This window comes from Agelaius tricolor, unplaced genomic scaffold (genome assembly GCF_023055355.1).
Source record: "Agelaius tricolor isolate 1412-34295 unplaced genomic scaffold, bAgeTri1.0.p SCAF_17, whole genome shotgun sequence".
Classification (NCBI taxonomy): Eukaryota; Metazoa; Chordata; class Aves; order Passeriformes; family Icteridae; genus Agelaius; species Agelaius tricolor.
Genome location: NW_027269277.1, coordinates 17,083,468 through 17,198,351, shown reverse-complemented (window position 1 = coordinate 17,198,351; position 114,884 = coordinate 17,083,468). Strand labels below are relative to the sequence as shown.

General features: G+C 45.5%; 3 protein-coding genes across 9 annotated transcripts; all 3 read left to right on the top strand.

Annotated features, from left to right (window-relative positions):
* The first annotated feature begins 577 nt into the window (after nucleotides 1–577).
* Nucleotides 578–33,227, top strand: ATP7A (ATPase copper transporting alpha). Of its 6 annotated transcripts, XR_011681594.1 has the most exons (24): nucleotides 601–736; nucleotides 6,757–6,923; nucleotides 9,421–9,910; nucleotides 11,052–11,783; nucleotides 12,489–12,695; nucleotides 13,643–13,806; nucleotides 14,430–14,591; nucleotides 15,238–15,314; nucleotides 15,495–15,720; nucleotides 16,651–16,884; nucleotides 17,584–17,675; nucleotides 18,177–18,304; nucleotides 18,449–18,603; nucleotides 18,905–19,039; nucleotides 21,339–21,533; nucleotides 23,659–23,841; nucleotides 24,765–24,978; nucleotides 25,643–25,789; nucleotides 26,229–26,371; nucleotides 26,677–26,880; nucleotides 27,389–27,506; nucleotides 28,454–28,556; nucleotides 29,900–30,316; nucleotides 30,646–33,227. XR_011681594.1 is itself a non-coding variant. In XM_071442714.1 (23 exons), the coding sequence occupies exons 2-23, from the start codon at nucleotides 6,816–6,818 to the stop codon at nucleotides 30,174–30,176; spliced, it is 4,494 nt and encodes a 1,497-aa protein (XP_071298815.1). In that variant the 5' UTR covers nucleotides 601–736; nucleotides 6,757–6,815; the 3' UTR covers nucleotides 30,177–33,227. The 6 variants fall into 6 exon arrangements, 5 of the variants coding, with proteins under 5 accessions (XP_071298817.1, XP_071298815.1, XP_071298818.1 ...); XM_071442714.1 differs by having other exon boundaries at nucleotides 29,900–33,227; XM_071442715.1 differs by lacking the exon at nucleotides 601–736 and adding an exon at nucleotides 768–1,569 and having other exon boundaries at nucleotides 29,900–33,227.
* A 6,106-nt stretch (nucleotides 33,228–39,333) lies between these two features.
* On the top strand, nucleotides 39,334–51,084 carry PGK1 (phosphoglycerate kinase 1). The gene is made up of 11 exons (XM_071442713.1): nucleotides 39,334–39,497; nucleotides 41,991–42,041; nucleotides 42,896–43,051; nucleotides 43,168–43,312; nucleotides 45,341–45,444; nucleotides 46,147–46,266; nucleotides 46,885–46,999; nucleotides 47,288–47,467; nucleotides 48,008–48,185; nucleotides 48,362–48,460; nucleotides 50,619–51,084. Exons 1-11 carry the CDS (start codon nucleotides 39,433–39,435, stop codon nucleotides 50,657–50,659), a joined length of 1,254 nt encoding a protein of 417 aa, XP_071298814.1. The 5' UTR covers nucleotides 39,334–39,432; the 3' UTR covers nucleotides 50,660–51,084.
* Nucleotides 51,085–54,068: 2,984 nt separating this feature from the next.
* Nucleotides 54,069–114,431, top strand: AMOT (angiomotin). 2 transcript variants are annotated; one of them, XM_071442711.1, is made up of 13 exons: nucleotides 54,069–54,245; nucleotides 78,397–78,562; nucleotides 79,960–80,869; nucleotides 87,647–88,097; nucleotides 89,496–89,640; nucleotides 90,967–91,059; nucleotides 93,592–93,737; nucleotides 103,152–103,301; nucleotides 104,784–104,974; nucleotides 106,893–107,015; nucleotides 107,651–107,883; nucleotides 108,653–108,877; nucleotides 109,853–114,431. In XM_071442711.1, exons 3-13 carry the CDS (start codon nucleotides 80,007–80,009, stop codon nucleotides 109,951–109,953), a joined length of 2,721 nt encoding a protein of 906 aa, XP_071298812.1. In that variant the 5' UTR covers nucleotides 54,069–54,245; nucleotides 78,397–78,562; nucleotides 79,960–80,006; the 3' UTR covers nucleotides 109,954–114,431. The 2 variants fall into 2 exon arrangements, with proteins under 2 accessions (XP_071298812.1, XP_071298811.1); XM_071442710.1 differs by lacking the exon at nucleotides 54,069–54,245 and adding an exon at nucleotides 65,181–66,051.
* The last annotated feature ends 453 nt before the right edge of the window (nucleotides 114,432–114,884 follow it).

The window sequence follows — 114,884 nt, the reverse complement described above, 5'->3', positions numbered from 1 at the left end:
ACTGGTGGATAAAGGACAAGTCCAGAACTTTGAGTTTTCATTTAGCCAGAACCAACCTCACTGCATTCCCACTGCAGAGCACACATCCCTTTACATCTGACTTGCAAAAACAAAGTCGAGATCCCTTTTTGTCCACAAAAGGATTTTAATGGCTTGAATCCCTCTGCCAGTAGGCTGCTCCTCCTGAGACCCCTGAGAGTTGTGAAGAAATTCAAGTCAGTTTTGAGGTTGGAGAGGCTCCACAGGAGCAGGCAGTATCCCAGGATCAATGGGACTTTCCTAATGAATCCTTTGGGAATCCCAGAATGATTTGGGGTGGAAGGGACCCAGATTTGGGGTGTTTCCAGCCCTGTGTCTGCATTTACCTTCTGTTTACAGTAGAAGTAAGCAGAGAAATGAGGTGGGAGAAGAACAGTTACCGGGGCATGCTGGTGTTTGATATCAACGATCGCAGGCTGGTTTGGCTTGGGAGGGACCTGAAGCGCACCCAGTTGCGGTGGCTGCGCGGCGGGCGGGCTCCTGTCGCGATATGGTGACAGCAGTGACAGCGGTCGCGACCGCGGCCCCGCCTTTTCCCGCCAGCGTCACGTGTCCGCCCGCGTCACGTGGCGGTGGGCGGAGTCGAGCGGGCGGTCACGTGGCAGTGGGCGGGCCCGAGCAGGGCGGTCACGTGGCGCGGCGGGGGAAGAGCGCGGCGGTGCCGGGCCGGGAGCGGCGCTTGGAGCCCGCGGTTTCGGTGAGTGCGGGCCCCGCTCGGGGCTCCCCTCCCTCCGGCAGCGCGGACCCGCGCCCGGGACCCCGCCTTGCTTGTTTCCCTCCGTCGGTGCGGACGCAACGTGGGCCCCTCCTTGGTTGTTTCCCTCCGGCAGCGCGGACCCGCCTCGGGGCTGTCCCCGGCAGTGCGGACCTTCGGGGGGTTCCCGCTTCCCTCAGTGGCGCAGACCCGTGCGGACGCGCCTTGAGGGCTCCCGCTTTCCCCCGGCTCCGGGGCTGCCCCCGGGCCGTTGTCACCGTGTCCCCGGCGGGGAGGGGGTGCGGGCGGCTGTGGCGGTGCCGGGCTGCGTGCCCCGGACGGGGCGGTCCGGGCTCGGGCCCCAAAACCCGCCTGGTGTGTGAGGGTGCCCTCAACCCGGGGTGCCCCGGGACTTCACCCCTAGAGCGCCTCGGCGGCATCTCCGTGTCCAGGCAGCCCCGGGGCTGGAACGGCGGCTCCTGCTCAGCCGCTGCCCCGGGGAGCAGCGGGGCCGAGCCCGGCTCCGCTCCCGGGGCTGCAGCGGGACCCGCGGGCTGTGCTCGGCCGGGAGCAGCTACGGTTCGGGCCCTGGTCCGCAAGAGGTTTGCGCTCCCTTGGAAAAGTCCCTCCTGTGCTCCTGTCACTGGCCAGAGAAAGTCTCGGAGCCCATGAGTCACTGAGCTGCTGTTCCAATCCTGAGCTGCTCAGCTTGGCCGTCTGAAACTCCTTACTTAGTGTTTATTCTCATGTCACCTTATGCCACCTTATGATGGCAGCGCTCTGTGCACAAGCACCTTTTCCTAATGAAAAGCATAGTGTGGGTATTCTAGAAAAGGGTAAGTAGTTGTTGATGATGCTTTGGGGTGAAATCTTGAAAAAATGAGCAAGAACAACACAACTGTTGCCTCCTTGTGTTCATGTTCTGCAAATTGTATGTAAGTAGTGTAAAATTAAGATCTTAAGGTCTTTTGTGCAGTCAGCAGAGGTTGAGTTTCTGTACTTAAACACTTTGTTGAATTGTGTGGATGTAAATAGGCAAAGATTTGGTAGTGTGGGATTTGGTGTGTATGAGAATGCCCTGTGTGAGCACAAACACAGTTGGACTAGAATTTAATAATTATAATGTATTTTCTTAGTAGAGAGAATTCCTGAAGCTTTTTTTCCTTGCCAGGTGGCAAAGCAGGGAAGCAAAAGCTAACATTATATGTAGTTTGCTGTCTTACTCTTCTCATTTTTATTATATAATACATTTCATATTGTTCTGCTGAGTACTTTGAGACTAAGCTCAAGGCTGAGGAAGCCCCCATTGACCTTGCTATGCTTACATAACAAGGGGTTGTAAATTATATTCTGCTCATAATATTTCCTACGATTCTTCCAAGGAAACATTCACGTTCTCCAAAAATCCGACTTCAGGAGGTTGTGGAAAGCCAAGAACGAGTTAAAGGATTTGCTAAGAATTTGTCTCAAATACTGTAAAACTCATTAGAAATGAAGCAGAATGTTTGCAATGTGTGCTTTTTTCTTCCCCATGCAGTTGGTATTGAAATGAATTCCCTGAGAGCAATTTCCATGCTCCGCTGACCAAGCAAGGCTTGTTAAAGTCTTGAGCAATGTGAATTACAGCCTATTGCAAGTGTCACGTAGCTGTGCCATTTATTGCAGATGCACAGTTTCTCTCTCAGTGATTAAGCCTCACCTACCCATGGGCCTATCATCCATATCTCCTACCCAGTCACCCTTTCCAGTGGCTCTGTTTGCCCATGAACCCTATAAACCTCCTCCTTCCCTGTTGGACCCATCTCCTGGAGCACTTTTCAAGCCCAAGGGTGAGATGATGCAGTTTTTTCCCTCTCCTGCCCTTTGCTCTTTTCCTTAGGTCTGTGCAGACACTGAGGGACAGGCACCTTTTCTCCATTTCATGTAAAAAGTAATTTACCTCTCTGCTGCCATAAATAGAGAAGCTAAGTAGCACTTGGCCGTTTAGAAATTTAATAAAATCCAAAGGCTGTAATTAAACCTGTGAAATTCTGTTGCTGGCATTTGTGTGGTATTTGCCAAGCTGTGACCTCTTTTGACTCCAGCAGCTGTAAATTCAAGGTGATTATGAAGTGGTGAGAACTGGAGCTGTGCAGGTAACCAGAAGGCTCTGTCTTCCCTGGCTGTACCCCTGCTAATCCCAGAACTGGCACAAAGTGTGTCTGTGGGCCACACAGCTCTGCTGCTCTGTCATGCCTGGCTCTGCTCAGACATTAGAAGCTCCAAAGTGCCTTTTTAGGGTTAAATGGGATTCTTGAGTTTTTACTGGTCTTGTAACTTCCTCTTTGCATTGCTCATTTTCTAAATTTTTTTTTATAGCGTGGGTTTATGAATTACTTAACATTGACCTCATCAAGCCTCATTTCTTCAGATATTTTAGTTACAGTGACTGGTGTTACATCAAAAAACTATTTAGAGAGATGAATGAGTGTCTCAGTCACTTTGTGCTTGATCACTATTGAATTTTCCTTTCCATAGGGAGAAATTTCTGTTGGAAGTAGAAATCACCTCTTTCTGTTGCTTCATTTACTTCATAGAAGCACTAACTGACTTCCTTCAAGAAAATGGAACTAAAACAGAGCTGCTAGCTCATAAAAGGAACTGCCATTTCTTTGTATTGTCAAATCCTGAAATTCTTTACTAATTGAGGGTAAAGGTGTTTTATAGATGGAGCAATTGGTTAAGAATAAAAGCATTATTTTTTTCTCTAAATCCTTTTTAATCCATAACTTAGCATCTCAGGTCTTTTCAGGACCTCAGCTTCAAGTCTTTTCTCTGTAAGAAAATAAGTTATAATTGAAAGGATGTGTCCATGCTAACTTGCACAAGCCATTGATGTGGAATATATGGATTGCTGCAGATATTTTGACTTCTATTTTCTTGGGAAAATGTTAAACCAAATGAGGAGAACTGGGATTAAATTGTGAATATTTGTCTACCTTTTGTATGCATCTAGTCCTAATTCATTGGTGTAACAGGTATTTTCAGTCTGCTTAGTCATGGACTTCAGGAGGAAATATAACAAATATTTCATTCAAGTTTCAGCCAAATTCTTTGAACCTTGAAGCACTTGTAAGGGAGGCAGAGCATCAGAAATGAAATGAATATGACAAGGTAGAATAGAATGCAGCTTGAGATGAAATTTAGATTTAACTGGTTCTCCTGGGAATTTTGCAAGAGGAGGAAAAAAGGATTTGTCTATTTAGAGTCACTGTGTATAACCCTGCATTTCATTCTGAGAACAAGAACTCTTTGAAGCTTCAGGGGCACTGGAAACCCAGACAGTTTGGCTTTTGGAAATTTCAGCAAGGCCGTACAGAAACCAGCAATTGAGAAACAGCTCATTAAAAATTCAGTGTTAATAATAATAATGTGGCTGATTGGAGAGACCATTAGATTTGGACATGTCTCATCTTTTAGAGAACAACCTGGTTTTAAAATTAGTATAAAAACTGTTAGCAACCTGCAACAAAGCAAATAAAAATCCACATTGGTTGTCCTCCCCACCAGCAGGGAGCTCGTGTCAGAGAGATCTGGGTCCTCCTTAATGGAAGATCAGAGAACAAAATGAAGAGTCAGTGTGGTCCAACATAAATTCTAGTGAGGGAAGTTCTGGTTTCAGTCTTAATGCTTCAGTACTTTCTTGAGGGGTAAAAAAAGGAAAAATGAATTTTAGGGTTTTTTTCTTATGCCTTTATGGTTTTTGTTTTAGTTTTGGCTCTTCCAGGAAAGGGTTTTCTTTGCTGTGTTTATGAATAAACACCAGAAGGGCAAGGAAACAGACTGAGAAAATGGAGGAAACGCTTTGTCCATACAAACTGTAATAATAATAGATGTGAAAAGAAGTTTCATGTTATTTTTACATATTTCAACAGTTGGGTTTTGAATGCGTTGGTGGGTGTTTGGTGGCAGTGCTGCTGGTTACTGTAATCAGTGTTTATTCAGTGTACTGTGAGTGTGGCTCTGTTTGTCTGACAGAGAACCTTTAACATTGTATCCTGGGGTTGGAAAAATGGATATTATTGTACTTGCAGCTTGGGTCTCTTAAAGCAAAGCCCAGGAGGGCAGGCAGGAGCTCTGCAGGTTTTCTCTGTCCCAGCTGTACCCAGCTCTCCTCCAAGGCAGCATCTTGCCAGCCTTTGGTTATTTTAGACATCAGCTCCCAGCCAAAGTGTGCCCTTCCTTTATTTTTGTTTTCAAAGTACAGTATCAGGGCAGTTCAAGTTGGTCATGTACCTGAAATGCTTTTAAATTCAATGAAATTTTTAATTTAATCTCCAAACCTTACTGGAGGGCAGATTGGTTCTGTCTGGGCTGTCTGATTTTAGTCCCACGTGCCTGGTTGTGCTCACAAAGTTCCCTGCACGTTCCAAGTGCTTTTTGCAACTTGCTTTGTGCTTCAGGCTGGTGGGAATGTTGGTGTCCCTGCCTGTGGGGTTACAGAGCTGTCCTTGTTTGCTGGGTGTGCCCTGGGCATTCCTTGGGGACAGCTGGGGGGGCACAGAACATCACATTTCCATGGGTGGCAGGACAGCAGCAGTTTCCTTAGGTAAATGAGTGGGTTTTCAGTATTTTGGACCTCTGAGTGTGCAGATCAGCCTGAGAAAGGAGCTGCTGTATGAGATTTGCTTAAAATATACTTTATTAAAAAAATTATCCTGTTGGTTGATAATTCTTGTGACAGTTCTGCATTTCTGTAACGTGTGGCTATTCACACACAAGTGTTGAGTGTTTCCAATAACTCAGCTCTTGTAAGAGCAGGGGCCAAGTGAGATCTGTAATAACTCCTCAGGTAGAGCTGTCTTATTTCTGTTCTTAGCAGGGATGAGATGTATTTAATCTGTTGGAAAAGTCACTATTCCCAGTCTTCTACTTCTCTCAGTGCTTGTTAATTAAGTTCAGCATTTCATTTTGTACATCAGGGAGGTAAACTGGTTTCAATGATGAAACTTCCTTGTATTCTTACATGGTTTGTGGCACGTCTGAAAGTGAAAGCAGAGCCCTCTGGGCCTTTTGTAACAGAGAACAGTCTGAAAATGTCACCATGGAGCAGGAAAAATTTCTTTTACTAAACATCAATGTAATTGAATTTTCCAAGATAAGTCCTCAGGGTAAGAAAACAAGTTAAGCTTGTGCTTCACTTCAGCTCCTCAGTTACTCATCAGATTTTACTGCTGCTTCCATTGCTGCCAAACATTAACTGTGATCATTTCCCTGGTCACTGACCTCTCTGTCAATAAAACCTTGCATTACTTTTTTCAACATATTAACAAAAAATCTGGAGATTTTCTTGTCCCCTCTTTCCCTCTCTGTCACTTAACAGTTTGTGCATTGGGCAGAACAAGTCCTTTCCATTGGCTCTTATTTCTGCACATTTCATTTAGGTTCAGATTTTTTCTTCTGGGCTTGTTTTTATGAGCAAATATAGTAATTAAACTCTTCAGAGGAGTAGAAATGAGACCTTTCTAAATGAGGTGTTGCAAAAAGCTGGATTTGCTGCCTGGGCTAACTTCAGCATCATTTGTTTTTGCAAACAGGGGGCAATATATGAGAGAGAATGTGGAAAAGCAGAGTTACCAGCTGTGTCTGATGTGCCATCCTCTTGTTTCAGCATTCCAAGAGCTGCTGTCCCCCTCACTCTCTGCTTCCCCCTATAATTTAATATCTCACACCAGTGAACCACAGCTTGCTGCATGTAATTAAATGATCTCCTGTGTATCCCAAATTTAATAATAAATGTCTGAACTCTTTCCTGTTTTGAGAATTCGTGGGAATAAATACATGGAGTTTTCCATTCTGTTGATACCTGCTCAGGTTTTGACATCTACCAGAGTCTCATGTGGTGAAGGAGTTCCTCTGTTAACCCCTAGAATCCCAGAATGGTTTGGATTGGAGGGGACCTGGAAACTCCTCTCACTCCAACCCTGCCACGGGGACTCCTTCCAGTCCATCTGTTTTATTTCAATCTCTGTGAAATTCTTTAGGAAGTGATGTCCTGATGGTTTGAGCCACCAGCAATGAGCAGAGCTGAGTAGAATTCACCATGGAGGCCAAGTCTGTGGCCGTCGGCGTGGAGGGGATGACCTGCAGCTCCTGTGCCCAGAGCATTGAGCAGCACCTGGGCAAGATGAATGGCATCCACAGCATTCAAGTGAGTCTAACATTGCTTCTAGCAAGGGTTTGGTTGAGAAACCATGAGAAATTGTGCTCTGAGACAGGGAAATAACGTAAGGAGAGTTTATTCTCTGCATTTCTTGGCAGGTTGGAGGTGTTGGGGTATTTGGATGGTTGGATTTTGTGTGTTTTGATGCTGGAGGTGCATTGGTGTATTTCTGGTAAATAAGAGAAAAACAGGAGCTGGCTTCACTGCAGAGGGAGTTAAGTTATTGTTACTCTTAATTGATTACCTGCTTTACAATTAACTCAGTATTGTGAAGTAATGGGAAAAAAAAGAACAGGGTTTGTCCTAATTCAAGCTTTCTTGCCTGACTTAGTTTTAACTTTTTTCTTAGCTCAGAGGAGATAGACTAACAATGTTGCTTTCTTCTGTCATGGGCTAAATATTGGACTGTAGAATATTCCAGAGTGAGCTGATCATCCTTGCAGAATACATAATTTTACAGTAGTTTTAATAATGGAAGTAATTTAAAAGCTGGCAGACTTCTATGAATTTTGTAAGCCAGCCTGTAGTAGAAAGAACAGTTCTAATCACAGAAAATTGAGAAGTTTATTTATGTAGTGTCTGTGTTCTGAAAGCATCCTCCTACATTCTGTACTTGTTGACTTTACTCCAAAGAAAATAATATTTTCCTGGTTTTATCAACAGTTAACATCTGTTTTATGGGGATACCTTAGGTGAACACTTCCCAGAACTGGGTACAATTTTAATTTGGGGTGTGTGTGATCATTGTCTGGAGCTGGTTTTGCAGGACCTATTGTAATGCACTTCCCCTGCAGAGCAGGTCCTGCACAGCTCAGAGCAGTTCCCTGTGGCCTGAAATAGGTGTTTGTGTACAGAAATTTTGGGGAAAAGCAGCAAAATTTACAAGACAGATCATTTTTCATCTTCCCTCAGCTGTAGAGGAGCTTTGATGTGAGTTTGTGCTGTGACAGCTCTGAACAGCCCCCTGTGCATGGCCAGATAAATCACTGGGTGTCTGCAAGCAGGAGCCCAGGTAAAGGCTAAAAGCAGCCTGTAAAATAATATCCCCAAAAAATCTGATTTCAGAATCTTCTCTTCCTCCTTACTCTGGCAAAAGATGTCATTTTGTCAGCCTTGTGTTTTCTCAGGGAATTTCTGAGAATACACAGGTGGCTTTGGATGGGATGGGGAGATTTATACAAAGTGTATAAAGAGTATATGCAGCCCCAGTGTCTCTTACAAAAGGAAGGGAGTAGGTTTTTAAAAGGACAGTATTAAAGCTTTTGTGTTTAGGTTTTTAGGTAAATACCTTATCCCAAAGCTGAATGCTATTTCAAAAGATACACTGCAAAACCTTAGTCTGAGTAGAGCAGGATTCTTAAGAAACTTTGAGGTCCTATTTAGTAATTATCCTTTTTACAGCATCAGAGCTTCAGTCTAAGCAGATCAGTTGATTCAGAAAATTCTCTGGGAATAATAAAACAAGGATTTGTGTAGTGATTATGAATTAGGTCAGCAAGGGACATGAATGTTAGATGACTAATACAGACAAACAGCTGCTTTTAGGTTATTCTGCAATGAAACCCTTAAATGTCCATGTTGCTAATTCTGCTAAGGCTCATCATTGGGACAGAAACGAGGAAAGGTGGTTCTTAAAATGATTTAACTGATAGAATTTAATCATGGCTGTGGTCTTTAGGTTGTACCTTTGCCCAGAGGAAAGATAGAATTGAATTGGTAATGTGTTGGGCCTCTGGCAGGCATTGCTTTTTCCTTTTGGGAACTGCAGTTATTGTGTTTGATACATCATCTGTTGGGAGCAAATTAAATTGAGGCTGTGTGTACCATCAGATGGGAAAAGTCATTACCAATGATGATATCTCTGGATCACCAAAATGTACAGAGAGAGGAAGAACATCTTTAATGTTTGTCACATATCAGGTGTCTAAAGTGAGTTCTGGGGAAGCCTAATGCAGGTTTTTGGTCACAGCAAGTTACCAGCCTGTGCCTCCATTGCCTGGAAATGCTGGGCTCCTTTCACTGCTGCTTAAAGCTGTGGGTTTTTTCAAAGAGTGTTTTCTGCCATCCTTGTAGCCCGGGGGCAGTTACTCCTAAGTGCATTAGAATTGCTGCTAACTGATTCCAATTTCTTCTGTGGGCTGCTTTGCTCCAGGGGTTCAATTGGGTTAATCATCCTAATTGAAGTGAATTTGGCTCTGGAAGTTTCATTAGGTGGTTGGTGCTGTCTGGGTGTTGCAAGTAGAAGTGGCCAGACAGACTCTGGATGCAGGGGCTGGGAGTGGGGCTGGGATTTTTGCTCTCTCCAGCCCTGTTGGTGCACAGGAGAGCAGGAGTCACTCAGTGTGCCTTTGCTCTCTGAGGTGAGCAGTGAAAGTTGTACTGGAGGAGTGTTGCTAAACCTTGCAAGCCAGAGCAGTTTGCAGAGTGGTGCAGTCTCTCCCAGCTCTGGTGCAGTTTCCTCACTTGCTTTGTTTATCCCCTCCAGGTCTCTCTGGAGGACAAGAACGCTGTCATCATCTACGACTCCAAGCTGCAAACCCCAGTGACTCTGCAGGAAGCCATCTGTGACATGGGGTTTGATGCAACCCTGGCTGATTCAAGCCCACAACCTGTTCTACCTGACACAATTTTCCTCAGCCTGCCTGCCCAGTCAGCCCTAACACCCAGGCAGATCTGTGCCACGCTGCTGAGCCACAAAGGGATCCTGGATGTCAAACTGTCCTCTGATCAAAGAACTGCAGTGGTGACTTTCATCCCTTCCATCACCAATGGCAGGCACATTCCCCAGATGGTCCCAGGAGCAGATTTGAGCATCTCTGTGCCAGAGGTGACACCTGGAACGTGGGAGGATTCCAGCTGGTCCCAGGCCAGCAGCGCCGTGCTGCGCCTCAAGGTCGATGGCATGACCTGTCACTCGTGCACCAGCACCATCGAGGGGAAGCTTGGCAAACTGCAGGGAGTTCAGAGGATCAGAGGTAAAACCTTAGTGTGTTTTTATGGAAATTGAAGCTGGCAAATTGCAAGGAATTCAACAGATTAGAGGTACAACTTTAGTGAGTTTTTATCTAAATTGAGGTTGGCCATGCTGTTTGCCCTCTGATGGCATTGCAGGTTTTAGATGAGATAGCTGAGTGTGACAGTGACTCTTTGTGGGACTGGGGATTTAATTATGTTTTTAATGTGGACTGGAGTGACCATGTTCACAGGGGTCTTAGGATGAGGGAAGAGATGAGAATCTTGACTCCATGTTTCAGAAGGCTTGATTTATTATTTTTTTATATATATTATATTAAAACTATACTAAAAGAATAGAAGAAAGGATTTCATCAGAAGGCTGGCTAAGAACAGAAAAAGAATGATAACAAAAGCTGGTGTCTCTCAGAGAGTCCAAGCCAGCTGACTGTGACTGGCCATTAATTAGAAACAACCACATGAGGCCAATCCCAGATGCACCTGTTGCATTCCACAGCAGCAGATAACCATTGGTTACATTTTGTTCCTGAGGCCTCTCAGCTTCTCAGGAGGAAAAATCCTAAGGAAAGGATTTTTCAGAAAACATGTCTGTGACAGACTAGAAATGAAGAAAGGAGCCCCCATGGTGGGAAGGATCTGCCTGTTACATAGGTGGTGGTGTTCAGTGTTTATTTTGCATTTGGTAGGCAGCCTGAAGTAGTTGTGTTCCATAATTTTATTACCAGTTATAGAAATCTCTAATAACAGATGCCTTTTTAAAATTGTAATTGGTAACAGTTCATATTTTCTGTCCAATTAAAAATCTAAAAGGCAGAAGGCAAGACCAGCTTACTGATATAGTTAGCTTTGGGATAAGTGTATTGCCATAGACCCCAAAACAAGGATAAATTCAGTGAGAAGCAGTGATGCCATTTATGAAAATCCTGGGGAAAGAGGAAAAATTTGAGGAGGAGTTGAAAATTGTTGTAGCACTAGACAAAACCTGGTTAAAGAACTAATTTGTTTGACCAATGAAATCTCCTTTCTGTTGCAGTTACATTTCTGACCATTTAAAGTGTTGCTGGAAAGCTTTGACAAGATCCTGTGATGTGGTTATTATGCTTAGGGCAGTGACACACACTTATTTTATTGATTTATTTCCAGTGTCCCTGGACAATAAGGAAGCTGTTGTTGTCTACCAGCCTCCTCTAATCACAGCAGAAGAAATAAAGCAGCAAATTGAAGCAGCAGGTTTCACAGCAGCCTTCAAAAAGCAGCCTAGACCCCTGAAGCTCAGTGGGATTGACCTGGAGAGGCTGAAGAATGCTCAGCCCAGGAGCTCTGAGGCATCACAGAGAGAAAACTCCAGTGGGACTGGCAGCAAGACAGTTGTGTTCAGAGTGGAGGGGATGCACTGCAATTCCTGTGTCCTCAACATCCAGAGCAGCGTGTCGGCGCTGCCGGCCGTGACGAGCGTCGTGGTTTCTTTAGAGAACCAATCTGCTACTATCAACTACCACCCAAGCTTGATTAGCATTGAGAAGCTGAGGAAAGCTGTGGAGAGTGTGTCTCCAGAGAGGTTCAGAGTCAGCCTTCCTGAGGAGCATGAGAACCTGGCACTTTTCCCCACGCTGGCGTCTCCACTGAAATCTCACCCTGCCTCCAAGGAGCCCAGCCAGCCCCTCACTCAAGTTGTTGTGATCAATATTGAGGGCATGACTTGCAGCTCCTGTGTGCAGTCCATCGAGGGAGTGCTGTCCCAGAAGGCAGGTGTGAAATCTGTTCATGTCTCTCTCCCAAATGGAACTGGAACTATAGAATATGACCCACTGCAAACAAGCCCAGAGGACTTGAGGTCCTCAATAGAGGATATGGGATTTGATGCATCCTTTCCAGGTAATGACATGTGAAACTTTTACATTTACAAGGGTTGTGCAGTTATGTTTAGGATTTGGTACCACCCAAGATGAAATTTAGCAGCTGCCATAACTTTGTGCTTGCTAAGAGAAGCTTTGTATCTTCACTGCAGATGAGATCATTAATGTGCACGTCTTTTAATACATCAGATTGATTCAAATGATTGAGATGTCAGGCAATATAAATATGTCAGATGAATGCTATTTTATGTCAATAGCTGCAGAAGTGGTTGGGTACTCACATTTAATCCTTTTCACCCTGTTCCTGCACAAACAGCATTCCCTGAATTGCTGTAGTTTCAGAGCCCCTAAGTTAAAAACATTGGTTTTGCTTATGAAACATGCACGTGCTTACAAGTTCAGCTTTGTGCTCCAGGTAAAGTCAGTGAAACTAAGGTTGCAGTGCAGAGGTTTTGCTTCCAGCAAAATAGGAGGACAAAGGATGTGCAACAGAACAAAGACAATGAGGAAAGGCAAAGTAAAGCAGTAGCAAACCAGTAAGTTAATCAGTGGCCCACCTTTGTCTTGTTTTCTTTTGCTGACTCTGAACTACAGAGGGGTGGGTGGGTCAGGCTGACAAGGTGTGCACAGCCACAGTTTCCATTTCCAGTCCCAGGGAGCAGCAGTGTGTCACAGCATCATCCCTCCCTGCACTGGCTGCTCACAAACTGTGTCTCCTTTGCAGCAAAGGCAGAGCTCCCTGTGGCCAAAGCTCAGCCCTGCCCTGAAGCACAGCTGGACTCTCACAAGCCTGAGGCACCCTCCAAAGTGCCCCCAGCCCACCCTGGCAGGCAGGAGAGCAAGACCATCTCCAAGTGCTACGTGCAGGTGACAGGAATGACGTGTGCCTCGTGCGTGGCCAACATCGAGAGGAATCTGAGACAGGAGGATGGTGAGATGTCTGTCAGCGTGCTCTGTTACATTTCCAACAACTTGTTTGGAGGGTCCTTCTGGCTTTTGCAGTGTTTTTAAGGGGTGGGTTGTCAGGAGAGGTGTTCCTGCTCACCTCTGGCCCATAGGGTGGGAGCAGGGACGTCCTTGCTGCTTTGTGGATGTGCTGCCCAGACTCTGCTGTTGCAAAAGCAGCAGCTCTGGAGAATATTGGGATCAAATAGGGGATTCTTTTGAAGATAGAACAGCTCTTTCCTGCTGGAGGGAGGTTCCCAGGTGTGCAGCTGAAAGGCAGAGGCAGATGTGAGCTTTAGGGAGCTGTGAGAAGGGACAGTGTGAGTGGATTAAAGGGACACAGGTTAATTTTAGCTCTGCAAGTCAGGGCACTGCTGTCTGTGATTATATTTGCAGGAACAAATGGCTGCATGACTGTGATGTAACAGAGTCATTAATGCAGACTGTGTTTAATTATCATAATGAAGATGGACAGGTTTCAAGGCAGCCTGGATTTTAATTTTTTTCATCCTAGAAAACGGATGGATGGAAATCCTCTCAGTGCCCAGTAGGATTGCACTGTAAGATCTGCCCTTTCTCATGCAGGTTCTCCTTAAAAAAGGCTGCAGGAAATGGTAAATGCAGATCAGAGAATGCAGCACTGTGATTTGATTTAGAATAACTTCTTTTAAGGAAAAATAGATATTTTTTCATACAGCATGGACAGAATGTTTGTAATGGGACTGTTAAAGGCATGCTGCTCATGTGGAGTGATGCTTTATCTGTCACAGCTGCACTGAGGTGCTGATGTAGCTTCCAAACACGAGGATGTTTCTCTTTGTATACAACAAGGACACTTTCCCAATTTCAATAAATTGTGTTGTGCCCTCATGTTATAATAAATGCAGGATGTTTCCTAAGCCTGATCTGCCACTCACACACTTTGTTTCCTAGGAATCCACTCGATCCTTGTTGCCCTGATGGCAGGGAAGGCAGAAGTGAGGTACAACCCTGCTGTCATTCACCCTGCAGCCATTGCAGAGCTCATCCGGGAGCTGGGCTTTGGAGCCACCGTGATGGAAAACTGTGGGGAAGGAGATGGAATTCTGGAGCTTGTTGTAAGCTGATCAGTAAACCCAAACACCTTCAGCTTTTAGTGCTTTTATCTGTTGGATGTGCCTGTGTTAGTGCCCACTGCCTAGAGTTGAATAGTGTAATAGAGGTTAATTTATAAAAAATTAAATACAATGGTACATCAGGTGTGTATCACAGATATTATCTGTCCTGCAAACTGTGCTGGCTTACTACTGCACTGAAAATGCAGAGAAATATTCCTGTATTTTTCTGTTTGCTCTTCCTGTTGCTAGAATTTACTCTTTATTTGTTTTTACTTTTTGAAGCTGAGTGTAGCTCGGTGTCCCCCAGCTCTGAGACTGAACACCCAACAGAGCTTTGGCAGGGCTTAATAACCTTGTCCCTGTGCTGTGCTTCTCTGGAAGGGTTGGAGGGGGCTCTGAGCAACCTGATCCTGTGGGAGGTGTCCCTGCCCATGGCAGGGGTTGGAACTGGATGGTCCTTTAAGGTCCCTACCAGCCCAAACTGCTTTGTGATTCTACAGTGCTCACACCCCAGATCAAAGCAATAAATAATGCAGTATAGTCACAATGACTTTTCCTACTTGCTAAGGTGCATTTGCCAGGTAACCTGTGCTTTGTAACAGGAAGGAACCTTTATTTTCCAGGTGAGAGGGATGACCTGTGCCTCCTGTGTGCACAAGATAGAATCCACCCTCATGAAGACCAATGGTGTCCTGTACTGCTCTGTAGCTCTTGCCACCAACAAAGCCCACATCAAATATGACCCTGAGGCCATTGGTCCTCGAGATGTCATACAAGTGATAAAGGTGAGTTTCATGTAGGCACCAAGTCTCCTGAAATATCCAGTGGGGAGTGACACACCCCAGAAATAGAAGGAAAGGCTGTTGAAGCAAAAAAATAGATCTCTCTCCTTCCATCTTCTTTCTTCTTAGTGTTGTTTTCTGCAGCTAATTTGTGTGTTCTGGCTTAAAAATGCTCTGTTACAACTTTGCCTAATTTTTAAAAATAAATTTTATTTTAAAAATAAATACTGTGCAAGCCAGGTCATGGTAGACTTGGAGATACCAGCTATAGGGTATAAAAATCAAGAACATTTATTTAAAAATAAAGTACTGTTGCAGGTGAGAAGTGAAATAAGTTTCTCAGCCTTCTCCTTCAGTTTCTCAATTTCTGTGCTTTAGGAACAACCATTTTGGAAAGCCAGATTTTAGAATAGTATTTTGTTCCAGAAAGGTTAATTTCTACATCAGATTGCCTTTCTCTTCTTGAAAAGTAACTAAACAATAGTAACAGACAACAGGAACTAAACAATAAAAACACTTTATACCAGAAATGTTAATAAAGTTAATCAAAGGTAAGACTGGCACCATCAGTAATTTGGCAATAACTGAGCACAAAGTGCATTTTAGAACTGACTGTTCTCTTTTTTATTATTGTGCTTTTTTCCCTTAGGATTTAGGTTTTACTACTTCCTTAGTCAAAAAGGATAGATCTGCCAGTCATCTGGATCACAAGCAGGAAATCAGGCAGTAAGTATTCCTGAACACACTAAGATTCCATAAACATCTTTTATTCTTCATTACTCAGCCATCAATTTATGAGTTTTTTTCTGTGACTGTGCAGACTTAGTACTTAAAATATTCTCCAGCACTCCAGCAATACAAGTGGTTTTTTCTTTATTTTTTTCTTTTTGTTTTTTTAAATCTGAGGTGGAAAAGGTCTTTTGTGGTGAGCCTGGTTTTCTGTATCCCTGTGATGGGGCTGATGATTTACATGATGGTGATGGACAGCCAGCTCTCGCATGCTCACGCACACCACAACATGAGCAGTGAGGAGATGGAGGCCCTCCACTCCTCCATGGCCCTGGAGTACCAGCTCCTGCCAGGACTGTCTGTCATGAATTTCCTGTCATTTTTACTCTGTGTCCCTGTACAGGTGAGTGGGGTTATGCCAACTCCTGCTTTGTTGGGCTTAAATGCTCCAATTGGAAGGTGATGAAGAAATTAAGTTTGAAAAGTGGATACAATTGTGCTGATGCAAAATGCTTCTGAGGTTCTTAGGTGCTTCTGCTGTTGCCAAAATAATGGGTGCTGGGGACTCCAGGGGCAGGGCAGGCTGTGGGGAGCTGCTCTGCTGGTTCCTGGCTCCTTTTTCTTCCTCTGTCTAGGTGGGGGTTGAAGGCACTGGAGATGGTATTTTGTGTTCAGACTCAGGTGTTTATTATTTCTTATCTGTGTTACAGTCTCATAGCAGTGAGTCCTGCAGTTCTTCACTAACAAGGCACAAAAATGGCTAACAATCTTTTGTTGCAAGGTCTTTTAAGGCTAAACTATCCAATTAAGAAATGATACCTAAATTATTTTCATTTTTGACTCAATAACTGATCACCTGAAGTCTACAATGTGGACTTTTCTGTCCAATTACAAAATACCACCCAAACCCATGGAGGGGATGGTGAAGGAGACCAACTAGCCACTGCCCTAAAGCCTCCATCTTGCCCCATATGTATTGCTACATTCTAAAACCCTAAACTCCTAAGTTTTCCACCCTGTGATATTACACACTTCTAATCAAACTACACACTCACCATCCCAGTGCTGGCAATCAATTTTGGAAGCCTTCTCCAAGGATTTGTGCCCTTCAGCATAGAAAGTTGAAAATTCTCAGCATGCACAACTCCAGCAGCTGTGCACCTGAGGCAACTCCTGAATCCCACTGGGAGGGCAATGGTAATACCTGAGAGTGCTGTGGGAAGACCACAGCCCTGACTAGAGCTGGGATTATGTTCAGGGAAAGGTGAAAATAGCACAAATAAACTGGAAAAGCTGCTGCTGTGTGCTGGAGATGTGTGAAATGCCATTGCAGGTGTTCGGGGGGTGGCACTTCTACATCCAGGCCTCCCGAGCACTGAGGCACAACACAGCCAACATGGACGTGCTCGTGGTGCTGGCAACATCCATTGCCTTCCTCTACTCCTTCATCATCCTCCTGGTGGCAATGGCTGAGAGGGCCAAAGTGAACCCTGTGACCTTCTTCGACACGCCCCCGATGCTGTTCGTGTTCATCTCGCTGGGCCGCTGGCTGGAGCACGTGGCCAAGGTGAGCAAACAGCAGCAGGGCACTGGGAGCCGCCTCAGAACCCTGGGGAAACTGTGGCCATGATCTTTTCTGAAAAATCCTTTCCTTAGGATTTTTCCTCCTGAGAAGCTGAGAGGCCTCAGGAACAAAATGTGAACAATGATTATCTGCTGCTGTGGAATGCAACAGGTGCAATCCAATCTGGGATTGGTCTCACATGGTTATTTTTAATTAATGGCCAATCACAGTCAGCTGGCTCTGACTCTCTGAGAGTCACAATCTTTTGTTATCATTCCACTTTTTTCCTTGCTAGCCTTCTGATGAAATCCTTTCTTCTATTCTTTTAGTATAGTTTTAATATATCATTTTCTTTTAATATAACATATATCATAAAATAATAAATCAGCCTTCTGCAACATAGAGTCAAGATTTTGGTCTCTTCCCTGGTCCTGGGACCCCTGTGAACACCACCACAGAAAACAGCCCATGCAAAAGCTTTGCTGGGTTCTTTTAACCTTCTGTTAAAAGAAGGTTAAAAGAACCTTCTCTAATAGAATAAAAAAATCATCTCTAATAACTGAACTAATAAATGTTTGAATATCAGACTGTTTGCAGAAAATGTTCTGTTAAAAGGGTAAATTGCAACCTACACAGTTGTCATTTACCCAGCTTTTTTTTTTCAATAGTAGAGTCAGAAAAATATGAAAATTATTATTCTAGGGTAAAACCTCAGAAGCACTGGCAAGACTAATTTCATTACAAGCTACTGAAGCTACTATTGTTACCTTGGGCCCTGATAACGTTCTTTTAAGGTATCTTGCTTTATCATTTGCTTTTTCTGTTGTTCCTTTTTTGTTGTTAATATGCTTAATTCACAGACAAATTTTACTATTCTATAGAACTAAGAAGCAAATAACTTCAGATTATGCTTAATTCACAGAAAAAATTTACTATTCTATAGACCTAAGAAGCAAATAACTTCAGATTTGCTGGCAGATAAAAATATTAAAATGCAGAATTAACACTGCTCTGCTTTGGTTTATTGGTTTATTGCTATGGTTTTTTTTCTGTGATAAGACAGAAAACTAAATAGATAAAGTGGATTTTCTTAAATAGATGAAGTAGATTTTCTTAACTGGAAAGTAAATAAAATTCTGATAAAATAGGCCATTTCAAAGAGCACTATGACTTTCTGGTGCTAATTTTCGTATGCACTAGTGCCAGCCAGTGGGGTTGTGCTCTGTGTGTAGTGCCAGCTCCTTTGCTTGGTCACTGCAGCTGTAGTCCCTTCTGAAACCTTTGCACCCTTGCAGTGAGGAGCAGGTGGATGTGGAGCTGGTTCAGCGAGGGGACATTGTCAAAGTGGTCCCAGGAGGCAAATTCCCAGTGGATGGCCGTGTCATTGAAGGACACTCCATGGTGGATGAGTCTCTCATCACAGGTCAGCATTTGCTTTTTCCAAGGGTAAAACTCTTTTCCTTTAAACAAATCTCCAGAGGGGAGGTTGCAGCTGATGTGTTAGGAGTTGGCACTGTCCCCAAGGTGCCTTTTTCAGCAGTGCTGTGTCTGTTCTGCCCTTGCTCAGGTGAGGCCATGCCTGTGACCAAGAAGCCTGGCAGCACAGTTATTGCAGGCTCCATCAATCAGAACGGGTCCCTGCTCATCTCTGCCACCCACGTGGGAGCTGACACCACCCTGTCCCAGATCGTGAAACTCGTGGAGGAGGCCCAGACCTCTAAGGTAGAGCATCACCCAATTTAACACTTGAGGTTTGCTGTCTCATGCAGGCACCAGCACAGCAAATCACTGCAGGGTGGCTGAGACTGCTTGGATTTGAATTGCAGATGCATAATGAAGTTTCTTGCTGAGTAAGGATGATCTCTGATCCTGTCTACTGAGCCAAGTCTCATCCTCTTATTAAGTAAATCTGTAATTACCAAGTGTGGCAAGCCAAGTGTGCTGCAAGCAGCAGCTGTGATTCTTCTCTTCTGTGCCTTCAGACACAAACATGGTGGTGCTGAGTGATGTTTCTCCTTGCCAGGCTCCCATCCAGCAATTTGCAGACAAACTTAGTGGCTACTTCGTTCCTTTTATTGTGGCTGTCTCTGTGGTTACCCTTTTTGCCTGGATTATAATTGGGTTTGTGGATTTTGAAATAGTGGAAAAATACTTTCTGGTAAGTAAATTTCTTTAAACACCTTCTGAAATATTTAACAAACAGCTTTACAATTCTATTAGACTGCAGTGGTTCCCTCTCTGGATTACCCTTTCAAGCAGTTGATGACTATTACTGCTCTTGTTATTACATTTTTTACATTATGTATTTTTTTATATTGTATCATTCCTCCAGTTATACTTGAAGAGAATCCACAGTAATTAATCATATCTTGTAGGTTAGGATTTAAAAAAAAGTTAATTAAAAGAAATATTAAACATCAAATTTCCCACCATCCATCCCTCCTCTGTGGGAAAAGGAAGTCCCTCCTGTCACAAGCTCCAATTATATATGTAGCTCTGTGCAAATTCATCTTGGCAGTCAGTGGACTTCATCTGGGTTACAAATTCCAGAGGAGGGTCAGGATCCCAGCTTGGACTTAAGCATTGCTTAGGTCCCAGGGTTTCTTGTTTCAAAACTATCTCTGATTAGAATTTCTCCATTTCCAGGAAAGCCATCTTCATATCTGCTTTCTTTGCACCTTAGTGTGTGTATATATATATATCTTTGATACAGTATCTTTTATTACAGTGCATCATTAAAGAGTTGTAGCATGTGGTGTCTTGTTTAAGGAAATGTCCTAAAAATAAAACAGTTGAGGAGAATTCACAGAATCTTGGGGTTGGAAGAGACTTTAAAGATCATTGAGTCCAACCCAGCCCCAGTCCCTCAACGAAACCCTGGCACCCAGTGCCACATCCAGGCTTTGTTAAACACACCCAGGCATGGGGACTCCACCACCTCCCTGGGCAGCCATTCCAGAACTTTATCCCCTTTCTGTAAAAGCCTTTTCCCTGCTATCCAACCTGTATTTCTCTTGGTGCAGCTCGAGGCTGTGTGCTCTGGGTGTGTCAGTGCTGCTGGAGAAAGAGCCCAGCCCCAGCTGAGCACAGGCACCTTTCAGGAGCTGTGCAGAGTGATGGGGGCAGCCCTGAGTCTCCTTTTCTCCAGGCTGAGCACCCCCAGCTCCAGTGGGTAGATACAGCTATCAGTGGGTAGGTGCAGTTTGTTGCAGTGTTGTGAGGGTCTCCAGGATGAGGTGAGAGATGAGAGTTTGACTCCCAAGTTTTTAGAAGGCAGATTTATTATTTTTTGATATTATATTATATTAAAAGAAAATAATATATTAAAACTATACTAAAGAAAGAGAAAGGAGACATCAGAAGGCTAGAAAGGAATTAATAATAAAAACCTGTGACTGACCAGAGAGTCCAACACAGCTGGACTGGGATTGGTCATTAAGTAAAAACAATTCACATGGAACCAATCAAAGATGCACCTGTTGGTCAGCAACCTCCAGACCACATTCCAAGCAATCAGAAAATTATTGTTTACATTTCTTTTCTGAGGCTTCTCAGGAGAAAAATCCTAAGGCAAAGGGATTTTTCATAAAATATCATGGTGACATAGTACAGAACACACACGTTGGTTAATTAATCATTAATTTAATCATTCACCTTAGGTTTTGCATACTTTGAGTATTAATACTCAGCGGATACATTAGCAGATGTTTCCAGCCTCCAAGACACTGCATAGCCAAATGTGTTCTTGTTTGATTTCCCCTTGACCCACTCCCCTCCCAAGACACTGCATAGCCAAATGTGTTGTTCCAGTTGTTTGATTTCCCCCTGACCATCTCCCTTCCAAGACACTGCATAGCCAAATGTGTTCTTGTTTGATTTCTCCCTGACCATCTCCCCTCCCAAGACACTGCATAGCCAAATGTGTTGTTCTTGTTTGATTTCCCCTTGACCCACTCTCCTCCTAAGACACTGCCTAGCCAAATGTGCTGTTCTTGTTTGATTTCCCCTTGACCCACTGCCCTCCCAAGACACTGCATAGCCAAATGTTTGATTTCTCCCTGACCATCTCCCCTCCCAATACACTGCATAGCCAAATGTGTAGTTCTTGTTTGATTTCCCCTTGACCATCTCCCCTCCCAAGACACTGCATAGCCAAATGTGCTGTTCTTGTTTGATTTCTCCCTGACCATCTCCCCTCCCAAGACACTGCATAGCCAAATGTGTAGTTCCAGTTGTTTGATTTCCCCTTGACCATCTCCCCTCCCAAGACACTGCATAGCCAAATGTGCTGTTCTTGTTTGATTTCTCCCTGACCATCTCCCCTCCCAAGACACTGCCTAGCCAAATGTGTTGTTCTTGTTTAATTTCCCCTTGACCCACTCCCCTCCCAAGACACTGCCTAGCCAAATGTGCTGTTCCAGTTTGATTTCTCCCTGACCATCTCCCCCCGTGCCCAGGGCTACACCAAGAGCATTTCAGCAGCAGAGGTGATCATCCGCTTCGCCTTCCAGGCCTCCATCACGGTGCTGTGCATCGCCTGTCCCTGCTCGCTGGGCCTGGCCACCCCCACTGCTGTCATGGTGGGCACGGGGGTGGGTGCCCAGAACGGCATCCTCATCAAGGGAGGGGAGCCCCTGGAGATGGCACACAAGGTGAGGGCCCCAAGGCTGTCCTGCCTGGGGGTTTTGCCAGCTCTTTGGAGGTGGTGATGGAATGTGCAGTGTTGTATTGCAATAAATTGTGGTGGTGTTCACTGGGGTCCCAGGATGAGAGGAGTTAAGAGGATGCTTAGGGTTAGGGATAAGGCCAGTATGAATAGGACTATGTTGATTACTTGTTGGGGAAGATGAAACAGGAAAGCCTTATAAATATGATTGTCTGGCAAAAGATTTTGAGAATATGGAAACTATAAGTGAGATTGAAATGAAAGCAAGGTTTGAGATACCTCAGTTACTGAACAACTGGAAAACAATGGCATGGCCAGCTGAAGGTGATCCCCTTTTGATGGAACAACACCCTCTGCTTGCAGACAGGCCCAAGGGTCAGAGCAGACCCTGCCAGCTTGGCAGAAGGGGCCCAAAGAGGAGTTTGTAGGGTTTAAAATGTAGCACAGTATGGTGATGTAATGATTCTTATAGGCTGTATGGAAATGCTATAGGATTGTATCTTGTACTAGATTGGTTAGTGAGAATTAGAATGTTCAACACAGAAGAAGATTTATTGTATTGTAATGGGAACCTCGCTCTCTTGCCCTCTCATCCTCTCTCCCCCTCTCTCCCCCCAGTCCTGCTCTGAGCTGTGCCTGGCAGCTCCCAGCAGGGCCCTGCACCCAGGCCCTTTGCAATAAACCCTAAATTCCAGCCCTGGCTCCAGAGATCTCTTGTCTCCATCTGTCCTGACCATTCTACCCTCTAATGCTCCTACAATTACTCTTCTCTGGGTTTAATCCAGAGTCTAAGGATTGGAAGTCAATTGTAATTAGTACACTAGAAGAGTAAGATCCTCATCAGTAGATGGAAATACAGAGGAATAATCATACGACGTCTACGAAGTGTCAGTATCAGGCAGCTGCTTCAAACCTGAAGTGGTGATTTGATGTGAAGTGGTGTTTAATTGGGTGTAAGAGGCACACTAGCAGGAATGTAGAGCTGATAATTAATGTACAGGCTGTGGAATCCAGTAGCAACCAAGAAAGTTGAGCTGTAGATTCCATTGGTAATGGAGTAGGGTGCTCCATAGTATTCATGGCTTGTAGGGAGGTGATGGAGGATCTGACTGCATGTTTCAGAAGGCTTGATTTATTATTTTATGATATATATATTATATTAAAACTATACTAAAAGAATAGAAGAAAAGGATTTCATCAGAAGGCTTGCAAGGAAGGAATGGAATGATAACAAAATCCTGTGTTTGACCAGAGAGTCCAATACAGCTGGACTATGATTGGCCATTAATTAGAAACAACCCCATGAGACCAATCCCAGATGCACCTGTTGCATTCCACAGCAGCAGATAACCATTGGTTCCATTTTGTTCCTGTGAAGGTGAAGGTGGTTGTGTTTGACAAAACAGAAAGGAAAAATCCTTTCCTTAGGATTTTTTCTCCTGAGAAGCTGAGAGGCCTCAGGAACAAAATGGAACCAATGGTTATCTGCTGCTGTGGGATGCAACAGGTGCATCTGGGATTGGTCTCATGGGGTTGTTTCTAATTAATGACCAATCACAGTTCAGCTGTAGTGGACTCTCTGGTCAAACACAGGATTTTGTTATCATTCCATTCCTTCCTTGCAAGCCTTCTGATGAAATCCTTTTCTTCTATTCTTTTAGTACAGTTTTAACATCATTATATATATCATAAAATAATAAATCAAGCCTTCTGAAACATGGAGTCAGATCCTCGTCTCTTCCCTCATCCTGGGACCCCTGTGAACACGGTCACACCCCTGGGTATAAAAGTCTCCTGCCCTGGCTCCACGGCCTCTTTCCCACCTTGGAAATAAATGTACCACGGAGGTTCCCATGTAGGGAAGAGCACTTCCAGTCCTTTGCTTTGGTCTGTGTAGGATCTTGTGGACTGGGTGCACAGCTAGCCAGAGTTAGACCCCAACAGCCCATCCCAGACACAGTCCTACAGTGCTGGTGGGTCCTGTCCAGCTCGGGGTGTTCCCTGTCAGGTCGTGGCTCTGTGTTCAGGATTTGGTTCAAGTGGGTGCTTTTCCAAGGAATGTGCACCTCCATGCTCGGTTCATTGAGTGAAATCTTCCTGCTTCCCTGCAGGTGAAGGTGGTTGTGTTTGACAAAACAGGGACCATCACCCACGGCACTCCAGAGGTGATGCAGGTGAAGTTCCTGGTGGAGGGGACCCTCCTCCCTCGTCACAAAATGCTGGCAATCGTGGGGACAGCGGAGAGCAGCAGCGAGCACCCCCTGGGAGCTGCCATCACCAAGTACTGCAAGAAGGTACTGGAGGGGCTCCCACACACAGCCTGCTCTCCCTGGGCAAGGGCCTCTCTGGCAGGGTTTCCTCAAAGCCACAAGGCTTTCATGCAGCTTAAGTAGTTGCTGTGTCTCAATCTCTGCTGCTCACAGTGACCCCAAGGTGGGTTAGAAAGTCTCTTTTCCCAGCCTGGCAGTCAAAGATGGAATCAGGATTCTTCTGTTCTCATTCTCAAGGTTGTTTATTGTTTCTTATCTCTAAAATTCTTTCTCTGGCCTGCTGAGGTCTGTCCAGCAGGTCAGACAGACGCACACTGGCTGCCCTGGGGCAGTGTTACCTTTTTATACTAAAAACTCCGTGTACATTATTTACCATAACTTCCCAATACCCATCACCTATGTCAGACACTGAGCTTCTACCTTAAACCAATCCAAAAGTGCCAGCATCACCCAGAAGATGGAGGCCAAGAAGTAGAAAGAAGGACAGGGTACACCCAAATTCCTCCATCTTGGGATCCTGAGCTCCCATTCTAAAAACCCCAAAAATCTATTTTTCACTCCATGACAAACTAACTATTATTCTACTTAAACTCCCTTGACTTGTAATTCTTCATATAAAGGTGGTAATTTGCTCCATGGGTGAAAATCAAAGTCCCAGGTGTGTCTTGGGCTCTGTGCCAAGGTCTCTGAGCCCCCTGGCAGGGGCTTGAGCCATCCAGGACAGCCAGAGGGATGTCCTGGTTCTGACAGCTGTGTTTAATTGGGAAAGCTGAAAATTGTCAAGCCACATAAATCACACCATATTAGAGGCACCATTCAGACCTATGTTTTGATGATTATTTCACACCTCCTCTTTGTTCAACTGCACTTTAATTTTGTGGGCTTTATAATTGCATTGTGCTTTTATGTATTTAAAAACTTCAGCAGTTTCCATCCTCTTTTTCTAGGAGCTGAACTCAGAAACCCTTGGGACATGTACAGATTTTCAGGTAGTTCCTGGCTGTGGCATTAGTTGCAAAGTCACCAATATTGAAGCATTGCTCTACAGGAAAAACAGGATGGTTGAAGAAAAAAATGTTAAAAATGTGACACTTGTGAAAATTGAGGAGAATGCAGACGAATCTGTGCAGTCTCCTTTGATCATTGATGCTGAACTGCCAAGTAAGTTAATTCTGGATTTGAGAATAAAATGGGCAATTTTTGTTTCTGTGTCTTTAGGATCCTTAGGAATGAGGTCATTATTTCCACCTTGCAGAACTGGGCTGACACCAAGGCACACATTAAATTGTTGCTCATTAGTTGATTTCGTGCTCACACATCATTCAGAACATTTAAGTTAAATACAGTTTCGAGTTCCATGTTGAATATGGAACTGGAAAATCAGATAGGAGTTGTCTGTCAGCTCTCTCTGGCTTTACTTTGCTGCATCCCAAGTTACCATTTGCTAGCCAAAACTATGTGTATTTGCATAACTGGTCAGTTTTCACTCAAGAACAGCTCACTGTTAGGTCTTTCAACTCCATTGGGCTCTTCATAGAAATCAGAAGCACTGAGAAGGTGTCTTGGTTCTTTACTGTCCTTTGACCTGTGGTTTTTGCCCTCTGACATGGGCTGACTCCCCAGGACTGAAGAAATGTTGGTGTCTCCTGTGAAGGTCACATGAAGAGATGGCAGGGCAGAAAGTACTGAGGAATTCTGTGTTTCTGTTTGGCTTCCCTGCAGTGCTGTTCCAGTGCACGCTGGGAGAGCCTGGCTGGGGTCAGCTGCAGAGAAGCTCCCTGGTTTTCCACATGATGGTTATCCACACTGTGTTTTCTTCCTTCAGCTACTGTGACCTCTCAGAAATACTCAGTTCTCATTGGGAACAGGGAATGGATGACCAGGAATGGCCTCGTGGTGAGAAGTGAGGTGGACAAGGCCATGATGGAGCACGAGCGGAGAGGCCGCACGGCTGTCCTGGCAGCTGTGGATGGTGAGCTCAGGGCTGCTGCTGTGTTCACTTTGATGCCACTAAAACCACATGAAACATCACATAAATAGAGATTAATAAGTAGTGATGTCATAGCAGCTACAGCTGAAGCAGAGTAATGGGGTGAAAAGAGATAATTAATCAGTTTTACAGCACTTTCTTGTGGGAAAGGCTCTTCCTGCACTTCTTAGCTGACAGGAGAGTTGGGCATAAAAATACAATGCAGAGACTTCAAAGAAAGCAAAAGGGGAAGAAGGAGAGAAAAAAGGAATTTTTATTTTATTGTGGTTGGACAGTCCATGTTCTATCTTGCTGCCTTAATACCTCTTATCATCCCACTTTTCACTGTCAGTATGAACTGGTTCTGGAACTGGACTTACTGGGGGAAGTTAGTTTTTCTCAATTGATAAAGGTCTTCATTACAAACACTTTCTGTTTTCAGGAGTGCTCTGTGGCTTGATAGCTATTGCAGATACTGTGAAGCCAGAGGCTGAGCTAGCAGTGTACACTTTGAAGAGCATGGGATTGGAAGTTGTCCTGATGACCGGTGACAACAGCAAAACAGCCCGGTCCATCGCCTCCCAGGTGGGCTGGTGGCCTGGGGCTGCTTTCAGCAGGAAGGGTGGTGTGGCATCTTCATATTGCTGGTGGCTGCTCTGCTGTGAAAGATGGTAGTTTTAAGAAATCTGGAATCAAGATTGCAAGAAGTTTTTGAATGGTAGTAACATCAACTGTAAAATCAGAGTTGTTCTCATATCATCAGCTGGGTTTGCTCTTTAGTTCATGAGTGATGGAATGGGTTTCACTCTTCCTGGCCACATCATTCCAGGCAGGAGCTTTGAGAGCTGCTGGAAAAGCTGTGTTCTCTCTCTCTCTCTCTCTCTGTTCAGGTTGGCATCACCAAAGTGTTTGCAGAGGTTCTCCCCTCACACAAAGTGGCCAAAGTGAAGCAGCTGCAGGATGAAGGGAAGAGGGTGGCCATGGTTGGAGATGGGATCAATGATTCCCCAGCCCTGGCCATGGCCAGCGTGGGCATTGCCATTGGCACGGGCACCGATGTGGCCATCGAGGCGGCTGATGTGGTTCTCATCAGGGTAAGAAAGCAGAGTTAAAGGTAGGAGGGGTCAGAGGGCCCAGGGTGTGTTGGGTGTGCAGGGGTGCACAGTCTCCATCAGCTGGAGAACTGGAGCAGAGATTGTCTTCACTGTGTTTAGTGCAGTGATTCTCCCCCTTCCACGTTTTCTGGGTACTGCACATTTTGGGGTAATTAAAGTTTGAGAGTGGCAAAGGAAGACAAAGTGACCTGTCCTTTGGCAAACATAGATTGCATTTGGGTAACTCACCCTGGCACCTCCAGGGTTACAGACACCTTCCTACACATCAGCTGCTCCCTGGCAGACTGTGGCCAGTGTTTGGAGCTGTCCTGGGAGGGGCTGTGGACATGACTTGGATTGTGATGGATTGGCCTGAGCAGCCTCCAGAGGGCTCACTGTGCTTAGCCTGCTCCATCCTGTGCTCTGTAGTGAGCTCTAACACAGCTGAAGACACCACCTGTGTGCTCTCTGTCTCTCTGAGTGCTCCAATGAACATTTTCCCTTGCAGGATGACCTGATGGATGTGGTAGCAAGCATAGATTTGTCCAGGAAAACTGTGAAGAGGATCCGGATCAACTTTGTCTTTGCCCTAATTTATAATCTCATTGGAGTTCCTATAGCTGCAGGTGTGTGAGTGCTGCTTGCACTGATGGGATTGGGCTCAGTGAGTGGAAGAGTGCAGTGATTTACTGCTGGGTGGGAGAGTTTGCATTGTCTTTATTTCTGGCTGTCAGTAAGGGCACATTTCTCTGCCTGGGGACGTTGCAGTGGAGTGTCTGTGATGCCTCAGGGTTTAGCTTTTATGTTTTTCAGATTCAGTGCTGTTTTAGTGTGGAGTTCTGAGCTTCACATTAAGTGTTGGTGAGCTCCCTTCACAGAGTAGGGAGACAAAACAATTCTTTTTCTAGCTTGGGACCAAGGACAAATTTGATCCAAATTTCAGGCCCAAAAAGCATTAACAACATTGAATTGAAGAGAGAAAAAGGAGGGACTTTCATTATGAAGGATGGGACTTCATAACCTAAAGCTATAATTGGGCAATTAACTCCAATATGCAAATGGATCAGAACTTATAAAAGTGAGAGACCCTGTGACCAGTCAGGGATTTTTGTGACCATTTTGGTTCATCTTGGGTGTGACCCTGGCTGGGTTCTTGTGTTGCCCAAGGTGGATCCTTGGAGGCCTTTGAATAAATTCCTGCCTTATTCTGTAACTCTGTCTGGCCTCTGTTCCAGCTCAGCCTTCTCAAGGCATCAGTGAGCTGTTCTCCTCCCACACTATGGATGTGCTCAGCACATCAGAATAGCTTCAAGATAAAAGGTTGATTGGAAGAGCCTGATCCTGTGAACAGCAGATTCATTGCAGGGTGGGCAGGACATGCCACCTCTGAGTTCCAGGCTGGGGTTCTAGTTGGGATAAAACACAAATCCATATTGGTCATTTAAACTAAAATCCCATTTACTAACACATTAAAAAACAACTCTAACTGGGCAGTCTGTGTGAAATTGTATCTATTAATATATAAATAATGCAGTGTTCCTGCTCTGAACTTGCTGCTGATGTAATTTTCTAGGTGTCTTCCTGCCCATTGGTTTGGTTCTGCAGCCCTGGATGGGATCTGCAGCCATGGCTGCCTCCTCAGTCTCTGTGGTGCTTTCTTCTTTGCTCTTGAAGATGTGAGTAGGAACAGTCTTGTGGTTTGTAACTTGCATTTGAAGCTCAGGTCTTTCATTTGGAGAGACAGAAAATAAATGTGGGACTGTGAGAGATTTTGAAGGCTTTTGAAGAGCAGTTCACAAGTCTGTGTTAAGCAGACAGCAGTGTTTAGAAATGTAATTTCTAATGGGAAGAGATGTACAAACCAGAAGTGTTCAGAATGGGAAATTCCTTAATTATTGTATTTGTGGGGTGCCCCGTGGCAGGAAGGAATGATGAATCTGACTCCATGTTCTTAGAAGGATAATTTATTATTTTATGATACTATATTATATTAAAGAATACTATACTGTACTAAAGAATACAGAAAGGATACTTAGAGAAGGCTAAAAAAATAATGGAAACTCATGACTCTTTCCAGAGCCCCGACACAGCTGGGCACTGATTGACCAATGAGTCCAAACAATTCACATGAAACCAATGAAACAATCTCCAAACACATTCCACATGTGAGCACAACATAAGAGAAGCAAATGAAATGATAATTTGTTTTCCTTTTTTGCTGAGGCTTCTCAGCTTCCCAGGAGAAAATCGTGGGCAAAGAGATTTTGTCAGAAAATGACTGTGACACTTAATGCCTTTGTGTGTTAGTGAGAAATCATGTTGGTCAAATTCTAAATGCCTCTGACTTGTGCATAATCAGTTCATATTTCAGCTTACTTCAGCTTCAGAGGTATTGATATATTATTGGAGTATTACCAATAGAGCCAGACAGGATGTGCCTGAGCTCGTCTGGCCCTTGCTGCTTGACCAAACAGCAGCACTGTGGTGTTTCACCCCAGAGACACCTTTGGCTGGCTGTGTGCTGCAGCTGGGCACGTGGAGAGAATTCCAGGCATGCAGGGGCTCAGGTTTCCCTCTGCTGGAGAAGCTTTAAGGTGATGGTGAAGGAAAGGAGTCGGTTCTGATGGAGGGTTTGGATCCAGAGCTTTATTCTGGCCCTCAGGCCTCTGAATGCAGCACCAGCTCCAACAGAACTCCCTGAGCCCGTGGCTGCTGCTCCTTTGAACCCCGGGGAGAGGGGCAGGGAAGGGGCAGGGAGGCACCAAGCAGGGACAGGAGGGGAGGGACAAAGGACACCTGGATGGCCCAATGCCCCCCAGGGGTAGAGGGCATCCTTTGGATCTGCCAATGACTCAGTGCCCTTCTGGAATGCCAGGAGTGACAGACAGGCAGGGGGCAAGGGAGGGGAAGGAGAGGTGACTGACACACCTGGGAGGGAATTATCAGGGGAGGGATCAGAGGTTCTGAGGTAAATCCTGAAGTCACAATGCAACACTAGATTTGTTTTTTCCTTGCTCAGGTACCAGAAGCCGAGCTCTGAGAAGCTGGAGCTCCGTGCCCGCGGGCAGCTGAGGCACAGGAGCCCCTCGGAGATCAGCGTGCACGTGGGGCTGGAGGAGAGCGGGGCGGGCTCGCCCAAGCTGAGCCTGATGGATCGAATCATCACCTACAGCAGGGCCTCCATCAACTCCCTGCTCTCCGACAGGCGCTCCGTGAACAGCGTGGTCCTCAGCGAGCCAGACAAGCACTCACTGCTCGTGGGGGACTTGGGGGAAGATGATGACACGGCCTTATAAAGACTCGCTCCTCCCACCCCGCTGAGACAAAGCAAAAATACCCTGAAGCAAAAAACACAACCAAAACAGCTCTCGTGAGGTCTGTGCATGTCCTGATCCTTGTGGAGGTCTTCTGGATGCATTTCTTCTTCAGTGTAGAGGTAGTTTTGGCAGTGACTTTCCAGAGTCTTTTGTGGTTTTTTATCTAGACTTACCAAAAATATCTGGTGCAGGGCTGTTGATGCTCACAAACAGGGCTGTGTTCCCATTCCATGGAGCTTGCAGTATGGCATTTATTTTGGCAAATTGTCAAAATACAATTAAGGAAACGAAGGAAGCAGAAACTGATTTCCCAGCCTTATCCCAGGCTATTTTATGCATAGTGGAGTTCAGTACTGTGTGAAAAAATTGTGAATTTGCATCTGCAAAATCCTGAAGGTTCTGTTTGCAGAGAGATGTGCCTTACTTCAGAACCCTCTCACTCCCACAGCCTACCTTCTGCCAGATTTGGATCCTCTCAAATGCCTCTTCTTGTTGTCAGCATCTGGTTCCAGCTTTTCACACTCCAGGCTTCAAATCATCTCCATGGGATCCAGATTCCTGCGTGGCAGCAAACAGGGAGGGTTGGGGCCATGCCCACACTGAGCTCTGCACGTCCTGCCCTGAGACTGCCTGCCTTCATGAAGGTTTGGGGTTGGGAGGTTTGCTCATTCCCAACCTCTCCTAAGCCAAAAACTCCTGCAACACCTGAATGCAATATCAGTGTGAGCTGGTTTTAGCCAAAGTGTGCAGCTTTAGGAAGGAGCAGTGCTCACCACCAGGATCTACTGGCACTACTCCATGAGCCAGGGGAGTTTGTCACAGACTGCCTTTAAAGTCTACAGTTCAGGCTTTGCTTGTGAAGTGTCTGTATTCTAGAAATGGCCCAGCATCACTGCACTGGTTGATCCAAACCCCCTGTGCCTGTTCTGTGCAGATCCAGGCATCACGATTTCAGACAGTTGTCATTTGTTGCTGAACTGCAGTATCAAAATGCAGCTCTTGATCATGAAATCATTGATATCAGAAATATCCTCAGTGAGAAAGAGATGCTCAGCAGCAGTAGCTGTTACCTGTTTGTTACTCACTGAACCTTGCTGTCCCCATCCCCTGCTGAGGCAGTCGTTGGTGGGAATTGCTGGGTTCAAGAATGGTGAATTTCATTATTAAGTGCAGTCCATGATGTGAATGTGTACCAGTTGTGCTTGTAGAGGAGAAATACTCAGTTTGGAGGAGACAAAGAGATTCTCTTTCATGTTCTGCTTTTGAACTCAAAGCCTGATGTCAGGGCATAGATTGTGTATGTAAAAAGTCCTGAGTAAACAGCTCTTGCATTTTATCTGAGAACCCCCAGAAAAATCCTGGTGTGAGAGCAGAAGGGCTGTGCTGGGGGATGTGTTGTGAGGAAATCAGGGTACCTGGATTGCAGTGAGGGGAGCAGTATCATGTGCTGCTGGTTCAAGAAAAAAATATTTCTGTAGCAGGATTTGGGCTCTTAATATCTCTACCTGAGTACAGATTATTTTTATAAATTGGATTACACTTGTATGGAATATGTGGTGGTGTTACATGCTGAGATCTCTCACTGCACAGCCATTCCATGGGGTTTTGTTCCCAGTTTGCAGCAGCAGAGCTGTTCTTACAAAGCAGATTGTTATCCAAAGCTGTTTGATGTGTGAGGATGGGTTTAGTGCTTCACAATCATGCAAAGATTTCAGTTGTCCTGTTAATCCACCCTCCTCCTCTGTGTTCCTGGCAGGGCTGTGCAGGTGCAAGGGAGGTGTTTCCATATTTCTGTCTGTGCTGTGGGTGGCCTCAGCCACTCCTTCAGATGGGAGTTTCAGTGCTGGCTGGGGAATGGATGGCTGGGAAATGCCACATCCCCTCCCACTGCAGGAAACAGGGAGATAATTCAGGGCTGAATTGCTGGTTAGTAAATAAAGCAGCATTAAAACTTGTTAAACAATTTCCAGATATATTTTTAGAGCACTTTCCTTTCATTGTGTAGGTTGAATGTTTACAGCTTTACCTCCAACCTTTTCCCAACACAGGTGTTTTTTCTAGGCTTTATCATTTTCTGTGCAATTCAGTGTTTGATCTAGGTACAGAAAAATAAGGCTCTTTTTCCAAACCAGGACACTTAAAGAGGTGCAGGATGATATTCAGGGAGTGAGGAACAGCAGCTGCTGGCTGGGAGGGATGTGAGAGCAGCTTGTAGGGACAGCCAGAGGATCTGGCTCTGGGGAGAGGAAATAACTGGGGGCAAGGTGGTTGTGATAAACTCAGATTTTCTGAAAGCAGGTTTTCTGTCCAGCACTCCCCAAGGGTGAGGTAATGACTTCTAGGATGTTTATTTTGTGATTAGAATATTACAAAAGGTGCTTTACGTTGAAGAACCAAAATCCCTTTCTGTTTGAATGTACAGTGCAAGTGGAATCATGTGTGGGAGCTCAGTGTTTTCCCAAATGTAAATGTTTTAATGTGTAAATAGGTTGCTTCTGTTGGAGACAGTTTGGATTCAGAAATTTAAACTATCACTTGGAAACACTCAGTTACAAACAATATTGTATTACTCCTTTGTCTATTTTATTGTTTTCTGTGTCTAGCTATTTATAAACCTGTGCTCTATTTAATAAAAAAGTACATATGCTCCAGGCTTTAAAAGTTACTCTTTGAGTCTTACCAAATTTACTTTTAAAAGAGTTTAAAACACTTGAAATTTTATACAAAAAAAAAAAGAATGTGGAGTTGCCAGAAGACAAATGAAGCAAGAACACACTTTTATTTATTCAAAACTATGCTTATTTTTTTGCTTAGAACTTCCAACAAAATGTTTGAAACTGGAGAACTTTGGTTATTCAGTTTTAGGGCTGAAGAACGGAGAAGTGAATGCTGGTTGGAATGTTAATGTAGGGCTGTTACAGTTCTTTGCATCTCAGAACATGTTGTCTCATGTTTCCTAGTCTTTTAAGACTGTGCCTCCATCATTCTTATGGCAATTATAAGCTCTGTAATAAAAATGTAGCATCCAAAGGCTGGCTTAAAGCATGTTCTTTCATCCCTTTTAAATATTTGTAGCTGTCTCAGCAAAAGGCCAAGGATTGGGGTTTAGGTGTAGTGCCAGCTCTGCTAAACACAACCTTGAGCAAACACTGAGCTGGGGGCAAGTGGGGCTGGTGCAAGTTGGGAAATTGTGGAATAATCTCCTGTAGGAGCATCCCTGTGTTAGCAGATGGGGAAAGAGCAGAGGCTGCTGCAGCTCACACAGGCAGAGCCCAGGACTGAGGTTTGTAGCATCTCCACCCCTTTGGGCAGGGGTTTCCACTCACCCTTACAGTAAAAATGGGGTTTCTTGTGTTGGGAGGAAATTTCCCCTGGTTTGGTTTGTGCCAATTAACCCTGGTTCTGTCACTGATTTTACTAAGCAAGTCCAGTTCAATTTTGCTTTTCCTTAAGATCCAACCCTGTAATTTCATCCTCTTAGGCTGTCTCAGGCCTAGTATGCCCCATCAGGTATGGAAACCCCCAATTTTAGCACTGGTTTGGAAAATGCAGGTTTGTTGCACAAAAGTAGTAACCAAAATATTTGGAACTATTTAATTTAGGCCTTGAGTTATTTTGAGTTAAGGCAGTGTGTGAACATTCTTGTTTTAAATGGAACTTTTGTTTTAGCCCTGACTGAATTAAAAATAAAGAAAGAAAAACCTCATGAAGTAGCCATGAGGCCCCAAATCCTATGGACTAAGCTGTTGTACTAAAATCTCTGCATTTGTCTGGCCAACACCCTTCATTGTGATTCAAGAAATCTTAATATAGAACTTAATATAGAACCTTAACATAGAACTAAAAATTAAGATTCTCCTGGAATTTAAAATGTCTCTCCTTTCCTGAAACCTGACAAGTCACTGATGTTTCCTAAGTGAAACCATGAGCTGTCCCAGAGTCCATTCTGTTACAAGCTCCTGATTTTGGTTTTTCTTGAGCTCAGTTTGGTAGAGCCTCCCCTCCCTTGGGGGCAGTGAGCACGTGTGAGGGCTGAGCAGAGCTCTCCCATTCCATAGCACTGGTTTGTTCAAAAAGGGGTAAATCATGTCTGAGGTTCACTCTACATTGTAAAAATCAGTGCAACAAATGCCACCTTTAAGGGCTCTGATAGAAAATTATACTGGAGATAATGGTAGCACTCGTGTTAATTTAAAACTGTCTTTGGCACTAGAGAGTCAGAGCAGTGCTGTGCTCCTGCAGCCTGCCACAGGCAGGGTTAACACTGGAGCCTCTGCAGCTGCTGCCTCAAACATCACCTCTGCAGGCTTAGGGAATCCATTTTCCATTTCCCCAGAGTGCAGTTCCTGCATGGATATTTGATGGATATTTGATGCTTTCAGTTCAGGCTGGCTACATCATCTTTCATCATCTTTTAAGATGCTCTTTTTTTTTAATTTTTTTTTTCCCTTCTTCAGTAACATTTTTAGATCACATCTCTGCAGAGCAGTGGGAACAGGGAGACAGCAAAGGAGCACTCAGCCATCCATCCATGAAGAGGGTTTGCTGGAGAGTCTAAATCAGAGGAGGAGGAATGGCTGAGCCCTGGCTGTTATAGGAAGAGAGAAGGAAATAAGCAAGGCAGGGATTCCTTTTGTACCTTGTAAATGCATAAACAAATCAGCAAATCCTTCCTTGCTTCCCCCGACTCCTGACAGCACTGAGAGGGGAATTCCACCTCACCTCAGCCTCTGCTTTATTGGCACTACATCTCCACAAAGTGCTCTAAAACCAGGGTGGCACAGTAACCACAATTAACCGGACCTTCTGCCACTGGATTTCTTTACCCTGATCTAGTAACTAAATTTGCACATGTGTGGGAAGGTTCTGGAAGGTTCCACACAAGTGCAAATCCATGCTGTTATGGACTGTGGCCCTCCCTTCCTAAGGTCAGATCTGATTCCAAATTCAGCATCTGCCTTGATAGCAGAGCTGTGCTATGGGCAATGTGAGGGGTTTTTTCCTCCCAGTTGACTGGACAATTTAAGTAGTAGCTGTGAATTTGTACCATGTCTGCTTGGTCATGAAGGAAAACTGCTGACCAGGTAAGATTGGCTTGTCTCTATCCCATTAAACACATCTCTAAATAATTTTGTTAAGGAGAATTGGAATGCTGTACACACACACAAACTCAGGTGCAGGAAAAAGAGACACACAGGATTCTTCAGCATTTTTTCATTAACCCCTCATTCAATTTCATGCACGGACAGCCTGAAGCCCTTTGTCCCTGCAGGTGTTGGGAATGACATTTGCAGGCATTGGCCAGGTGAGGGAGCAGCCAGGACATGTCTGCCCTTATTCCCTGAGCACTGTGCCTGTTTTTCATCAGCTTTTCCAGACTGGCTGCTCTTTATCTTCCCTACCCAATCCCTGTGCTGGGATATTGACCGTCTCTCCCTGCAAGGAGATCAGAGCTCTCAGACCCTGTGCTGCAGCCTGTTTTTCACAGAGGTTAAACTGCAGTGGGTGGTTCCAAAAGCAGGAAGTTTCTGCAGCCTGGGTCACGGGGCACGGAGGGAGATGCAGATTATTGGTCTCACAAACACACCCCAGGGCACCAGAGCCTTTGGTCTGCCTAAACTTGCCCAGTCCTGTTCCTGTTGGATAAATGAAGCAGGATCATGCAGGAGAGGGATGTGCAGGTCTAAAGTACAGCTTCATATTCCTAGGAATGACTTCCTAGGATGGCCACAGGTCGAACCCCAGCTCCTTGGGTTTGGCATTACCAGCCCTTTGCCCTCCTGGCTTTGCTGCACTGGTTAATTTAAAAGTGCAGGGGTTCAACTGTTTGCATGGGCTTTTTTTTCTTTAAATATTTGCAGTATATTCTAAATATTTCACAACAGGAGGGAAGGACAGAGAGGTGACTCAAGCATGGAAGTGAGCTTTGAATGTGTCTGTATTTCTCTCATGTTCTTTGTAACTCCTTTTATAAGACACAAGTTCTCGTGCCTGGGCCATTTCCCACCTGTAATTGTGTTCTGCCACCTCAAGTTCTCATTCATGTGACATCCTCCCTATTCCTCTATCTCATGTTCTTCACACAAAAAAAAAAAAAAAAGGAGAAAAAGCAAACAAGGATAAAACCAGACAACACAGACTGAGCTGCACTTCTGCCAGATCTTTATAAGTGCACCAAGATTGCTCCAGACTTCTTATCCAATACTCTCCTACCCTATGGGATATAGTGGAATTGGTCCTGTGGAGTAGAGTCCTCTTGGTCATTTTTATTTATGGCTTGCTTGGTCCTTTCTTGCTGAATGTCCTGTCTACCTGGGGATTCAGCAGTGTCCTTCTGTCCCTTGTCCCTCAGCTGTGGGACACAGCTGTCCTAAATCACTGTGGGTGCCCAGGTTACTGTGTTCGTGCCACCACACACTGAGACATTCCTGCTTCACGCTTTTTTACCCCTAGGAGGTGACAGGAGCGCTTTTGAAACGAAAGCCTTGTCCTAGTGAATGAAGCCATTTCCCAGGGGAGGCAGCAGGGCTGTGGGCTGCAGCTGGGAAGAGCTTTCCTTTCTGAGTCACCATTGAGGAATTTAACCTTTGCCTTCGGAGAAAGCAGCGCAGCATGAAGTAGTACAGGAAGAAAGAGAGGGATTCATTTCAGAACAGTTAAATAGTTACAGCTCCTGTGGACCCAGAGAAGCCCTCCCTTATCTCCTCCCTGGAGTGCCTCTAAGGTTTGTTCACCTGCTCTCCCTTGTGCTCCTGGGCAGTTGAAGTGGCTCTGGCCAGCTGTGCTTGGAGCAGGGGATGCCAGCTCCAGAGGGGAGGCTGGGCTCAGGACCCTGTCAGGATTTGACTCTCAGGCCTTGGTGAAGGCTGGGTTCACAGTGACACTTCCAGATGTCCCTGCCCACAGGGAACACTGCGAGCACTGTCCAGGGGCTCTGGGTTACAAGGACCCACCTGGTGGCTGCAAGGTTGGGTCTGATTTGCTACATCACAGGAGGGACCCCTGGGTACCCCCAGATTTACTCTGCAGTCAACATTGAGACCATTACTGGGCCTAATTTAATTTGACCCTCGATTGTAGATTTACAGCAATATGAGATAGATAAACTACAGTGGCACACACTGACAAACTAAAGGGATGCTCCTGGTCTCCTCTGTCCTTATTGGTGACCAGCTCACAGGAGATCTCATGTCACCTCAGTTTGTTCCCACTTGTGTATTTCAGGGTTTATTGCTGTTGGGACCAACACCTTTAACATGTCTGGGAGGCCCATCCAGGCTTTCCTGAGTCTTGCAGCAGGAGACTCCCACCCTTCTGCCTCAGGCTGGGTGTTTTCACCCATGTGAGAGCAGTGCATTAGTCTGGCTCTCTAGGTACCTTGGTGTTTCATTTCTTGTCAGTGCCTGCTCATTTGAATCAGAATCTTTTAGGTTGGAAAAGACCTCTGACACTGCTGGATCTGATCTTTGACCGATCACCACCTTATCAATGAGACCAGAGCACTGAGAGCCACATCCACTCCTTCCTTGAACACCTCCAGGATGGTGACTCTACACCTGCCTGGGCAGCCCATTGCAATGTTTAACAACCTTTTCCATGAGAAATTCTTCCTGATGTGCAGCCTGACCCTCCCCTGGCCCAGCCTGAGGCCGTTCCCTCTCCTCCTGTCCCTGTTCCTGGGAGCAGAGCCTGACCCCCCTGGCTGTCCCCTCCTGCCAGGGAATTGTGCAGAGCCACAAAGTCCCCCCTGATCCCCCTTTTCTCCATGCTGAGCCCCTTTCCCAGCTCCCTCAGCTGCTCCTCATAGGACTGACTCTCCAGACCCTTCCCCAGCTCTGTTGCCCTTCTCTTGACTCCCTCCAGCACCATCCTGTCAGCAGAGAACTGATTTTGTCACCACCACTTTCTCAGCGGTATCTGTACATTTTTGTGAGCATGGCAAAAAAATGGCCCTGTCAGCAACAGAAAGGCCTATCCTATGGGCAAAACACAAAAGAGCATGAGCTCCTTTTTCACCCAGTACAGGGCATTGCCCTGTGCTATTGTCACCCAATGCACAGCCCAGTGCACTGTGTTAAAGGCTGCACGTATGTTGGGGCAGGTGATTTTGGGCTGCACCCAGAACCTGCTATGAAGGCATGGAGTGACAGCACAGGGAATGGCTGTGACCTGGCAGAGGGCAGGGTTAGGATTGCCTCCAGCTCTGGGGTCCCGGCACAGGAAGGACACAGAGGAAGTCCAGAGGAGGCCCCAAGATGATCAGAGGGATGGAATAATACTCCTGTGAGGAAAGGTTGAGAGACCTGGGATTGTTCAGCCTGGAAAAATGAAGGTTTCGTGGCCTTCCAGTACCTGAAGGGAACCTACTAGAAAGAGGGAGAAAGACTATTGACAAGGGCCTGGAGTGACAGGACAAGGGGGAATGGACTCAAACTGAAAGAGAGTAGGTTGAGATTAGGTTTTAGGAAAAAAAAAAAAATCTTCCCTGTGAGGGTGGGCAGGCCCTGGCACATGGTACCCAGAGCAGCCGGGGCTGCCCCTGGATCCCTGGAAGTGTCCAAGGCCAGGCTGGACAGGGCTTGGAGCAGCCTGGGATAGCGGAAGGTGTCCCTGCCCACGGCAGGGCGTGGAATGAAATTATATTTAAGGCCTCTCCCAGCCCAAACCATCCTGTGATTCTACTAAACCATGCTGCTGCAAGGTGTATCCCTTCAAACAGTTGTTTTGTCCCCACTTGTCTTGAGAAGTATTTATGTAGGTCACTTAAAAATATCCCGGGTTTTGTCTCACCCTTTACAGTCGATGCGTGGCCTGCCCCAGGCCTATGGCCCAGCCGTAAAGTGCCTGCCCTTCACCTGAAGGATTCGTACCAGCCGACACACGTTTAGAGACCATTTATGGGTGATTTTGCCTCAGATAAGGTCCGGAACCGTTAATTTGGTGCTCAGGGGCAGAACCCCACACTCTCCCAGTACCCTCAGAGAGCGGCGGCTGCGTGTGGGACGTGACCGGGGCCGGCGCCGCAGCCCCGCCTCCGAGAGGCGGGATGACCACTGATGGACAGGGGGTTTGACCAATAGAAATACAGAGAGGATAGCACGGACCAATCGATGATGGGAGGGGCGGGGCCAGGCGCGCTGGGTGGTGGCGGCGCGGGCGGCGCTGCGGCAGAACGCGGAGGCGGCCAAGCGGAGCGGGCTGAGCGGGAGTGGAGTGATTGCGGTCGGCAGCAAACATGTCTCTCTCCAACAAACTCACCCTCGACAAGGTGGACGTGAAGGGAAAGCGCGTCGTCATGAGGTGAGGCGTTGCGAGGGGAATGTGCGTCCCCTGAGGGCCGCCCTGCTCTGTGCTCCACGCTGGGGCCGAGCCGGTGCCCCCCGGTAGCAGCCCCTTGCCCGAGCCTGGCGCGTGTCGATTTGTGCGGTTTTAATTTCATTCTTTTTCGCTCGCTGGGTGTTGGAGAGGCTCCTGCATCATCGTGGAGCCGGCCCGGCTTCCCTGCGGGTACGTGGCGGCCGGGCAGGGTGTAAATCCCGGCCCGGCTCCGCCGCCCTGGATCACCCCCCACTCTCGCACGTGTGTCGGACACAGGAGGCCGGAGGGCAAATCCAGCCAGCCTGCCGTGCTTTTATTCCAGAGAGCTACCCCAAAACCGCTTATTTCCCAGTTAATTTTTTTTCCTTAATGTAAATTCAAAAAGCATTGCAATAAAAAAGTGAAGATACGGCTCTGCTCAGCTGTCCAAATACCAATAATAATTCATTTCTTAGCAGGAATCGGATCACAGAATGGCTTGGGTTGGGAGGGACCTTAAAGCCCATCTCTTTCCATCCCCATGCCGAGGGCAAGAACACCTTTTGCTTAGGAAGGTTGCTCCAAACCTCTTCTAGCCTGGCCTTGGACACTTCCCTGGCTGGGGCGTCACCGCAGGTTTTCTGCACATCCTGGTCTGAAACCCTAAAATAGGCAGTCATTGCTTATTTATAAAGCATCAGTGCCTGAAAGCGTAATGTTAAAATTGTTGCCAAGTCCTGGGAGATAAGGGCACGAAGGTACATCGTGATATGTCCTGCTCGAAATACTTTAATTATGGGGTAGTTTGTTCAAGGTCACTATAACGTGGTTACCGTGTGCGTGTTATCTGCTCTGTGAGTAGGCAGGGATAGCAAAAATACAGCTCCTCTTATTCGCAGTCTGACAGACAACTTGCTCTTCTTACTCCTTGTCTCTTCAGCCTTGTTTTGAACTAGTTCCCTAATTTTCTTACCAGAAACCAGCCCATGTAGCAAGTACTGAAGAAGCTTGCTCCGGATTTCCGTGCACTTTCTAAGTCTGGTACAACAAAAGATCTCTCTGTAGAAGTCTGTACCTGACTATTTTTTTGGCCATCTGACTGGTTTTTTCCATTTCTGAGTCATGTTACAGAGAGCAGCCGTGCATTGGCAGGCGGTGGGCTGGGTTTGCCCGCTCAAAATCTCTGTTAATTAATGCTAATTAATTAATTTTGCTGTTCCGTGAGGGACTACCCTAACACAGCAGGTGAGCTGCCAGGCTCCGTGTCTCCTAAACGAGTCACCACGTGCTCTCAGTAGTACTAAAATCGATACCTCTTCTTTTTCTCCTCATGTTCATCGTTAATTTTGGCTTACTCACGTCCTGCTTAGCTTCGGGTCCTAGTGCCGAAGCTTCAGGAAAAGTTGAGAATGGGGAGGGGAGAGGGCTCAGGGAGCTCAGATTTCAATGGTCTGCAGGGGGGAAGAAGGCTGAGCTGGACCTTTCTTTTGTAGTTTTGATGGCTCTGTAAAGCAAACTGTCCTTTTATTCTCTCCTTTAGGATAATGGTGCTTTTCTTTGCCCCTTCTAGAACTCGACCACTGTGCCGTGGGGCTGCCAGTTCAATTTCTTTCTGCTCAGCTACTCCTGTTTTGCTGGCAGCTTTTGTCTTTCCTTCCCGTTTGTTTGACGTGCTGAGTGGGCTGCAGGGGATTCATTCCCGCAGCTTTGCTGAACGCGGTGCTTTTCACGTACGGAAGGATGAAGGATGCACGCTCTGCTCTCTGCTCCAGCCATGGCTGTTCCCTCCCGTGGCTCAGTGAGCAATTTCTGCCTCCGCGGTTACGCAACGCGGCTTCCTGCACATGGGCACGAGGGATGCCAGGAGAACGGGCCCTGGAACTCCTCCCTGCCAGGGCTCCAGCTGGCACGGCTCAGGAAGTCACCTCAAGATCCAAGTCAGGTCTTCCAGGGAGAATGTGATAAGCCACAGCAGGGAGATTAGAGCTGCAGAGGACAGAAGTTAAAGCTTCCTTCAACTGCCTGCTGGCCACAGTAGTCCAGCCAAGTATTTCTGAAGCCTCATTTGAGGACACAAGGTCACTGGTCGTTGTTCATTTCCTTTCCTTTGGATGTTCCTCTGTTGGGATCTGAAATCATATTGTTTAAAAATTAAAAGTTGTGTCTGGGTTTATTTCCTGCTCAGCATTACTGCTGCTCTGGTCCTGAGCATTAGGATGTGTTGCTGTCCCAGCTTTCCTGAGTCATTCTAGCAGTGGTTGTTCTCCATTTGTGATGTTATCACAAGCAGAAATGGCTGATAACACATTGATTTCAGAACAGAACTTGTCGACAGGGCCAAGGTGAACATCTAACTCTAATTGTAACACTGTTTTTTTTAGCCAGCACCTTTACTGGCAGGTTTCCTCACTCATTTGTTGAATATTTAAAATTAATTAAATAAGTAATAAAATAAATCTGTTGAATATTAAATTTTGCTTCTGATTTTTTTTTTAGGGTTGACTTCAATGTTCCAATGAAGGATCACAAAATAACCAACAATCAGAGGTGAGCTGTAATTTTCATCTCAAATGGAGGCCCAAAGTCTACTGTGTCTCTGACTTTGCCCCAGTACCTGGAGCATTACCATGTTACTGTTCATACCAGAATATTAAAGGTGTCAGAGAAAGTCCAACAATTTTTTATTAAACCCCCTGCAGTTGCTAGCAAACTACACTTAAATACAAGGCTGATACTCACTGTGGCTGCTGTGGAGAGCATATGGGAAAAAATCTCTTATTTTAGAGATTAACTTAAACTTCTTAAACTGTTGCCATTTCACAGCCACATCCCTTAGGCTGTGTGTGAAAATTGTCTCTCTTACTATCCAGAAGTCTCTGTGCCTCCTGCTTACCCTGGGGCTGTGGTAACTTGGAGTCTTTGTTAGAATAATTGTTGCTGTGCAGCACACAAAACCCTGGAGTTTCCAAACAGTGGTGCCAGCTGTCTTGCCCTGCCTGTGTGCCACTTGCAGGAGGTGCCAGCTTTGCTCACCACAGTGTTCTCACTGCTCATCATTTCTCTACTGGTGCAGGATCCCAGAGTAACCCAGGGAGCCTGGTACTGTTCAGCTGTGTCCTGGCATTTCTTAACTGAGCAATCAGCAGAACTTAGATTACAAAATGCATTTTAATTCCATGTCCTACATTGCTTGGAAGATAACAGTGAAATGTATGCAAACAGGCTGGGAAGGAGAATTTTGTTGATGCTTTTTTAAGGAATTGTTCTGTCCAGCTCTTGTGTTCTGTTTCTTTTGTCATTTTTGAGGAACAGCTCCCAGGGCTCATGTGGAAGTGCTACTAATCTGCTTGCCTGGTAAACTAATGGAGTGCTTATTAATGAGTTGTTGTGTGCTGTTACAGAATCAAGGCAGCTGTTCCTACCATCAAGCACTGCTTGGACCATGGGGCCAAGTCCGTGGTTCTCATGAGCCACCTGGGTCGCCCGGATGGTGTCCCCATGCCTGACAAGTTCTCCCTGGCCCCAGTAGCTGTGGAGCTGAAGGCACTCCTGGGCAGGTAAAGTGGAAAAACAGCCTGGAGTGCACCAGGCCCTCCCTGCCAGGAGACCTGGATGTTTTTCTTTCCACCAGGAAATCACTGGTGGGGTTACAGTGTGTGTCTTGTGTTTGCAGGGAGGTGTTGTTCCTGAAGGACTGTGTTGGTGCTGAGGTGGAGAATGCCTGTGCCAATCCTGCTGCTGGCTCTGTCATCCTGCTGGAGAACCTCAGATTCCACGTTGAAGAGGAAGGCAAAGGCAAGGATGCTTCAGGGAACAAGGTGAAACTTCATGTGTGCCTGCTCTGGTCTTACCTGCTCCTTGCTGCAGATTGACAAGGAGCCAGCAGCCTCTCTAAAGCACTGATTGTGAACCTGCTCTTAACAGGATGTCAGAGATCTTTAGTTCAGTGTGTCCCACTGTTGTGCAGAAGCTTTGAGTGGAGTACAGTGAATTTCCAAGATGAAACAGCTCAAGTGAAAGGCTATAGGTGACTGTCAAAAAAGGAGAAAGAAACAAAATAGAGCTGTGCAAGAAACTGCTGCTTGTTAGGCTTCAGTATTGGGTGTCTAAAATGAAAACCAATTTGGAGACAGTTTGTTGCCACCAGGCCCATAAGAATGATGCTTCCTTTTTGGGTTACATGGCTAATATTTCTGCAGCACAGGGATTATCAAACCCTGCTCTAAGGCTGTCTGCTCTTCAGAGCAGTTCTCTAGAACCAGGCTGCCTTGCACCTCTGACATTTTGTTGAAGGTCAGCAGAGTGCTTGCTCCAGACAGCTGCTTTTCTTAGCGATGGTGACCCTGCTGGCTCACAGAGATCCAGTGCTTGGAGGGAATGCTGACATGGAGTGCTGCCCTTTATGGGCTGACACAGGACTCCTGTAGCTTAGGAACACAGCACAGAGTTGGTGAGCCTGTGCAGATGGTGGGGAAAATTGAGCAAATCTGGAATTATTCACTGATAGAAGTGCAGGTATAGTGGCAGGGAGAAGAGTGGGGCAAGAATTTCATTTTCTCTGGGAGACAATCCCTTGGTTTTGTGTGTTCCTGTAATTCCCAGGTGATTTAGGTGTGTATGTGCATATGGAAGCACACACTGCACTGAGCACATCAGGAGAGGTGTCAGAGCTGCCTCTCCTAACAGAGGTGAGAGTCAGTGCTATGGAAACAGTGATGCAGGACAGGATTGCAGGTTGCTGACTGCTGCTTAAGCTGTGTTTTTCCAAAGTAGGTGCAGTGGTAGTGGTTCCTTCTGTCAGAGTCTCTTGTGTTCTGCTCACAGACGGTGCTGGTTCCAGCTGAGCACTTACTCTCTGTGCAGCCAGGCAGTTTGCTGAGTGAAGGAGCAGTTGGCAGCATTGTTGCAGAATCTTTGTGGTCCCTTGCACTTGTCTCCTGCTCAGGCTCTGCTAAAAAGGCTCCCCAAAGCTGTGCTGAGCCCTGCTGCCATCTCTTGGAGTGCCTTCCAGCCATTGTCCCTGTGGTGTCACACGTGGTGCTGGCAGAGGCCTCCCTGGGGTGCTGAGCTGACGGAGCAGGAGAGCCCTTGGCAGGGCTGGCCTGACTCCAGTCTGGGCTGTTCCCTGCCCCAGGTGGCTGCCAGCTACCCCTGAGCAGTCACCTGCTGCCCCAGTGGGCTCTGCTGTCTCTTCAGGCTGGCAGGGAGAGCTGAACTGCATAAGCCATCCTGTGAGGATTTAGTAGGATGCTTAGAGGAGTCTTTTCACAGAAATACACCTGTTCTTACCCACTACATACTACACTTAGCTGCATTTCCAGCATTGGCTGCTGTCACTGTGGGCTGCTGTAGTGTGCCAGCCTTTTATCAGACTGTTCATTGGTTAATCCTCAATGCAGTTGCTAAATCAGTCCTTCAGGAGCTCAACCTTTTACTTGTGTCTCTTGGGATTATGCTTGCTTTGTTCAATGAGTGAGCAGGAATTTGTGTAGCCTGATCTCAGCACTGCCTTGTCTCTCCACACCCTTCCTGTGCTACCTGTGTTCACCACACAGCACTGGAACTCTGTTGGAGAGGGACTGAATGGTTTGTGGTGCTGCAGTTCAGAAGTGGGAAGAGTCTTCAGCAATAGCAGTCATGGGGAGTTTAAGGTGGAATTTAAACCATTTAAACTTTTTTTGTTGCTTCTTCTGGACTGGGAAAAAGCAAATGAAGATAGTGACCCACTGGATGAACTGATGAGTTCCTCTGGCTGACCTCTGCTTTGGGTTTCAGTCAAATAGCTGACTTTGAGCTCAGAGTCAAAGTCTCAGGGTACAAACTTGTCCTTCTTTCTCTTTTTTTAGATCAAGGCTGAGCCTGCCAAAGTGGATGCTTTCAGAGCCTCTCTCTCCAAACTGGGAGATGTCTATGTCAATGATGCTTTTGGCACTGCACACCGAGCTCACAGGTGGGTCCCCATTTCCCTTCCACAGGCAGAACTGCAGAACAGTATCTGCTGTGGAAACACATCAAATACTGCTCCTGAGGAGTGTTAACTTCCTTTTGGGCTACCCCACTATCATTGTGCTGTGTTTGTTCCTCAGTAGTGGATTTACTGGAGGTAGTTGTTATCAGTGTATGCTCTTTCAGGTTTGTCTCTTGAAACAAGAGCTTTAGACTTGAATTGACTTTTTTAGACTTTGAAGATCTAATGATGACTTGCTTAGGGCTTGTATAAATTGTCCTGCATTCACAGCAGCCCTCTTTTCCAAAAGATTCATCACTCCAAAATTATTATTTCATGGAGTGTGTTTGGATATGTGTACTTGCAGACTGTAGTGATCCTCTTGGAAGAAGAAATCCCTGCTCTTGGCTATTCTGATTTGTCCTCTGGTTTGTTGGATCACTAGTTGAGATGATAAATGTCTTGCAAATCAATATTTCTGTGCAGAACCAATGTCAGAAATGAAGCATGCACAACTCTCTTATCAAACTAGGAAAACAGCCTGTGTGTGTTTTCATGCAGGTGGTAGCTGTTCCCATTGCTGCAGCTGACTCAAGAGTTGGCTTTGTAATGCTGTGAGACATGGGGGTGTTTCTACACCCCCATCTCTCATGAAAAAAGGAAAGGAGATTTTTCCTTTCCTCACTTTTTACTTTAATTCTGCAGCTCCATGGTAGGTGTCAATCTGCCTCAGAAGGCTGCTGGCTTCCTGATGAAGAAAGAACTGGATTATTTTGCCAAGGCCCTGGAGAGTCCAGAGAGACCCTTCTTGGCAATTCTTGGAGGGTAAGGCTCAAGAACACTGTGACTGTATTTCTCTATCTGCCCTAACAAATGACATGTTATTTAGCAAGTGCTTTCCTTTCAAGTGTACCTGCAGTTCAGGTTTGTAGCTGACTCCTGGGATGTGAGATGTGGATTAGAGAGGAGCTGACTGATACCTCTGCTCCTGTGATGATCCAGTCTGGCTGTTTATTGTTGCTCCCCAAATCAAGACAGTCCCCAGCAGTTTTTTGCCCAGATGAGCCAGGAGAGCAGTTAGAGCCATGTGATGGCCAGACATTGTCAGTGACCTTTCCCCCCAGTTCAGGGTACAGGAGTGCTCAGGCTCTGTAAATTGACACGGCCTCTCATTATGCAACTGGGGCTGCAGGGGCTCTGCTGAGCAGTCAGGGGAAATCAGGCTCTAAAGGGCTAATGAGGTTTATATTTAAATAGAAAAGAAGAAATGGAGGGCTGGATAATGCTCTAGTAAGTTGAATTTTAATGCTGGCCTGCTAACTTGGAAAATTCTCTTTTTGCCTATTCCAAACAATTCTTTTCTTGGATCATTCTCTAGAGCAGCTTTGATATACCAAAGACACAATATTCATTATTAATTCTTTTTCCTTTTCTCTCTTACAGAGCCAAAGTTCAGGATAAGATCCAGCTGATCAATAACATGCTGGATAAGGTCAATGAGATGATCATTGGTGGTGGAATGGCATTCACCTTCCTCAAAGTGCTCAACAACATGGAGGTACAAGGAGAACAATTCCATGTCTGCTCCTAGTGGGGAATGTGGTCTGAATGCACCTTACATGTTCTGAATGCACCTTACTGGCTCTCTTGGCTCTCTGCAAGAGTAGGGAGCACTGAGAAATTACTTGAGAATCTCTTTGCAAAACTCAGATTGCTGCCATGTCTCTCCATGTGCTTTAAGAAAACAATCTTTCCAGAATTGCTGTCTGAGCAGTTTGGGTTCAGAGAACCTGATGTTCTCTTCTGTAATGACCAGGACCTAAACAAACACTTCTCTTAAATTTAGATTGGCAACTCTCTGTTTGATGAAGAGGGATCAAAAATTGTCAAGGACCTGATGGCCAAGGCAGAGAAGAATGGTGTGAAGATCACTCTGCCTGTTGACTTCATCACTGCTGACAAATTTGATGAGAATGCACAGACTGGGGAGGCCACAGTGGCTTCAGGCATTCCTGCTGGCTGGATGGTAGGTTTGAATGGGAAAGGGACTGACAGGGGGAGCAGGAAGGAATAGTGTGGGCAGGACACCTCTTAAAGGAGTAGCAAGAGTAATTGTGAGCCTTGGCAAATGTTTCTGAGGGCAGGCAAGCTGTGTAGAGTTTGTTGGTTTAATGAAATTGAAGCCCTGTTGTTTGTTCTGAAGTTTTAAGTCTAAAGTAGCTTCTGTGAGATTTGGATTAAAACAGCAAAATTCCTGCATGCAGATCTGAATGCAGTAAAAATCCCTTTTATTTGACTAGAATTTAAGTAGGGTTGGCAAAGTTTTCTAATTAAGGCTTCAATAATCTGACATTGATTTAAAATTGATTTACTGGAAGATTAAGAAGTGTTAGGAAGATAAAACCCCCCCAGAGTCCACCCTCCTGCAGCAGCTGCTGGCAAATCTGTCTGTGAATAGAGAGAAATCCTTGTTTCTTGTCTGGGGTGAGGAGGAAGCTTCTGGCTGGCCATGGGTGATTTGAGCTGGGGCTCAGCAGTGATGAGTGACTTCTCTCACTTCCCTTAGGGCCTGGACTGTGGCCCTGAGAGTGTGAAGAAGTTTGTTGAAGTTGTGGGAAGGGCCAAGCAAATCGTGTGGAATGGTCCAGTGGGAGTCTTTGAGTGGGACAAGTTTTCCAAAGGAACCAAAGCCCTGATGGACAAAGTGGTAGAAGTTACTGGAAAAGGCTGCATCACCATTATTGGTAAGTAGTTGTGTTCTTCTGTTTCTAAATGCATGGAGGAAGCTCGTGATGGCCAGCATTGTAATAAAAATACTGCTCAAATTGTTTTCCTCAAGTTCTCCTCTGTCCTTCAGCTTCGGCCTTCAGTTGGACAAAATTGAATTTCTTGTGTCTCATGGGTTCTGTCTGTGCTACAGGTGGTGGAGATACAGCTACTTGCTGTGCTAAGTGGAACACTGAGGATAAAGTCAGCCATGTCAGCACAGGAGGTGGAGCCAGCCTGGAGCTGCTAGAGGGTAAATCCTCTTTTATCTTTATTTGTTTGAGTAAATGTGGAGTTCTGGGTGCTTAACCATTATCATTATCAGGAAAGCACAACAACAGTGTCATGGTTTGACAGTAACCTCTTTCACCAACCAAAACCAAAAAAACATTCCCCTAGAAGTTCTCTACTTTTAACCCCCTATATTCTCAAAACCATATCCATGTCCTCAGTAGCCACACCAAATGCCAATATTGAAATCTCAACACTAATTATTTTAACCACAAGCTCCCAAAAAGCTCACTACCTTATCAAACCAGAACACACAGGAATGTCTTTTTTGTGCCACCATGTGGAGTTAGTTACATGTAGCTTTGGAGCTACAAGCTCCTCTTCTCCTGTTCTGTAGCCCTCACAGAGGAAGAGAGGAAGGAAAATGGAATATTCCTGCAGACAGCACAGCATGCTTCTCCCAGAAAGCAAAAATACTGGGACAGAAAAAAGAATGGGCTGGATTTTATCACTGATCCCTCAGGACATGCCAACCAGCCTGTTGAAAATGCCCGGTTTCTGATAGGGGAACCTCATCAGAACAGTCTGGAATTCTTGCCAAGGCTTTTCTTCCTGTTTGGAATTCCCTTAGTTTTGGGGAGCCCTCTAGTGCTCAGCGACAAACCTGCACGAGGGTGCTTGGAATTCAAAATGCTGAGGATTGAAGGGATTCTTGTAACGAGTTCCATTGTTCTCTAAACGACTTCTCATTTCCTCTGGTAATTTGCCGTTTCCCAGTGTGTGTAAATTATCCAATGCTGTCAGCTCCTCTGGAGAGGAGAAACTTCAATAAACTGCCTTGCAGCTGCTGCTTGCAGGAGTAAGATGGGAGACAGAGCTTTTGTTTCTGTTGCCTAGGGAGTGATGGGGAAGGGAAAGAATGCAGATGGCTCGAAGGAAACACTGTGTATTCAAAAGCACAAACTTGTCTAAGTTTTGGCCCAAAATATGGGTTTGTGTGTGTGATCTTTTAAATGTAACGGAAGTCTGGCTAATTAGAAAAGCTTCTGAAGATGAAGAAAGGGGAAAAATCCCTGAAAACTCAGCAAACTAGTGAGTTGTGAACAGTGTTACAATTCAGTCCTGCTGCACAGCTTGAGCATTAGAAGGTTGGTTTTCTGAGGAAAGGCAAAACCAGAGTGGTGTCTGTTCATTATTAAAGTACGACAAAAAGCTAAAAATGCTTTAGAAAACATTGCACTTTATTAATCCAGGCCCCTGTACTCAAAGATGAGAATATTCTTTGAATCCTTCAGTTGGAAAGAGATCTGTTAATGTCTCAACCTGAATGTTTTAGTTATTTAAAGACCTGAGACTCATAGGAGGCTTCTTCTCTTAATTCATTCTTAAAATTTCCACCACACTCCTCAGAATTCTATTTACTTGCCACTAGGGATTTAAGAAAGTATGCAGCAACTCTAAATCCAATCCAAAATCTGTTTGCCATCAAATTTAATGGAAAAGGATGTTGGGTGTTTGGATCTGGCCCCAGCAGAGCCTTGGACAGAAATGTGCCATTACTGTTGATTGAGGGTTGATGGCTGGGCTGTGTTAGGAATCTCTGCTGACATCTGAGTGCAGCTGTGCTCTGGGTGGATTCCCTGTGAGGAGCAGGTCCATGGAACCACCATGGTCAACTGTAGCTATGATATTTTCTGAAAAATCCCTTTGCCAGGATTTTTCTCCTGTGAAGCCTCAGAGGAAAAGAGAAACAATAATTATCTGCTGCTGTGGAGTGCAACAGGTGCATTTGTGATTGGTCCATGTTGGTTGTTTCTAATTAATGGCCAATCACAGTCAGCTGGCTCAGACTCTCTGAGAGTCACGAGCTTTTGTTATCATTCCTTTTCTGTTCTTAGCCAGCCTTCTGATGAAATCCTTTCTTCTATTCTTTTAGTATAGTTTTAATATAATATATATCACAAAATAATAAATCAAGCCTTCTGAAACATGGAGTCAGATTCTGATCTCTTCCCTCTTCCTGAGACCCCTGTGAACACCACCACAGTCAACATGGAGCCAAACTCTTCCATTTTCAAGAGTTTAATTCCTGATTCACTTTTTAACATTCTATCTCTTTGAATGTTGCAGAGTTGTTTGAGAGGTCCTTAACCCTGCTGCTGTGTTCTTTCTGCCCCCAGGTAAGGTTCTCCCTGGTGTGGATGCCTTGAGCAATGTGTAGAGAGCAGAGCCCCAGGCCCAGTCCCGTGCACAGCCCCTGAGATCCAGCACTTCAGCGCTTCCGTGTTCCAGCTCTGCCAGAGGCAGATCCCAGAATGTAAACCAGAACGGGACCTGGGAGCAGGAGGGAGCAGCAGAGAGCAGAGATTTTCCTGACTGCAGTTTACATGATGTGGGTTTGTCCACTGTTACCCCACTTGAATTAACGTAGTTGAAGCTGTTGTTGTGAATTTAGAGTGTATATATTTATATTTTGCCTTTTCAAAGAGATTAATCCCTGTTAGACGTATATCTCAGAAAGGAGTGCACTGTCCAGCTTCCATCCTAAAGGCATTTTCATCACTTGACACGGTTCAGAAACCAGAGGGGACTCCAGTTTTTTGGAGGTTGGTTGTATTAGCTGCTGAATAAACATATTTCAAGTGCTCCCAGTTTGTATGTTGTCCTTATTTCAGATTTTTAGAATGGTCTGCATTAAAATACCTTCTAGCATCTGGAATCTAAGCTATTTTTCCTATTTGCTCTAATTGCAATATTTCTAAATCTCCTTTTGTGTTTGTCCAGTGGTTCTATTAGCACCCAGTCATCATCAAAGTGAACTTGGTAAGTAAATTGCCACAGATGTGCTGTTAAGACTTCAATGCCCCTCATAATAAAGTAAGATGAAATTTTGAATGTGCAAGTCAAGTAAGAAAAATGCAAGTTCAACTGCTTGTCATCTATAGAACTTGCCTCATAGTGGGCAACTAATGTATTCAATGTCAATACAGGGAGAATTTTGAAGACTGAGACAGGTACAAATGAAGTCCCTGGCAAACAGAATTGCAATGTGCCTCTGTTCCAGTTTGTGGTCCTAAAAGCACTGAAAGTAGCATGGTGAAACTGCACAGTTGGACACTGAGGTTTGTGTGTGGCTTCAGCACATGTGGGAGTTGCAGGTACTGTCAGCAGAGGCACAGCAAGGTGCTTCCAGTGCCTGGAGCTGGATTTCCACGTGGGCTGCCCTGTGCTGGCTCCTGTGCTCACTGCAGGGCCCAAATGTGAGCACAAAACCAAACCTGGGACTTGTCCAGGCTCAGCTTTGGGTCATGGCAGCAGTCCCAGCTGTGCTCTGAGGAGAGGCTCTGCTCCAGCTGAACTGCTGCTGGCTTTTCCTGCTGGATCCACGAAGGGTGAGTGGTGTGGGGCAGCCAGGGCCTGGTCTGATTCCCACTGAAGTCCCAGTGCTGCTCCCAGGAGGTTCTGCACAGCACAAAGCATTAAGGATGAACCATGGAGGGAATCCCTGAGGTAAGCAACAGGTCACAGCACAAATTCTGCTTTTTAGTTCATTCCTAATATGAAATACTACCAAAACAAAATGAAAGTATGTGTTAGAACAGAGACACTCTGCCAAATTTTACCTAGTCATGAGGGGCTGTGAATTAAAACCCAATAATGCTGAAGTGTGGTAAAGCTGCTATGAAATGTATAGCTGTTACAGTTTAAAGCTAAGAGTGACTATTGCAAAGAAAGTAGAAATAATGCAAATTACTGCAGCACTGTGGTCTCCTTCTCCTCTTCCTCCCCTCCTTTGTAACTCTCCCAAGCATTGTCTGATGGCACATGAATGATGCACATTTTTGCTGTGCTGTGCTCATGTTTTCCAGGCAGGGGTGCAGACCTCCGACAGCTGCAGGAACGAGGCAAAGAAAGGAGGGGGCTTGTCAGCCACAAAAAGAGCATGGATTTTGGAAATCCAGTACTACAAAAACAAACATTCCACCATGTCTTGTAACAGATCCTCGTTGTCTGGCTCTGGCAAACAAGACCTCGTGACAGCACAGCCCATTTTTGTGTCACTCTTGTGCCCCTGTGCTGCTGGACTCCCATGGAGCAATAACAGCCTTTCCCCCAGCCCTCCTTTCTGGGTGTTTACAGTGGAAGGTTGGTGTGTGGCCACTACCTCTGCTGGCTTTTTCCTCTCTCCATCAAAAGCAACAAAACAAAGCTATCTGTAATTAAATACAGCAAGCAGTAATAATGCTCTGTACACACAGATGTCTCTGCTTAAAACCATTTTTCCACCTGAATTTGGATGCTTCCTACTCACATCTCTAAAATATCCTTTTGTTTCTATATGGCTTGTTTTGTGTACTGTGTTCAACACAGGAAACATGGCACAGCAGGGCCAGAGAGAAACTCAGCTTTAAATAAAAATAAATTGTAGATAAAAATGGACGAAGCATGTAAACATGAGACCATATGAGCTGAACCCTTGATGGCCAGCAGCTGAGTATTTCACTAATACAGTTTCCAGGGTCTTTCTTTAAGTTTTACCTGCTAATACTTCTTTGACAGGTTGGCTTTTTACATTTTTATTGCTTTTGTTGAGAGTTTCTGGGGCAAGGAATGGTCCCTGTCAGAAACATGGTGGAAGAAAGTTTAGAGGCAAAGCTGTTGCAGAAAGCTCATGACATGATGGAGGTAATAGATACAGCAGGTTTAGGGGGCTGACAGTAAGAGCCAGGTGAAATAAAAAGTAAAGAACTTAAATCCTTTGGCCACACCAACCCCATGGAACACTCCAGACTGGTGCAGAGGGGCTGGAATGTGCCTGGTGGGAAAGGCCCTGGGGGTGCTGCTCAACAGCAGCCGAACATGAGCCAGGTGTGCCCAGGTGGGCAAGAGGCCACGGGCACCTGGCCTGTCCCAGCCATGGGGTGGCAGCAGGACCAGGACAGTGCCTGTCCCCGGAGTGGGCAGTGCTGAGGCCACTCCTCCAGTGCTGGGGTCAGTTCTGAGCCCTTCACTTCAGGAACGACATGGAGGGGCTGGAGCGTGTCCAGGGCAGGGAACGGAGCTGGGGAAAGAGCTGGAGCCCCGGGAGGGGCTGAGCGAGCTGGGAAAGGGCTCAGCCTGGAGAAAAGGAGGCTCAGGAGGGACCTTGTGGCTCTGCAAAGCTCCTGACAGGAGGGGACAGCCGAGGGGGTCGGGCTGTGCTCCCAGGAACAGGGACAGGAGCAGAGGGAACGGCCTCCAGTTGTGTCAGGGGAGGCTCAGGCTGGTCATCAGGAAGAATTTCTCATAGAAAAGGTTGTTAAACATTGCAATGGGCTGCTCCCAAGCAACAACTGACAGGACAGGGGAGGTTCAGGTTGGATATTGGGAAGAATTTCGTCACGGAAAAGGTTGTTAAACACTGGAACTGCCCAGGGAGGAGGTGGACTCCCATCCCTGGAGGTGTCCAGGGAAGGACTGGAGGGGGCCCCCAGCGCTCTGGGCTGGCTGACAAGCTGGGGATCGCTCGCAGGCTGGGCTCGCTGCTCTCCGAGAGCTTTTCCAGCCCTGCTGGTGCCGCGATTCCCCTCGGCCGAGGCGCGCTGCCCGCAGGCGCCGGCGGCTCCCCCGCCCGTGCGGAACTACAGCTCCCGGCCGGCACCGCTCGCCGGCCCGCCGGGGGATGCCGGGCGCCGTAGTTGCAGCCGCCTGCTGAAAGTTCCCCACGGCATCGGCGGGGGGCCCTTGCCGGAGCTCCCCGGCGTGGCCCAGCGCCCTGCCGGCCCGGGATGGATGTGCGGGCGGCCGCAGGGCCCGGCGCCCGCGGGGTAAGGGCGCTGCGCGGGTGAGGGCGCGGCCGCGGGGCGAGGCCGGCGGCCGGCGCGGGGAAAGGCCGGCGCTGTCCCCTCGAGCACCGCCCGGGACGGGCCCCCCGAGGCGGGGCAGGGCAGCCGGGTGTTCCCGCTGCCCTCACGGGCATCTCCTCCTCCTTCCCCGAGCGCTGTGGGGCGGTGCCGGGGCTCAGCCCGCGCCGGTGGTGGCTGTGGGGAGGCGGCGGGGCTCGGGGGCTGGGGGAGCCGTCCCTGCTCCTCTGTCCGGCCCCTCCCCGGCTCCGCTGTCAGGCCCAGGTGGGGCCGGGGATGTTTTGTCACCCTCGGGCTCTGCCCCTGCCGCCAGGGATGGTCCCTGCTCTGCCCTTCTCCTCCCGCACCTGCCTCAGCTCTGAATTTAACAGAAATATCTCCAAATCCTCCTGCTTTGATCTCCGGGAGAGCAAATTTGGAGGGTGGTAATCCCGAAAGGGTTAAAAGCTTTGTGTCCGTGCCTTGGTTCGGCCGTCCCCAGTTACGGGCATTGTGGATTTCATTCACAGACTGAGTCGGGCAGGGCCATAAATATTCACCGTGACTTCTGCCACATGGTCTGAGCTGGTCAATCCCCTTCTGCCTCAATTCCCGGATACTTTTTGGGGAAGGTGAGGGCTGGAAAGCCAGATCTTCATAGTGGAAGAGCTGTGGTGGACACAGGAGCTGTGGTGATGTTGAACACCCATTGCTTTTCTGGGTGCTGGCACCAGCCAAGGGCTGGCTGCACCAGGTGGGAGAGCCCAGCACTTCCATATTTCAGACTCCTTGGGGTTGAAATAATTTGAAATAATTTGAAGCTGAAATTTCAGCTTCTCACAACATCCACACCCCAACTCTGGCATCCTCACCTGCACTCTCCCATCATAATATGGATAAAGAAGATCTCCACTCTGTTTTCAGGTTAAAATTTTCAGCATCACACCTCTGATAAATGATTCTTAATTCAGCCCCAATGCAGTAGAAAATAGAAAATTTTCTAATAGAAATAGAAATTTTAGTTCATTTTTAATTTTTATTCCACTTTCTAATGATATTTTTTCATTAAGCATCTAATCACATCCTTGCATTTCTCATCAGTAAGGCTCAAGTTGCTTTACAGAAGAGGGGAAAATATGATTATTCCAATTATCCTTATTAAGGCTTAGGTTTTGGGCAGCTTTTGCAGATAATACAGGCCATAAATAATTAAAAGTACAATCTAATTAGCAGAAATCCCCAGTTGTAAACTGAAGTGCCACACTGAAGAAGGCAGTGTGCTACAAGGCATGGCCTTGTAACCTAATCTCCCTGATCAGAACAGTATCCCATTAATGCACAAATCTCCCCTCTCCTGACCTGTGTGCTCCTGGGACAGGTAATTCCATGTGCAGGATCCAAGGGAGGGAGTCTCAGTGACCAAAAAGCAGCTTGGAGAGTGTTCTATTGAAGTTCCTTGGCATTTGAATCAAGGTCTTGTGTTTACCAAAATATCCAGCCTGAGCAGGGTTGGCATACAACTGATGGAGTATTTTAGCAGAAATAGGGTTCAGAAATAAGAAGCATTGCTCAAACTGGAGTCCAGAAGATACAAAAAAGGCTGTGGCCTGGACCCAGTTCATCCATGTCCTAAACAGAATTCTCACCTGAAACTTGCTCTGAGCTCTTTGTCAAATTTCAAAAGTTGGACATGGGCTTTTCTGCTTGGGAATTTGGTTTGCTTGTGCTGAGCTGGGTCTGTGTATCCCGACACCTGCTGGGGGCTGGCTCCATCAGGATCACTGTTTATCCACATAACTCAGCAGCAGGACTGCGTGGATGAAGTCCTTGTTCTCATTCCAAGTACCTGCTGTCACATCTGAGTTATTCTGTGGGAATGTTTTTGCTCTGATCTGTGCTTACCCAGCTCTCAGCAATGACCTAATTGCAACCTTCTCGTTAGGCAGAGAAATTTCTGAGTTTGGCTTTGCAGTTCACCTTCTCAGCAAGTAAATCTCTGCTCTGTAACACCACCTACCATCACTTGAGCCCAGTGTTCATGAGGGATGGTGAGGCTGATGGGGGCAGTGAGTGTCTCTACAACAGCTTCTCCCACTGTAGCATTGCAGTGTCTAGCTCAGAGCAGGTGTAGACCATGCAGTCAACGAAATTTCCTGAGTCTGGTGATCTCTAGCAGCTTTCTACCACTAAAGGAACTGCACCTGTGTTAGTCTGGTGTTGTGTAATTTCCTTGTAAGTTGGTGATATAAGAGCAGCTACAAATAAAGCTGAAAAAGCCCAGACTGCCTTTCTGCCTAAGCCTGATGTGGCTTAATCTTGGCCAAGTTGGTGTAATTTTCAAATGTAACTCAAAGGGATGCTGATTGCAAGTTACATTGAAATGAGTCCTAAAGTTCCTCAGGGTCCTGGACAGACCTGTACCTTGATATATTTGTGCTGTAATGTCTTCATTTGTGTTGTGTTGTCAGTCTCATTGCTGGAAGCTCTGAGAGTGAGGCATGGCTGGAGCTCCCAGGAATGCTGGTGCTACTGGGATGTGCTGCACCTGCAGAGATGAGGAAACTGGGAATGCAGACATTTTGAACAGCAGAATGAGGGAGGGTTAGGGGGGAAAATAGAAATGTCAGGAATAAAAACAACCACCACCAGGGTTGTGGGTGATGATGGGTTCCCTGAGAACATTCCGTGTGCTGCTGAGGAGAGGGAGAAGAGAAGAGCTTTCCTGGAGAAGTGCATTTCCACACAATGAAGCCTTTGGTTTCTGCCCTTGCACATTTGTAGAGCACTCACATCTTTCTTTCCCTAACCCCAGGAGAAATTCCCATTTTCTTTCATTTTCCAGTGTTTGGAAGGAGATGAGGCACTGTTGGGCTCCTTTATTAACTTCACCTGTGGGAAGCTCCACAGGTGTAAATCCCTGGATTTCCCAGTCCTGACAGCCAGGAGGTGTTTGTGGAGTCGAACACAAGGTGGAGGTTCCTGCACAGGGAGGGTTTGATGCTGTCCCAGTCCTGTGACTCTTAATCCTGCCTTGCTTTGAAGTCTGAAACTCAGGAGTCTGCATTAATGATCAAGGGGCAGAGCTGAACACAGAATTCCTATGGCACAAAGGTAAAGGTGTGGGTAGGAATGTGGGAAGGAAATATTTAAGAGCAGCCTGGCATGTATAGTTAATAATATTAAAAAAGTAATCATGTTAATGTCCTATAGGTGCTCAGGTTCTCAAGGCTTTGAGCATCTTCTCATCCCTTGTAGGTCACTTGTCTCTGGCTGGATCCTGTCATGTGCACAACATTAAATTCCTTGAAGGGCAGAAAACTTCAGCTTTGAAAACTCTTGTCCTTCTCTGCAGTGGGAAACTTGCTCTGCCCCCTTAGGCAGGAATGTCTGTTCCTCATGCAGTGTTTCAGAGCTGTGCTTGGCATTTGGCTGTCACTCTGTCCCACTCTGCCAAGTGTCAGTGATCCCTGAATGCTTTAAAAGTTCCTTGGGACTCTCAGCAAATGTGAAGCTCTTCTAAATTTGAGATCTGTCAGGAGCAGAATGCATTAGAACAATTATTTCTGACTTTGACTTACAACTATGTTAAAACTCACTTATTTTTACCACAGAGTGTGTTCTTTTTAGGGCTGTGAGCTGTTTCTCTAATGCAGGAGCTGTTCTTCCCAGTTTTTACTTCATAAAGGAATATAGTCAAAAGGGCTGTATATCTCTACACATAATATACAGATATATACAGCATTGTGAAGTCTTGTGTATTTTTTTTTTTTTGTTAACAAGGAATTTCTTTATGTATTTAACAACTATAGTGTAAATGAATATTTATGGAGGTGTCTGAGGTTTTTGGGTCAGCTGTGTCAGGTAAAAATTTGATCCAAATCCCAGGAGAAAAACCCCACCTCTGACATTGCATTCCCTTCTTGTCCCCAGGGAATTAAAAAACCAAAATATTTTAAGCCATTGAACGTGCACTGAGCTTTAGTTCATTAGCTAAGAAGGAGCAGGATGTCTTTCCACAGCTACATTCAACAGTGAAGAACAAAAAGCTACCTTGAAAAATGGCCTTTGGGAAGCAGATGGCAGAAGCCAAGAAACTTGAGCCCTTTGCTAATGAATACCCTGTCCTTAACATTGTCTCTTTTGTTTCCCACACTTCCATGAGCTGCACATGGACTCATCTTGCCAATTTTTAACCCTTCTTCCTGGTGCCCGATCCGAGCACAGTTTGGCAGCTGGCGCTGAGGTTTTTGCTGCCTCTTTGTCCCTGTGCAAGCTCTGGCTCAGGTGTGTGAGGCAGCCCAGGAGACATGGCTTGGGTGCATCCTGGGGAGAGGGAATCAAAGCTTTTCCAGCTTCCTGGCAAAGGGTGGAACAGAGGCAGGGCTGGGAGCAGGTTTGCTTTGATGAAGACACAGCAGCATTCCCACTGTGGCTCCCGTTGGGGAAGGTGTTGGAGCTGGGCTAAGACTTTTTTAAGGAGAGCTGTTTTTCTTGGCATAGCCCAAAATTTGATGGAAAGTCAGGGTGGAGCCAAGGGATTTGGCATTATGGGAATTCTCACACCAGCTTGTCTTTGTGTGGCAGCACCAGAGAAGTGCTTTCTGCTGAGAGAAGCATTTCCATCAGATGTTTATTTGAGACAGTGAAATTTATTCCAGTGAGTGATGATTGCCCAGAGTAAATGCAGTTCTTAGTAATGACTGTGTTGTTTCCAAAAGCATAGCTAGCTCCTAGAGTTGCTGTTTGCTAAATTGTTAGGGACCTAATTAATCATCAATTTAAAACAAAAATGGCATTTCATATCCAGAACATAATGCACTTTCATCCCTCATTTTTCTCTTGATAACTGTTGAACAAAGATCACCAGCAGAGAGTGCTGGTGCTCTTCCAGAATGTGGCAGCAGCTTTTGAAAATTATGGTAAAATCTAATCAGACTTTTTTCCATAATTCTATTTTTAGTTTTTCATTTACATGAAAATGAAATGTTAATCAATTACCTGTAACTTGATATCTTGCTCTCTCTAATTATCAGTCTTTTGTAGCTTACTACAGGGAAAAGATTGCTTTTAGGAGCACGTCTATGTATTCATAAAAATTCTAATTGGCTCTTTTTGAAGAAGTTGTTTAAGAGAAATGAATCTATTTTATTTCAATATGTTTTTTGTACCTAACATATTTTTCTCCTTTCATTTCTCATCTTTAATTTCGTGTTCAGAACAAGCTGGTTACAGTACAGCTTCTCTGTAGCAGGGGAAGATGGTTCTGCTCCTGCAATTGTCAGAGCTCTTGCATGCACATGGCACTCAGTGTTTCACTGGGACCATGCCTTTACCCTTCCCAGGCACTGCAAGGTTTCTCCCAGCCAGAGATTGCTGTTGGTTGAGCCTCTTTAATTTCTCACTTTTGAGTCTGCTTCTGACTTCAGCATTAAAAATGAGTTGCAAGAGCTTTAAATCAAAGAGCACCCCCTGTCCCCCGTGCCTGTGGTATTTATCAATACAGCTGCACCATTTTAAGGCCTGGAAGCTTTGAAGAGGTTGGGGTTTTTGGTATCAAATCAGCCATGGTTGTCCCCTCTTAGCTTTATGGTCATTGAAATATCAGGATTAGCAAGTCTGGTTTTTGCTGCAGGATCTGCTGTACATCTTGTTCACTTGTAATTTCACACAATCTTTAGTCCCTGAGAGCACACAAATACTGAGCTGAAGTTCAGTGCCTCCATGCCTTACTCTTACAGTTCACTCTGCTCCAAATCCACTGGAAGTTGCGGGAATCTTTCAATTAATTCCAGCAGATTTTAAAGACACCTCTCTTTTTAAGGAGATTTGAGAGGGGAGAGTGCAGAGAAGCAAGGGAGTGGTCAACTTTCCTACATTAAATTTGTTAACATATAATAGACATCAGCTAAAGGCTTACAGGTCCATCTTTGGGAGAAGAACAGTGTTTTGTAAAGGAATCACTTTGTCCAGACTAACCTTATTTTGCCCAAACTCCATTTAACTGCAGGCACTGAGGTGTGAATGCGTTTAGGGCAAAGCTGCAACATTTGTTTTTCCATAGTTGGCAGTTGTTTACCACTCTCCTGGATACACAGCTCTCTTCTGCAGTTCTGCCCAGAGAGGGGCCAAGGTTCAGCAGTTAGAATAATTCTCCTTACAGGTGGTACCTGATCAATCACCTCACGGGTGACATGTCACTGCTGACCTCTATATTACGTTTCACTGTGGTAAGCTGGTCCTTTTCTCCCCCTTCCTTGCAGGCCTTTTCTTCACCCCAGGAACCACACTGCACTTGAGTTACAATCCATTAGAGGCACCTCTCAGACTGACAGACTTTTAAAACTCTTCACACGCAGCAGCATGAAAAATCTTAGATGAGCTGGGGCTGTGTTACAGTGTAAATCACAGGAGAGACAGGACATGAAGTTGGCTTTGCAGAGGTTTCTGTATCAGTTACTTCCCTCCCAGAAGTTATGTGGCCATCAAAGTTTTATTGTGTAGAATTGGTAAAATAATACACTTGTATAGAAAGACACAGCAGTTACTTAGTGAAGGCCAGAGGAATAAGTAGTGTATAACTGTTCCTGCTTGTGTGTTTTGAGAATAGAACTTTTCTAGCAATTCCACGCATGTCAAGTTTGATGGTAGTAATTTCTGGTGCTCTTGATCTGTGAATAGCTGTTCTTGCCATCTTGGTGAATAATAACTCATGTAGTTCATGCCTCAATCCCTCATCTGTCTGATTCCCTTCCCATTCATAAATCGTACTTGCTCTCCAGCCATACCCAACACAGGACCCAAGGGTGCCTTCCAGGCCTTGGTACAGCTCAGGGCTGCATGTGGCAGCAGCACCAAATCCTCTGCAAATGACTCAAAGGTGGCCATGGCCACCCTGAAGGGGCTGGGTGCTAAAACCAGGTGGTGAAAGAGCAGCAAAAGCTGCAGTACTGCATGTCTGAGCTCACTACATGTGGGCAGCAAGGCAAGGCCTCTGCAAGTGCAGACTGAACTCCCAGCCTGACTTTGGACCAACCACTCAACCTTCTGGTACCTTGGTGCTTTCTCCACACATTTCTTGTGATTTTTACAAGGCTGTGAAATCTTTTAGTCTTGTTTTGATCTGTATTCCCAAACATGTGGTGTTGGTTCGCTTACTTCCTTTTATTCAATGAGTATCTGTCAAACACACCTGGCAGTGTCCAAGGCCAGGTTAGACAGGGCTTGGAGCAACTTGGGGTGGTGGAAGGTGTTCCTGCCCAAGGCAGGGGGTGGAATGAGATGAGCTTTAAGGTCCCTTCCAACTGAAAACATTCTGGGATTCTGTCTTTGTCTTCTATGACAAGAAATACACTCTCCCTTTTCAGAAATTCCTGTTCCTTGCTCCTGCTCACATTCCTGGCAAACATCCTCAGTTCCTCTTCTTAGGTTTTTTTCCTGTTTCTTTGTATTACTGTCTGTTTACTGTAGGGTCATTATTTTGCCCAATAATATATTTTATAGACAAAGAACCCCTCACTTTGGTGGGGACGTCCTGTCTGGCCCCAAGAACTAAATGCCGCTTCTGAGCCCTGCTAACACTTTATTTTTATGTGCAAGAAGAAAAGCTCTGTTAAACTGGCCCGAGATCAGAGCTGCAGGGAAATGAATTCAGGGCCCTGTGCAGTGTGCTGAGTGGATGCTGAGCTGAGCTGTGTCTGTACAGGAGGGATAATATCAGCAGCTTCCTGAGCTCCAGCTGCTGCGGACAAAGGGCGCCTGAGTTACCGCCGTTCCTGGAGCGAGGAACTTTAAGATGGAGGAATTTTAAAGAATGTGAAGGACAACCTCTCAAAAAATTGTAGGTGGAGCAACTCTAGGTTTTCCTAAGCCCGAGATTTATTCTCCTACTTTGAGTTCGTTGCCGTTGTAGTGCTTATCTTTTGTGCTTTTTAGCACAACCACCGTGACCTTTGTGTGATTGCATAAATTGGCCCGAGCACGCTGGAACAGTTATTAGGAACCCCTTTCTTGTGTTGTTTCCTGAATTCCCACATTGTGGCGTGATGTGTGTATGGAAACTGCTCGCTTCCTCCGCTGGCAGCCGTTCAGATGTGTTCTGGAGCTCCTGAGCACCGGCCTGGGCGGGGAGCTGGGTGAAGGGAGGATACAGGGGGAGAGTGCTTGAAGGAAGAGAGTTTGGGTTTGATGCAGCTTTGTTCTTTTGCAGTCCCGATAAGGCTGGTATCTCCACTTGTGTGGGTTGAACACGAGCAGTGCTCCTGGAATAGGCAGCAAAGGAGCTGAGGTTAACACGCCTCGGGCAAGGCTCGCTGCTCCCCAGTGCCTGCATGAAGCAATGCTTGTGCTTTCCTGATGACTCTGCCTCCTCTCTTTACTCCCATATTTTCTTTGAGCATGTGGGAGGGAGACAGGATGTGTGACTGAAGCACAGTTTATAACTCTTTCCCTCGCTCTAGCTGTGCTAATTTCCCTTACAACGCTGCCCCACAGCATCCAGCAAATGTTGCCTTCAGTAGCTGCTTCTCCACTGCCTGTTTTTTTTCCTTTGGCGTTTCAAACTGTAAGGTTATGGGATGTTAATGAGCTGTTTACATGTGTTTCTGCATTTCTTCCATTAAAACATTCCAGTGAATGAATGTTGGTTAAGAGGGGGGAAAAAAATAGATGTTTATAGATGCTGCATTTGGGATTTCTGTAATTTGACTTCCTGAATTTTTGGCCAAGTCTTTCTTTTCAATGTTAACATTTGGGAATGTTGGAAAGGATTTATTTGCTCAGAGTGATTAAGAGGTAAATGCCTGAATCGTGCCATCTCTCCTCACATGAAGGCCAAATTTCACAGTGCAAGGATTTGACGTGTGGCCAGTTTTTGCACTTTCAGGTTTTTTTTTGGAAACTGGTGGCATCTTAGCCTCAAACCTTACCAAATTGGTACTGCTTAGTGGGCTTCATATTTGCATGATCAGGCCTTTATGCATTAAATCAGCTGTGGACACACCGTGACAGCTGCATTCAGTTTTCTGTTTCGCTCTTTTTTTGAATTACGAGGTAATGACCAGGAGCCAAGTGGAAGCTGTCACTGGGAGATTGTCCTCCTCTGGAGTTCAGGACAGGAATGGCCTCACTGGGGGAGGATTCCAGTGCTCCCTATGCAAAAGCTGGAGGAGGAGGTGGATTGTGAGAAAGGCAGAGTAGATTGTTTGTACACAAATAAGTCCCTACTGAAGGACCAGTTTGTTATCTCTGGGCCTTGTTTAGACTGGGGCTTTGCCCTGATTACAGGGATGGGGTGAGGAGAAGTTGGTGTTGCTTAGCCCATTTCAGAACAAGAGCTTTGCCTCTCTCGTGCAAAGACTGGTTCCACTGCAGAGCTGACTGTGTTACTGCCATTACTAATCCTCTGTTGGATCTTCCAAAACAAGACTGCCTTAAGTGTCCTTTTTAGCAGCATTTTGGGATCCTTTTACGGGCTTTTGGATGGGGTCACATGCACAAAGGTGGTGAGTCCATGCTTTGCTGTAAAGGTTGTGGAATGTTTAAAGATAAACTGTTTTAGGAGTTGAAATTCCACACATTGATTCCAGGCACTAAAGCCTTCAGCAAAAGCCACCTCTGAATGTGGCCACCATCTTTTATCATGTGATAAAGTGCTGAAACACAGGAAAATCAGAATTGTATTTGGGGAGAACTGAAATGTCTTCAGTCTCACCTTTTCACACTGACCATTACTTCCAGCTGTGGCAGAGTAGTAGAGGTCTGTGGATATTGCCTATTTGGATAGCCTAAGCTTTGGAAGATCACTTGATATACATTTTGGTTTTAAGTAGAATATTATATTCAGGGATCTCCTTTAATACCCTGCCTATATGCGGTTGGTCATGATCAGTTCTTGCCTCGCTTTCATTTATTTTCAGCATTTGGCCAGCAAAAAGGGGTTGAGTCCTGGGCTGGTGTACGCTGCTATAAACCCATTTCAGTCCAGTGGCTTGGCAGGTTGGTTTGGTGGTGGTTTGGTGGGGCTGACTCCTGTAGGTGCTTCCACAGCTGCCCAGGTGGCTCCTCCTGCAGAGGGACCAGGGCTGTCCTGGGGGGCACCGGGCACAGCATCACCAGCCAGGCCAGGGAGGGGATTGTCCTGCTGTGCTGTGCTGTGCTCTGCACCGTGGTGTTCTCACCTCGGATGTTCTGAGCCGTTTTGGGCACCACAATATAAAAAAGATATGGAGCTTTTAGAAGAGTGTACAAAGGAGGCCACGAGGAGGGGGAAAGGTCTAGATGGAAACTCTTGTGAGGACTGGCCGAGGTCACTTGGTGTGTTCAACCTCGTTGTGTCTTTAACATTCTCCCAGGGGCACTGGAGGGGCAGCTCCGATCTCTCTCTCTGTGAGCATGGACAGGAGCCCAGGGAACGGCTGGGGCTGTGTCAGGGAGCCTTAGGTTGGGAATTCAGGAAAGGTTCTTGCCCCGGTGGGTGCTGGGGCACTGCCCAGGCTCCCCAGAGAACAGGGACAGCCCCAAGAGCTCCAGGAGGGGGTGAGTCCTGGGCTGGTCTACATTGCTATAAACCCATTTCAGTCCAGTGGCTTGGCAGGTTGGTTTGGTGGGGCTGACTCCTGTAGGTGCTTCCAGAGCTGCCCAAGTGGCTCCTCCTGCAGAGGGACCAGGGCTGTCCTGGGGGGCACCGGGCACAGCATCACCAGCCAGGCCGGGGAGGGGATTGTCACAGCCCCAAGAGCTCCAGGAGCGTTTGGACGCCGCTCCGGGCACAGGGTGGGCTTGTTGGGGTGCGTGTGCGGGGCCAGGAGCCGCAGCGCTGCTCCCCGCGGTCGGGCCGCTCCGTGTGTCCGTGTGTCCGCACACAATAGCAGCAGCGGCAGCGGGCGGGCGGGCGGAGCGGAGCGGGGGCGGTGCCGCGGGCGGGGCGGGCCCGGGGGCGGCGGCGCTTCCTGCCCGCCCCGGCCCAGCGCTCCCGCGGGCCGCCCGCGCCCTCAGCAGCGGAAGGAGGCGGAGGAGGGAGCCCAGCAGCCCGTGCCGCCCGTACTGCCCGCTCCGTGCCGCCCGGCCCGGCCCCGCTCCGCCGCCGCGCACAGGTAACCGGAGGAGCAGCGAGCGCAGCCCAGCCCAGCCCGGCCGGGCGCGATGCCGCGGGCCGCCCTTCGCTGCCGGGGCCGCGGGCGCTGCTACTGCCCCGGGCGGCGCTGCCACTGACAGCCCAGCTGCCACCGCCGGACGCGGACTTTCCCCTCTTTGTGTTTATTCTGCCGCTCTGAGGTACCGCTATCCTCCTCCCAGCGACCGCGGGCAGGTCCTGGCTGACTCGGGGATTTTTTAATTTTTTTTTACCCCCCTTCCAGCTCGATTGCCTGTTCTGAAAGTATATTTATTTTTTAATAAAAAGTCGAGCCACAAATCCAGTTCGCATCACATTCCCCGTACTGTGGAGTCCGGGTTATTTCTGCGGTTAAAAAAGTTTACTCCCCCTCCTCCAGTTTTATTGACACTGAGGATGAAGAAGGATTTGCAAATGAAAGCGCCTTGAAATACAGCATCTTTTGGAGAGAGCTCTGCAGTTCTCCAGCCCGTTAAATCTCGAATTCCACCCTTTGCCCCTGCTGAATCCACTGTTCTGCCCTTTACTCTCTGGGGTAAAAAACCAAACAACAACAACAAAAACCCGAGAGGAAAAAGAATACCTTTGGCAGCAGGGAAGCTTTGTGTGACTGACCCAACGAGCTACAAGTGTCCAGTTTCTGAAAAGAAGAAAACCCTTTTGTCTTCAGCAGATCAGTAGGTAAGAGATGTGCTTATACTGCAAGGGACTCTGCATTCTTTCTCCAGCCTTAACCTGGGAGTTAGACTGGCTCTCTTCTCTGTCAGCTTTTGTCCATCACTTCTCTCTCCTGTAAAGTTTGCTTTTCATCTTGCAAAAGAAAAAAAAGAACAAAATACGCTCATCCACCTATTTCACCAGTGGTAGTAAATTGCAAAAACGAATAGTGATGTACTTGTGTGTAATTGGATTGAGTAAAACACTGTGGAAGTCCTGAAGTGGGTTTGTGTCAGGCTGTGTTTGAAAGCAGCCGTTTCTTGTGGTGCTCCTTTCTTTTGAGAAAATAATTGCAGTCATTGTGCTCGTAATCCACGTGTTGAGATTGTCTTTGCTGGTCGTGCTGCACAGAGGAGCATCTCTGTGCATTTCTGTATCACACGTGCAAACAGGGCTGCCACCATCGGCTGATTTCTTGTTTCACGCTGGAATTTGTTTTACATTAAGTGCTTTACTGCTGTGTCACAAGGTGCAAAAGTGTTGCACCCATAATTAGCAGCCTGAACAGATTATTGAACATGGTCAGGAGCACGCTTGGCACTGCGCACAGTGAATATGAGGGGATGTTTTCTTTGTTTTGAGATTTTTTTTTCTTCCCGAAGTAAGACTGAAAACGCAGCAGGGACATGTGCACATAATAACTGGATGGAGGCCCAGTCTCTGTGCAGGGAAACATATTTTGCAGAATACTCCTTTCTGTAGGGGCCAAGTGCTGAGTGTGTCTTGGTTTACAACTGATAATACCACAGTGAACGTCTCATTTTCCTTCTCCCCCAGCTCTGTACCCACATTCCTCCTTCCTTCTTTGCTAGGAGGCATTTCTGCAAGGGGGAAGGACCTGTGGAATTTTGTGTGGCTGCTAGTGGGACTCCTTGTGTCAGGGAAGATTGTATTGTTCCCTGTGGAATCACACAGCATCCCCCAGCAGGAGGAACTGCCTGTTCATGTGGTGAAACCAGCCTTGACATTGAGCTCTTCCCCGCTGCGTGGGTTTTTCCTGTGGATGATACAGGAAATGCTACATATTGGTCTGTCCTGCTCCCTGTTCCTCTTTCTTTTTTTAAGGGATTTTTTTTCCCTTCCTCTTCCCTGGAGGAATTTGTGTGGGAAAAGAAGGTGGAATAGGTGGGGCAGCAAGGCAGGGTGCTGTGAGCTGCTGGAGCCTCAGACCTGGGGTGCCTCAGTCTCTGCTGAGGTGCAGCAGCCAGTGGGGCAAGTGGCTGACCAGGATCCCTCCTGGGGCAGAGGACAGGGGCTTGGTTTTCACTTGGTTTTTCTGCTTGACTGTTTCAGGGCACTGAGCCTTTTCTGCCACATCGGGGTGGGAACACTGGAGCTGTGTTCTGGAGTTTTCCCTACGCCCTCGTGCTGCTCCTGTGTGAGCCATGGGCAGCATCACGTTGGTTTTTCAGGGCTGCTGTGAAAACATGATCCCTACCATCAGGCCCATGACCCTGTTAAATCTCTGGGTCAGACTTTCACCAGGGTTACCTCAGTGACTGCTCCTCGAGGGAGCAGGGTCACAGGCTGACCCTGGAAAAATTTGTGCTGTAGTTGAAATTGCAGGTTCATCTGGGACACCTGGTCTCCCTCTCTTTTACTTCCAGTACACTTATTTGCAACATAACCCCATCCTTCAAAGATTCCTGCGAGCCAGAAAGACAACGTAGAATGGTTTATTTTTCTTGAGGAAAGGGTGGGATTTCCAGATGGAGGGAATGGGGTTCCTGCCTGCTCATCCCACAAGTGCTTTGCCTTTTGGATTCTTTTGGATTTGGTTTTGCAGGCAGTGCTGACTGCCCTGGGGAGGGGGCTGGAGGCAGAAGGGAGCTGGGCAGAGGGGCCATGTGGTGGGATGTGATCTTGGAGTTTGCCATGACACTTGAATTTCAATTGTGCTGGCTGGGTCATGTGCTGATAGCATGGTTCATCATCTTGCTCCTGGTGACACAAACCATCAGATTGTGCCATAAAGGTGGGACAAGCAAAGCATTCCCCTTTCCCAGAGCACACTATGGACTAATGCTTTGTGGCAGAGAGTGCCACAGCTGAGCCACAAGGTTTTCATATGCCTGATACAAATGTATAAAAATTCTCTGTGGCCTCTAATACAGCTCAAAGGGCAGCTGATTTAGACGTGCCTGAGTGTTGAGGTCAGGAGATCACATTCCATAGGTTACTAGATGAAAGTGCTTCAAGAGGGTATAGCATAAATATTTGATTCATGTAGAAGGGATTGGTGCAAATCCCTTTGTTCCTTCCCCAAAGATGTTCTGGAGGAAAAGCACTGTTAGGAGGGGAAAAAAACCCAACAACAGAAAACTTGTAACTTCTTTGTGCTGGAGGAAGTTGGATGGTAACATAGTGTATTATTGCTGAATTCCACTAAAATTCTTCTCGTGGGATGCGCGGTCTTGGAGAACTCTGAAGGGAACTAATGTTTTTAAGTGTAAAATTACTCATAATGCATGGGCTCTTGAGGTTGGGTTTAACATTGTATGCAAACATTGCCAGCTGGTGGGGATCTTTTGGGATAAATAAGAACTGTATTTGCACAAGAAGGCTTGAATGATGCATTTCAGATGCATCCTGATTAGCATAAGCCATTCACTTTGCAAAAGAATAGCCAGAATCCCAGAAGTGGAGATAATTTAATAGTTCTCTTGTTCTCTTTAGTCTGTCTTGCATCAGCAGACTGACCAATCTTTTTGTTTATTTAGAAATAAGGTTGCATTGCTTTGCTGCCACATTTTCCTAACCATGACAGTGAAATGGAGAATTTGCAACCCCCAAGTTCTCAGAGCATAAATGCTTCTCCCACTTCTTGCCCTTCCTTTTGTTTCCAGTGGAGTGTAATGTGATTTATAATTTTTTTGGTGGTTATTTTGATAGAACAACTTGCACCATTTAATTCTCCCTAGGGCTCAGCACAATGATGCCTTGCTCCATGGCTGGGGCTCACTGTCACTGCAATGAGCAAACAGCTCAAGGAACATTTGAGCTCATTAAAGCTTAATTTTCTTAATGTGGAGTAAAATATGAACTTGGTTTAGATTGTTGTATTAATGTATACACAGGAATAGGTCTTCAGTTTTAGAATTATCAACAGTCCCAGAGTGTGTTAATGTATAAATACTTCTGGCAGTGAAAGAATTTGTCTGTTTATACCCCCCTTGTGGGGCAGAGCTCCTTGTGCACTTTTTGTTTCATTCTTACTAGTGGCTTTTAAAGAGCTGCAGACCTCTGACCTGCAGGGAAGACAAAACCCAGTATAATAAAGTTCTTACAAGTTCAGAGTATGCATTAAACTAAAACCTGGCTCCAAACACCTGTAAATGATGAGATTCTCTGTTTGGTGCAGAATATGTTGTGTGCTGGGCTCTGTTGTGAATTAAAAAGAAAATGATGACCTTGTTCTTGGCAAAAGATTCTTGGATTAATGGATGTTCCCACTTTGGGCTGAAGTGTAAATGCTTTCAGAATAAAGTAAGATGCCTGTTTTCCCCTATCTGGCTGTTGTTGCACATTCCCACATTTCAAGGTATTTTCAGACACTCACTTTTGAAGAAGTCCTCTCAAAGGGTTCCCAATCAAAGCAGCCTTATGGATTTTTTTCCCCTTCTTGCTATTGTGGACAATATAGTGGGAGTGGAATGTCCTTGGTTGCCAATGTTTGCTGCTAGGTGTCCCCCTTCCATGGAGACCAAGTGTTTATAAAAGTGTGAGAACAGCCATTCTTCAGGATTGGCAATCAGGTCCAGGCTCTCTTTCTCCTCTTCTGTCCCCTGAAATACAAGAGGACTTGGTTCCTCATAGAAGTGTTCCAAACTGCCTGTTGCTGGGTTTATACACTTGCAGGAAGCACTGGAGGATTTGTCAAAGTGATTTAGTCCATTGTGTTGAATCTGGGCCACAACCCATTTCTCTAAGCTCATTCCTTTCAGGAATTCTTTGCTTCTCTTACTTTCTGATGAGTAGGTACTTCCTAGGTTAGGCTTCCACATACCCTGCTACCTGATTTTCTCTCTGCACATGCCCCATATGTGGCAGCAGCATCATATTGTAGACTTAAATCATTGTCTTTTATGAAAGAGCAGGCACCTACCTGCCCTGTGAGTCCAGTTTGGCTGCAGGAATTGTTAAACCCTTTTATACAGGAGAGAGTACATTCCCAAGCAGCTCTGGAATGTAGTGCTGGCCACAGGAAGAACTTCATGCTGCAGCCTCCATGGCCATACCTTCAGCCTTTCCAAAAGCATTTGGTCCATGCTTTGGACAGATCTGATACTGGAACTGTGTCCATGTGAAAGGAATGGAGAACTCTAAAGTCAGCAAATATCCAAATCTTGCATATTAGCTGGCTCTCCAGAGCAGCCTTGAAATATTTTCTTCAGGACAGGAAAAAGATGCAACAGCTTTGGGGAACCACTGTTGGGCTAAGGCTCATCAGTATTGGTCACAGTACAGAACCAGACTTTGTGTAAATGACAGAAAAGTTCTCTGATCCAATAAAATTGGTTTTTAAAGGCTTATTTGTATTAGCAAAGCACTTACAGTGTCCAATTGTAGACCAAGATGTTGTTGAACAGTTCTCTTATATGAATGTTTATGAATTAAGCCAGTTTAGGATTTTGTTTAATGAATTAATTAGCATTTGTAAGACCTTGTCTAAGAGTTGTGTCACAGTAATATTTTCTTAAAATGGTTTCTGTCTCTACAGAACTTGTTTTTTGAAAGAATTACTTAATATATTAGGATTATTTACTGTAACCCTCAAGGAAAGTAATTCCACATTTCAGTGACTTTGTTCCCATCAGGGTTTGGTGGACTTTTCCTGCTGTTCTAATTTGGGTGGTTCTGTATTCAGCTGAAACAAATTTGATTGCTTCATACTGGGGCTAGCCTGTCTTGTTGTGGGGCTTGGGAAAATATATCTTCCTTGTTTTCCCATTGTCCTTTTGAAAAGAAACAAAGCTGAAACCTCCTCTGTATTTTTGGAGAGCCAGAACTTAAAACCAGTGTGAGATGGCATCCCTGCCTGTGCTGGGGGGTTGGAACAAGATGGGTTTTAATGTTCCTTCCAACCCAGAGCAGTCTGGGACCCTGGGATAGCCTGTGGAGGTGGTAATCTGGAATTTTCTGGAGTCATCCCAGCTGAGTGCTGATATTTGTGCTGGGTAAAAACAAATTTGGAGCACTTTTTACTGTAAGTGATGAAGGTTGAAGAGACCAAGAGCCATTACATAGCCTGTTCCACCCTTCCTTTGGGTAAGATCAGGGATCTGTGGAGAGCAGGCACAAAAGAGAACTCCAAAGTTACATGAGAAAGAGCAGCTTTTGCTCTTGTCGAGCTGGGATTGGGTGTGGAGCACTTGGATCTTCTTTAGAAAAGAAAAAGTTATAAAAAAAGCTTAGCACTGCTGGGGGGAAGAGTGGATTTAGCATGTGCTGAAAGCCCAGTGGATTTCTGATTTGGGGAGCAGGGCTGGCAATAGGAGCTGTGTGTGGGACACTGCTGGGCCCATCCCTGCTGCTCAGGGGTTTGAGGGGAGCTTCCATGGGGCTCTCTCAAAAGGCTGGGCTGGAGGTCAGGGCCGAGGGTGCTGCTAGGGGAGGCAAACTGCAGGATGTGTTCCCTTGGGAGCCCAGGACAGCAGCTTTTCCTGCCTGGAGAGGCCCTGGCACTGCATTCCTCAGGCAGGGAGAGCTGAGTGCATTTCCTGCACAAGTCCTGCTGGCATTGACTGAGCTCTCAGGGGGAGCAGGGAGGGTTAATCCCCTTGGATTTGTGCTCCACCTTGGAGCTGTGTGTTACCTCTGCTTTCTGTGCACTCAGTCAAGTTCATTTTGTTCATTTGGGCTCTAAATCTTTAACTATTTTTCTGCAGCTGCTGAGGATCCTTTGCAGAAGTATCTTCTCCAGCTGTAGAAAACACTCAGAGGGTTCCTCTGCCTTCTGTTTGCACAAGTCCTGGGGTGCCAACATCCCTGATCCATTTAGGTAGGATCTGTGCTTGCTGCTACTACAGAAAATCTTCCTAGCAGTGATGAACTTTCTATTAACAAGGCAGAAGTCGTGCTGGTGTGGTTTGCACGAGGTTTCCTAAGCAATACACCTAAAACAAATTATTTCCTACTGTAACTGCATCTGTTTTAGAGTGGTTGCTGGAATACTCACATGAAAAGAAATCAATTCCCTGAGTGACACAGTTGTGGCAACAAAAACATCAGTATAGGCCAAGGCTTAGCCAGTCACCACTGTGCTAAAATGAATGGAGTAATATCTTCCTCCCAGTGTGGTGGTGAGGCTCAATTAATCATCTTATAGGTAATTAAAGGTTTTTTACAAGGTGCACATGAAAAGCCCAGGTGGTTATGATAAAAGACCAACACCAAAACCACTTTTATAACATCCTTGCTGTCTAAAATGCAGTGGGCTGGATCTTCTGTAGGGTTTTGGTTTTAATTCATATTTTTAACCCATGGCACGCACTGAGAACTCTCAGTGGTGTTGGGCTGTCCCAGTACTGCACTGGGTTTGTGCCCTTCCTTGGGCCACACCAGCTCTGGCTGATAACTGGCAATTTATCTGTATTTTAGCTGTTTCTTTTTCTAAAGGAAACAAAAAGCAGACCTGAGACCAAAGGAGGGGGCATTCCTGCCTGCTTTCTGGATTCTGTGGTTAGTCCCTTTAAATTCTGTGAAACAGCATTCTGAAATAAGAAGAGCTCCTCCATATGGGGGCTTAAAATAGTTGAAATTGTGGTATTGGTAGAAAAAGCCAGAAAATTCCATGCTAAAGTTAGGCCATAGTGGTTGTTTTCTTCTCTGCATCCTCCTCCACCTACGTTTTTTTATTTGTGTCAACTTATGATATAAATTTTCAGGATGTCACAACTGACATATAAGGAAAAACTACCTTAAGGTGGCACAAAATGGATATATCTCTTTGAGGATCATATTTCCATTGTTTTCAGGACTGCTTAAGCTTTTAGCTTTGAATTTTGACTTTATTTTTAATGTAGATGGTGATTCCAATCTTTTTCTTTTTTTTTTTTTTTAATCTCAGCAGCAATTAAAAGAGTCTGATCCTATCTGTAGGGACAAATGATGCACTGTCAACATTTTGCTGCCTTCTGATAATGCACATGAAACTGGTTTGCGTGTTTGAAGATTACATTTTACTCTCACATGGTTTTCATTATCTGAGAGCCCCGAGGAGAGGCCTGGACTAAATCAGGGGAGGAATGGAGAAACCACACAATGCAATGAAACTGGTGCTGAGGCATAGTTGGGATGGTTGTGGGACAGGGGCTGCTGACGACAGAAGCAGGGCGCTGCCTGAGTGCCAGCAGCAGCCACAAGTGGAGCATTCTCAAAACACAAAACAAAGCTTGATGTTGAATTCAAACTGCAGCAATTCCCCAGTTCTGCAGGGATAATAACTGGAAATTGCTGAAGTTTGAGGCAGATGAATCTTGCATGCTCTGTGCTGGGAGGCAGCCCTCTGAAATGAGACCTGGTGTGGCTGAAGCTGCGTGAGCTTGAGCTGGTTTTAGCAAGAAGACATCTAAGAGGTGAGATCTTGGCCTTTCTGGAGTTGGTAGCAGAGATTCCGTTGCCTGTGCTGGAATTTTTGTTTCATGAATGATGCAGAAATGGCAGTACCTGCCCCTAAAGGGTTGTGACTGTGCAGATGTGTGAGCAGTGTTAGGTAGTGCTGCATAACAGTGTAAGTAATTGGGTAGTGTGATGTCTTCATGTAGAAATATTCTCAATAAAAACAGCTGGTTTTCCTATTAAACTGATATATTCAGAATAAATCGTCCTGCTCCTGTCACTTTTAAAATTTTAGGGAGGAACTTAAAATCCCAAAGCATTCTTTTCAAAATGCTTAAAAGCAACTACACATTCCTATTTATACTGGGCTTTGCAAGTGTTTATTCTTTTTTTTCCTTTGTAATATAAAGCCTAAATTATGTTGGTGAAGATTATAGGAACTTCCCTGTGAAGAAATTGATACTTTTTAGTGAGGGGAGCAGTAATTCAAAGGTCAAGTAAGGTCTTGTCAGTTTTTTCCTTGGAGATGTAATTTAGAGGGGATCTTCCCATGTTGATGTCATGACTTATTTATCTCCAGCCAGGCCAAGCAACTTGCTGCCTTTTGTTCAGGCCTGCCAGGCTTCCCTGTGCCAGTGACATGTTTGAGGGGCAGGATTAGGGACAGTCTAATCCTTGCTCAGGTGGGCTCAGTTTGGCTGGGAGAGTTGTTAAAACCAGGAGCAGTCTTTGGTTGCTCTCCTGGCCTTTCCCTCCTGTAGCACGATGATCTAATACAATGGGTATGCATCTTATTTGCCCCCCTCCGGGTGACATTGTTCTTGTTTTTCGTTAAAAGAAGGAAGTTTTTCTTGTTTGCCCGGTGACTCTGCCCTTCTGGAATGAAGATGAGTAATGCTGGCAGCACTCCATGCACCTGCTGGGTGCCACCCTGCGGGATCACCTGAGCCAGGGGCAGCAGATGGAGGCAGGCAGGGCCAGGAGGGTTCAATGGGAGCTGGGGAGGTGTTTATGGTTGGAGTCTGGAACTCCTCCTGCTTAGGAGCAGGTGCTAAAGTGATCTCACAACGCTGGGACTTGTTGGGTGCTGCCTTGCAGGTCTGGGTGTTGGCGCCAGACGTTGGGAATCTTTATTCTCCAGGACTAGCTTGGTGTGTATTCTCTCCCTTCTCCTCCTCCCCCTTGTTGGGTAGGACTGGAAGAAAGCAGTGATAACATCCACTGTTCATTAAATAATGTGGGACCTTGCCTCTGAGTCCCTGATGCTCCCAGCCAGTGCAGAGTGAGCCCTGGTGCAGAACAGCCACGGCTCCAAGGACACAGGTTGAGTGAATTCTGCAGGATCAGGGGTTTGCGTGGGCCATGGAGCAGCAGAGTGTTTCCATTACCCAGGGGTGACTCAGCATGGGAGTATTGCCCAGGGACCTCACAGCTGCTCCTTTCCACACTGTTTGCTGTCCCCTCCTCTATTACAGAGTGCAGGTCTGTCTGAAGAGAGCCCAGCACCTAAAAACCAGCCAAAAACTTCATCTTCCTGGTAGCATCCCATCCCCTGCTGCCAGCCAGGATGGGCAGTATCACGAGCACATCCTTTAAGAAACCACAAAATTGCTTTGCAGAATTTGCTGCTGGAGTTTGAAGTCTGACACTGGATTGTTTCAGGTGTGAGTGACACAAAACTTAGGAGTAAAACTGAAAGTGTTTAACTGTAGTGCAGCCCTGATGAGGTGGTGAACCTGTTCCCATCCCACCTGATGTGTAAGCTAATTAGCTCCTTAACTAAGCAGTAATTCTGGGCAAGTATGCACAGGCTGTCCTCACAGGGACTCTTGCATTCCTCTTGGTTTCACAAGCTAAAGAAAGATGCTTCTCTTTGCTTGTGAGGTTATTATTGCTCCATGCAGGTTAATTGAGCTATAGCATTAGAGCCACTCATCAAACAGTGGTGAGTCGCTCACTTGTCTAAGCTTGTTTATTTTTATAATGCTGGAAAATATTTGCATGCTGTACAGAAATGTGCTGCTTTGGTTCCCTACAGCCTGGCAGTATTATCATTTTAAATTCTTCATTAATCTTCCTTCCTCACGAGGGACTGGCAAGGTTCCTGTGCATAATTACATGATGTTTAAGTCAGAAGCCTCAGCTACTGGGTTTTTACACAATGCCCTGCAAACATGAGGCTTTTCTTTCTTAAATAGTACCTACACTACCCCCATTTTGTGCCCATTCTTGATCTCAGCATGGTGAAGCATTATTTGCAATTCCTGTCTTAGTTCTACCAGTTCTAGGTTCTGATGTTTCTTCCAGAGCTTTTCCCTCAAATTACCAGCAGTAATTTCAGACCAGAGTTTAGAATGAGGTGTAAGATGACAGAGCTGCAATGCTTGGGAGCAAATTGCAAAATTGATTCAGCCTGGGAAATCTCATTGTGGTTGCTTGGATGAGATTTGATCTAAACCTGGATTTTCCACTGGAAAAGGTGTTTCTAGGCTTTGTGGCTATGGAGAGTGCACCATCCAATCCATACAGTTTGGCAGAGTTTTTGGCAGTCTGATTTCAGCCCTATCAATCATAATAGTTGTAGGCTAAACCCCCAAATATGTCTGTTTAAAGTATCTACAGAAACTTCCCGATTTCCTTCCAGCTCTATCATAACAACTTTTCCAGTGCATCTCACTAATTTCCATCTTTGGCACAGTGAAAACCGAAATTGCTGGAAGAGCCTGACAAGAAAATAGAGTTTGGTGTCCAAATAAATAACACATGGGCTTCAGCACCAATTGTACTGTTCGTTTTTGTGTTTTGTTAATAGAAAAGTTAACTCACTGGTTCTGCCAGGAGTTTTCAGCCTGCTCAGAAAGCAGATCCCAGGAATGCTGCCACCCAAGTTAGTTGCACAAGATTTTCTTTGTTAATTAAAAATAATGGGATAAAACTGGAAAAAATAGGCTACCAGTTGGTATTTAAAGAAAGCAGATTTGTTGGCCAGAATATCTTCATATTGAATCTCAGCCCACCTTTTGCTTTGGGTTTCCAGGTTGATTTCTAGTTTACACCCACACTAAAATTAGTAGTGTTCAGTTCTAGCAAATTTTCAGTGTGAACTGTGCCCTCCCTCCATCAGCTCAGCAGAATGAGCTGGTAGTGCTGAGGAGTGAAGCTCTGCGTGTGAAATGGTTCCTGGAGCATTTGAAGGAGTTAAACATGCACAGATTGGATTTGTCTGTTGAAAAAAAATCTTTAAGGCAGAGAGGCAGAATCTCAAGCTGGATTGTATCTTTGTATTAAAAAAATAAACAATTCCCCCCCACCACCTCCTTAGATTTTTCCAGTTGAGACAAAAGAAATCTTTGGGTGGAAAGGCAGCATCATATTGCATAATAAAAGCCTTTTTATACTCTAATAAAAAGGGTTGCTCAGGGCAGCTTGGTTTAAGAAAAAATTACAAAAAGAAGAGTCAGTGATGATTCTGGTGTGAGGGGGATGAGGAATCCTTAACTTCTGTTGTGCAACACTGGGAAAAGAGGCTAGAAATTGCTCTAGTTATCTGCTATCTTTAATGCCTGCTTTAAAGGTTCTTTACTGCATATTTGCTGGCAGCTGTTTTCAATATATCCCTCTCGAGCTAAGTCACCAGTTAAGAATTTGACATTAGCTGCTTTTTTCAACCACCATCTTGAAGTACCACACCACACAACACTGCCTTGTTCTCTCCTTAGATATTGTTCATGTGCCTTGAAATTGCTGTTGACACCTCAAGTATTTAACTTGCAGATCTGAGATAGTTTTTGTTGGGTGTGGATTTGTGCTGTAATAAGTCAGAGACAGAAGTATCCACGTCTGCATTCCTTCACTACATCTGTTCACTTTATTTTTTGCAACATTCCAGGAAATTAAGTTAAATTATACGTATCAATGAATATTTTTAGTTTCACTAGTTCTGTTTTCATTGCCTTTCCTTAAAGTATGAACACACTGAGTGCACAAATACGTTCCACATCTTTTGCATTGCTTTTTCTTTGGGACACCTTCAGTGACTGCTTCTTGTAACGTGCCTAAATACACATTGTTCTGTATTCTCCTGCTTCTCCTCTCAATGGTTAAAGTTTCTTTACTGCTTCATATTCTGAAGGAAAAAAGTAACGTAATTAAAGAGTGTTTTGGGAATTAGAGCTGTGCTCTGCAATGTATTTCTGGCATAAACTCTTGTCAGTGTCCTTTTCTTCCCCTGACTTTCCCAGTCTGTAAAATAAAGCTAATATTCACAAACTGATCATTCTCACAGTCATTTCTGAGGCACGGTGTGTTGAAGTTTATCAAGCATTTCACAGTGTCACCATCCAGCAGAGGATTTCTGCTGACACAGTTTGAAATACTCAGCACCACTGGCAAAGGAGCCATAAGCACAGGGCATCCTCATCTGTGCTGCAGCTTTCATTCTGAGCAAAAAATAAAACAATGGAGTTAAAGAATTAGCGGGTTTTAATCACTGTTTCACTTGGAGGCACAGATGGGACAAAGCATTACTTGGCAACATTTAATCTTGGAGCAGAAATGGTCATGATTAAAGCAGCAGCTGGAGTAGATTGCTGGGGACACGGGGGTTCATTCATCCTAAAGGGATCAAAATTGTTGGGCTCTGGGAGAAAACAAGAAGCTACAAAAGGAAAATCTGAAATATGGGCCAAGGTTTATTATTTCGAGGGTCTCATCTACTGATTAAAAAGATGTTTTCAATGCTTTCCTCAGAATTATTTTGGGAGTGAGGAGAGTATCAAGTGATCTGGCCTGCTGAAGAGGAGCCTGAAGCCATCTCTGAGTGGAGATCTTGGGTTTGCAGGAGGAAGGCTGAGTGTGTCCCCCCATGTGGCAGAACTGCTTCTCCTTCCCAGGGAACTGCAAGTGAAGGACAAAGGTATGTGCCACTTCAAACAGCATTTCAAAGGAGTCACATTCCAGGTCGGCTCACAGGGCCTGAATTCCTGCCGTGGTGGGCAGCCTGGAATGAGGTGGATTTTAACTTTCTCTTCATTAAGATTTGCAGGAGGCTTTTGTGTGCTCAGTGGGAGTCCTTGTGTTGCGGGGGTTGGCTGGTCTGAGGGAGCAAACGGGGAGGTTGTGGACATGCAGCACAAAGCAGACCCTTCAGGCCTCCTGGTTCTGCCACAGAACAAACTGTTGGGAACAAGTTACCTTCTGCTAAGGGACAATGTAATACAGAAAAAAGGAGACAAAAGAAAATGCTAGAACACCAACACGTGTTCTGCTGTCAGGGCAGAGCTGCAGCTTGGCCAGCGAGTGAGGCTGAACTCTACTCTGAGCTGTTCTAGCTCAAAAGGAGCTCTGCTTTCAGTTACATGTCTCAAAGGTATCATTAATTTTTGATATTTCAACTCAAGCAAGGCCAGTGGGCCTGAGTTTCCATGACACACTCCTGACTCCACTGGGAGACTGAGCAAAATGCAATTGCTGTTGGTCACTGGCTTAATCTGTACTTAGGATGTGCCTGACATTGGCTCTTTGTGTTTCTCTCATTGGGACACAGTGTTTTTTCCTGCCACTCAGAGGTCTTTTTCTGTTCCTTAGATCAGGCATCTCTTTTTCCTCCCCTTGCATTTGCATGCATTCCGCTGAGGATATTTAGATGTGTGAGCATTTGGTTGCCTTTGTACAGCAGGAAGTTCCCGAGTCCTCACTTGCACCGTGCCTGGGGTTTTCTGCAGCAGGGAGAAGAGGTGCTGATCTCACTCTGGGCATTTCATAACTCTAAAAACCTGCTGGCTAACTAGGTATTAATGAATTGCTTTATCCAAGCCGAGAGATTTCTTTATTTCTTTTGAACCATATGCTATCTCAATGGGCCTCTTTTTTGGTTTTTTTCTTTCCCTTGAAACCGACGAGTTGCTGATTTCACACTTCAATCCTTGTCTGCCTACAAATATGGGAAGTGTATTTCACTGTTGGTAACTCCAAGTATAAAGCAAACAGGTTTCAGGCATTTTTACCATCATCCTGTGAATTCCACGTCTCCTTTTTGCCCGAGATGCTGTCTGAGGTATTTGGCACGCATCCCTACAGCTTGCAGCGGATTGATTTGCCTATAAACTTTCAAGTCACCTTTCATCACCTTTCTGAGGCTTTGCCCCCCGGGCATGCACGTCCTTCTTAGGTCTCCACGGTCCTTGATGACCCCCATTGTTATGGGAACCTTTGGTAATCTAACCTGCTTTTTTTCTGTATTTCAAGCCGTTGCTCCTGAATATCTCTCCCTCGATCCACTCAGGCGCTAATAACCGTGTCTCCTTTCCTTAGGTCAAGGGCAGCTTTTACATTCCACCCAAAAGGCACCACAGTTTGAGATGAGGAATTCAGAAGAGCAAGCAGCTACGACAGTTTTACAGCGCCTGCTGCAGGAGCAGCTCCGATACGGGAACCCCAATGACAACCGCAACCTTCTGGCCTTACACCAGCAAGCCACAGGCAATGCCCCCCCTTTCAGCAGCACCGGCAGCCCGGCCTCTCAGAACGAAGGGCTGAGCTCCCAGGAGCACCAGCTGGTCACTCATGCTGCCCGCCAGGAGCCCCAGGGCCAGGAGATACAGGTGGACAACAGCATCATGGAGAAGCAGCTCTCACCACGCCTCCAGAACAGCGAGGACCTCCCGACCTACGAGGAGGCCAAGGTGCAGTCGCAGTATTTCCGGGGCCAGCCGCACGCCAGCGTCGGGGCCGCCTTCTACGTCACGGGCGTCACCAACCAGAAGATGAGGACTGAGGGGAGGCCCACGGTGCAGCGGGTGAGCCCGGGGAAGGTGCACCAGGACGAGGGACTGAAGGACCTCAAGCAGGGCCACGTGCGCTCCCTGAGCGAGCGGCTGATGCAGCTGTCCCTGGCCACCAGCGGGGTCAAGGCCCACGCGCCCGTCACCAGCGCGCCGCTGTCCCCGCTCTCTCCCCAGCAGTCCAGCGACCCTTACAAAAATTCTGGCTCCAATGAGTTCTACAAGAACTCGGTGCAGCCCCCTTCCCAGCCCAGCATCAAAGGAATGGAGCAGCGGGGGCCTCCCCCAGAGTACCCTTACAAAAACGTGTCCACCCCGTCTATGAACTGCAAGCCTCAGGACTCGGGGCATTTCTATAGTGACCATCGCATGAGCCAGCAGGGAAGATCTGATGGGCCTATGATGAGGTATCAGCATCCCCCTGAGTATGGCTCAGTCAGGTAAGAGAGACCTTGAAACAAGCCCTGTGACAGCCATGTAGGGAATGACAATGTAAAACTCAGTCCATGAATGACAATGTAAAACTGAAACAGCCACGTAGGGAATGACAATATAAAACTCAGTCCATGAATGACAATGTAAAACTAAAACAGCCACGTAGGGAATGACAGTATAAAACTCCTGAGGCACAAAGACCCCATTTTCATTATGTGAGATGATGTGTTGTGTTCAGCTGCAGACTGTTTGGAAGGACTGTTACCTGCTTCAGTAGCTGACTAGAGGCCTGATGCTTTTTTACCAAAAAAAAAAAAAAAAAAAATATCCAAAACAAGCCAGCTTGATTTTATGGTATGGGGAAGTTCAATGCTGAGGCTCCAGAGCCTCACAAAAGCTTTGCTACAAAAGCCAAAGTTATGGTGTGATGCATTGTAGAAACTTGCAGATACTTACTGCAAGACTTAAGTTGTTCTTTAATTACATCCGCCAGACAAAAGATTTTTCTTAAAAGTGCATCACATAGGAAAGGAGAAAATGAATGAAGGCAATAATGGTGCAGGTAGCAAAAATCACCTCTGAGAGTCCTGTAGAGTTTTCAGAATTTTATTTTCAGTGGACTGAAGTGTAGGAGACGAAAATGGAATATGCTTTGTGCCTCATCCCAGGCTTGCTTATTCAGCTTTTGCCATTTTTCTTGCATCATTTGAAATCTCAGCCTGTTCTGGTTCCCTCTAGATAAGGAGCCGGATTTGGCTTGAGCCAAACACTGATGTCCGTGTAGGAAGATGAAGTTTTATTAAGGTGGGCTAAAACCCCAGCTTCACTTTACCTATTCCCATACCATCTCATCCCTGCCTGACACCAGGTGGGATCTGCTGTAATGATTTTGGCCTCATTTTGAAGCTAAAAGGGAAATTCAGAGGAGCAATGAGAGGATGTAAATGGAGAGGTCTCTGTGAATTTGTGTTTGCACATTTTGAGGGGAGCATGAAGAAACCAGTCAGTATTTGGGAGCAGAGTCTGAGCTTTAGGGAGTTTGAATCTGCTCAGAACCTCCCTAGCCCTATGAGGAGCTATTTTCAGAGTTTGTCCACCATTGTTTGTGATCTGAAATGACTTCAGCAGCATACAAGCCTGATGAAAAGGCCCTTTGATCTGGCTAAATAAATAATAAAGAGGCCAGGAAAAGGGGAAGTAAAGGGTTTAGGGGGGGTAATGATTGTAGAAGCTCGTTGCAAATGTTTTTGCAAATTCAAAGGCCTCAAACCTCTGTGCACACGGGGCAGGGAAGCAGCTCCTCAGTGGTTCTGCTGCATCAGAAATACTCCTTATATTATATGCAGTGAGATGTAGCCTGCTTGCTGTTCAAGGGAGAGGTATTTGAAAACACGCCAACAGTCAGCTCCTCTAGACAGGGTGATTTTTGTCTGTATTGGATGGATCCTGGCTGCTTTGAAAGAACATGGTGGGGGGAAGGAGGGGGAGGAGAAAGGTTCAGCTGGCAAGGTTTCCAGTAGGGGAAGCAACTGAAATTTGTCTTCAAAGCACTGGGAATCTAATGAGGTTACTTTTTAACCTAAATAGCTGCACAGAGGAGAGGTTTCCTTTGCAGGCAAATGCTGGAGCAGTAGAACAATTGCAAGACTAATCCATAAATTACAGAGCAGCGTAGCAAAGGAAGGCAGCGAGTCCTCTATTCCCCTCCCTCTCCCACATGCTGTAAGAGAAACTGTCATTTAGACAAGAAACCTTCTGTGTTGCTAAAGGTGCAGCTGGGTGATGGTGTGGGGATTTTAAAGGCAAACAGCTCCGGGGAGAGCTTTTGCCTCTCTCCAGGAGTGTCCTTGCAGTCTCCAGTTTTCCTGCACCGCGGCTCAGCCTTTATCGGGATTCATTTGGGTTGGTAAATGTGTGCATTTTTTGAATTGTGCGTCAAGGAAACAAAGCCCCTTCTCTGTGCTCCCGAAGCCACACCCTTTTCTGCGGGTTTTTCCCCTCATTGTTCGGGGGAATTTGAGGGTGACCTAATGATGCGGTTAAATAAAACTCGTTGAGCAAGATAAACATTGGGGAATTCACAGCATTCTCATGCTTCACCCTCCCCAGTCTGGGAAAGGAATGGGCTGTGTGGTAAGTTTAAACCAGTCTGCAAACAGTTTGCCTCACCTGCTCCTGGGCGGTGTAAGTTTGGGAACAGTGTATGTTGATAATGATGTTGGTTTAATGTAAATACCGGGCATGCCGGAGGCATCTCTGCTGTTATTTGGAAATTCTACAGAAAGTTTAGAAGAGGGCTGGCCACGTATGAAGCTCCATTGGGTTCTCTCCCTAATACTTCAGCTACACTTGAGCATTGGTTGTGAAAACAACTCTCCAGTCTAGGAGCAGAGCATGGGTGCCTTGGGCTGCGTGTCCTGGGGCTGCTCCTGTGGCAGCACAGCGAGGGCTGGAGCAGCTTTGGGTGCAGAGGAAGCCCCTGTCTGATGCCTTTTTGGGTGCAGAGGAAGCCCCTGTCTGATGCATTTTTGGGTGCAGAGGAAGCTCCTGTCTGATGCATTTTTGGGTACAGAGGAACCTCCTGTCTGATGCATTTTTGGGTGCAGATGCAGAGAAAGCCCCTGCCTGATGCATTTCTAGGTGCAGAGAAAGCCCCTGCCTGATGCATTTCTAGGTGCAGAGAAAGCCCCTGCCTGATGCATTTCTAGGTGCAGAGGAAGCTCGTGTCTGATGCATTTTTGGGTGCAGAGGAAGCTCGTGTCTGATGCATTTTTGGGTGCAGAGGAAGCTCGTGTCTGATGCATTTTTGGGTGCAGAGGAAGCTCGTGTCTGATGCATTTTTGGGTGCAGAGGAAGCTCGTGTCTGATGCATTTTTGGGTGCAGAGGAAGCCCCTGTGTGATGCATTTTTGGGTGCAGAGGAAGCTCCTTGTCTCTCTGATCCAAGCGCCATCCTCTGTCTGGAGCCCAAGTGACTGAGCTCCTGCTGTGGTGATTAATCCCATCGACTTCACAGAAAGTTTTTGAGAGGGAGGTCTGCAGAATTTGTCCCATAATTAGCAAATCACTGTGTGCACTGCGTTCCCCTGAGCAGCATCAAAGTGGGGGCTAATCAGGTGTGACTGGGCAGCAGAACAAAAATTCCTGGGTTTGATTTCGGCTGTGTAATGGAGTGGAGCCTGCTCCCTCCCGCGGGCAGCATTTCCGGCTCGGTGCAGGAGGGGAACTGGAGCTTCTTGAACATGAAACAGGCAGGAGAAGCTGGGAAGGCATTAGAAAAAAAACCTTAACGAGCCAGAGATCTTTCCTGGTCCCTTCATTCTTGGCCTTCCCCAGTGTGCTGCTGTGCCCCAGACCTTGTGTGTGTCCCTCTGTCCTGGCAGCCTGAGCATCCCATGGCTGCAGAGCTGCCCTCGCTCCCTGGCTCTGCCTTCCTGCCCCAAAAGCTCAGCTCACCCTGCTGCTTGCAGAGCCATAAATCCACGTTTGTACTTGGCCTGTGTGGAGTTCCATGCCAGAGAGCAGAAATTCCTGCGTGGTGCACAGAGAAGTGGCCCTTAAAGTGATGCTTTCAAACCCAAACACTTGTGGGGATAATTGCTCTGAATTTTGTTTTTCTCCTGCATTTGGTTTTTTCATGTCTCTGTGACACTGAGGCAAATGGAAGGAGATTGTGTAATTTTGTTGTATATGTGTTTTGAGAGTCTACATTTTTTCTGAAGTGGTTGGTTCAGATAAAATTGTGGTTGCTATTGTGGGGTTACTTGAGGACTCATTCTCTCATGAAGGGAATTTTCTGCTACCATTTTATCAGCAATACTGTTAAGTGACACAAATAGTCATTTTTACCTTTACATTTTGAAGTGTAGCATAAAAATCTTGAAAAATCCAAATTGTGTTCGTTTGCCTTTCTGACTCTCTCAACCCAAAATTGCTTTACCAGAGAAATAAATTCTTCATTTCTCTTGCTAATATAAAGAAATCCCAGAGCCAGGTATTTTTTACCCACAAAATGTATGTAAGTATTTTATAAGACAAAATTGTAAGTAGTGGGAATGCCAAAAAGTTCTTTGAATGTGCATGTAAAAGTTTGCATGCAAAATCTTTAAAAGTCTGGTGTCACTGTGAGGTTACTAGGATTTTTAATGCAATTTTTTAAAAGATGATATTTTTTAAATATAATTTTTTAGGATGTATTAACCCAGCTGTGCTGTCTCATTCTGCTGGGAATATAAATGCATTTATGACATTTTGGAAGCCCTAATGCTGTTGGTAATGCCATAGAACTTGAGGCTCCAAGCTGTCATGTTCTAGCTTGAGCCCACAAGATTGGTATAATTTCAAGACTATGAGAGGCTTTGGATGTGAGTGCCAAAATGCTGGAATTCTTGGAAATGTATCCTGTTTAGAAATGCTCAGCCATGATTTCCTAGAGTTGTTCTTTACAATAGATTAAAAAAAAAAAGGATCATTTCAAGGCATGTCAGTTCCACTGGCCCTTCAGAATGAAAGTGCTGCTGTTGTGTTTCTTTGGCCATTATTTTGTTCACCTCATTGGTGCTTAGGATGGCAAGGTTCTGCCACTGGGTCTCTGTTGACAGAATAACAAGATGTTTTTAGTCTAATAGCTAAAAATGTTAACACTGGCATCTAAATCGTCCTCATGAGGCTTTTAAGATTAACTCACTGACACCAGTCTCCCTGAGTAACTGCTCCAGGTTGTTTTCAGACTGGAAAAGAGTGTTTTGTAGGTTGAAAATTGGTTTTTTTGCACTCATGAGGCAGACTGGCGAGGTATTTCTTTTTGATCTAACACTGTAGGTCATCACAGATGAAATGTCACAGCAAGGTTATTCCCTAATTGATTACAACATCAAAGCAGAGCTGTGGTGATCAGTAAGGAGTAAACTCAGGGAGATGAGTGGTTTGTGAGGATGCAAAGTTTTAACTCTGCACACAACTGGGTGAGCTGAGAAAGCAGCAGGAAACCACCTGAGACAAACCAGGTGACCTTGAGCATGGCCTGTGATGGTTTTGCCTCATTCTTCATTATGAGAACTGGCAAATGAAGTTAATGAAATCAGTGCAACAATAAGTAGAGCTGCCCCCCTGGGAGGAGAAGAACCAAATTGCTGCTACTAAACGGAACATTCCTGAGGAAATTAATTGCACATCACTCTTCTGCGTGACCCCTGAAATCCTCATGCTGCAAATGATCATTTCTGGGGAAATACAGCTCCTGAAATGATGCTGCTGGCAGGGACCACAGTCACCTGAATGTGAGAAGGAGAGAAACAGTAGCTAGAGCAGCGATTCTTTGTTTTTTCTTACTTAACAAAGGCTAGATTTGTTTCCCCATTAAGGAATTTGAACGGGAACTTGGAGGTTTCTCTGCAGGGAAGCAGGGCAATGAGAGGGCATGATGCTGAAATAGTGAACCCTGTGCTGGGCTGAGAGCTGCTGAACTCCCCTGTGCTGCTGCCAGATGTGAGTAAAGCCCAGATGTGAGTGGTGGGTGCAAGGAGTGATTCCTTCTTTCTTGGAGAGCAGGAAGGCTGGTGCTGAGTGTTTGCACTGGGGCTCAGAATTGTTGTGTGTAACCCTTGAGCTCCCAGCTCAGCTTCCTGCTCACTGCTGTCAGTTCCTGGTGCTGTGGGCATGCTGTGAGCTGCCTTGTCCATCCTCTGCAGGGCAGGAGTCCCTCCTGGGAGCACAGGCAGCCAGGGGGGTACTCTGTAGCAGCTCTGGCCAGGTGGAACAACTGTGTGTGCTTTTCCAGCTGCAGGGCTGAAGAGCATCCTAAAGGGTGGGAGTTTTGTCAGAGCAGCAGGACACGCTGAGCTGCCAGGCTGGGTCTGCCCTGGCCTGAGCTCCTTGCTCAAGAAGAGACTGGCTGCAGCATGGAGAGGAGGGAGGGACTTCAACTGTTAGAATCAAGAACATCCAGAGAAGTTAAAGGTTGAATGTTTCTTGAGGAGAAAGCAAATCCTGCCTCCTGAGGTCATCCAAGCATGATAAATCCACACAGTCTTCTTACTTGGCTGATGCAGCAGGAGTTGAGCTGGGGATCTCCAGAGCCTGGGAAATGTGAGAGGGTGTAGCTTGGATTTAGTTCTGTGCTGGACTCAGGCAGGTTATAGATTGTTAGATGTGTCTCTGATAGCCTGCAGAGGTTATTGTTAGGAGCAGTAAGCACACCTACTGCAAAGGACAGGGCAGGTTGGAATGAAGTGCTGCTTCTGATTCTTAGACTGGTTTTCAGATCCTTTATTTATCTCATTTAGCCAAGCTGCAGTTTATTGATTGATATTTCAGAAAGCTCAGATCAGTGATGCTGGAATACTAGCATCAAGCTTAGCCAATGCTTTCAACTCTCTATCCTGGCTTGCAGAAGAAAATGAATTGTTTTCTTGATGACAGATGGCAAATTTAAGGCCAGAACAAAAGAGCCTGTTCCTAGCAGTCCTTAGTTGAGCAGTTTTATCAACAAAGTGTGGAGAAAAGTTACAAAAATAATTTTGGCCAGTAATTGTTGATGCACTTTCTCTTAGTACTTCTGTAAAAAATTAGTTTCTAGGAAACACCTTCATGCCCTTAGAATAAATTTTCTGCTAAAGATTTGATTTTGAAATGCTTTTTAAAAACAGACTTCTAAAATGGAAGAAAGCCTCACTTGAGCCTTTTGTATGGGAAGCCCTGTGCATGGGAGCTACACACCTTGTCCCTGGTTTGTGCACCTTGCTCTGCATGACTGTGATGGAGCCTGTGCTCTCTGTTTTCCAGGCAGAACCCAGATGTGCAGCTGCAGTTACAACAGAGACCACCTCACCACCACAGCCCAACTTCTTCCTTGACATCCCTGGGATCTTTGACTTTGCTCCAGTCTCCACCACCCTCTAGGCTGTCCCCATCCCAGCACCAGCAACCTCTGACTCCCAGCCAGGCAGATCCTGGCGTTCTGCCCCGGCCCCAGCAGCCTTTCCTGTCCAACCCAGTGCAGCAGGGGGATCTGTACCGACTATGCCAGCCCTTCCTGGGCCCCCAGCAGCAGCAGCAAGGAGACTCCTACTCCATGAGAGCCCAGCAGATCCCTTCCCCCTACCAGCAGGTGCAAGTGGATCCTTTTGCCATCGTGTCCAGGGCCCAGCAAATGGTGGAAATCCTGTCCGAGGAGAACCGGTCCCTGCGGCAGGAGCTGGATGGGTGCTACGAGAAGGTGGCCCGGCTGCAGAAGGTGGGTGGTTGTGCAATTCAGGCATTCTCCTGTCTCTGGTCTAGTCCCTGATTGAATCATTTAACCTGCAAGTGTTGGATTCCTTTGCTGAAGGGATTGATGAGGTACTTGAGAGTCTTTGGTATGCAGATTGATTAGTCTGTATCCTGTGCCTTTGAAGTATTGGCAGAAGATGGAATCAAAGCCTTCAGTTTTCTGCTAACAGTTCATTGACCATGCTCTGAAGCACATCCTCCTCTGCTGCTGAAGGGGCTGACTGCTTGGCTAAGTTAAGGCTTGTCCAGGATAGCAGCAGGTTTCATTTTCCCAAAAAGACTTCAGAGCTGCAGGAAGGGCCTGCCTGGGGTGGCAGGAGACCACAGCCACTCAAGGAGGCACAGGGGACATGGCTACAAAACTGGTTGGCACCACAGTGTGCAGGGCAAGTAGTGCTGCTATGGCTACACTAAAGACATTTGGACTGCAGGACTGGGACTAACACTCCTTTTGTCCCTCTCTCAACACCACACAATTTCCATGAAAACTTAATGTCTTGATTTGGACCCAGCTATTTGCCACCTTTGGCTTTCTGGAACAAGCAGAATAAATGATGCTAAGACATTTAAAAGGAAATACCCCAGTGAGACCCATCATTAACGTGCGTGTGTGGAGGTATTTTCATGCTGCCTCACAGAAATTACTTCTTGATGACCAGTGGTTTAAAGCTGGGCAGCAGGTCAGCTTTGCTTTTGCCTTGCAGCTGTGGAAAAACTGATGCTGCTTAGCAATTTAGGACTTTGTGGGCCTTGCTGTGCTCTTTGCACTGAGCTGTGTTTGGGGGCCAGAAGAATGTGTGGCTGCTTGTCCTTGAGTTCAGGTGACCAGTGTGGCTTTCCACACTCATTATTCCCCATGTTACCTCTTATCAGGGACATGTGTTCATTTGGTTGTATTTTTTTGGAATGTTTCTGGCCAGGAAATACTTGAGAGAATTGTTTGACAGCTTCCTGATAATGACAGAAGGATACAAATGCACTTCCCTCCACCTCCCTGTTGATCACTTGCTGTAGACAGTGCTGATGGGGTTTGCTATGGTGTGGATCCACACTTCCATAGCAAATCATGCCCAGCAAGGAGAGTTAGGAGAGAATCTCCTGCTCTGGATGATCAGAGAAGCTTTACACTGAAGGATAAAGCATATCCTAAAGGAAGGATAAAGCATATTTTATTGCAGAATTATTCAGCCACTGGTATTCTTTCTATAGAGGGATTCATCACAGACCTGAGACTTCCTTTTACTTAGTGTGTAAGTGTAGGTTTCCCTCAATAAAGAACACTTGAGACAAAGTAATCTCCTGTCTGAGACAATGAAATTTGTTAGTGGAAAATAGTAAGTGCTTGTTTTCTCTTCCACTGCAGCTGGAAACAGAAATTCAGCAAGTTTCAGAGGCCTACAAAAACCTAGAGAAATCATCCTCTAAGCGGGATGCCCTGGAAAAAGCCATGAGAAACAAACTGGAAGGAGAAATTCGTAGGCTTCATGATTTCAACAGGGATCTAAGAGGTAATTGAAGTAAAACTTCTGTTCTTCAATGCTGTGGGTTTTTATTGTTATGCTTACTTGGCAGGACAGAGTTTTGCTGCAGAATTCAGTGTCTGACATGACTGGAATATGACAGGATACTCAGGTGCATTCAGTAGTCAGAGATTTTAAGCACTTGCTGGAGGAATGGAAAAGACAGGTTTAGGAGAGGGCTGCAGTCTTTCATTTCCAGCCTGTTTCTCATTGACAAGAAACATGTGATAAGCCAAATACCATAAACCAGATGCAAGCCTGGAATTCTCTCATGTCTTATATCCTAGAGACAATTTGTACAATTTGTTCAGTTTACACAAATGGAAAGAGGTTTTGCTGACTGCCTAATCCCACACCAGGCACGTTCACTTTATTTCCTGTCCAGTGACCCTTTTTGCACTGACATACAAACTGCAGAGTGTCTGTTCTTCCTGAAGGTCTTGTCATTCCTTATCAGTGTAGGCATCTGGTTTTTTGGATCTCCCTTCCTCTTCCAGAGTGAGCTGTTATTGGTGTCTGGTTCTTGCTAAGAGGCTGAGGCAGCCCCACGGCTGGCAGCAGAGTGGTGTTGAGTGGTATTTGACCTTACTGGGGGGAAAAGTTTAAGCATTAGTTTGGAAGGTGGAAATCATCTGCAATTTGAGATTTTTGAAGGTGCACAAAGAGTTGTTTAAACTGTAAGTTTAATTTTTTTAAGAAAGGCTTCTGATTGTCCTGCATGCTCTCACTGCCTCATGTCTTTTACTAAGACTTACAGAAATTGTTTGCATCCAGGGAGTAAACCCATACATTTCCCAGTACTGTCCACAAAAGCCTGCTTTAAATAATCTTATTCATAATAAAACACAGCATAAACATTTCATTCTAATTTTCACAGACTGATACAAGTTTTTAGCAGCTTGGAGCAGCAGAGCTGTTAAGCTGTTTTTAGGGTTTTACACTATTCCCTCAAGTCAGGTAATTGGACAACAGTAATTTAATCTCCTGTTAAGATTTAGTGGAGAGTTATAAGAGATCTTTTAATTGCATGGTGGGATTTATTTGTGTGAAAAATTAAAGGTATAAATTGAAAAAATAAACTTCTGTGTTATAGATGTTTAAAATAATTTCTTTGGAACTTTAACCTTTTTTGTTTCATTGAGTGTATTTTCTTAAGGACATAATTAAAAACATTTCAGAAGTGAGTGCCAACTTCTGATAGGCTGTAGAATTAGCAGATCCATTCCCCCAGCATCAGGAATGCCCTGAGCAGATGTAATTGAATGCTTGAAAGTTGTTAATTATTTCTTTTGCTTGTATTGAATTTTTTTGCAGAACGCATGGAGACAGCCAACAAGCAGCTGGCAGAGAAGGAGTTTGAAGGCTCTGAAGACAATCGGAAAACCATCTCCCAGCTCTTTGCACAAAGTGAGTTTCACAGCCTTTGTGGGTCAGTGGAAAGCTGCAGTCACCTGGGAGGGAGGCCAGTGCAGCAGGTTAATGATCAGCACAGAAATCAGGGTAGTGGCAGCCCAAAGCTGGCAGTGGAGAAAGGAGGAGGGATCCAAGAATTCCTTTTCTGTCAGTATCTAAAGTCCATCTATCTGATGGGATTTATTAGAGATATTGCAGCATAGGTAATTTTCAGTTATACCATAAAATTAGTGTTTACCCCATAATTTACATATTTTATCCATCTATTTTATTCCTTGAAAGCTTTGAAATGAAACCTTCCCAAGCCAACAGGAGTCCTGGCATGAGTTAAGCCTAGCAGGAGAGGAGCCTGCTAGGTCTCCTATCTCCTTCCTCTTTAATTTGCCACTGCCCTATCCTGTTGAGCAAAAATAATGGGGATGAACACTCCTGCAGTCTGCTGGGCTGGGTGAGGGTCAGGAATTCTGTCCACAGCAGTGGATTTATCACAAGGCAAACCAAAATGACGGGTGTGAAATGCTGCTTTTCCTTTGTTCTGAAATGTCTTGAGGCTGACGGCGTTGGGCCAACTTTTCTCTCATCCCACAGTGTGCTCCACCCTTCTGACAGTGCTCACTTTTCTCCAATTGTTATATAAAAAGGTAGTGCAATAAAATTGCAAAACAGAGTTTTTCTGTGGTGTAATAGACACTGCAGCTACCCTGACAGATTCTGGTGTCCCTCTCTTGTGTCATCTTTTGCTTATTCCTTGTGGTTTGCCTTGCAAGCAAATGGCTGTCAGGGAGTGAATTCCAAACTCCTGGTGGTACTGGGAAGTCTGGGAGTTTAGTCTCTCCTTCTGCTGGTGGACATTGAGGTTCACAGGTGCACCCAGAAACTGGGGAGGTCAAAGCTGTGTGGCCTCTCCTTTTGGATGAGCCTGGAAGCCACAGTCCTGCATTTAATCAGTCCCAGCATTTCTAGGGGTGCTGCAGGCACTTGTCAAGTGAAGCAGCTCTCATTTGGAGAAAAGTGTGCAACAAAACCTCCAAAAGCCTCTCTGCAAGCATTTCCAGATTAACAAACAGCCTGGTAGCACTGACTGATACCTGCTGGCACAGTGCCACCCTGTCTCAATGCAGCTCAGTCTCTGCAGTACAGTGCAATGTGCTCACACTGGCAGCAACTCATTCCTGGGTGGAGGAGAAATGCTGGGAAAAGATGGGCAAAAAAAAACCCCATCATGTGATGATGACATTTGTCCTTATGTCCTGGGCTGGCCCTGGGCTGGCTCAGGCTTTGCTCTGCAGAGCTCTGGGTGCTGTTGGTGGACAGGTTTGTTTTGCAACCAGTGTGTGGGCTGTGTTGATTCCCTGGCAGAAGGGAATCTTTAGCTACTCTGTGTTGCTAAAGCTTTGCTCCTGGCTCTTTGCTGGCAGAAGAAAAGGAGTAATTGTGGTCCTGTAAATATAGTTATGCACATGCTTGCACAAATGGGCCTGTGTGCTCCATATGCAGTCTGTCCTAACACCCAGCACCTCGTTCCTGTTTTTCAAGCCTTCCACTCCTTGTCCTCATTCCTTTGTCGTGGGATATTGGTTTCTGGAATGCAGTTTCTCTGGTGTCATCAGTGCTGGGTGTAGATCACTCCAGGGAGTATTCTGTGGTTGTGTATGCAGCAAGTGGGTTAATGTTATCTTTGGAGCTGGTTGGCTTGAGCTGGGAATGGCAACATACACAGAGGACATCAGCTCTGTGTTGTGGCTTTGCCTTACACCCTTTGTGATAATTTCTCCAGTCTCCAATTATTTTTATCCTATCTATGTTTTTATGAAGGCAGTGCCCTGTTCCTGCAACACTCAGCATTGCTGCTCCAGCTCTTCCTGGAGAGCAGCAGAAAAGGATGAGCTGCTGTGTTTGGGGTGGCAGGTCTGCTCTGGGAAGGGACAGAACAGATGTATGTGCCTCACTTCTGGCCCAGAGGGTCATTTTTACAGGCAGTAGAGGAGGACTGAGGAGTTCTTACTGCTGATTGGTGATTTGTTTTCTGACTCCTCTGAAGGTATTGCTCTGAGAAAGGACAGAACCCCCTTCCAGTTTGGGAGGTCAGTGTGGAAAAAAGGAGCACAAGTTTTTCAGGAACACCAGTCTGCTATCTCTCTCCCCAGCCTGAGATATTAAAATTACTCAGTTTGTTTTCCACAGCTGAAAGCTCAGAGATGAGGAGGTGCCAAGTTTCACTAACCATCTGTATAATCACAGCAAATTACCTGAGTAACTGTACTGAGTGATGCACCTTCTGTTCCTTCTCACTATCTTTGTGGCACATTGTTGCTTGAAGGTACCATACTTGTTTTTCAGGATTACAGGTCCTTCTCTTCCTTGAAAGCCATGTCCTTTTCTTTTCCCTCTTAGCACTAGATTTGCATTCTCTTCCTTGTGAGAAGTCCCATTGCAATCTTCCCTTCACCTCTGGAGTGAAAGGCTCCTGAAAACTGGGCAGAGACCAGTGCTGTGCATTGACAACTATCACTTTTTCATCCATAGACAAGGAAACACAGAGGGAAAAAGAGAAACTGGAAATAGAGCTGGCTGCTGCCCGCTCCACCAACGAGGACCAGCGGAGACACATCGAGATCCGAGACCAGGCCCTGAACAACGCTCAGGCCAAGGTGGTGAAACTGGAGGAGGAGGTAAGAATGCTGAGAAAGAGGAGTCAGGGTAGCTTGTGTGCCAGCAAAAGTGGCTGTGGGAATTGTCTTGTGGAAGTTATAAGGAAATCTGCTTTCTTCCAAGCTGTTTCTATCGGCTTAGCTTTGTGTTGACTAGCTAAACAGATAAGCCACAAATCTCTATTTCCTTGGAAATGCTTCTGTCTAAGCAGCCATATTTTGTTTTCTTTTGGTTTTAACTTGTAAAAGTGGGCTGGAAGTGGAATTTCAGCCCTGGAAACCTGCTGAACTTGGCAGAAATTCAGATCTGGATGGACTTTCAAGTAATATCAGATGAATGTGGCTTGTCCCTTTGCCAGGTGTGGGGACAGTGCAGATCACCATGTGTGCCCAGCATTTGTAATAAGCTGGGCATGACCTTAGTTGTTTTCTCTGCCTTTCCTCCCAAGAGGGGATAATACATTTGAGCTGCTTAGCTGGGCAGCTTTCACAGCAGTTTCTTTTGCAGCCTTGTCCCTGCCACTCATGGCTCTCACCTTTGTCCCTTCTGCGTCACGGTGTCCGTCCTTTCCTCCCGCTCTCCTCTCAAAGGCCCCATTTCCCACTCCAGCCTCTGCTTCCTTTACTCCTACTCTTCCTCCATGGAGAGTCTCAGGAGGAAATCTCCTGACCAAGCACACTTCCTCACTGCAGATTTGTTCTCCAACCCTGCCATCTCCCTGGCTACCAGCACTCAGCTGGGCACTGTGCCTATGTCCACCTGAATTTTGCTGCTTTCAGAGACATTCCTCAAACCCTCCCCTTGTCTGCTTTTACTTCTCTCTCCCTTCAAGATCCCATTGTGCCAACAGAGGAGGAATGATCAAATACTAAGGGAATATCCTCCTCTCTCAGGTACAGGTGTAGCTCATTCCTGAGTTTTAGCCTCCTCTTCTCTGAGCTCTGGATTCGCCTCAATAGCCCTCCCCTGAACCTTCCTGTGTCTCTCCCTGGTGTCCTTTATTTTTGCCCTTCCTTTAATCTCTCCATGGAAACCTTCCCTCAGTCCCTCTGGATCTCCTCTGGACCTGCTCTGCCATTCAGGGTGTTCTTGTGGGTTTATCTGCTGTCATAACCTCTTTTAGCCTGCCATGGCTGACTTGCACTCACTCAGGGGAGAGGGAGCATTAGGTTATAGGGTAATTTACATCTGCCATGGCTCTCCTTAGCTCTCAAACTATTCTCTCATTGATTCTGCAATGTATTGGAGCTCTTTGGCTTTCATTCAAATTTCAGCACCTTATTTAAAAGTCTGATGGGTCACTAACTCCAAGTACATGGGACATCCTTGTGGTTTCCCTGGAAAATGCTTGGAGTCAATGTGGATGAGGTGCTCTGATCAGCTGGGCCAGCACACACAGCACCTGGCTGGGTTGAACCTCTGTGTAGGCACTCTTTTTGGCTCCCTCACAGTAAAGTTGAAGCCTTGAGGGGTAATAATAATTGTATGTTTTATTTTCCAAAGTCTAAAGACTGCTCTTGTTTCACTAGAAGAATTGGGTTCAGTGCTGTGGCAAAGTATTTCTGCCTAGGTAGAATAGTGAAATAGGGAAGTCACTCTGGGCTAAATTGCATGATAGCTTAAAAAGCACACACAGGCAGATCCAGGGTGAAATGATCTGCATGAGGGCTTGTGGTCACATGCATCCAACCTTTGCTCGAATCCCAGGGTGTGCAGGAAGTGCCACCCTTCCTGCTGTAGATAAATATGGAAGTGTCTCAGTGAGGGAGCAGGAATTAACTCTGCTTTTTCCTAGAGGTGAGAGAGAATAAGGGGAAACAAATGGTAAAGAGTCACTTTTGCAGGTTTCCCAAATCACTTTTTAATGAAATACTTAGGATTACAACGCATTTCTTGCCTCATTAGTGTTGAACTGTGGAAAGTTCTCCAATCCCCAGGTTGTTTGGTAATCCCCAAAGGCAGCCAAGGAGCTGCTCAGAGCTCAGGGCACCTTTAGAAGAGGCTGGGAACACCATTCTGAGTTAGTGGCATTCAGTGGCCAAGAGATATGAACAATTAGTGGATTATTTCTTTATTCTGGCCAGGTTAATCTGAGTGACTAGTCCCTGTGAGTGTGAGGAATTTCCAAATTGGTCCTGCAGCAGAGGGTGGAGTTTCTTAGGCTCAAGTTTGGCAGCTACTCTGGCTCAGGGCCTGGGGGGGGATGCATATTTCAGTTGTTGCCTCCTGTAATGTAAGTTTTTACCTTTTCTTTTCACCCTTTCCATTTTGACTTCCTATTAAGCAGAGTAACCTTGCCTTGTGTGCACCAGATCCTTTATAAATGAATATTTCCATTCTAGGGAGAGCTATAAGCTATAAGTGACTGTAACTGATTTTAAATGTTGCATTGGAATTGGAGCTTTAGATTTTTTTCAAATCCCTTGGCTTGAATTGCCAGTCTGGACAAAATCTGTAAAATGTAGACATTTGTCTACACCTGTGGAGCTTTGAGGGTTTTTATATATGCTGGATTTTAGCATCCAAGTTAGAGTGAAAGGAGAGATAATGGGATGTTAAATGTGATGGAGAAAGAAGTGATCTTGGAGATACTGAAGTGCAGTGTGAAGCAGTTGGATGCAAAAGTAGACATTCACAGAATGCTTCTCCTGTTAGCAGGGGTGAAATGGCTCTTCAAATTTAGAACAAGCTGCCATTAAAGTTTTTGATAGTGTGGGGTTTATTTCTGCAAAGTGCAAAATAGGGTGAGTGATCATAAATATTTAAAGCAAACTTAAATGTGTCTACGAACAGAATTGCTAAGTATGTATATGTTTTATATATAATATTTAAACTTTACTACTTCTCTACTCTCCATAAAGATACACAGTTATTAACCCCTATTTTCACTTCTCTATTTTTGTTCTTCCCTTTAGTAAATGTTCCACAGTTTTGCATAAATCAGCAGCTTACTAAAATTGTTTCTAGTGAAGTATTGGTCTGTGGTTTCTGAAATCAAAACTGCAGATTATTTTCATTACATGTAATACATTTGACATAAATTGAACATATTTGAGGTAAAATGAAAGTTGGCTTAAAAATGCATATCACAGTCAGAAAGAGTTAGTGATAATATTTGGAGCTAAAGCAATGAAAAATTCTCATTTTGGAGCATTTGTGAGGGTTTCTAGTGGGATGGCAGCAGGGTTGTGGCTGCTCACACAGGATTTAACCCCATCTGCTCACATCCACCTTGACAGCCTGGAGCAGTTAAGCTGGGCTTTGCTCTGCTGGCTTTGCAGAAAGGACCATCCTGACCCACCTGACTGAGTCAATGCTGACTTGCTGCCAGTCCTTACCAGACTTGGGATCTTGCAGGAGGGAGTTTGGTGCCAAATGCTTCATCTAACCACAACTGCTGAGTGCAGAGGCTACAAGTGCTGCTGGTTTTATTTATTTTTTTTTCCCTCAAATTGGTCATTTCTGCTTACCCTATTTAATTTATACCATGGAAGACCACATTTCAACTTAAGAAAAGTTTGTGGGTTTTTGATAGTAGTGTAACTTGTACTCCTTTGCTCCACTGCTTTACAAATCACTTTTTTACCGAGTGCCTCAAGGAGACAGCTTTGAAGAATAATGACAAGCACCAGGAAGATAAAAATATCTGCTCTTTGCCATCCTCAGACACACACCTTGCAGTGGGAAGAGGAGACAGACCACCTCTCTAATGGGCAGAAACTGGGGGATAAGGCAGGGGACAAGTTTGAATGAAATATCTTTTCTAAAATTGCTTGTGTTTAGAAGTTCTAAGATCCTTCAGCCATCACAATTCCAAATTGAGCAGATACCAGCTGAGATAATGTGTTCATTTCTCACTGTGCTGTTGTGGAGAGAAAAAATGCTCTATTTCTGATAACACTGAGGGTTCTCTCTGGGTGGAAATGCAAAAATACATTTCCCAATGACATCTATTGTACTTTTTATGCTGTGCCTGAGATACTTTCAGAACAGAGCCCTGGCTTGTAGGGAGGAGACCCAAAGGAGAGCTGTCTGCTTGATGCCTGCTCTAGTTTTTTTTCCAGTCACTTCCCTGGGTCTATAAAAAGATATTCCTGGTCTCCACAGCTTTGTTTCACATAGACTCTCACTGAGAGCTACCTAATAATCCTTTCAGGAAAGAGTTACTTCTAAAAGGGACAAGTTTTGGATGGCTTGTCACTCCTGGATGGATTGGGTGCTGAGGAGAGAAACCTCCCTGTTCTCCCTGTAACTGCTTCCCTCTAATGAGCTGCATTCTTGTGACAGAGCTGCCTTTTTATTGCCATGTCACTGTCTCACATGTTCTGCCTGTTAGTGATTTTCCAGCGGTGCCTTTGAGAGTTAGAACTTTATTTTAACACAAACAAACAGGCTGAGGACATTGTGCCATTGCCATGCCACAAGCACTGTTCCCTAGCACGGGATAGTGTTACCAAATTGTTTCAGCAGGAATTCTTGCTCAGGCCACTGGCGCCTTGTTGGGCCTGAATTCAAACAAACTGAGGGTTCAAAGGCATCCTAGAGGAATATATTCCAACTGCAAGAGGGTGAGGTGATGTAAACGTGCTTGCTGGCTTTTTCTTTTTTATTTCTTTTTTTTTTAACTACATTTCTGCCATAGCAGGCAAATTCTTGTGGGGAAACACATTTTCAGCTGCATCTGAATGGATTCAGCATTATTCACCTTTAAAGGTGAATATTTACCTATTTAATAGGTAAATATTCACCTTTAATATATTCAGGGTGTTATGAAAACACCCTGAATATATTAAACAAAGGACTTTGAAGACATCAGAAATAGTGGGTGGGAGACAAGCGGATGCTGATGAGTGTTACCAATCTGCTGAAATAGGAGCTGTCCAAGATGAAGAGGGTAATGGCTGGGTTTGACAAAATGCCTGGGAGAGTTCTGAATCAGTGCAGGAAGTCTTCTCTTCTTCCCCAGAAAAAAAAAAAAAATCTTTGCTGAGTAACTCATCTGGAAGCAATGAATCTGTTTCCTCAAAGAAGATCCTTCCCCCTCACCTGCTGTGTCCAGGGCTGTGTTTGTCCTGCACAGGCAGCTCCACTTGGAGGATGTTACAGCCTCCTTTGTGCCTTGACTGAAAATTCCTCATTCCTGTGTGCCCCTGCTCCCTTTCCATGAACCTCTGTGCCCTCCTCAGAGCCTTCCTTCTGCAAGGACCTGGGATCCCTGGAAGGCATTGCTTGGTTTGTCAAAGCCTAAATAAGTGAGGAGCAGGATATGTTTGGCTTTTAGGATGTTGTTAATTCCTTTTCTGCTGGGTAGTTGTAGTAATAATCAAATATCCCCTGTTTCTGAGAGGAAAACTTGTCTTTGGCCATTGATTTTAGACCGTGCAAGGACATGCCAAGGGAGAGGGGAAGTTAAATGGAACTGGAAATACTTGATCAGGCAGCCAGGGAATCTTTGAGGGATATTCCCTGCATTGCTTTGCTCTTTGTGCCCTGGATTTCTGCAGAGCCCAGGTCAGTCATGATCATCTTTATTTTTCTTGTCCTCAGTCCTGTTGCAGAATTTACATAAACTTTGTAGTAAATGGCAGCTGGAGAGTGGCTACTCCTGTTTACATTGGTTTAGTTAGAATTACAGCCTGACCTCTGATGCTTGGGTAGGACATTTTCCAAAGCAGTCAGAGATTGACCTGGAGATGATAAGGACATTATTGAAATTGTGCTGAAGGAAATGCTGGGAGTGGATACAGTCATCCTGCTGTGCTTCCAGACATGCACTGAGGTTATTTGAGATCTTACATCGTAAATAGGTGTTAAAATAAAGATATTCTCATTAGCAAAATGCTCTGCATTTTCAGAGCACCCTTGGAGGCAAAGCAGTTATGATACATTAAGTGAACATGAGCTTGCTTCTTAGTTAAATGCTGTACCATCAAAAGGAAAATTACTATCTTGTCAAATTTATTTAAAATTACATCCCAAAGGGTGTGACTGCATCCTTGTAAAGCTTCAGGAATGAACTCTTATCTGGAGCACGTGTTCTCTGCAAGGCCTGATGCAGAGGAGAGAATTCCTGTGTCCTTTGATGCCATCCCTGCCCTGGTAGATGTTGCTGTGGCCCTTGGCACTGAGCAGCCAATTTTGGTTCTTTGCTGGGAGAGGGAGGGTGGGGAATCCATGGCAAATGACCAAGAACAAGCCTCAGCTCGCTGCCTTTTTTCCTTCTTCCCATCTTAGTTATGTCTTCAGCACCTTGGCAATACTCAGGAAATTGTTTCCAATTCCTGTCTTAGGAAAACAAGATCATACTCTTGATTTCTGGTAATGAAATCCCTCTGTGCTTGGAAGAATCATTCCTGATCCTCTTTACAATGAGAGTTAGATCCACTCAGAGAGATGAAAACCAAAAATGTATCAATTTAAATTTCCCTTCTACCACTTCTGGAGAATCCTGGTTCACAGAAAAGTAAATTTTTCTCACAAATACTTGCAGTAGCAGAGTGGCAGAGCTGGAAATGAATGAGGGTGCTAGAGCATGCAGTGACTTCATTGAGGGCAGCAAGTGCATGAAGTGAGATTATCTTACAGAGAAAGGATAATTCTGACAAAAGACATCAGGAAAGTTGAGTTGTCTGGAGCACATCCCATGCCTTTAAAGCTTACTGAACACCTGGCTTCCAAAAACCTGAAAATCATTTGGAGAATTTGTGAATTAATTCCGGTTTTAAGCTGTCGAAAAGAGCACACCCACTATCCCTAAATCTTCCAACATTCCTAATTCTTCCTGATGCTGGAAGATGAAGTGCACCTTGTGAAGGGATAAATAAAATGTCTTTCTGCAAAGCCACTGAACAAGCTGTGCCTGACGCTGGGGCTGGTGCCTGAGTCAGGCGTGTGCAGGCAGTGCTGGGAGCTTGGGCAATAGCTTGTGTTGCAACTTTTCACCTGCAGGTTTGGCTGATGGGAGAACGTTCAAAGTGGATGTTTCAGTGGAATTTCTGTGTCCTAATTCTGCTTTTTGGCTGGGCTCTTGGTATTCTTTGAATGCAGGCCAGAGTGTTAATCCACACATATGCATACTCAGGTTTGTTAATTGCGAAACTGTGAAATGTTGTTGGTTGCTGCTTTTGCAGGATTTTACCTGTGTGTTAAAAAGCTGCTAAGGAATTGAAATGATTTGGCATAGGTAATGAGACCAAATGTCCATCACCTCATCCTTAACTTCTTTTATAAAGAAGTTAGAGGGAGGAGAGCTGGTTTTTGAAGAGATTATTTTTTCAGCTCAATGTATGGTATTTCACTGCTAGTGAGCTTATCAAGTTGTTCCTCACTCTTGTCCAGGTCAAAACCCAAGATACTGAGTGCTCCCCATTTCTGGGTTCTGCTGCTGCCCCTATATTTATAACTTTTTGCTACTTTGAGCTGCTGTTAATCTAAGTTTAAAACTGGTGCATTAATCCACACTTTAGTGGAGTCTGACAAACTTTAAATTGGTGTTGTCAAGTACTATGATCTGCAGTAAAAAGATGTATTAAGTATAACACATTTATTGATTTTTCTGCAGAGCAGCAGTGGACTATTAAGTTACATTTAAATGTTCTCATCCCTCCCATTCCAAACAAGCTTGAAATCTTGAGCAATCAAAGAATAAAAATACCTTTCTACTGTATGTGCACTGGTGGGAAGTCCTTTGGCTGGATTGTTCACTGTTTGTTGTAACTTTTATTATAAAATTCTTGTTTGGGGAAAATCCTCTAAGGCAGCAACATTCATGCTGTGAGATTAGATGCCTGCTGACTTTATGGAGAGAAGAAAAGGATACTATGTCTGAGATTAATATTGTTGGGAGATTTTTCTGTCTTTGCTCTTTGCATTGCCTGAAGGAACAGGAGTGAGAAAAGGGCAAATTTTTTAAGAAACACATGATAAGACCTTTTTGGAGCAAAGGTGTGATGTAAGAACAGCTCGAGTTGTTCAGATCAAAGTATCCTGTGTGTGCTGAAGCTGAGAGCAGATTCCTAGGGAGCACTGTCAGCATGGGGCCAGCCAGCCCTGATACTTTCCCAGAATACTTTCCGCTTCCAAGAAGGACTTCCTGAGCCAAAAGTGGTGTCTTTTGTCTTTAATATCCCTCAGTGGACTTTTCTTCCATCAAGCTGTAGAGCAGCTCTTTGAACTCACATAAGGGAGTCTGTGTTTTGCATTGTGGTGCTTGTCTAGAACTTTGGCTCTGACTGTTGGGAAAAGTTGCCTTCTTCCTGCTATTTTTGTATTTCAGGGTTTATGACAATCAGAGCTACAAAAGCAGTGGCCCAGATTTGCTGCACAGGGCCAGCTAATTGCAGTTGTTAATCTTTTCCTAAACAGAAAATAATGCCCACAGGTGTGCAGTATTCCTTATATTTGAATAGAACTGGGCCCTGGATATATTTTGTTTTATTTTTAAGTGTGGTACTTTTTGTTGTTTCTTGTGAGGCAGGGTGGCAGCTTGGTTTGCAGGATGAACAGTGGAGGAAGATGAAAGGGCAGTGGCAGGAACAGAACAGGGCCTCTCAGGCCAAGAAGAATGTCCAGACTGCTGGGATAAATCTGGATAAACCTGGCATGGGGAGAGCCTGGGCCATGGCTGGTGTGTGCATTGATCCTAATATTTTATTGTGATTGGAAAGCAATAGGATGCTACAAATTTTGATTCAGTTTCTGCTTAATCTTGTAAAAATGCTGCCAGCAATTTTCAATTCTGCACTGAGAGTGTTCCCAACTTGGGGATCAGCTCTAAACACTGCTGCAGTTACCTTGGAAACGTGTGTCAAGTCACTCAAACTCTGTTTCAGTCCCTGGTGCCCTTTCTAGTCCATTGCTGCTCTCAAACATTTGCCACAGATAATTTCTTCTGTTTCCCCATCGTTACCATGGGGTCACTGAGGACAAAAAGGACAAAAACACCCAGCAGGAAAGCAGAGCTGGGACAGAGCTGTACCATCCTCCTGAGTGGCCAGGCCAGAGCAGGAGGCCAGGGCCCCCTGACAGCATGGAATCTGCCATGAATCCTGGTATGGTTTGGGCTGGAAGGGACCTTCAAGATCACCCAATTCCAACCTCTGCCATGGCAGGGACACCCTCCACTGTCCCAGGCTGCTCCAAGCTTTGTCCAGCCTTTGGCCTTGGGGACTCCCAGGGATCCAGGGGCAGCCCCAGCTGCTCTGGGCACCTGTGCCAGGGCCTGCCCACCCTCCCAGGGGAGAATTCCTCCCAATATCCCCTCTAAGCCTGCCCTCTGGCCATGTGAAGCCATTTCCCCTTGTCCTGTCTCTCTCCTGTGGGATCTCTTCAGGTGCTGGAAGTCACCTGGACATTTTCTTCCCGGCTGCTGGCAAAGCCCGAAGTTCCCTCGCTCATTCCCATTGTTTATGCTGCCTTTTCCTGCTTTGTTTCAGCTGAAGAAGAAGCAGGTCTATGTTGAGAAGGTGGAGAAGATGCAGCAGGCCTTGGTTCAGCTGCAGGCAGCGTGTGAGAAGAGGGAGCAGCTGGAGCACCGGCTGCGCACCCGCCTGGAGAGGGAGCTGGAATCTCTCCGCATGCAGCAGGTACCCCTGGCCCTGCTGGGCTCCTGCCCCACACACAGGAGAAAGGCACTGCAATTTTTATCTTCTGTTCTTAAAAAACTTCTTTTTCACTAGTTAGATTCATGGATTTCCTGGCTATTATATTGCTTTTACCTGATTTAATTCTGTTTCAACCAGAGAATTTAGATAAGGAGCAATAGGGGATCCATCCTGTGACAAGATCAGCCTCATAGCTACATGCTGCTGTACCTTTAAATACCATGGTTATGTTACTTGAAATGATTTAAAAATTCTTGTCAACAGTTTGTGATTTTACATAAAATTCATTAACAACTGGCCTGAAAAGAGGCCCTTCAAAAACCTTTTGAATTTGAAAAAGCACACAAGACTAAACTAGCAAAGCCAATTCTACAAATGCAGTTGATGGAAATAGATGGGAGTTTCATATAGACTGTATTGCAGTATTATTATGAGTCTTTTTCAATGAAAAGAATGAATGAGAAGTAGATTGTGCAGATGTGTTAAGAATTGCATTAACTTTAGCCTATGTTAAATACAGATGAACTGTCAGGTGTCTGAATTTTACTGGAAATAGGATGCAGGCCTGTGTTCTAAATCACATTTATTTTCAGCTTACTTTTATCCCCTAACTTCCATCTCTGCATAGGAATAGATAAATATTGGGGTTTTGCATAGGTTTTAGTAGGAGTTACAGTAATTTGATAAACTTTTCTGTTACACTTTTTGGAAGATCAGGTACTCTAAACCCCACAGCTTTTTACATTGAGCCCAAGTCAACACCAAAATTGTTTTCCTATCATGGTTAAAATTCTGAGCTCAGAATAAAATAGTTAGTCTGCCCTATTCCAATTCCTTTAAACTATTTATTTTATAAGTCAAATGTCTTGTTAATCCCACATGACACTTCCATATAAAACTGCAAGTTTTATTCATTGAACTATTATCTGAGCAAATCTCCACGTTTCCTTACTTTAAAAGGGAACACTGCCTGCCTTCCAAATCTTGCTTTAGAACTGAATTATTTCCGTCCCCAGCTATACACTGATCATATGAATGTAGTAATCAAATGCTTTAAAAATATTTTGAATTATATTTTTTGAAGGGATGACACTAGTCAGTGCCTTGCTGAACACTTGGGAGTCAGTCTGTGTTACACCAGGCATTATGGAAAGGCTGTGCACTCCACACCTCTGTAGCACAGTCCAGCTCTGGGATGCATATTTGGACTTTGGAAAGGCCCAAATACACATCTTTGGAAAAAAAAAGATACTTTTGGGGAAAAAAGGCCTTGGTAGGAGTATTTTGCATCTCAGGTATTTTCTTGTTAACCTGCCCAACACAGCATAAAGCCACTGCCTTTCCCTCTGGGGGGTTCTTGTGTCAAAGCAGTGACAAAAAGCAAAGAAGCCAACCCTGATCCTTACAGCTGCATCCTGAGACTCCTGTTTTTGTTTGCTTTGTTCTCTTCCTCCTGGGGATCAGCGTCAGGGCACATCTCAGGCTGCCAACGTCTCTGAGTACAACGCCACAGCGCTGATGGAGCTCCTGCGTGAGAAGGAGGAGAGGATCCTGGCTCTGGAAGCTGACATGACCAAGTGGGAACAGAAGTACCTGGAGGAAAGTGTGATGAGACAGTTTGCTTTGGATGCAGCTGCGACTGTGGCTGCTCAGAGGTAAATGGGACTTTTCACAGGACTGGGATTATTTTCTTTTTCCAGCTGAATGTCATATTTCCCACCCAGGAATGTTGTCATGCCATCCTCTTGTGATTGCTCATCCTGTGGTCTGAACAGCTCCTCAGAGCTCTGCAAGCAAGTGGAGCTTGGCTGCTCTTCCTGGGATCTGTGCAATTGCCAGCAATTAGAAATGTTTTTCCAGGGGAAGATTCCTCCACATGCAGGATCCATTTTCCAGACTAAAATTGTTCTGAGCCATTCCTAGATGCTGTTGATTCAAAGGAGAAGAGGCTTGGGTTTTTTTTTTTTTATTTTTAAAACAGGAATCAGTCCTTGCTGAAGTCATGTGAGATGGGGTGAGCTTGGTGATTCACATCATTCACCCTGAATGGCTTCCTTGTTCTCCAGAATGTTTTTGCAAATTACTTTGTGGTATTGTCTGGTTACTAACCAGAAGCATCTACTAGGAAATTCTGCTCAAAACATTTCTGCTGTGTATGGAAAGCACTGCTTGTGGGGGTGGGAAGGGTGTCTGAAATTTGGTAACAAGCTCCCATTCCAAGACAACTGTACAGAAACACTTATTATGGCTGTGAATAGGCCAAGTGCCTCAGCTGGTTGGTAAACAAGAGCTGTTACTGGGGTGCATCTCCTTAGCATTAGGCCTTGCTTGCATGTCACTTCATTGCTCACTAGTTTATGGTTCTGGACAGCAGATTTTCTTGTAGATTGTTTCATGAGCCAAATCCAGATAGGGATGTTATCACAACTGGCTTCCCAGCTTGTAAGATCACACTGGAATTACAGGGGTGAAGCTGCAGATCTGCTGTGTTAGTGTTTAAAGACTTATCTTATCTTGCTCCAGAAGGAAGCTGTTATTTTAGGTATTGATGCTTCTTGTGCACTGTTTTCCACCTCCCCAGAGATTCCCTAAAGGCTCCAGCTGCTGCTTGTGCTTAGAGGCCATGTCATATTTTCAGCGTGGGCTGATAAGTTGGGGCCTGGTCTATTGTTTATCATGGACTGGGAGGGGATGTGTTAGGCCTGCTCAGGTTTCACTAAATGAACAAGAATGTTGTCCAGTCAGGAAAGAGCCTCTGCTTTTCCATTTCCATCTAGATTCCACTAATTCCATTGGCAACCTCATCAACACTGTCCAGATTTCTTTCCCTTTCCTTTTTACCAGTGGAAGCTGGCATCCCTTGGGAAGCTGAGGTTGCAGGAAGGATGCTTTAGAACCCAGGCAGGAGCTGGGTCAGGTTGGGTTTCTTTGGTGAAGGATCTTCTCATGCCCTGCCACGTTCACAAGTAGAATGAAATACTCATTATTTGGTTAGTGGACTGACCAACTATCACAGTGTTAACATTAGCCCTTATATGGAATCAGCCTGGCATTCTTTTCACCTTATTCCAGAGTTTTTGGACCAAGCTGCTTAAGATTGCTTAAGAAACTTCCATGCCTTGTTCCCTTTGATATTCACATCCCCTGTATGATACTGTTGGAAGGGGAAGGGAAAAAGCTTTTAATCTGAAGTTGAAGAAAAGTGCCTGGTGTTCCTTTCCCCTCCTTCTGTCTTTGGATTTGCCTCCTTGATCACTTCAGAGTAGTTTAGGTGAGGCACTGTCCCAAAATGGACAGGAGGTTGTTGTTGTAATGATCTGCATATTTTTGTAATCCCTTTTCACTAAGACACAGACAAAATTAGGAGTTGGATTTTTGGAAGACATTGAGCCAGCTTAAACTCAAAAAAAAAAAAGTGGATACCCATGTTTGTTCCATTTGAGCAGTACTTTTGTGCTGCAGGGGGGAAAGCAGCAAACTTAGCAGGTCCTTCATGGGCTGTCAGGTCCTTCATGTGCTGTCAGGTCCTTCATGTGCTGTCAGGTCCTTCATGTGCTGTGCTGCTTGTTGCAGGGACACCACGGTGATCAACCACTCGCCCAACCCCAGCTACGACACCTCCCTGGAAGCTCGAATCCAGAAGGAGGAGGAGGAGATCCTGCTGGCCAACAGGAGATGTCTCGACATGGAGGGAAGGTAAAGTGCACTTTGGTCCTGTCTGGCTTCTCTGGGACAGGGATTTGAGATGAACTGCCTGGGTAGACGCCTCAGAACCAGAAATTCTTGTGTCTTCACCAGCAGCAGCCATGGCAAATGCCAGACACTCATTTGGCCAAGGAAGTATAAACACAGCAATCCAAAACCTGTCTTGATACTGAGGGCTAATGCAAAAAAGTCTTGTGTTAGATTTTTTTGCATCTAGCTTGTTCCTCTTCTCTCTTCAGGGCATCTTCATCAGACCCCAGGCTCCAGCCACCCTTTAACAGGCTCACAGAGCTGTTTTCCCTGGGGTTAGGCCCCCAGTGCAGACTCCCCAAAATGTGTTAATTCTTTCTCTTGGTCTCGTGTTATTCTCAGGTTTGTTTCAGAGCTCCTTCCATGGCTGTTTAGAGCAGTTTCCAGCATCCAGAGGTGGGTGGGTGTATCCCACTCTCTCACATGATCTGCTCTGTGGGCCAGAGAGCAGCCAGCACCCAGGACAATCTCCTGGCATCCTCCCTCCACCTCTCCAAGTGCCTAGGGAGCCCTAATCACAGCCATGGGGACACTGAGGCCTCAATCCAGGGGGATGGGAGACTCTTGTTAAACTGTCCTTTTTCTTTGCCCCAAAGGATTAAGACCCTGCACGCCCAGATCATCGAGAAGGATGCCATGATCAAAGTGCTGCAGCAGCGTTCCCGCAAGGAGCCTGGCAAGACAGAGCAGCTCTCCTCCATGAGACCTGCCAAGTCCCTCATGTCCATCTCCAACGCTGGCTCAGGCTTGCTGTCCCACTCCTCAACCCTGAGCAGCACCCCCATCCTGGAGGAGAAGAGGGAGGACAAGAGCTGGAAGGGCAGCCTGGGTAATTTCCAGCTACCAGTGGCAATTCTGATTCAGAGCCAGTGCTTGGAGGGGAGGCAGGAGCAGCACAGGAGGGTGTGTTGGACAGACAGAGCAGCTGGCCTGGCCTGCAGTAAAGCTGGCTGCAAGATAGGACACATTGGAAAGAGCTGCTTATTTTAATCACTTCTGGCAATTAGTCACTTCTGATACTCAGGCTTTGCCATTAAATATGTCAGCCTTTACTCCCAGTTTGCCACCTGACTTTAGTGATGTCTGGGATACAATTTTCAGGGTTCCCAAGCACTTGCTTTCAGCTGGGTATTACAGCTGGATGATGGTGTAAAGTCTCCTTGAATTGGAGCAGAGATTTTAATCAGGATTTCTGTCCTGTAGTGTTGTGCCTGCACCAACATGACTCCTATCTGGAATGGCTCAACAGCATTGTTCTGAGAAATGGAGCTGTAACAAAGCAAATCCCAGGTGATTTTTTTTTTCCCCGGGAGAAGTTAGGCTCAGAACTGAGAGTAAAAAAGCCCTGAAATGTAAATGAGGACCTGTTGCAGAGTGTGTAGAGTAGTGCCCAGCTGCAAGCAGCAACATGGGGACACTGCTATTGCTCAGGTACTTCAGCACCCAGGAGAGGAAAGTGCTGTGCAAAGGCAAACCAGTGCTGCCTCTTGAGGGAGGGAACACTTTCCAGCTCCTGGAGCAATCAGTGCAGAGTGCTGCAGAGCTGATACCAGTTATTTTGCTGTGACTGTGACATTTCCTTCCCTTTTCCCACACAGGTGTTCTGCTGGGAACAGAATATCGCTCTGAATCCATCCCCTCCACCCCCTCTCCTGTCCTGCCCTCCACACCACTGCTGTCAGCCCACTCCAAGACAGGCAGCAGAGACTGCAGCACCCAGACAGACAGGGGCAGTGAGCAGGGCAAAGCTGCTCCTTCCCCTGCAGCTCCCACCCCAGCACGACTCCCCAGCACCAACCTGAGCTACAGCGCAGAGAAAACAGGTAACAGAGCTCAGCCCCAGTGCCAGGGGCACCCTGCCACCCACCCACCATCTCTGGGGCAGCCCTGACCTCCCTCCCTCCCTCCAGGCTAACTGGGGTTAGTTTTTGTGAGGACAAGTGTGATTGAGTGGTCTCAAACACACTGAAGGAATGAAAGAAAAGCCTGAGGAGTGGCAGCATAAGCGTGGGCACGCTGGGCAGGGAGGTGCAGCAAGATTTGAGAATTGAGAACGGGGAGATGCAAATCCCTGGGCAGTCTCTGAGTCAGTGTCTGCTCTGAAGTAAGTTGTGAGTAGGATGTGGGGTTTAAACACATGAAAATGGGCTGTTCAAACTGGCTATTGCATTGAGGGGGCATCCAAAGCCAGGTGGACTCAGAGAGGGGTAGGGAGAAGGAGGAGAGGGAGCTATCACAATAAAGCTGTCTTGGTACCATCCCAGTCACAGGAGCAGCTTCAGCCTTGGAGATCCACTTGACAGTGACTGTCCCAGGAGCTGAATTTGCTTCCCACAGAGCTCCCAGCTGGCAGGAGCTGCTCATTTTCCAGCCCACTCTGCCAAATCAATGCAGATTACACAACCTTGCCTCTTCTCCTTACAGACACATTACAATGCTGTTGTTCTTCATGGCAGAGAGTGTTTGGCTGGGCTCTGCCTCCTGCCCATGCTGTGCTGTTTAATGGGTATTGAGGGAGAACAGGTCTGGTGGTGAAAATCCACCCTGACTGCATTGGTTTACATGCAGTCACTCCAGTTTTGTGTGGATTTGTGTATCAGTGGGAGGTACCCAAAGGGAATTTGATAAAATTGCTTTATTTGTCTGGCTGCATATGTGGGAATTGAATTTTTTAAAACTAAATAAGTTATTAGCTGTCTTTAGCCAATGATACAAGATGACTTAAAATGTTAATGTCACATTTTCAACCTCATTGAAGTTACACCTTTAATTGTCTCTTGTTTTTCCTCATCACATAGATGGGCCACTCTTCCACTCCAGCACTCTTGAAAGAAAAGCCCCTGTTCAGACTGTGGGGCAGGACCTCCCAGATGGAGAGATGGTAGAATACCTCATCTGAAAGGCTGTACCAGGATCTGAGCTGGGATAACAGTAGCAAGAAATTTTTAAAAGACATTTTTATTGGGAAAAAAAAATGTAGTACCTGAGTAATAAAAGAACACTCAGCTGTTTGCTCTTGTATATTATGTCTCAAAAGTTTGGACAGGTTAATTTATAATTTGTTCTAAATTATAAAAAACCCGTAACACTTGTTCTTTGAAAGTTTCCCCTTCTATTTTTTAAATACTGGATCTGGTAACATCTGGAGAAAAAAACTAGAGCTTAGGTGCACTACATCTGATATTTCATTTCAGTGTTTTGAAAGTCTCTTAAGCAGCAGTACCTGCTCTCACAGGTGCTGATACATGTCTAGCCTGAATGTAGTGAGGTGAGCTTAGTGGCCTAACATGATCAGAACCAGGGACATGGTTGTGAGCATCCCTTAATGGTGTTGGAATACAGGTGTTCTGGGGAGCTTTGACAAGTCTGAGCTGTGATCAAGGGAGATTTCCCTTTCACTTCCTCTTTCCTCTCAGAGTAGGTGTTTCATGTTCATAGGCTGAAAAGATCTCCATTTTCAGTGTGGTAACATTTTTTTTTTACTTCCCAAATTCCTTTTTTAATTATTTCATTATCAAAACAAACTACTCTGGTGATTAATGTCACATTTCATATTTGTAGTTCTTTTTGCAAGATTTGCCACACTTTTATACGTAAGTACTTTTTCAATAATTTTTACAGTGGATAGTAAATAATATATTGCATTTGTGTTTTACATAAATTAATAAGGAGAATTTACAGGCCCAGCCCTGATCTGTTAGATCAGATTTCTGACATCATAATTCCATTGGCTTTAGTGAAACTACTTCAAATTTACTATAGCTCAAGTGGGAAGCCCTGTTGTAGATATAACAACTTAATCTACTGCATCTGTGGAGATTTTTCTCTGTAGCAGACTTTTCTATATTTCAAATGCCCTTCAACTTTGTATATCCCTCCTTTCTGGAGAGACTGGATTCTTTTTCACATAGCAAAGCCTCAGAGGTAGAGCTTTAAAGAGAAGCTCTGTGTAAAGGTTCAGATGGCAGATTCTCTCTTTTCAAAATACTTCTTTAATTCATCTGAGTGGAGGGAGCAGTTTAAAGAAAGTCCCAGAGGCATTACAGAAGAAAGTTCCATATTTAAGTCATGAGATTCGCTTCCAGATTTTTGGGAACTAGCACAGATGCAGCAGTGCTTTGGTTACAGAAACTATAAGGAGATATTAAGACCAATAGAAGTACATGAGTATTTTTTTTTTTGTTACTGTCTTTGCATTTTATTAAAACACTTCAATATTAATTTCTGTTAAAACCTACTCTTTTTTTGTACTTGAAAATTAAAATATTTCATTAGCCAGTGGTCACACACTGGGAACCTGGCTAATTTCAGCTTTCTGTGCAGCAGTAGAGTAGCAAAATTTTCATTTCAGATAATTTCACCCCAGAAATAAGGAAATCCAGCAATTAATTATCACAGAGTTAGTGAATGTCTTTAATTCCTGTTTGACCCTACTGCTGTGGTGTTCAAGTGAAATGGCCTCACCAGCCCACCAGGGATCACAGGAGTTCCACAGTGGGAGGGCAGAGGAGGTGCCTAAAGCTCAGCCCTGAGCTTTCCTTCTGATAATAATCACTTCAAATCCAAGGAAAACCCTTCCCACTGTTTCTGGCAGCTTTGCTGCTGGTCAGGGATCTTCAGGCCACATTCCCAGTCCTGCAGAAGGCAGAGGTGGCCAGGGGTGGGCTGGGGGATGCTGTGGCCAGGCACAAACCCCTTCCATCAGCCAGGCACTGCCAGGCTCTGTCTGTCCTGACAGGTCCAGACCTCCCTTCCCTCTGAGCCATTCCCCACTCTTTTCCAGGCACTCTGTCCACCACCACTTCATTCTCATCCCTGACAATGTCTTGCTTTTATTTCTCTTGGCTTAATTCCATCACAGTTTATGAAGTAATGCCCACCCTGGATGATTTGATTTCTCTTCCTCCTCCTCCAGTTGTTAAAAATTCAGCTTTTCTCATTAGCTCAAGGTTTCCACCTTTCTGACATTTCAGCATAAGTATCTATATTATATTTTGTAAGTTTGGCTTAAAATGAGCAAGGGAAATCAAATGCCATTGAGTGGCAGTGTGAGAGGGGGGGAGAACTGTTTGAATGCTTTTCTCTTCCTTTAGAGTCAGGAAAAGTAATATTCCATCATTACAAATACATTTCAGCATCTGGAAAGAAGTTTTATGACTGTAGGGCTCTAAATAAACAGTTACAACTCTCTTGATTCACATAAATTCTAAAATGTCTGGGAAATTTTGGATATTTTACAGATAAAACCTCTTTCAGAAAACTGATTTTCCCCAATCAGTATTGGCTGTTCAGGTGAAACTAATTGGTTTATCCTCCCTGCAGCTCACTGTTTTCAAGTGGAGGGCCACTGCATTTTATTTTTACAAATCAAAAAAGGACATGATAGCTTTTTGTGAATAAAATACAGCAACTATCTCCTCCAGAAATGGAAGCCAGGCTGTCTCTGACAGCCTGAACCATCAGGATTGCAGCAGCCTTGGCAGTTCCTTCCCCATTGAAGTAATTTTGGAAGATGGTGCAGTTTCACACTGCTTAGGTCGGGCTCTTTGCCCTATTTTGTAATTTCAATTTCTTCCAAAAAAGCAAAACCCCAAAAGTTTGCTGTGGAAGCTGGAGGTTGTTTTCTTGGGAGCCATCAGGAATGTATTCTTCCCCTGGAGCTTCCTCAGAGCCATCCTGATGTGAATGTAAACGAGCTGCTTGCTTTGAGGAAGATGGATGTGTACTATAGTCTTCAGTCTCTGTACAGATTTTTATTTTGTTTTTAAAACAGAACCTGCTTTAAGGAGACAAACTGCACACCTAGTTCCTTTGCCTTCTGTAGAGCTTATTTCTAGTAGAAAGTGGTTTTTAACAATGATTGCAACGACCTTTGCAAACCAAAATTTTAGACTAAGAGTTTTTCTTAAACTCGGGTATTAGAAGCAGAATTGTAGCTTTTATAAAGAAAGCCACATATTCTTTGTAGAGCAAAACAAGAAAATGAAGTTTAGTTATTTTTCCTCTTTCCTTTCACTGCTTACAGAAAGGCCAAACTCCCAAGTCCTTCCCTTGGGCAGTTCCTTTGTGGTTTCACTGCTCCAGGAACTACCTGAGATCCAGAGACTTTTGTTCCACCTGGCCCAAGGTTGTTATTAAATTCAACAGCTCCTACCTGGCAGCTCCTGGGGGGGTTAGAGCAGGGATTTAATGTCTGGGGACTCAAGGGGATGTGTGAGGAGTCTGCAGGGGGACACTGAGGTCACCACGTGTGCTGGGCTGGAGTTCTGCCCGTGTGGGCTGTGCTGGAAGCTGAGCATGGCCTTTGCTGTGGTTTTTGGGGCTGCCTGAGTTGGGGGGACACTCTCAGAGTTTGGGGGACACTCTCAGAGTTTTATCCAGGCCCATTTCTAAGGCCACCTCCTGCTCCAGGGGCCAGCAGTGTGTGGGACACGTGTGACACCCCCGGACCGAGGCTTTGCACGCCAGACAAACCCAAATTCTCACCAGGCAAACCCAAATTCTCACCAGACAAACCCAAATTCACAGCAGACAAACCCAAACCCGGAGTGCCCAGGGCAGGAGCAGCCCGGGGGAGCTGAGCTTCCCCTCCCCAGGGCTGGCACAGCTTATCCTGGATTCACCCTGCTGCCCTGGCTGTGCTCTGTGCCAGGGGCTGGGAGGGGGGGAGGGTCTCTTTTCATGTATTTGTATAGGGACTCTTTTGTAAAAGTTAGTGGTTTTATGTCTAGGAAGTAAAAAGACATTGTAAAATGTAATTGTACTGTATTTATGAAGAAAATACATTTCTTTTCAAAAAGATCTTCTTCTAAGTTGGTTTTAGAGTTTGGTTTCCACCACCATCATCTTGCAGGGTTTTTGGGGGGCAAATGGCTTTGAGAAGTTTCCCTCCCAGCAGGGTTGTGGTCTAACAGGGGCCCAGTCAGCTGCTTCTCTTTGGGACCCAAAATATCAAAGCATGAATTAAAATACTAAAGTTTACCATTTCACAACCATAGACAGTGTGTCAAGAGAATGATCTTTCCTATATCAATCTATATTGAAATGAGTCACGTGGTTTATTTTTTCCCCCTTTATTTAAACCACCCAAGTTTATTTTGTAATTTGTGACTGGGCTGTTTTGTAATTCAGCTGTTGAAACAGCCCTTAAGTCTTTGAAGGTTTATGGCAGCTTTAATTCTAGAAAGAAAACAAAATAGTCAGTGTAAATATGCACTAAGAAGTCTTGTAAATGTTGTGTATCCGTGTATTTTTAAAGAATGGATCCTGTGTTTTCAGCTTTTTTCCACTGATTTTCTTGTTTTGCAGTAAATTTGTTTGGTATGAGAAGCTTATGGAATACAAAACAAAAACAATCTTCACCTTCCCTCCTCCTCACTACTGCCTGGCCTCTGTTTTTGGGTTTTCAACTCCTAATCGGAGATTTTACAGGATAAAGTCATTGTCATTCCAGTCTCTTCCCTTTAGCATCCCGAATTATTTTTCCCTCTGGCCAGCCCCGCAGCTGCCCACAGCTCACACCTTTTAACAGCAGATTAGCAGCACTTGGAGCTGCGGTGAGAGCCACCTCTCCTTTGATGCTGGTTCCTTTTCCAGACATCTGAGGGCATCAGCACACGAGCAGCCTTCAGCCCTGGGAGTATTCCCCACATCACAGCCTGCACTAGACCCTTGTGCCTTTTGTTCCTGTATTCTTGCTGCATTTTGCTGCCTCCTAATTTATCTCTCCTCTCTCCTGGTGCTGTCGGAGGGAAGGAGCAGGGATTACTGGGAAGCTGCTTGAAAGTTGTCAGCCTTGATGCAATTTCATTGTTGACTTTTGAGTTTGAT

Coding starts and splice junctions, on each gene's coding strand:
- ATP7A (XM_071442714.1), top strand. CDS start 6,816: ATGGAGGCCAAGTCTGTGGCCGTCGGCGTGGAGGGGATGACCTGCAGC. Junction 6,924..9,420: donor ATGGCATCCACAGCATTCAA/GTGAGTCTAACA, acceptor TATCCCCTCCAG/GTCTCTCTGGAGGACAAGAA. Junction 26,881..27,388: donor CTGATGTGGTTCTCATCAGG/GTAAGAAAGCAG, acceptor TTTCCCTTGCAG/GATGACCTGATGGATGTGGT.
- PGK1 (XM_071442713.1), top strand. CDS start 39,433: ATGTCTCTCTCCAACAAACTCACCCTCGACAAGGTGGACGTGAAGGGA. Junction 45,445..46,146: donor ACTGCACACCGAGCTCACAG/GTGGGTCCCCAT, acceptor TTAATTCTGCAG/CTCCATGGTAGGTGTCAATC. Junction 48,461..50,618: donor CAGCCTGGAGCTGCTAGAGG/GTAAATCCTCTT, acceptor TTCTGCCCCCAG/GTAAGGTTCTCCCTGGTGTG.
- AMOT (XM_071442711.1), top strand. CDS start 80,007: ATGAGGAATTCAGAAGAGCAAGCAGCTACGACAGTTTTACAGCGCCTG. Junction 89,641..90,966: donor TTTCAACAGGGATCTAAGAG/GTAATTGAAGTA, acceptor ATTTTTTTGCAG/AACGCATGGAGACAGCCAAC. Junction 93,738..103,151: donor TGGTGAAACTGGAGGAGGAG/GTAAGAATGCTG, acceptor GCTTTGTTTCAG/CTGAAGAAGAAGCAGGTCTA.